This window comes from Bufo gargarizans, chromosome 3, assembly GCF_014858855.1.
Source record: "Bufo gargarizans isolate SCDJY-AF-19 chromosome 3, ASM1485885v1, whole genome shotgun sequence".
Classification (NCBI taxonomy): domain Eukaryota; kingdom Metazoa; phylum Chordata; class Amphibia; order Anura; family Bufonidae; genus Bufo; species Bufo gargarizans.
This window is the reverse complement of record NC_058082.1, coordinates 527621991-527766169: the sequence shown is the minus strand read 5'-3', so window position 1 is coordinate 527766169 and position 144179 is coordinate 527621991. Positions and strand designations below refer to the sequence as shown.

Below are 144179 nucleotides of genomic sequence, written 5' to 3'. Positions count from 1 at the left end.
GAATCTCGGAAGATGACTCCCTAGAACTGCTCGCAAGAAAAAAATAATCTAGTAGTGATGTAGATCAGAGCTGCTGCTGGCAGGATCAGCTTCCATACAGTATATATGCACATTAGTACTCCTCTTGTCATGTGTACTAGGTGTATATATCAGTATCTGCTCTCACTATATAGACTGTGCACAGTACTACTCATCTTGTCCTGTAAACTACCGTAGGTGTAATTTTCAGTATCAGCTCTTATTTTGCATATATGAACACTACACAGTAACGCTTGTCTTGTTCTGTATACTGGATGTAATCCTTAGTATCTGCTCTTATTCTGTATTATCGACACTGTACAGTACCACTTCTCTTGTTCTGTATACTGAGTGCACCGATGTAGTAGAGTTAACGCTCATACTTTCTGAGATTTCTGAGATGTGTTATCTCTAAACTAAGCAAACACCTTCAATTGCTTTTCAATGGCTCTTGCTTCAAGATAACATGATGATTTAAGAAATTTGAGTTTGAATGCTAACTCTGCTACATCTGTAATTCTCAGTAACTGCTGTTATTCTCTAGATATGGATACTGCACAGTACCACTTCTCTTCTCCTGTATGCTGGGTGTAAGGGTCCATTCACACGTCTGTAGAATAGGTCCGCATTAGTGATGAGCGAGCATGCTCGGCCGAATACTTGTTCGGCTCGAGCATCGCTATGCTCGGCACATGCTGTACTTGGCCGAGTACCACATGTGCTTGATCAGAATGCTCGAGTCTCCTCCCCGCACGTTTTGTGGTTGCTAAGCAGCCAATAAACGTGCAGGTAAGTACTGCCATCACTATAATGCCAGTACCCATGTTTGCTGCTGGCATTACAGTGATTGGCTGGCCGGAACGCTTCACCGGGTGCTATATAGCACCCAATGACGCGGGTTCGGCTCATTGCGAGTCAGGGAGAGCTGCGCTTAGGAAGGGACAGATAGTGTAGGGAGTAGAAGGTGTCTGCAGTGACTTGTGACATCTGTGCAGCAATACCTTCTGTGTGTCAGGGGCAGAGATAGGAAGAATATTAGTGAAAATAATATTTTTTTTTCCCATAATCCACATTTTTGCAGTCAATGGTGTAATCCGTGAATTGTGTGATCTGCGCTTCAATACATTGTGTGGTTGTCAGGCCTAGATATAGGGGAAAAAAAAAAATACATAAAACAATTTTTCTCACATAATCTGTCCACATTTTTGCTGTCAACGGTGTAATCCGTGAATTGTGTGATCTACGCTTCAATACATTGTGTGGTTGTCAGGCCTAGATATAGGGAAAAATATAAATATAAACAACATCAGAAAACAGTGTCCGTACCGCAGATTCCAATAATCTGGGCCTAAAATAGTGTCCATATTCTGTGGTGTTCTGTGACATATACAGTACGCCATCCGAAAACTGTTTATTTAGGGCAAATTCCAAGAATCGGGGCCTAATATAGTGTCCATATTCCGTGTGTTTCTGTGACATATACTGTCCTGCATCAGAAAACTGTGTCTTTAGCGGACTGTAAAAAAATCTGTGCCACATCTAGTGACAAAACCATTAATATGGAGAAGGTGAGCACTAAGGGACGGGGAAGTGGGCATGATGCTGATGGTGCACGCAGAGGATGTGGCCCTGGGCGCTGTGCCTGCTGCCAGTACACCAGAAAAAAAATTGAAATCCACCGTGCCCAGCTTCATGTCCAACTTAGCTGGGCGGCGCAGGACAACACTGTCCAAGTTGGACCAGTGCAAACAGTTGGTCGGTTGGATTGCTGAAGATAATGCTTCCAGTCAGTTAAGCACCACCCTCTCTTCCACCAAGTCCAGTCTCTGTAGCCAAGAGTCTGGGCAACCGAATCCTCTCTCTGATCATCCTTCCTCCCAACATGGAGAGGCTTGCCAAACGAGTGATCTCACACTCGGATATACCGAGGAGCTCTATCGAGCGCTACTATTACATTTGGCCCTCGCGCCCAGCACGCTTGAAGAGGGACCTGAGACATTGTGCCCTGATTCCCAACCACTTGAGCCTTCACAGTATCAAGATGATGACGGTGGTGAACGGCAATCATTCGTTCACGACGTGGATGATGAAGAGACACAGTTACCTATCAGTGAGGTTGTGGTTAGGTCAAGTCAGGAGGATGAGCAGAGTCAGGAAGTGGAAGAGGAGGTGGTTGACGATGAGGTCACTGACCCAACATGGGAAGGTGAAAAGCCGAGCGAGGACAGCAGTACAGAGGGGGAGGGATCCGCAGCATCGCAACAGGCTGGAAGAGGCAGTGGGGTTGCAAAAGGGAGAAGTCGGCCCACACCAAACAGGCTCGCAACCGTTACACCGAGCAACCCCATGCATAAATTTACCTTGCCAAGGGGTAGGTGTTCCGCAGTATGGCGCTTTTTTGAGGAAAGTGCAACTGACAAAAGAGTGGTAGTTTGCAACCTGTGCCGTACCTAAATGAGCTGGGGCGTGAACACTAGCAACATCACGACCACCAGAATGATCTGCCACATGGCATCCAAGCACCCTAACAAGTGGGCCAAATGCCTGGGTCCACAATCTGGGTCTGCGGGTCACACCGCTGCCTCCTGTTCCCCTGTGTTACGCACTGCTGGCCAATCCCCTGTCGAAGGCGCAGGCCCAGATGCCCCTAGACCTGCACCTGGACCTTCGCATGAACCATCGGCAACAACATCCACTTCCCTGTCCCAGCGCAGCGTCCAAATGTCCATAACACAGTCATTTGAATGCAAGCACAAATAACCACCCACCCACGCACAGGCCATAGCACTAAATGCGCAACTTTCCAAATTACTGGCCCTGGAAATGTTGCAATTTAGGTTTGTGGACACTGAGGCCTTCCGCAGCCTGATGTCGGTGGCCGTCCCTCGGTATGCAGTCCCCAGCCGCCACTATTTTTCACGGTGTGCCGTGCTCGCCTTACACTAGCATATGTCTCAGAACATCACCCATGCCCTGACTAACGCTGTTACTGGGAAGGTTCACTTAACCACGGACACATGGACAAGTGCTGGTGGCCAGGGCCGCTATATTTACCTGACCGCACACTGGGTGAATGTTGTGGAGGCTGGGAGTGAGTCGTACCCTGGGATGGCACAGGTGCTACCCACGCCCAGGATTGCGGGCCCTACGTCCATCAGGGTCTACGCCAGCAGCTATGTTACTGGCTCCAACCCACATTTCCCCTCCGCCGCCTCCTCCTTTACTTCCACCTCCAGCAGCAGTCAGCCATCAGTCGCTAGCTGGAAGCAATGTAGCACTGCTGTGGGTAAGCATCAACAGGCCGTGCTGAAGTTGATCTGCTTAGGGGACAAACAGCACACCTCCACAAAGCTGTGGCAGAGTATAAGGGACCAGACCGAGCTGTGGCTCACGCCCCTCAACCTACAACCAGGAATGGTTGTGTCTGACAATGGCCGTAACTTGGTGGTGGCTTTGGAGCTCGGCAACCTGACACACATCCCATGCCCAGCTTACGTCTTAAACTTAGTGGTTCAGCGGTTTATCAAAACCTACCCAAATTTGCCAGAGCTACTAGTTAAGGCGTGCTGCGTGTGTGCCTATTTCTGCAAGTCGTGCAAAGCTTCAGCCGGTCTGTCAAAGCTGCAGCAGCACTTGCGGTTTCCAGCACGCGCTGGAACTCTACGTTCCACATGTTGGCCAGGCTTTGTGAGCAGCAGAGTGCAGTTGTGGAATACCAGCTGCAACATGGTCGTCGCCTTTCAAGTCAACTGCCACTATTCACAAGCGAGGAGTGGGCCTTGATGCCAGACCTCAGTTAGGTTTTAAAAAACTTTGATGAATCTACACAGATGATTAGTGGTGATAACGCTATTATCAGCGTAACCATCCCACTGCTGTGTATACTCAAACGATTGCTGCTCACAATTAAGGACAACGATCTGAATGTGGCAGATGAGGAAATGGGGGAGGACATTACACAGGGTGATAGCCAGACCACGCACAGTTCGTCTTCTCAGCGTGAACTGGACCATGAAGAGGAGGAGGAGCTGGAGACAGTTTCCTTTGCTACAGAGGGTAGTACGCATGGAACTTTAATTCCATCTGTTCTGCATGGGTTGGCAGAAGAGGATGAGGAGATTGGGAGTGATCCTCCTGATGATGACAGCGAAGTCTCGCCTGTTGGCACACATGTCTGACTTAATGTTTAGGCTGCCTTTCCCTCGAAACGCGCGTTATACGCATTTTAAACAACACCGGATTACTGGTTGTTCACCCTTCTTGACCCCTGCTACAAAGAGAACTTCTCATCTCTTATTCCTCTGGTGGAGAGGACGAGCAAAATGGTGCAATACCAGAAGATCCTTGTTGGAAAATTGTGCCAAAACTTTCCATCTGACAACGCAGGCGGCAGAGTCCGTACCTCCTTGGCCAACCGAGGAGGGGAGACAAGGGGAACACAAGGCAGTTCCAACAGAGGCAGGGTAACACTCTCCAAAGCCTGGGACAGTTTCATGACACCCCAACAGCACCCTCACCCTGATGTGCAGCCTACTTCCACAAGGAGAGAAAAATTTTGCCTTACAACTACTGGGTGTCCAAGCTGGACACGTGGCACGAACTGGCACTCTACGCTTTGGAGGTGCTGGCCTGCCCTGCAGCCAGCGTTTTTTCTAAGCGGGTATTTAGTGCTGCTGGGGGCATTATAACAGATAAGCGTATCTGCCTGTCAACTGAAAATGCTGATAGGTTGACTCTTATCATAATGAACAAGGCCTGGATTGACCATGATGAATTCTCGACTCCACCAGAGGAAAGCAGATGAACATAAAGGCACTTTAAATGTGTTTTTTATAATGTACTGAATATTCTGTATTCTCATGCACCCCTTCCACCACAAAAAAGGGTATATGGTTGAATCTTCCTTTTCTTCTCCTCCTCTGCCATCATATTAATATGCTTATTTGTCGCATACAATGCCCTTGTATATATGACCTCTCATATAATTTTTTACAGGGTCAGCTCACCCGCAGGACCTCAGCGAAAATCTTTTAGATGGTCATCTCACCAGCATGCCCTCACCCATAATGTTTTAGATGGTCAGCTCAGCAGCAGACCCTCACCCCTAATGTTTTTGAGGGTCACCAGCAGGCCATCAATCATAATTTTTCCGTAGTTGGTGTCCGCTGCGGACAGTTAAATTATCCACGCCACATCTGTTGTGTAAAGTGTGCGAATGCGGGTTAGCTCACCAGCAGACCCTCACCTACAAGTCCAGTCTCACTATCCAAGAGTCTGGTCAACACAATCCTCACCACCGGGGGTCACGTAACTACAGTGGATATAAAAAGTCTACACACCCCTGTTAAAATGTCAGGTTTCTGTGGTAAATCATTTCAGAACATTTTCCACCTTTTAATGTGACCTAAACTGTACACCTCAATTGAAAAACAAACTGAAATCTTTTAGGTAGAGGAAAGAAAAAATATTAAAATAAAATAATATGGTTGCATAAGTGTGCACACCCTTAAACTAATACTTTGTTGAAGCACCTTTTGATTTTATTACAGCACTCAGACTTTTTGGGTATGAGCATGGCACATATTGACTTGGCAAGATCTGCCCACTCTTCTTTGCTAAAATACTCCAAATCTGTCAGATTGCGAAGGCCTCTCCTGTGCACAGCCCTCTTCAGATCACCCCACAGATTTTCTATCGGATTCAGGTCTGGGCTCTGGCTGGGCCATTCCAAAACTTTAATCTTCTTCTGGTGAAGCCATTTCTTTGTTGATTTGGATGTATGCTTTGGGTCGTTGTCATGCTGAAAGATGAAGTTCCTCTTCATGTTCAGCTTTCTAGCAGAAGCCTGAAGGTTTTGTGCCAATATTGAAACTGTTTATAATTCCCTCTAGCTCAACTAAGGGCCCAGTTCCAGCTGAAAAAAAACAGCCCCGAAGCATGATGCTGCCACCATCATGCTTCACTGTGGGTATGGTGTTCTTTTGGTGATGTGCAGTGTTTTTTTTGCACCAAACATATCTTTTGGAATTATGGCCAAAAAATTCAACCTTGGTTTCATTAGACCATAACACCTTTTCCCACATGCTTTTGGGAGACTTCAGATGTGTTTTTGAAAAATGTAGCCTGGCTTGGATGTTTTTCTTCATAAGAAAAGGCTTTCTTCTTGCCACTCTACCCCATAGCCCAGACATATGAAGAATACGGGAGATTGTTGTCACATGTGCTACACATCCATTACTTGCCAGATATTCCTGCAGCTCCTTTAATGTTGCTGTAGGACTTTTGCTAGCCTCCCAGACCAGTTTTCTTCTCGTCTTTTCATTAATTTTGGAGGGACGTCCAGTTCTTGGTTGTGCCATATTTTCTCCACCTGATGATGACTGTCTTCACTGTGTTCCATGGTATATCTAATGCCTTGAAAATTCTTTTATACCCTTCTCCTGACTGATACCTTTTAACAATGAGATCCCTCTGATGCTTTGGAAGCTCTCTGTGGACCATGGCTTTTGCTGTGGGATGCGACTAAGAAAATTTCAGGAGAGACCAACTAGAGCAGCTGAACTTTATTTGGGGTTAATAAGAGGCACTTTAAATGATGGCAGGTGTATGCTGACTCCTATTTAACATGATTTTGAATGTGATTGCTTAAAGGGGTTCTGCACTTTGTTTAAACTGATGATCTATCCTCTGGATAGATCATCAGCATCTGATTGGCAGGGGTCTGGCACCCGGGACCCCTGCTGATCAGCTGTTTGAGAAGGCAGCGGAGCTCCAGCAGCGCCGCGGCCTTCTCACTGTTTACCGCAGGCCCAGTGACATCACGATTAGTATCACTGGCCTGACCTTTCCCTTGAATGGAGCTTAGCCCCGCCCAGGCCAGTTAATACAAGTTGTGACATCACTCGGCCAGCGGTAAACAGTGAGAAGGCCGTGGAGCTGCTGGAGTGCCGCTGCTTTCTCAAACAGCTGATCGGCTAGCGGTCCCGGGTGTTGGACCCCCCCTGATCAGATGCTGATGATCTATCCAGAGGATAGATCATCAGTTTAAACAAAGTGCAGAATCCCTTTAATTCTGAACACAGCTATATCGCCAGTTATAAGAGGGTGTGCACCACATTATTTTAGTTTTTTTGTTTTCTTCTCTTCACCTAAAAGATTTCAGTTTGTTTTTCAATTGAGTTGTACAGTTTATAGGTCACATTAAAAGTGGAAAAAGTTCTGAAATGATTTATCTTTGTCTCATTTTTTTTTACATCACAGAAACCTGACATTTTAATTGGAGTGTGTAGACTTTGTATATCCACTGTACTTAGCACGGAGGAGTATCGTTGGTTATTGGAATAAACCACACAAATCGTCTCGATCCACCCGCTCACAACGGCCATGCACCACCATTCACAGAATCAAGAAAGAGCTATCAATCTGTCAATCCTTTCCATGTCCGGGCCGAGTGAGGTTTCCCGTGCGTAGCAAAATTAAGCCGCAGGCTCCACTCCTGGTGGTGCCATTCCGTCATTTAGTTTAAGTTTCAGCTTTGCAACCATACTCCCCCCGGAACCCAAAGAGTTTGTTTTCCTAGAAAATTCTCGGTGAGTAATGGGAATAACGCCGCCGGATCGCCTGTGGGATCGTCTTCGAACCTCCAACTTACATTGTTGATTAATGAAAACATTGGTGGCAACAAATGCTTTGGCTGTGGTTCGTCTTGCGCCGGTCCAAGAATTTCCCCTATAGCGGTACAATAGGGATGCCACCGGCCGTCCCTCTTAATCATGGCCCCAGTTCCGAAAATCAACAAATTTTTGGGCTGAACTTTATATACAAGTAAATATACAGGAAAGAATGTTTCCTAACAATTTTTCCTGTAAAATAGATTTTTTGGGGAAGTTTTTTGTCAGTCTGTAAAAGTGGCGTACAACTCGGACAACATGGTTCCCAGCAGCGACCTGGGAGTCCAAGATGCATCCAGACATCATCCCCATGGTGTTCCTGATCCATTTTGGTGGTGTTTCTTGTCACTTTCTGACCTTTTCCAATGGACCAGGCACGCTCCCCTCTTCAGAGCTGGGGGTGCCTGGTTGTCACCCATTGACTTCCATTATACTCGGGTGCTCGGCCGAGCACACGAATATAGCAATGGTTTCGGGCCGAACAATTGAATACTTTGGTGCTTGATCATCACTAGTCCACATCCGTTCCGCAAATTGCAGAACCAGTGCAGACCCATTCATTCTCTATGGGGCAGGAATGGATGCGGACAGCACACAGTGTGCTGTCCACATTTCCGGAGCGTGCCCCCGATCTTCTGGTCCGCGGCTCCGGAAAAAAATAGAACATGTCCTATTCTTTCTTGTCTGCATTGCGGACAAGAATAGGCAGTTCTATGAGGATGCCAGCCGGGTGTATTGCGGATCCGCAATACACTACGGACGTGTGAATGGACCCTAATCCTCAGTATCTGCTCTTATTCCATATGTATGGACACTGCACAGTACCACTTCTCTTGTCCTGTATGCTAGGTGTAATTCTTAGTATCTACTTTTATTCTGTGTTTATGGACATTGCACAGTACTGCTTCTCTTGTCCTCTTGGGTGTAATTCTCAGTATCTGTTCCTATTCTGTATATATCGACACTGCACAGTACCACATCTCTTTTTCTGTATAATGGGTGTAATCCTCAGTGTGCAGGAGCCAGTGGTTGGGTGTGGTTGTGTGTGGAGGAGCTCCTGCTAATTGCTAACAGACTTCCAGGGATTTTTCCAGCTATCCCAGCCCAGGCCCTGCCTCTCTCTCCCCAGGGAGGTGGTGGGGTCCTGGGCTATGAAGCGACTGAAGACCCAGGATTCTGCTTCCCGGGGTAGGCCGGCGGGAGGTAGGGGAGGTGAGCTACCGCCCTCAGTTCCATCTTCCGCCCCGGGGGTCAGAAGATCCAGCAGGAGTCGTGGTGCAGCGGCCCCTGCAGCCCCCGGAGGTGAAGCCGTGTCCATCGCCGGCGGTTCCAGGAGGGCGGACAGTAGCCCTCCAAGAGGTACGCGGAGTGCTCCTGGGGATGGGCCGGTTCCGGTTGAGGCTGACTGGGGCAACATGAAGCCCCGGGAACTAATCGCCGTTTACAGCTCCCGGATCGCGGCCTACCTCCGGGAGTTCGAGGAGGCGAATAGGACCCTCAAGAAGGTGAGGGAGCAACTAAGGCTTGAGAGGGGGAAGGTGGACAAAGCGGCCAGAAAAAACTGGCCGGAAATATCAAGAAAAATAAAAAGCTTAAAAGAGATTGTTAAAGAGCTGCAGGAAAGAATGGGGGCCATTCTAGAGAACAGTGGCCCCTTTAAGGAAAAGCTCATGAACGATCAAAGGTTTAATGAAATGGCTGGAAAACGTGAGCAGCAGGAAGATGACTCCTCTGGTGAGGAGGAAGAGTCGGACATGGGGGGGCAACCTGCGGAAACTGGCATCACCGCAGAGCAGGTGTGCCTGCCCCCCACTAGTTCCGATGAAGAAATAGACGCCAGTGAGAGCAGCGGAGTTGGGGGGCAGCTTATGGCCGAGATACGCCACCTGGAGTCCCCCAAAATTTGTGACGACATTTGTTTTGGAAATGAATTACCGGAAGATGAGCCGATGGGAAAGAAAAGAAAAACAAAGACATTAAAGCCAGAGGTGAGGTATGTTTATGTGACCCACCCTGCGTGCCCGGGGCCAGCTGCAAAGCCAGCTCAGGGCACGAACCCCACCATCCTCCCTGGCCCGGTCTCTGCTGTGGGACCGGTGCGTAGGAGTGGGGAGACAGACGTGGCAAAGATGGCGCAGGACGCCGTCCCTGTTTGCGGTAACAGGGGCGGTGAGGAGAAGCAGGAGGGGCCAGACAGGAAGGCTCCCGGGGCGAGTGGCGAGGGGGGCATGGTTGGTGGTCGGGTGGCTCCGCCCGCCTCTGCTGGGGCACTGGACAAGTGCCGGGTGGAGGTGCGGCGGGGCGGTGTGGCTGCCACTGCCCCACTTGCAGAGGTTGTTGCCGGGATCCCTGTCCTGGGGTCTGCGTCCTCTGCCCCGGTCTGCTTCGCCTCTCCCGTGCGCCCTGCAGTCCCCCCTGCCGGTTTTGGCATGGCGGCGGGGGACGGGGGAGCAGGGGTGGTGGGGGTGGCTGTGGGTGGGGGGGTTGCGGCCGCGGGTACAGCGGTGTCCCCATCCAGAGTTGCAGGGGGAGGGTGCGAGGTGGCTGCCTCCGCCCCTCCCAAGTTGTGTGCCCAGGTCCTTGCCGGGGTTCCAGTCTCCTCTGCCCCGGTCTGCTCCGCTTCGGTCCCTTCCGCTGGTATTGTCGTGGCGGCGGGGAGTGGAGGCGCAGTGGGAGTGGTCAGGGGTGGAGGGGGTAAGGTCCGGCTGCCCCTCCTGTGTCGGTTACTCCTGGCAGAAGTTATGCTGGTGTGGTTGCCGGCGCAGGGGGGGAGGGGCGGCCCCCATTGTCCTCCCCATTACCAATGTCTGGTGACGGTAACTTGCAGCGGCAACTTCTAGAGGCTCTTAAGAGAGGGGAGAATTCCATTACAGTAGGGGGGCAGCAGGTGGATCTATCCTTCTGGATAGACAGGCATGGCCTGCGTGCCTTCTGAGAGCAAGGCGGGGGCGAGACCACCTGGTCCTCACCCACAACCGGCCCTGGGTCAGCCAGACGGAATGTTGTCTGTCTGAAATGGAGAAGCAATGAAGCGTGCCCTACCAGGAAGAGGGTGGCGGAGCTTCTCTTTCAGATGGGCATCAGGGCATGTGACATTTTTGCCCTGATACATCCGTATGGCACCCGGGAGTTTGATGTCAGTTTTGCCCGGCCAGAGGGTCTTGAACTTTTCTGGTCTGGGTATGAACTGGCAAAAGACCAGCCGGACTGGCAGGGGTTTTTTGTGCAAGCGATAACCCGCCAGAATGAGGTCAAGAAAGTGACCGTTCTGACCCGTAATGAGTCACTTTCTTGTGTTGACATCTTGACCTGGTTGAGCAGGTACGGGGACGTCCAGGGTCTTCCTAGCAAGAACCTGGATGAGTTTGGCATCTGGTCGGGTGCCTGGACGTTTCTGATTAAGTTGAAACATTCAGGGGGGTCGGTTTCCCACATACCGTCATCTGCTTTCCTTGGTCGGGATAGGATCATGGTGTTCTACAGGGGGCAGCCTAAGCTGTGTTACAAGTGCGGCAGCCCTTCGCACTTCAGCGCCAGCTGCCGAGTGCAGAGGTGCGCGTTGTGCGGGGGTGAAGGCCATCTAGCTGCATCTTGTGGGCAGATTAGATGCAACCTGTGTGGTGAGCTAGGGCACCCGTTCAGTCGTTGCCCTCGCTCTGTCGCCAACGTGGCTCGTGCACGCGCAGAGGCGAGCCGGGAGGCCCCCACTGCCGAGGCGAGTGCTGGCGAAGGCGACAGGGCAGTGGGGTCGATGAAGAGAAAAGAAAGCCCGTCCCAGCAGAGACGGAGGGAGAGGCGTCAAATGGAGAGGGGGCAGGTGGAACCCCCTCCTGGGGTGATGCCTGTGCCCTCCCAAGAGAATGCCTCTCCTAGAGCTGAGACCCTGGGGGATATCGAGGTGAATGAGGAACTCACGAGACTAGACCGTTCCGAGGTGACTCTGTCCTCTTGCTACGAGAGTGCAACAGAGGAGAGTGAGACAGAGTCTAAAAGAACAAGAAGGAAACGTCTGACCAAAAAAAGATATATATAACCGATTGAAGGAGTAAGGTAAGTAAATATAATTTAATTTAGAAAGAATATATACTACAATAGTACAAAAATACTCAATTTTATTAAGAAAATCACAAAAGACACATGATCAGCACTGGTCACAAATAAGACAATACATACAGGTTACAATACATGTTAAAAACCAAGTGAACCGATGGTGGGCTGCCAATACATATATCTAAGGTAAAGTGCGAGTGCATAATTGTACCCAAAAGGTCATAAGTAGTGGACATGTAGTATCCAAAAGCTGTAGCTATTAGACACCACAAATATCCACATGTATATATGTGTCAAAATTTGCCACAAGCCGGTGTAAATGTATACACCAAAAGTTATCAAGATTAGGGCAATACCAAAAATCACAATTGTATTTGACACATGATGGAAACTATTGTATATACTGACCAATTGATTCAATTGTATCGTGCAGCAATACCACCGGTCCACTCCCCAACGCACGTTTCGCGTACAGCTTTTTCAAGGGGTATTGGTTGGCAAAGAGGAGGGTCATCCATAAATAGGTCAGGTGGATACATTTGATTGGTTGTTGGACTAGTGTTTAATTGCATTTGGGGCTCACCTGGGTATTATCACATGGCGGACTTTGCTGGAGCCTGGCCCCTCAGCCGCATGCCACCACATCCGGTGACGCCGCGCCGGTCCAGAGGAAGGCAGTCACACACATCCTGTGCGACACGCGTCACTCTGGAGCGGCCGGCGGCACACGAATGCGGCGCATGCGCAGATAACCAAACATCCCTATTCCGCCATATTAGATAAGGGCACATGACATACCATACAGATATATCAGAAAATCAGATTGTTTTACATGAAATAATGACATCTTATCATATATACACCATAATAGGCACAGTTGTTACTATAACAGGCACAGTTGTTATCCTGAGGCATGAACACATATATACTGACAATCCACATCCAATATTTGTCAGTCTATCAATGTGTATATACACGTGCACAGAACCTCATCTCAATTCAACTTCAATGTATATGCATATATATATATATATGTTTGTCAGGCGACAATACCCGAAGTGCACTTGCACTAAACAGATATTGTACATCTGACCACAATAGTCATACACATCGAGTAACATTTAGTTCGATATGTTATACTATGGTGGTGACGCATGCGCAGGAGAGGGCAAGGACCAGGCCTATGCCAAATGCTGTGAAAAACAAGTGATGAGAAATTATTATATATGAAGACAAAAAATTACAAGCTAATTGTCATAATAATTAGTTTTACAATATACTAAGGCCATAATTTGACCAAAACAATGTTGTCACTCGGACTGAAGTGGGGGGCCTTAAACTACAAATTAGGAGGATATTAGGCGTTATTATTCCTATCGACCTCTTTTTCTGACATACATAATTAGCCATGGTAGGAGTAAGTAGTAATAAGGTCTCCCAAATCAGAAGCCTCATAGTGCAAAGTGAAGTGCTGAAAAAGAGAATTGTTAAATGTATAAGACAAGAAACAAAATAAAGTGAATGAATACCAATATAAGTTACGTCAATTCTACATGTTAATAGTAACTAAAGTGTCACCATTACATATAATTGGCTATATGCCGTGAATCAAAATTATATATAAGTATCCCAAATTGTTCAAACATAAGGAAAGAACAAATGAGGATATGCCCTGCCAAGCCGTGAGTATTTCGCATACACCCCTATCCAAGCACCAATCACCTGTACACCGATATAGCCGATGTTCAGACTGATCACATCCCCAGTCACACTAAAGGTATCATGTGACTGGGGATGTGATCAGTCTGAACATCGGCTATATCGGTGTACAGGTGATTGGTGCTTGGATAGGGGTGTATGCGAAATACTCACTGTGCCTGTTACATAGAAACATAGAAACATAGAATGTGTCGGCAGATAAGAACCATTTGGCCCATCTAGTCTGCCCAATATATCTGAATCCTATGAATAGCCCCGGCCCTATCTTATATGAAGGATGGCCTTATGCCTATCCCATGCATGCTTAAAATCCTTCACTGTATTTGCAGCTACCACTTCTGCAGGAAGGCTATTCCATGCATCCACTACCCTCTCAGTAAAGTAACAACTGTGCCTATTATGGTGTATATATGATAAGATGTCATTATTTCATGTAAAACAATCTGATTTTCTGATATATCTGTATGGTATGTCATGTGCCCTTATCTAATATGGCGGAATAGGGATGTTTGGTTATCTGCGCATGCGCCGCATTCGTGTGCCGCCGGCCGCTCCAGAGTGACGCGTGTCGCACAGGATGTGTGTGACTGCCTTCCTCTGGACCGGCGCGGCGTCACCGGATGTGGTGGCATGCGGCTGAGGGGCCAGGCTCCAGCAAAATCCGCCATGTGATAATACCCAGGTGAGCCCCAAATGCAATTAAACACTAGTCCAACAACCAATCAAATGTATCCACCTGACCTATTTATGGATGACCCTCCTCTTTGCCAACCAATACCCCTTGAAAAAGCTGTACGCGAAACGTGCGTTGGGGAGTGGACCGGTGGTATTGCTGCACGATACAATTGAATCAATTGGTCAGTATATACAATAGTTTCCATCATGTGTCAAATACAATTGTGATTTTTGGTATTGCCCTAATCTTGATAACTTTTGGTGTATACATTTACACCGGCTTGTGGCAAATTTTGACACATATATACATGTGGATATTTGTGGTGTCTAATAGCTACAGCTTTTGGATACTACATGTCCACTACTTATGACCTTTTGGGTACAATTATGCACTCGCACTTTACCTTAGATATATGTATTGGCAGCCCACCATCGGTTCACTTGGTTTTTAACATGTATTGTAACCTGTATGTATTGTCTTATTTGTGACCAGTGCTGATCATGTGTCTTTTGTGATTTTCTTAATAAAATTGAGTATTTTTGTACTATTGTAGTATATATTCTTTCTAAATTAAATTATATTTACTTACCTTACTCCTTCAATCGGTTATATATATTCTAATTAGGGGTAAGCCCGCAATCTTGTTAGGGCTATATATAGGTTTTTCAAAAAAAGATATAGCCCGGCTAGAGTGCCTGTGGAAGGCAAAGCCAGCTCCCCCCTGGACCTCTCTAATCCTGACTCTCTTCCCCTGGATCTTTCCAACCGGTACCTCACCTTGGATGAGATCTCTTCTTCCGGGGAGGAGGTTGAAGGTGGGGAGCCGGAGGGGCAAGAGAAGGAGCCTCTGGAAGGGCCCGCGCCTCCCTCCGGTGAGGATGCAAGGTCCTCGGGAGGTGGGGCGGGTCCAGACGCTGGTAATGGGAATGACAAGGGTGGTGCGAAGGGGGAGGCGGTGGTGACTAATGAGATGGACACCACTGTCTCTCTCAAAAGAGATCGTGCCACCTTAGGGGGTAGCCCCAAGAGGGGTAAGAAAAAGAACAAGAAGGGGAAGGGAAGGAAGAAGGCCGTCTAACTTAATCACTCTGTATGGCGGCACTCACTCCGTTGACGCTGGCGACCATTAATGTCGCCAGTATTAAATCGGATGCGGCTAGGTTTGCAGCCTTTGATTTTCTCAGCCGGGTTGAAGCTGACATTTTATTTTTGCAAGAGACCAGGCTGCCAGATTTGGCGGCTGTGTATAAAGCAAAAAAGGAGTGGAGGCGTGGTCCATCATATTGGTCTCTTGCGGCTGAGCCGTATAGCGGAGTGGCGGTTCTTTTTACCGCACCAGTAGAAAGCCGACGAGTGATTGAGTTAGAAATGGGGAGGTGTTTGATTTTAGATGTCCTCATGAAGGGTCAAGCGCTTCGCCTGATAAACATCTATGGTCCCCAAACCAGGTGGGATCGGAAGCGTCTCTTTATGAGGATCAAACCTTTCCTTTTTACGAGTCGGCAGGTGGTCTTTGGCGGGGACTTTAATACAGTCACAAGGTCCCAAGACCGGGGAGGCGCCAGAAACCGGCTGGCTTATGATAGTGTATCCCTGAATAGCATAGCTAGCGAGGCTCGCCTGGTGGATGTCCACATTAGGCACACCCCAGGCCACGGTGGTTTCACTTATTATAGAGGTAGTCAGATTAGGTCTAGAATAGACAGGTTTTATGTAAAGGAGGAGACTACTTTTTCACCTTTAGAGGTGGTAGAGGTGGAATTCTCTGATCACTGTATGATTATGTTCTCTTTGAATGTTGCAGAATCCCCCCAAATGGGAAGAGGCTATTGGAAGCTAAATTCGGCCCTCCTGGAGGAAGCAGAGGTGAGACAATCCTTTAAGGACTTCCTTCAGAGTCAGGTAGAGTTGCTGGATCTTTGTGACACTAAGTCTGAGTGGTGGGAGATATTCAAAGATCGGGTGGCAAAATTCTTCCGCCAGCTCTCGAGCCTCAGGTCCCTGGACAGGTACCGCTTGTATCAGGGTCTAAGGAGGAAACTCGAACAACTGGATATCTCCAGGGTGAAATCTTTGCTTAAGAGGTGCCAGTACGATAGACACACATCTTTGGTTTTTGAGAGGGATTTCGGGAAGTACCGCTCGCCCGACCCTTACAGAAACTGTAAGATGTCAGTGAAAAGTAAGTTGGTGACGGGACTGGTCGATGGTACGGGATCTCTGGATAGGTCCAGATCAGGGATCTTGGAAATCGTCAAGTCCTTCTACTCGTGCCTCTTGAGGAAGAAGGATCTGAATCGGGACAGGATTTCGGCTTTCCTGGCTGAAACCATCCCTGAGTCAAGAGTAGACCTCTCTCTTGGCGTTTTGATAGAAGAAATCAGAGAAGAGGTCAGCCTGGCGATCGAAGGGCTTGCCCTAAAGAAGTCGCCAGGCCCGGATGGCTTAACATCCGAGTTTTATAAGACCTTTAAGGACTCCTTGGTTCCCCTCTTGACTAAGGTATTCAATGAGTGCCTTTCCTCGGGTGCTCTGCCAAAGTCAATGAGGAGGTCAGCTCTGATCCTTATATCAAAGGTTAAAGATCCGAGCCGTATTGAGAATTGGCGTCCCATAGCGCTTCTCAATACGGACAGAAAGATCCTGGTCAAGATACTGTTCAAACGGTTGGTGCAGTTTGCGCCCCGGCTCCTTTCGGAGACCCAACATTGCTCAGTTCCAGGCCGAAGCACGTTTAGTGCTGTGCTCAGTGTCCGAGAGGCAGTGGAGCAGAGTAGGGCGGGTAACTGGAAGGGGTACATGATGGCTTTAGATCAGGCAAAGGCTTTTGATTGGGTTGACCACGAGTACCTCTGGGCAGTCCTTCTGGCATGCCGGGGGGGTTTGTCGATTGGTTAAAGATCTTGTATGCAGGGGCAGAGAGTTTCCCTCTGGTGAACGGTTGGTCTGGCAGCCCTTTTGAGGTCGGGTCTGGAGTCCGCCAGGGTTGTCCATTGAGCCCGCTCTTATACGTGTTTGCGATTGATCCTTTTATTAGGAGGATTGATCGAGGACCGTTGGCGGGAGTCAGGATGAGTCTGGAGGAGCCGGAAGCCACTCTGAGGGTGGTGGCGTATGCCGATGATGTCACAGTTTTCGTGTCCTCGGGAGGGGAGGCGGAATACGTGATGTCGGAGGTAGAACGCTACTCGGAAGTTTCCGGGTCCGTGATTAACCGGGATAAGTGTGAGAGTCTCTGGCTGGGAGGGGGTGATCCATCTTTCGGTCTCCCGGACACCCTCCCAGAGCCCCAGTCGTCAGCCAAAGTCCTAGGCGTTCAATTCGGCCATGGGGATTATCCCACCCAAAATTGGGACAGCAGGCTCACGATCGCCGCTCAGAAGGTTGACCAGTGGAAGGGTTGGTCTTTGACCCTCAGGGAAAGGGTGAACCTGATCAAGACTTACCTTCTCCCTTTGCTTATCTATTTGGCCAGTGTATGTGTCTTGCCAGAACCTCTCTGGACTCGGGTTTACAGTCTGTTCTTTCAACTGTTATGGGGGAATAGGCTGAACCTAGTCAAGAGAGAGGTGACATACCGTACGAGGAGATTAGGGGGGTTGGGTATGGTCAACCCAGTGGTGTTCCTCGTGAACACCTTTGTTAAGATCAACCTGGCAAACCTCTGGAAAGAGAGGGCTCCTCCGTGGGTAGTCTCTTGCAGGGGTTGGTTTCGGCCTTTCTTCCAGGAGTGGGAGACAGGAGGGCAAGTGAAGGATTTGCGTACACCTCACGGATATCTTCCGGCTTATGTCACCCCGATTCTGAAGGTGATCCGCCGGTGGGGTTTGGGAGTGAGGGAAATCAAGACCCAGTCAAGGAGATCCCTTGACGAGAGGGTCTTGTTGACCCACTTCCGAAAGCCCCTGGCCCTTAAGGATTGCCCAAGCCGGGATCTAGACAGGGGTTTACAGTTGTTAAATTCGGCAAGGATCCCCTTGAAGTTTTGGGACTTGGCTTGGCGCTGCTTTCACGGGAAGCTGTATGTAAGGGGCAACTTGAGGTATAGGAACTCTGATGAAAGGGGTTGTCCCCGGGAGGAGTGTGGCGACATACTGGAAAGTATGGAGCACTTCCTGCTTCAGTGTCCCTTTAATACAGAGGTATACAAACGGGTGGGCGCATCCATTGGCTGGCCTAGGCTAGCCAACCTCTCCTATGCGGAATGGGCTTATGGAGCATTCAAAGGTTTGGGAAGAAGGGACCCATGCACAGCTTTTGTAGTTAGCATAGTGGTCAGGTACTTCACATGGAACGCACGGTGTTTAGTTTCAACCCAGCAGAAAGTCCTCCCTGTGGAAGAGGTGTGTAGGAACATTCTAGGTGACCTGGCGAAGGTTCGCTCTCTTGAGTGCGAGAAGGTGGGTACGGATGGGGTCTCTTACCTCTGGAGAGGCTTCACCTTTGATGTACCTTAGCCTCAGTAGCACTTTTCCTGGTGTTGGGCTGAGGCTTTCACATTAGGTTTTTGTTTTGTATTTAAGATGCGTTTTTGAAGAAAGGTTTGCAAATGACTGAACTTGGGCCTTCGGGTGGATTTTAATATTGGTTTGTATAGATAGATATGGTTGTTATAAGATGTATATATTGTATATAGGGTGTGTGGGGTGTAGTTAGGTTGGGTGGGATGGGGTGGGGGGGGGGTTCATATTTATTTATTTATTTTCGTGTGGGGAGGCCTGCATCCAGCCCTGGACTATGCGGACATAGGAGGACATGAGGCGAGGGGCTGGGTGTGGGTGGTGGAGGAAGGGCTGGCCTCATGGAGGGACAAGAGGCGGAGGTTGGCCCTGGGTGAAGGTGATGGGATAGATAGATTGGTAGGGTTAGTATAGGTTTGTTTTTGTTTTTCTCATATGTGTGTGTATACCCAAAAAATTAAAAAAATAAAAATACAAAAAATATACAAAAAATAAATAAATAAAATATACAAAAAAATCTATATATATTTAAAAAAAAAAATAATATTATAATAATTTTTGTTATTTGATAATTTTAGTATGATTATTTATTGTGACAAGTTGTCTTTTTTTCTGTTAGAAACAATTTGTATAAATTTGTATATAGTCGGGGTTCAGCCGGATCGGATGTTTACGTTAGGCTAGGTTTCATTTTCTCTTTTTAGTAGGTATGAATGAGATAGTATGCATGGAGCTGGGCCAGTAGGGTAAGTGTATATACTTGTTTTATATATTGTTTGGAAATTTTATGGCAAATTTTTTGTATTTTTGTATAAAATTAAAAAGAGTTCCTCAGTATCTGCTCTTATTCTGTATATATGAACATTGCAAAGTACAATGTCTCGTGTCCTGTACACTGGGTGTAATTCTCAGTATCTGCTCTTATTCCATATGTATGGACACTGCACAGTACCACTTCTCTTGTCCTGTTTACTGGGTGTAATTCTCAGTATCTGGTCTTATTCTGTATGTATGGACACTGTACAGTACCACTTCTCCTATACTGTAAAATGGGTGTAATCCTTAGTATCTGCTCCTATTCTGTATATATGGACACTGCACAGTACCACTTCTCCTGTCCTGTATACTGGGGTAATTCTCAGAATCTGCTCTTATTCTGTATACATGGACGTTGCACAGTAGCACTTCTCTTGACCTGTATACTGGGTGTAATCCTTAGTAAGGCTGCAGCTAACTATTATTTGAATAATCAATTAGTTGTCGATAATTTCATCAATTAATCGGTAAAAAACACCAAAATGACAAAAAAAAAAGGGGTTTATATGATTTTACTTGAAAAATGATGTTCAAAGGCCATATTAAAACAAATTTAAGTGGGAGTTACATAATTATAAAAATGTTGCATTACAATGTAAAAAATACAACATGTCCACATGGTCAGGGCTGAGGCTAGCTCTCTTCTTGCACGCTATGTTGCCTGTAGCAGAGAAGAGGCATTCCAATGGTGTGGATGTACTTGGGGTAGACAAGTATGATCTTGCAAATGTATCTTTTATGGGGGATCTGTGGATGACACACTTTTATGGGGGATCTGTGGATGGCATTGCTATGGGGAGGGAGATCTGTAGATGGCAGCGGCACTGTTATGGGAGGGGGATCTGTAGATGGCAGTGGCACTGTTATGGGGAGGGGGGATCTACTGATGGCACTGTTATGGGGAGGGGGATCTGCGGATGGCACTGTTATGGGGAGAGGGATCTGTGGATGACACTGCTATGGGGGGGGGATCTGTGGATGACACTATATAGCATCTTATGCTATATGTGTCATCCACAGATCTCCCCCATAACAGTGTCTCCCGAGTCCCAATCCACTGGCCCTGCCGCTCACAGCAATATCTAGAGTATTCCTTAACCATTACCCTGCAGTAACTTTTACTTAAACTTTAAATCAGCGCTATGAATTGATCTTTAATACCTTACAAAATCAAATACAATGAAGCTCCGGTAACAGGCAGAGTGGGCAGCGGCATAACGTCACTCACTCACGTGACGCGCCTGCTCTGCCCACTTTATGAATGACGCAGGTGGAGCAGGCGCGTCACGCGAGTAAGTGATGTTACGCCGCCACCCGTTCTGCATGTTACTGGAGCTTCATTGTAAGGTAAAATAAAGATGCGCTGATTTAAAGTAAACTGACCACCTGCATAGCAACGAATTGGCGATTATTCGATAACGGAATTCGTCGACAACGAATGCCGTTATCAAATATTATCGATAAAGTCGATTAATCATTGCAGCCCTAATCCTTAGTATCTGCTTATTCTGTATATATGGTCACTGCACAGCACCACTTCTCTTGTTCTGCATACTGGATGTAATTCTTAGTATGTGCTCTTCTTCTGTATATACGGACACTGCACAGTACCACTTCTGGTCCTGTATACTGGGTGTAATCCTCAATATCTGCTCTTATTCTGTATGTTTGGACATTGCACATTACCACTTCTCTTGTCCTCTATACTGGATGTGATTCTTAGTATCTGCTCTTATTCTGTATTTACGGACACTGCAGAGTACCACTTATCTTGTCCTGTATACTGGATGTAATCCTCAGTATCTGCTCTTATTCTGTATGTATAAACATTGCACAGTAACACTTTTCTTGTCCTGTATCGTGGGTGTAATTCTCAGCACCTGCTTATTCTGTATATATGGATAATGCATTGTTCTACTTTTCTTGTCCTGTGTAGTAGGTGTATATATCAATATCTACTCTCAGAATATATGAATAATGTACAGCACTAAGTGCTAGGACCGTGTTCTAAAGAGGATTAAACTATAGGATCGGGTCACCACAAATACAAAGCTTGTTCAGGAAAGTCAGCAGGCAGGTGTGAGTGCATCTGCATGCACATTGAGGTGAAAGCTTTTGGAGGATGGTCTGGTATCAGCAAAGAAGCCACTTCTCTGCAAAAAAAGGGCGCACTGACATTCTGTCGGAAGTACAGGGATTGTTCTGCAGAGGATGGGATAAAGTTATTTTCTCTGATGAACCCCCCTCCAGACTGTTTGGGAGATCTGAAAAAATAATTGTCTGTAGTAGGTTGCACCAGGTATCGAATTATCAGTACTTTTTCAATACTTTTTACCAGGTTTGATTCGATACCGGGATTGGCATTTCTTTTTACAACTAAGCTGCATTATTGCACAGCTTAGTATCAATCCCTATCAGAGAACAAGGTGCGCTCAAAGTGCAGATAATGCTATGTTCTCATAAGTTGTACAGTTGCAAGAAAAAGTATGTGAACCCTTTGGAATGATATGGAATTCTGCACAAATTGGTCATAAAATGTGATCTGATCTTCATCTAAGTGACAATAGACAATTACAGTCTGCTTAAACTAATAGCACACAAAGAATTAAATGTTACCATGTTTTTATTGAACACACCATGCAAATATTCACAGTGAAGGTGGAAAAAGTATGTGAACCCCTAGACTAATGACATCTCCAAGAGCTAATTGGAGTGAGGTGTCAGCCAACTGGAGTCCAATCAATGAGATGAGATTGGAGGTGTTGGTTACAACTGCCCTGCCCTATAAAAAACACACACCAGTTCTGGGTTTGCTTTTCACAAGAAGCATTGCCTGATGTGAATTATGCATCACACAAAAGAGCTCTCAGAAGACCTACGATTGAGAATTGTTGACTTGCATAAAGCTGGAAAGGGTTATAAAAGTATCTCCAAAAGCCTTGCTGTTCATCAGTCCACGGTAAGACAAATTGTCTATAAATGGAGAAAGTTGCTGCTACTCTCCCTAGGAGTGGCCGTCCTGTAAAGATGACTGCAAGAGCACAGCACAGACTGCTCAATGAGGTGAAGAAGAATCCTAGATTGTCAGCTAAAGACTTACAAAAGTCTCTGGCATATGCTAACATCCCTGTTAGCGAATCTACGATACGTAAAACACTAAACAAGAATGGATTTCATGGGAGGATACCACAGAGGAAGCCACTGCTGTCCAAAAAAAACATTGCTGCACGTTTACAGTTTGCACAAGAGCACCTGGATGTTCCACAGCAGTACTGGCAAAATATTCTGTGGACAGATGAAACCAAAGTTGAGTTGTTTGGAAGAAACACACAACACTATGTGTGGAGAAAAAGAGGCACAGCACACCAACATCAAAACCTCATCCCAACTGTGAAGTATGGTGGTGGGGGCATCATGGTTTGGGGCTGCTTTGCTGCATCAGGGCCTGGACGGATTGCTATCATCGAAGGAAAAATTAATTCCCAAGTTTATCAAGACATTTTGCAGGAGAACTTAAGGCCATCTGTCCACCAGCTGAAGCTCAACAGAAGATGGGTGTTGCAACAGGACAACGACCTAAAGCATAGAAGTAAAACAGAATGGCTTAAACAGAAGAAAATACGCCTTCTGGAGTGGCCCAGTCAGAGTCCTGACCTCAACCCGATTGAGATGCTGTGGCATGACCTCAAGAAAGCAATTCACACCAGACATCCCAAGAATATTGCTGAACTGAAACAGTTCTGTAAAGAGGAATAGTCAAGAATTACTCCTGACCGTTGTTCACCTCTGATCTGCAACTACAGGAAACGTTTGGTTGAAGTTATTGCTGCCAAAGGAGGTTCAACCAGTTATTACATCTAAGGGTTCACATACTTTTTCCACCTGCACTGTGAATGTTTACGGTGTGTTCAATAAAAACATGGTAATATTTAATTCTTTGTGTGTTATTAGTTTAAGCAGACTGTGATTGTCTATTGTTGTGATTTAGATGAAGATCAGATCACATTTTATGACCAATTTGTGCAGAAATCCATATCATTCCAAAATGTTCACATACTTTTTCTTGCAACTGTATATAGTAAACCACTGCACTCAGTTGTATTGCAAAATATTGAAGATTCTTTATTCCATTCAAATTGATAAGAAGCCATTGGCCAACGTGTTGGTCTAACCACAGCCATACTATATCTGACTTTGAATACTATTAACCACTAAGCACCACCTTCAACTAGCACTGCCAACCAACTCTTTCTCTACATGCTCTCATAAGTGGCCGCACAGTAAGGAAGGAGGGAGAACATCTTTAAAAAGAAGGGTCAACACTGGAAATATTGAGTCTTCGCATAAACTTGATGCATTTGTGAATAAACTTAAGAAAATGTATGTAATTCTTATAATTGTACTTCAGTATATCATCAAAGCATCTGACAGAAAGAAAAAAATAAACACAGAAGCGACAAACTTTGTGACACTTTGTCAGTCTCAAAACTTTTGATCACCACATTACAGACCAGAGTGTCAATGCTGACGCCTGTCTACTGCCAAAACCACCTACAATAGGTCTTAACAATGAGAATTGGACCATGGAGTAATAGAAGAAGGTGGCCCAGTCTAATGAATCTTCTTTTCTTTTACATCATGTGGATAGCATGGTGCATGTGCATCACCTACCTGGGGAAAAAGTGGAACCAGGATGCACTATAGTAAGAAGACACGATGGAGGTACTGTATACTATGGCAATGTTCTGCTGCGAAACCTAGGGTTCTGGCATTCATGTGGATATTACTTTTACACATACCTCCTACCAAAGCGTTTTTGCATACCAAGTACATGCCTTCATGGCGACCATATTCCCTAATAGACGTGGCATCTATCAGAAGATGATGCCCCCTACCATACTCTCAAAATTGTCCAGGAATGGTTTAAAGACCATGACAAAGAGTTCAAGGTGTTGGCCTCCAAATTCCTCAGATCTCAGTCCGACTAAGCTGCTGTGGAAAATGACACTGACCAAAAATATAAACGCAACACTTTCGGTTTTGCTCCCATTTTGCATGAGCTGAACTCAAAGATCTGAAACATTTTCTACATACACAAAAGACCCATTACTCTCAAATATTGTTCACAAATATGTCTAAATCTGTGTTAGTGAGCACTTCTCCTTTGCCGAGATAATCCATCCCACCTTACAGGTGTGGCATATCAAGGTGCTGATTAGACAGCATGAATATTGCACAGGTGTGCCTTAGACTGCCCACAATAAAAGAACACTCTGAAATGTGCAGTTTGATCACACATCACCTGAAGTGCTCACTAACACAGATTTAGACAGATGTGTGAACAATATTTGAGAGTAATGGGTCTTTTGTGTATGTAGAAAATGTTTCAGATCTTTGAGTTTAGCTCATGCAAAATGGGAGCAAAACCGAAAGTGTTGTGTTTATATTTTTGGTCAGCGTAGTTCGATCCACAAAGGCCCCACCTTGTAAAGAAAGCAATAAATTACAAGAATAAAGCATTTAAATCACTAAAACAGGAGGGTAGCGAGGAATCATTGGAAAACTATAAGGAAAAAAGTAGAATATGTAAAAGACAAATAAAAGCAGCCAAATTAGAGAGATTCATTACAAAGAGTGTAAAACTAACCTTAAAATGTTCTTCAATTGTATAAATCTGAAGGTGTCGACCCTTTACAGAGTGATAGGGGGGAACGGTTGTTTCAGACAACAATGAGGAGAAAGCAAAGCTATAAAATATTTTTTTTTTCACTGTATTCACTGAGGAAAATAAACTATCTGATAAAATACAGAATGTAAAAGTAAATTCACCATTTAAAGTGCCCTGTCTGACCCAGGAAGAAGTACATCGGAATCTTAAAAAGATTAAAATAGACAAATCTTCGGCAGCAGATGGCATACACGCCCGTATCCTAAGAGAATTAAGTAATGTCATAGCCAGACCCTTATTTCGTATATGTAAGGACTTTACATTAACAGGGAGTGTTCCACAGGATTGGCACATAGCAAATGTGGTGCCAATATTCAAAATAGGTCCAAAAACAGGACCTGGAAACTATAGGCCGGTAAGTTTAACATCTATCATGGGTAAACTGTTTGATGGTTTTCTAAGAGACGCTATCTTGGGAGCACCTCAATGAAAATAAGAAAATAACACCATATCATCATGGCTTCTTCAATATATTTATTAATGATCTTTTAGAAAGCTTGCACAGTAAAATAAACTTTTTTGTAGATGACACTAAACTGTGTAGAGTAATTAACACGGAAGAGGACAATATACTGCTACAGATGGATCTGGCTAGATTGGAGGCTTGGGCACAGAAGTGGCAGATGAAGTTTAACACTGACAAATGTAAGGTTATGCACATGGGAAGGAATAATGCAAGTTAATCGTTCATACTAAATGGTAAAACACTGGGTAACACTGATATGGAAAAGGACCTAGGAATTTTAGTGAACAGCAAACTAAGCTGCAGAAACCAGTGTCAGGCAGCTGCTGCCAAGGCCAATAATATAATGGATTGCATCAAAAGGGGCATAGATGCCTGTGATGAGAACATAGTCCTGCCACTTTACAAATCACTAGTCAGACCACACATGAAGTACTGTGTACAGTTCTGGGCTCCTGTGAACAAGATAGACATAGTAGAGCTGGAGAGGGTTCAGATGAGGGCAACAAAATTAATAACTGGAATTGGGGGGACTACAGTACCCTGAAAGGTTATCAACATTAGAGTTATTCACTTTAGAAAAAAAGGCAACTGGGGGGAGATCTAATAACTATGTATAACAATATCAGGGGTCAGTACAGAAATCTCTCCCATCATCTATTTATCCCCAGGACTGTGACTGTGACGAGGGGACATCCTCTGCGTCTAGAGGAAAGAAGGTTTGTACACAAACATAGAAGAGGATTCTTTACTGTAAGAGCAGTGAGACTATGGAACTCTCTGCCTGAGGAGGTGGTGATGGTGAGTACAATAAAGGATTCAAGAGGGGCCTGGATGTATTTCTGGAGTGTAATAATATTACAGGCTATAGCTACTAGCAGGGCCGGCGTTAGGTGGGGTCAAACTGGGCAATTGCCCTGGGCCCCCGTCACCAAAGGGGCCCCCTTCCAGTCAGTGGCGGATGACATTCAGGTTGGCAGCCCCGGGCCCAGCATCGCTGGGGGGCCTAACGCCGACCCGAACGCCCACATACTGCAGCGGGGCACGAAAGCGCATAGTTCCCTGCCCCGCTGCCGATCACCGCGATAGGCTTCAGGCGCGCCTGTGCCAGGACGCAGCACAGTGCCATTGCGTGCGTGGACATAGGTGAGTAGCTTTTATTTTATGTGCCAGCTTTGGGGGGGGACACAGGAGGACATGTGAAGAGACTGTACATTGGGGGGAAATTGCAGTATGGGGGAAAAATATTATGGTGGGATTACTGTGTGTGGGCAAATTATTATGGGAGGGATTACTATGTGGGGCAAATTATATGGGGCAATTTGGGGGAAACTACTGTGTAGGGGCAGTGTGGGGGAAACTACTGTGTAGGGGCAGTGTGGTGGAAATTACTTTGTGGGGGCAGTGTGGGGGAAAACTACTTTATGGGGCAGTGTGGTGATAATTACTGTGTGGGGCAAATTACTATGTGGGGGAAATTACTATGGGAGGATTACTATGGGGGGGCAGTGTGGGGGAAATTAATGTGTGGGTGGCAAATTACTATGGGGGATTACTATATGGGGGCAGCGTGGGGGGGCTTGCTATTGGGGAGACACTGTAGGGGCAATTCTATTATTTTTGGGGACACTATACAGGAATCATTACCTGGAGCATAATATAGGGTGTTATTATTATTACTGGGGCACTGCAGGGGACATTATAGCTGCTGCGGACCCTATAGGGACATTTGGGGTAATTTATCAAATTGGTGTAAAGTAGAACTGGCTTATTTGCCCATAGCAATCAATCAGATCTCATCTTTCATTTTTGTCAGCTCTTTTGGAAATCCAGTTCTACTTTACACCAGTTTGATAAATGACCCCAAGTAAGTCTATTAGGGTCAATATCTTTTTAGCAGTATAGTACCTGGGACATTGGGGAGCACAACAGGCGCAGTATTGGGAGTGGCAGCAGGATGACACTGTGGGGACACTAGGATGGGGAGGTTGGTGGAAAAATTTCGAAATCTAATGTGTCTTACAAACTCTGTAGAGATGAGATGCGGCAAAAGGAATTTGTCATGGCGATCTGGGTCAAACGGAGGAGAAGAGGAAAGAGAAGGTCTACATGACAGGAGATGTCCCTGGATGTAAGAGGTATGTGGTCACTATGACATGTAGAAAGGAGAGTTACACTTTAAAGGCTATATTTGTTTGTCTTTCCAACCTGCTTTTTGTTTTTTTCAGTTAAAAGGTTTATCTGGGAATTTGATATGGATGGTCTATCCTCAGGAAAGGTCATCAGTATCAGATCAGTGAGGATCCGACTCCTGACACCCCTGCTGATCAGCTGTTTGAAGAGGTCACAGCGCTCACCAGAGCTCAGTTGAGCACTGAGGTCTCTTTATAGTTTACCAAGCACTGCGCCGTACATTAGACAGCAGCAATGCTTGGTGTTGCAGCTAATCTCCTTTCACTTCAATGGGACTGAACTGCAACTAGGCCATGTGACAGATATACAGCGACATCACTGGCCTCCCAAAATTTGATCGGCAGGTGTCCCGGGAGAAGGATGCCAGCCGATCTGATATTGATGACCTATCCTAAAGATAATGTTATACACCTTGCTGGTACTGTATTACGCTGCAGTTTCTCTGCACGAGAATGTGCGTGGAAAAACCATGGGTAATCCGCAATCAGTGCAGGCAGGCTATGTGTGAATGTGTTGTCTGCGCAATATTTCTTTTGGGGCCCCACTTAAAATTTTGCCCAGGGCCACACTTTGCCTAAAACCATCCCTGGCTACTAGAGATGGGTCATTGATCCAGAGACTTTTTTCTGATTGATTGATTGGAGTCAAGAAGGAATCTTTTTCCCCTAAAGTGAGGCTTCTACCTCACTGTTTTTATATTTTTTTTCCCTCTGGATTAACTTGCAAGGTAACAGGATGAACTGGATGGACAGATTATTATTTTTTTATAGTATTTTTTCAGCCTTATAAACTATGTTACTGTGTTATACATTTAATTCTCTGCTTTTTCAAAACTTAAGTTCATCCCTGGTGTAGGAAGGCGCAGGGGTGGCTGTAAAGCCGATCCGGGCCGGTTCTTATTGGAAGCAGCCAAAGAGCAGGGTGGGTGGCTGTTCCCCATGTCCAGGCCAGGTTTTGGGCTGGGGTTTAAAAACCTGGCCAGCAGCTCAGCTGGGTGTGGAGTGATCCTCCAGGTGATACTGGAGCTGTGAAAGCTCTGTGTTTGGGAGCTGAGGAGACCCGCCACGCTGCCAGGCGGAGAGCCGCATGAGAGCAGCCTGCTGTGGACTGCCAGGCGATTTGTGGAATCTTGCTGCGTGAATTAACACCAAGACCCTGTAAAGTATGTTGTTTTTCCTTTTCTGCTTGTTTTTATGTGAATAAACACTGAACTTTTGTTTTTCAACCGTGGCCTTGCCTCTGTGTTGCGTCCGCTTACACTGCCCACCAGAGCAAATCCCTACACTGTGTACAGCTATCTCTATATATACAGTAACATAGTGAATGCTGTCAGTCACTGACTGTACCTCCCCTGTGTACAACTGAAGTCAGAAAAAGTAGCTATGGAAGGGTACTAGCTCTTCTTAGGCCAGCTGTGTATGGAGACTTATTGGCAATGCTCCAAGGGAAAATAATATGAAAAGAGAAATCTCCCAGGGAAGAAGAACCATCTCACTGGCGACACATTTTGGAAGTGGCTCCCTATGAGTCAAAATTCCCTTTTGAGACATGACAAGGGAAAAGATTCAAGCCAAATACTGTATCCATCTGTAGACATCTGTCTCGGGGTGCTTGCTATTTTCCCTTGTTATGTCCCAAGGCTTATTAAAAAGTCATAGGGAGGAATTTATCACGAGGGGAATATATATGAAGCCAGTTTCGCTTGAGTCTGTGTTGGAGTACTTTGTGCCACATTGATCAAATGTCACATGTTATTTGATAAATTTGGCTTGTCCTTAAACCTAACCCTTCTGTGTAGAGAAGCTACTCCAGTTTTCCTACTCCACCCTCCTCCTGGAGTGAGATTGTGACTTTTAAAAAAAGGTGCAATGAAAAATCTGGAGAAACTCATTAACATAGCGAACCACATCCACGTTTCTACCCACATTACAAAACTGGAGTGAGTGGAGTACAAATGCAAAAAGTCGCAAAGGCACAAATACGCATTTTGGACGCAATATTTACAGTCTAGAGCCCCAAGCGAGTCCTCCTTGGGCAATGTTTGGCCTTTAAGTGCCTTAGATTGAGGTCTCTTCTATCCTCACAGCTGTAACAGTGGCCCAGGGCATTACTTCTCCTGCTACACCACAGTTCTAAGGGCTGATGCACCAGGACCAGGGTGTTGATACCTCTGTGGCCCGGCAGTATGAATCCATTTCCTGCTGATTCTTATCTCAGGGCACCTTGGTAAGCTTTTGCCCTGGTCTGCAGCGCAGTCATCACATATTTGGCTGTCTCTTTTTGGTCACTGCAGCTGCTCAGAGTCCTCAGCTAGGAACTGCACTCCCATTTGCTCTCTGGAGTAGGCTCCTATCTCTAACCTGCTTCCGCCGGTACAGCAGGCCTTCCTCACACTCACTCGCAGCAGGGGCATTGAGTGCTTTACAATAGAAGTCACAATAACGCATGCACAGGTAATTTTGCACTTTACAAAAAGGTCTCATGCATATTTCTACATATGAGACTTGGGATACCCGTTTTTACTGCTCCTGTTGCCCATCACAACCAGGCATTTGTAATTACCCATTTAGAAACATAGCATATTTTCCAATTATGAAAAGGGTTTTAAGAGATTTAAATACTGATCGGTGGGGGTCAGACACCCGGGACCCCCGCCGATCAGCTGTTTGAGAAGGCACTGGTGCTTCTGTGAAGGCAACGGGCTTCTCTGTGCTCACCAACCACAGCGTTTTATCGTACATTGTATAGCGGCTGTGCTTGGTATTGCAGCTCCATTCACTTTGCCTAGGCCATGTGACCGAAGGGAAAGCTGCGAGAAGCCACTGCCTGCTCGAACAGCTGATTGGCGGGGGTCCCGGGTGTGGGACCTCCTCTGATTAGATACTAATGACCTATCCTGAGGATGGGTCATCAGTATTTAAAGGCTATGGACACCTTTGTGCACTAAAAATCAATAACCCCATATCCTGCTGTAATGCAGCACATAACAACATTGCACTTGTTAGTTTACTGGTATCAGCTTTGCTTCACATGCTCTTCCATGAGATTCACTCGCTGTTGGCATCTGCTCTGAGAATCTGTGGGCATTCCTGTTAATGAACCAGCACAAGGTCTGCTACCCACCCCCATACCCTGTTACATAGCACAGCTGGCAGCCACTTACATGCAGACTCCTTGTATTTGTTGTAATCAGATCTGCTTCTCACTTTCCATTCTGTAGAAAGTCCATTATTTGTAGGCACAATAGATATGTCTGCTGATAACGTCAGTGCAGCGATCTACAGTCAGAACCATGGTGTTATAAGTCGGATATAGATCTCATTACTGACGCTCTCACTGCAGGATGAGATGGCGGTTTGATTGGTACCATTTTGGGGCACATTTTTTTATTTATTTTTTATGGCGTTCACCAGACAGGTTAGCACAGGTTGTTACAGACGCGGCGATACCTAATATGTCTGTTTTTTTTTTTTATATATATTTGGGTTTTACACAATAAGATCATTTTTGAAACAAAAAAATCATGTTTTAGGTAGTGTCTCCATTTTCTGAAAGCCATATCTTTTTTAGACAATTTTACATTAATCCAACAACATACACTAAACATAAGACCACTGCTGCCATACACAGCGCCCACCTGACGCTGCCATAGACGGCGCCCACCTGACGCTGCCATAGACGGCGCCCACCTGACGCTGCCATAGACGGCGCCCACCTGACGCTGCCATAGACGGCGCCCACCTGACGCTGCCATAGACGGCGCCATACACGGCGCCCACCTGACGCTGCCATACACGGCGCCCACCTGACGCTGCCATACACGGCGCCCACCTGACGCTGCCATACACGGCGCCCACCTGACGCTGCCATACACGGCGCCCACCTGACGCTGCCATACACGGCGCCCACCTGACGCTGCCATACACAGCGCCCACCTGACGCTGCCATACACAGCGCCCACCTGACGCTACTATATACATATTACATACATAGCACTACCATATGCCCATTACACAGATAGTTTACTATATACATATTACACACACAGCTCTGCTACATGTCCATTGCACAGATAGAACTACTGTGTGCACATTACACACAGAAAACTGTACAATAGACTGGTTACACTGACATAGCCCTGCTTTATACACACCTTCCATACATAAAGTATCTCTTCATTCTCCACCAGCACAGTCCTACACGGAGCCTATGTTCCCCTAACTCCTCCCACATACATGGCTGATGACATGACTGTGACATCACCACAGGTCCTGTAACCACAATGTAGTCTGGAGCTGCTCCTGGTGAGAGAGATGTCCGTTAGGGGCAGTGCTTCTCGGGAGAGGGGCAGGGCTTCGTGTGTGGCGGTGTTCTACCAGATTCCTATACCTGGCAGAATGCTATACCTGGAAGTGAGGCAGTGCACCAGAATCAGGTGGGGGAGGGTGTGTGTGGATCTGTGCAAGCGCAAATCCACTGGATTTGTAATAATAATTGCACCGCCGCGGGAGAAGCACCTATTTAATTTGCATGCGTGAAGCCGTACACCGCGCGTGCGCACTCAGGGGTAGGTAGATTTTTCAGTGCAAAATGTTCCATCAGATCTCCCTACCCCTGAGTGCGCACGCGTGGTGTACGGTTTTGCGCATACAAATGAAGTAGATGCTTCTCCCGCGGCGGTGCAATTATTTTTACAAATCCAGTGGATCTGCGCTTCCACACACACCCTCCTCAAGCTGATTGCAGTGCGGCCGCGTCACTTCCGGGTATAGCATTCTGCCAAGGTATAGAAATCTGGCAGAACACCGGACCCAGCTTCTGATGCAGGGGGTGAGAGGGAGACACACAGGAGGAGTTACAGAAAATCCGGCAGAGCCGCCTGGAGCAGCATAGGAAGCACAGCAGGCTGTAGGACAAAAGCGAAAAAAAGATAGAACCACTTGGAGAGATTTTCTCCACAAAATAAATTAATTAGTGTAAAAAAAGTATATTTTTTTATTTTTACAAAGGTGTCCATATCCTATAAGTTTTGGAAAACCCCTTTAATTTTATTTAATACCAAAAAAAGGTGGGTAGGAGATCTTTTCAGGGAGTCAGTTTATTCCTATTTTCTGTTCAGGGTTCATGCACACGACAGCATGTTTGGTGCACTTATCATAACCATACTGATAATGGTTAAATAATAATTATGTTGCATGGTGACCGTTTATATTTAGTGCAAAAAACAATGGCGGGACTGCTTTTTCGCCATTATCACCCCCCCCCCAAAAAAAAAAAAAAAAAAAAGTAATAAAAGCAGAGTATTTTTACTCTTCATTAAATAATTTAGTGTGACATCTGTGGCATATGCTGCAGTAACTAACTTGAGCTCTGGAGAGCACAGCGCCGCACAGGGTATAGTGGCAGTCAGGGCCGGCCTTTGGGGTGTGCGGGCTGTGCGGCCGCACAGGGCGCCATAGCAACAGGGGCGCCGGGCGGCCGACAGCCCGCAATGTAATATGGGCAGGCGAGGCGGCACTTATGTTTTCCCACGGGGCGGGCGGGCCCCCGCCCCCTCCATCTCCCCCTCCCCTGTATTCAGCAGGGGGCGCACGTTGCGGTTTAAAAAAAAAAAACTTCGGGCGGCGGGCGGCTGGCGGCGCCCCTCATTCTGCGCCGCCTGAGTGGCTGAGCCTGCCTGCGCCTGCTGTGTGCTGTTAGTGTAGCGTGGCCGAGCTCTGTTCGATCCGCGGTACAGGAGCTTTTGTTTCCTGTACCCGGCCGGACTGACAGGAAGTGCTCACTTAGTGTGCACTTCCTGTCAGTCCGGCCGGGTACAGGAAACAAATGCTCCTGTACCGCGGATCGAACAGAGCTCGGCCACGCTACACTAGAGGTGGAAATGAGAGTGATGGGGGGGGGGGGGGAGAAATAATGAGAGTGATGGGGGGGGGGGGAGAAATAATGAGAGTGATGGGGGGGGGGAGAAATAATGAGAGTGATGGGGGGGGGAGAAATAATGAGAGTGATGGGGGGGGGGAGAAATAATGAGAGTGATGGGGGGGGAGAAATAATGAGAGTGATGGGGGGGGGAGAAATAATGAGAGTGATGGGGGGGGGAGAAATAATGAGAGTGATGGGGGGGGAGAAATAATGAGAGTGATGGGGGGGGGGAGAAATAATGAGAGTGATGGGGGGGGGAGAAATAATGAGAGTGATGGGGGGGGGAGAAATAATGAGAGTGATGGGGGGGGAGAATAATGAGAGTGATGGGGGGGAGAAATAATGAGAGTGATGGGGGGGGGAGAATAATGAGAGTGATGGGGGGGGGGGAGAATAATGAGAGTGATGGGGGGGGGGAGAATAATGAGAGTGATGGGGGGGGAGAATAATGAGAGTGATGGGGGGGGGGAGAATAATGAGAGTGATGGGGGGGGGGAAATAATGAGAGTGATGGGGGGGGGGAGAATAATGAGTGAGGGGGGTGGGGGGGGAGAATAATGAGAGTGAGGGGGGGGGAGAATAATGAGAGTGAGGGGGGGGAGAATAATGAGAGTGATGGGGGGGGGGGAGAATAATGAGAGTGATGGGGGGGGAGAATAATGAGAGTGATGGGGGGGAAAATAATGAGAGTGATGGGGGGAGAATAATGAGAGTAATGGGGGAGGGGGGGGGGAATAATGAGAGTGACAATGGAGTCCCCAGAGCCAGACTGCAGCCAGAGTCCAGATCATCTTATTGTCCTGGTGGTAAGTAGACAATGCAATATGTTTATTATTTAATTGTTTAGTTATTAATACTACATTGGAAACTAATTTTCTCAGCTGGACACCGGCCGACATGCGCTGGGAGCCTCACCAGCGGTTAGGGTAGGGAAAAAGCACTGGCCCGTACGTAAATTTTTCCCTTCCCTAACCGCTGGTGAGGCTCCCGGTGCATGCGCAGTGTCGGCCGGTGTTCAGCTGAAAACATCCATCCGATCACTGCGCATTGGCCCATAGTTTTTCCCTACCCTAACCGCCGGCGAGGCTCCTGGCGCATGCGCTGCTGTGAAATTTCCCTAACCTGTCGTTGTGCGCCTGCGCGATGCTTCACACCTCCTCACGTCATGTCCGGTGCGACCGGAAGTGACGAGGGTAGGGAAATCTCACGAACTAGGGAAGTATAACATTACACCGGCCTTTGGGGTGTGAGGGCTGGTAACTACTTGGTTGGATAGTCAGCCAGCCTATGCCATGATGCCAGCAACAAGCATTTTTTTTTTTTTTTTTGGGGGGGGGGGCGCCACAAGGTTAGCTCGCACAGGGCGCCTGAACACCTAAGGCCGGCCCTGGTGGCAGTGCATGGTATTACAGCTCAGCCCCATTCACTTCAATGGGATGAGAAGCAACTAGGCCATGTGACCGATGTACAGCGACGTTACTGGCCTAGGAAGAGGCTGAAGGCGGGGGTCCAGAATTTCTCCATATCCACTAGTGATACAGTTGTAACAGGAGAGTCGTTTTTCTCAGGGACTCTGCTTTCCCGACGTAGGATATCTAGCCCACACACTGATACGGCTGAGCCTTCTGTCACACACAGGGCCTCCGCCACACATGCAGGGCCTTCTGTCAGACACGCGGGGCCTCCTGTCACTCACAGGAATCAAAACCTTTCTTCCCTTCGTCCTCTAAAGCGGGCGCTCCACATGAACATTAGCTGCCGTGGCGGGTCACGTGGTACACGGCCAAGGCGGTCATGTGACTGTGATGTCATCAAGGTCCTTCCAGGTGCCGATGAGCAGCCACTGTTGGAGCACTAGGAGCCGGGACACCTGTAGTAAGTAATGTGCGGGTCTTACATGACGTGGTCAGTGCCTGGTGCCGGCCCGCCCCGCTCTCTGTCACCCGGACATTACACGGCGCCTGCGAGCTCACTGACCCTAATAGTCGCGGCTGGGAATATTTGTAAGTAACTGTTATTACTGGACATACACCGGCCTCATAGACAGTGAGTGGCAGCCTGGCTGTAGTAAAAGTATGTATATATATATATATATATGTTGTGTGCTCATAAGGTGTGTATATATAAGGTATGTATGTGTGTATGTGTGTATATATATATATATATATATATATATTAGTGTTTGTCTATAAGGTGTCTGCACATGTATGTGTGCGTATATAAGGTGCCTGCACGTGTGTGTGTGTATGTATGTATGTATATATAAAGGTGCCTGCAACGTGTGTGTGTGTGTGTATATAAGGTGCCTGCACGTGTGTGTGTATATAAGGTGCCTGCACGTGTGTGTGTATATAAGGTGCCTGCACGTGTGTGTGTGTGTATATAAGGTGCCTGCACGTGTGTGTGTATATAAGGTGCCTGCACGTGTGTGTGTGTGTGTATATAAGGTGCCTGCACGTGTGTGTGTGTGTATATAAGGTGCCTGCACGTGTGTGTGTGTGTGTGTATATAAGGTGCCTGAACGTGTGTGTGTGTATATAAGGTGCCTGCACGTGTGTGTGTGTGTATATAAGGTGCCTGCACGTGTGTGTGGTATATAAGGTGCCTGCACGTGTGTGTGTGTATAAGGTGCCTGCACGTGTGTGTGTATATAAGGTGCCTGCACGGTGTGTGTGTGTGTGTATATAAGGTGCCTGCACGTGGTGTGTGTGTGTGTATATAAGGTGCCTGCACGTGTGTGTGTGTGTATATAAGGTGCCTGCACGTGTGTGTGTGTGTGTGTATAAGGTGCCTGCACGTGTGTGTGTGTGTATATAAGGTGCTGCACGTGTGTGTGTGTGTGTGTGTATTAAGGTGCCTGCACGTGTGTGTGTGTGTATAAGGTGCCTGCACGTGTGTGTGTGTGTGTATATAAGGTGCCTGCACGTGTGTGTGTGTATAAGGTGCCTGCACGTGTGTGTGTGTGTGTATATAAGGTGCCTGCACGTGTGTGTGTGTGTGTATATAAGGTGCCTGCACGTGTGTGTGTGTGTTATATAAGGTGCCTGACACCGTGTGTGTGTGTGTGTATATAGGTGCCTGCACGTGTTGTGTGTTGTGTGTGTGTGTATATAAGGTGCCTGCACGTGTGTTTTTCTGTATATAAGGTGCCTGCACGTGTGTGTGTGTATATATATATTAGTGTTTGTCTGCACATGTGTGTGTGTATATATATATTAGTGTTTGTCTGCACATGTAGGTGTGCGTATATAAGGTGCCTGCACGTGGTGTGTGTGTGTATGTATGTATATATAAGGTGCCTCACGTGTGTGTGTGTGTGTGTATAAGGTGCCTGCACGCGGCGTGTGTATATAGGTGCCTGCGTGTGTGGTGTGGGTGTGTATAGATATATATATATATTATATGGTGCACGTGTGTGTGTATATAAGGTGCCTGCACGTGTGTGTTGTGTGTAATATAGGTGCCTGCACGTGTGGTGTGTGTGTGTGTGTATAAGGTGCCTGCACGTGTGTGTGTGTGTATATAAGGGCCTGCACGTGTGTGTGTGTATATAAGGTGCCTGCACGTGTGTGTGTGTGTATATAAGGTGCCTGCACGTGTGTGTGTGTGTATATAAGGTGCCTGCACGTGTGTGTGTGTGTATATAAGGTGCCTGCACGTGTGTGTGTGTGTATATAAGGTGCCTGCACGTGTGGTGTGGTGTATATAAGGTGCCTGCACGTGTGTGTGTGTGTATATAAGGTGCCTGCACGTGTGTGTGTGTGTATATAAGGTGCCTGCACGTGTGTGTGTGTGTGTATATAAGGTGCCTGCACGTGTGTGTGTGTGTGTATATAAGGTGCCTGCACGTGTGTGTGTGTGTATATAAGGTGCCTGCACGGTGTGTGTGTATAAGGTGCCTGCACGTGTGTGTGTGTGTGTATATAAGGTGCCTGCACGTGTGTGTGTGTGTGTGTGTATATAAGGTGCCTGCACGTGTGTTTTTCTGTATATAAGGTGCCTGCACGTGTGTGTGTGTATATATATATTAGTGTTTGTCTGCACATGTGTGTGTGTATATATATATTAGTGTTTGTCTGCACATGTATGTGTGCGTATATAAGGTGCCTGCACGTGTGTGTGTGTGTGTATGTATGTATATATAAAGGTGCCTGCAACGTGTGTGTGTGTGTGTGTGTATAAGGTGCCTGCACGCGCGCGTGTGTATATAAGGTGCCTGCGTGTGTGTGTGTGTGTGTGTGTTGTATATATATATATATATATATGGTGCACGTGTGTGTGTATATAAGGTGCCTGCACGTGTGTGTGTGTGTATATAAGGTGCCTGCACGTGTGTGTGTGTGTGTGTGTATATAAGGTGCCTGCACGTGTGTGTGTGTGTATATAAGGTGCCTGCACGTGTGTGTGTGTGTATATAAGGTGCCTGCACGTGTGTGTGTGTGTATATAAGGTGCCTGCACGTGTGTGTGTGTGTATATAAGGTGCCTGCACGTGTGTGTGTGTGTATATAAGGTGCCTGCACGTGTGTGTGTGTGTATATAAGGTGCCTGCACGTGTGTGTGTGTGTATATAAGGTGCCTGCACGTGTGTGTGTGTGTATATAAGGTGCCTGCACGTGTGTGTGTGTGTATATAAGGTGCCTGCACGTGGTGTGTGTGTGTATATAAGGTGCCTGCACGTTGTGTGTGTGTATATAAGGTGCCTGCACGTGTGTGTGTGTGTATATAAGGTGCCCCTGCACGGTGTGTGTGTGTGTATATAAGGTGCCTGCACGTGTGTGGTGTGTATATAAGGTGCCTGCACGTGTGTGTGGTATATAAGGTGCCTGCACGTGTGTGTGTGTATATAAGGTTGCCTGCACGTGTGTGTGTGTGTATATAAGGTGCCTGCACGTGTTGTGTGTGTGTATATAAGGTGCCTGCACGTGTGTGTGTGTGTGTATATAAGGTGCCTGCACGTGTGTGTGTGGTGTGTGTATATAAGGTGCCTGCACGTGTGTGTGTATATAAGGTGCCTGCACGTGTGTGTGTGTATATAAGGTGCCTGCACGTGTGTGTGTGTATAAGGTGCCTGCACGTGTGTGTTTCCGTATATAAGGTGCCTGCACGTGTGTGTTTCCGTATATAAGGTGCCTGCACGTGTGTGTTTCCGTATATAAGGTGCCTGCACTTGTGTGTGTGTTTGCGCATATAAGGTGCCTGCACGTGTGTGTGTGTTTGCGTATATAAGGTGCCTGCACGTGTGTGTTTCCGTATATAAGGTGCCTGCACGTGTGTGTATATAAGGTGCCTGCACGTGTGTGTATATAAGGTGCCTGCACTTGTGTGTGTGTTTGCGTATATAAGGTGCCTGCACGTGTGTGTTTCCGTATATAAGGTGCCTGCACGTGTGTGTATATAAGGTGCCTGCACGTGTGTGTTTCCGTATATAAGGTGCCTGCACGTGTGTGTATATAAGGTGCCTGCACTTGTGTGTATATAAGGTGCCTGCACTTGTGTGTGTGTTTGCGCATATAAGGTGCCTGCACATGTGTGTGTGTTTGCGTATATAAGGTGCCTGCACGTGTGTGTGTGTGTGTATATAAGGTGCCTGCATGTGTGTGTGTGTGTGTGTGCGCGCGTATATAAGGTGCCTGCACATGTGTGTGTTTGCGTATATAAGGTGCCTGCACGTGTGTGTGTGTGTGTGTGTGTATATAAGGTGCCTGCATGTGTGTGTGTGTATATAAGGTGCCTGCATGTGTGTGTGTGTGTGTGTGCGCGCGTATATAAGGTGTCTGCACATGTGTGTGTGCGTATATAAGGTGCAGGGCTCCAGACTAAAAAAAAATATCAAGGAGCCATTGGCTCCTAACCTGAAAAGTTTAGGAGCCAAATGTAAAATACATATAATTACGGTATAATAAAAAAAAACACGTCTTACCTAGGGTTGTCATGATACCAAAATTTTGACTCGATTTCGATGCCATACCACGTGAAGAAAAAAAAAAAGCCGCGTGCATTTCACATTTCATGGAACGTCTGGACCATACTAGAACAGTCCGATCCTAATTTTTGTCGGGTCAAGGTGACAAAAAAATTGCAAATTGCACGTTTTTTATATATTTTTTTCTGTTACAGCATTCACCGCATAGTAGATATTTTTAAATATTTTAATAGTTTGCACTTTTTGGGTATGGCGATATGTAATATACAGTCCTGATCAAAAGTTTAAGACCACTTGAGAAATGGCACAAAATCATATTAACATCCTGGGAGCACAGTGAAACAGCCGAGGCCAGGGAGAGAAGGAGTGGGGAGCCAGCGCTAGGAAGCAGGTAGGTATGCTTCCTTTTACCAGTCTGCCCAAGGCGCCGCCCCCCCCTAAAGTTGCACAAGAGCATTATGTAGAGGAAGTTAATTCAAAGGACTTACTAATGTATTGTGATTGTCCATATTGCCTTTCAGAGGTCGCACTAGCGCCTGTACAAGCGTCATAGATGCCTGTTTCGGCCATTTTACTCCCTGGAAAAAGTCTGTCGTACCAATACCACTTAGAATTTTCCCTGTCTTTCATTTTTCATCAGCGTAGGTTACGCAGTGAATGGCACAGGCAGAGCATGACTGCAGTAACCAATAGCAAAGCTCCAGACATGAAGGAGCTTTGCTATTGGTTAGTTTGGGTGGTCGCAGGAGCGATACAGGGCCTGCATCAAGGAGAAGCCGGCGGGAGCTGGAAGGATGCTTGAATATGGAGTGCCGGGCGCGCTGCCCAAGGACCCTGACGGCAGTGGAGCTAAAGACTGGGTCCGGACATGAAGATGGACACAGAACAAGGTAACAGCAATGTGTGTGATGTATGTAGTGCAGTGTGTGGTCATCATGTATACATCACACGCTCCACTACACACATCACACGCTCCACTACACACATCACACGCATGTATACATCACACGCTCCACTACACACATCACACGCTCCACTACACACATCACACGCTCCACTACACACATCACACACATCACACGCATGTATACATCACACGCTCCACTACACACATCACACACATCACACGCATGTATACATCACACGCTCCACTACACACATCACACGCTCCATACACACATCACACGCATGTATACATCACACGCTCCACTACACACATCACACGCTCCACTACACACATCACACGCATGTATACATCACACGCTCCACTACACACATCACACGCTCCACTACACACATCACACGCTCCACTACACACATCACACGCATGTATACATCACACGCTCCACTACACACATCACACGCATGTATACATCACACGCTCCACTACACACATCACACGCATGTATACATCACACGCTCCACTACACACATCACGCGCATGTATACATCACACGCATGTATGTGGTGCAGTACGTAATGAATGCAGACACGATATTAGATAAGTCGTAAAGTACAGTGAAGATCCGCTATATTGGACTGGACTTTATCTCTTTGCTATAATACCGTAGCTGGTCCCCTGCATAAATCCCCACCTTAGGCCCCCTTAACATCACCGCTATTTATTTCTGTTATTCTCATCTAATGGAGCAGAACAACAAAAATGATGGAAGTGCTGGATCGGGCAACTAAGGCTGGGTTTTTGTCATACGATCAACATACACAGCAGATGCCATCTGTGACATCCATCACCATGGAGTTGGCAGGATGAGAAAGTGTAGTGTACCTTGTTTTTCCATCCTGCAAAGTCCAGCAAAAAAACATGCAGGCTAACGTATCTTTTAAACAATGGAATTCTATGGTGACAGATGCCACAGTATGGCGTCTGTCTGAGGCGTCTGTTAATATATATACGTATTTTGTGTGTATATTAAATATATGGCAAAAGTGTGATGTGAACCCGGCCTGACAGGGAAGAAGCTGAACAGACCCCGCTTACTATGATGGAGTCCGTTCAGTTTCCATTCACGAGCCACGAGTCTTTTTACCAGATCAAAAAAGTGCTGCATACAAGGCTTCTTTGTCCTGTCTTTAGACAGAATCTGCAACAGAGGCTCCAAACGCAGATGTGAGCGAGTGTAGGCCGATATATCATGTATCCGAATTACTGCAAATTTCATACTCCTCCACGGGTAAAAATACTCCTCAAAAATGGTCGGAGGAGTATTTTTACTCTTCTGGAAAAAATTTGTGCAACCTCTGTTGCCTCTTTTGCTGGTTGGATTCATTTTTCCATTACATTATATACACTGTTTGTTTCCATGGTTATGACCACCGTGCCATCCATCAGCGGTGCCCAGGCTTGCACACTATAGGAAAAAGCACTAGCCTATTTGCGCTCCCAAGATCCCAGTCACCACAGAGGCCGGTGCTTTTTCCTATAGTGTACAAGCACGGCCACCTCTGATGGATTGCAGGGTGGTCAGAACCATGTAAACGAGCAGTGTGTAATGTGATGGAAATATGAATCCAGCCAGCAAAGGAGACAATATGGACAATCACAATACATTAGTAAGTGCCTTGTATTAACTTTCTCTACATAATAAATGCCTCTTGCTGAAATAAGAAACCCCTATAAGGCTAAAAAAATGCAAGTCATTAATAAATTCTCCCCATGAATGCTGCATATTTGATGGTGTTTTTATAGCGTTCACTGTGGTAAATTTTTGGTTTCATGGGCCCATCACCACAGAACTCGAAAAATGCCTGAAGAAACGCATGTTAAAAATGTCTGAATAAAAATGACACAAAAAAAATCATGGCATTTTTTGGAAGTTAAAAAAAAAAAAGAGACTATAAAAATCTGTGTATGAAGGGCTCTTTCAGGTGAGCCATGTTCAGGTCTGGGTGCTGTCCGACAATGACGCCCGGACTGAACACTGACGCATTCTACTTAATGAGCCACTTTATTCATGGGGTAGAGAAAATCACAGCATGCGCTATTTAGGTCTGGTTTTCCCGTAAGACTCTTCTGGTCTTGTCACTGGGTGCGTGAGAACAACAGATGGTCTTTTTTTTCCCACCTGGTGCATGGACAAGCTGGATTTCACTCACTTGATGTTTGGACCAGGGTCTCGAACTTAGTGGCCACTACAGATACAACAGCATCATCATCCAGTGGGGGAACAGGAGCCAATAGTTCACATCCCCAGCCTGCAATCTCAGGCCGCAGGCCGACTAGTCTTGAGGTCTATGAGGCAATAGCACTGTGCTAGTGATCATGAAAGGATGACATCATCATGATAGCCTGCCCCTTCATCGCACCAAGACAGAAGGGCAACAGTGACTTCATCACAACTGCACTGGGATGCACTGGGGTTGGCACTACAGGGGGGCATTATGAGATGAGACAGGCACTTTAAAACTATAATATAGAGGGGCACTACATTGGGAGATTATAACTACTGGGGACACCCGAGAGGGGTGAATTAGAACTACTGGGGGCACTAAAGAGGGGTGCATTATAACTACTGCTTATAAAGGGGCATTATTTATACTGGGAGCATTTTAGTAAGGCCTTGTTATAACCAAACGGACCTTATTACTACCAGGGGAAGTTAAGGGGCCTTTTTATTACTAGGGGCACTTTGGAGCATTATTACTACTGGGGGTACTGTGGGGCACATTATTATCGGGCATAATATAGAGGGCTCTGCTACTAATGGGGGCAGTCTCAGGGAACACTATCACTGTAGGGTGAACTATTAGTAATGAGGCCTTTCTGGAAGAGAATTATAATTGGTGGGACTGTTGGGAGCACTATTACTATTGTGGGGATCATCTGTATGGTACTGTTATTTCTTCAGTATAGTATTTGGGGGCATTGGGGAGGACACTGGGCACAGTATTAGGGGTAGCTGCAGGATAACTCTCTTTTTGCACCAGGAAGAGAAGAATGATAGAAAAGTGAGGAGCAATGTCTGTGTGACAAGCTCCGGAAAGACGAGATGCGGCCGAAGGAAGTTGCCATGGCAATCTGGGCCGAATGGAGAAGATGAGGAAAGAGCACTTCTGATCGTAATGTCCATCCGACTATTAGCCATTAGTGTGCGGGGGAGGGGGAATTTAGATCAGGAAAAATGGTAATTTCTTAAAAGCCTAGCAACTTCATTCCTTTAGATTTTTTTTATAATGTCTGACCAGTGACTGAATTTAGTTTTTGTGCAGTGTCTGTTAATTTCCTTTCCCTATGTATTAGTAACGTCTCATGCATGTCACTAGTGCAGCGAGGTATTTTACCTAACTGGATACTGTGTAAATTGTCACTTTTGCTTACTTGACAAGTTGTTTCCACGATGACTCCACGTGGATGTCTCCCTATTGCCGTGGTTAATATGTCAATGTTTGATTACAGTTGAATTGAACATTTTTCAGGCCGAAATCCATTCAGGTTTCTGGCCATGTGCCTACTTGTCTAAAAAGTCATGGTCAAAATCTAATGTGGTTTGCTAAAGCATGGAATGGTCATGTCATTAACCTGCATTTGTCTGCTTCAGCGTTATTAAACGAGCTTTTGGTTTTACATTTTTTTTTTGGGGTTTTAGGTTTTGTACTTCATTTTTTTTTTTTAAGAAGGAATGTATTGTGGTATTGATTCCTCTCCATTTTGTCTTTAAGGTTTTAATCTGAGATTTTAATACTGATGACCTATCATCAGGGTACGTCATCAGTATTTGATCAGTGTGATTCCGACACCCGTGACCCCCGCCGATCAGCTGCTTGAGAAGGCACCGGCGCTGCTGTTAATGCCGCGGCCCTTTTCGTGCTCACCATGCACAGTGCCGTACATTGTATAGCGGCTGTGCTTGGTTTCGTGCTCAGCCTCATTCACTTCAGTGGGGCTCAGCTGCGTCCGCCTAGGTCATGTGACCAATGGATGTGTTGTCACTGGCCTAGAAAAAGCTGAGAGCACCACTGCCTTTTTGAACAGTTGATCGGCAGGGGTTCCCGTGGTCGGAGAAGGGTTAACGGAAGGGAAAATAACAATAAATGATAAAAATAAAGCTGGATCCAAAATTACTGTTATCTTTTTCACATGTGTGGCCTCATTTGATTTCTTCTTACCCTATTTAATCCTATACCTGTTCTTTTAATTAGGAGTCTAAAGTTCTGTGGTTACAGAAATAAAATGCTGCTGAATCCGGTTATTACAAAACTGGCAGGAAAACGGGTCGTGCTGGCCAGCGCATCGCCTCGGAGACAAGATATACTTTCCAATGTGGTAAGAACTGGGCATGTAGGTGTACCTAGCACATACCCCTACTCATTTCATTCCTGTGACTAACTTTTTTCTTGGACTGAGACTGAGTTGAAATTGAATTAAAGGGGACGTTTCACTGGTCCTGACGTTACAATATTATTACCTGGCAGTGTAGGGCTTTATTAGGTGATGTCAGGGCACTTTTTCACATTGGCTGCTCCGTTCCCCCGCTGTGCCCCTGTTCTCTTTTTCTGCCGTGTATGCTTATTAGCATCGGTACAGGGAGGAGGAGATGCCCGTGTTTCTCAATGGGCGTATCCTTCTCCCTAGCTGTGAGCTGCCCATTCGCAGTGGAGAGCATCATAGCCAGAGAGAAAAAACAGCCCACCTTCTCCCTGGAGCCGCCCATTGAGAAACCTGCCCGTCTCCTCCTCCCTGTACCGATGCTACTAATTAGCATACAGAGCGGCAACAGTGGAACTGAGCAGCCAATGTGAAAAAGAACAAGCACCCTGACATCTCCTAATAAAGCCCAACACTGTCGGGTAATACTATTGTAGCGTCAGGACCAGTGAAAGTCCTCTTTAACCTCCTAACAGTCACCTTAAAAAAAAAACTCCCAAAAATGTCACTTTTTAATGTATACTACAAGAAAATTTAGACTAGAACCTTCAGAAATGACAGGTGCATATCCATGAAGCAAGCATGATTATAAAAAAAAATAAAAAATGGCTGCACACCATCACACACACAAACAACAGAGCCAAGAAATGGGGACCATTCCAATTAAAAGTGGTATCATACCTACCATAAATCAGTCAATGGAAGCTCCCAGCACACACGTGTGATGGTAGATGGGCCCGACACGCGTTTGATCGGATGTGTGCGCTGGGAGCTTCCATTGACTGATTTATGGTAGGTATGATACCACTTTTATTTGGAATGGTCCCCATTTCTTGGCTCTGTTGTTTGTGTGTGTGATGGTGTGCAGCCGTTTTCTTTTTGCTATCACTTTTTAATGTGTGTCTGCAGTAAATGTTGTTGGCGCACAACTCGGGGGGCACTATTACATTTTAACCCCTTAGTGACATAATTTTAGCCTTAAGGACCAATAATATTTCCCCCCTTTGTGTTCCAGCAGTGTTTTTTATTTTTATTTTTTTATTCAAAATTTTAATATTGCGGAATTAGTTGCAGTTTTTTTTAGGAACCATTTTTGCGGTGTGTGTATATATAGCGTATAATAACTTTTTCTTATTTTATTTTTAGGGGGAAAGAGCCAGACTGACCTGGGTGGGGGCAGCTTCTTTAGCTGCTCATATCTCTGGTTTGGTACCAGCTAGAGAAATGAAAGCTGACATTCCAAACTTTCAGGCAGTACCAGAATGACAGCAATATGTTCAGTACAGGGGAAGAGATCACTGTTAGAAATCTGGATGCTGTGAATGCAGCATCCAGATGTGAAAACCTGATTTCTAACAGTGATATTTCCTCTGTTGCTTGGACTTAAGCTGTCATTTTATCTTTTGGAATATCAGCTTCCAAACAAGACCAGTTGCATGTTTCTAGCTGCTACCATTCAGGAGATAAGCAGCATCTAAAGCAGCCCTCCGCCCTCCAGCTAGCTACTTTTCCCACTGCAGGAGCTGGACCTGGGCAAAACAGGTGGTTAAAGGGGGTTTCCAACCCTTACGAATGATGTCCTATCCTCGAGATAAGGGTACTTTCACACTTGCGGCAGAGAGATCCGGCAAGCAGTTCCGTCGCCGGAACTGCCTGCCGGATCAGGCAAAACGTATGCAAACTGATGGCATTAGTAAGACTGATCAGGCATTTTTAAGACTGATCAGGATCCTGATCAGTCGAAAAAATGCAATGAAATGCCGGATCCGTCTTTCCGGTGTCATCTGGCAAAACGGATCCGGCATTTATTTTTTTCACCTTTTTTTTTTTCAGTCTGCGCATGCGCAGACCAGAAGGACGGATCCGGTATTCTGAATGCCGGATCCGGCACTAATACGTTCCTATGGGAAAAAATGCCGGATCGCATTCAGGCAAGTCTTCAGTTTTTTTTCGCCGGAGATAAAACCTTAGCATGCTACGGTTTTATCTTTTGCCTGATCAGTTAAAACGACTGAACTGAAGACATCCTGAACTGATTACTCTCCATTCAGAATGCATGGGGATAAAACTGATCAGTTATTTTCCGGTATAGAGCCCCTGTGACGGAACTATATGCCAAAAAAGAAAAACGCTAGTGTGAAAGTACCCTAAGCCATCACTCCAGTACCGCCGTAATAGTACTTTTGCTAGTAGTTAGAATTTTTGTGTGTTTCATACACACACATATAGGTGTTTTTTTTTTTTAGGTGTTTTTTTCATAAAAAGAAAAATCATACATACGCATGGACACCTATTTTATACATATATTTGGACACATTTTTGGTCTTTTATATAAAATAAAATGGCACATGGATTTCTGCCTGCTGAAGATGCATGTCTTTCTTGGTTCCCCGAGTGAGTAAAGTTGTGTGGAAGATTCAGGTTCTGAGTATGAACCCATTGAAGGCAGCGACATATTAACTGCAAGCTCTGGTGCTTCTGATTGTGACACCCACATGCCACAAAAAATCCAGAGAAGGCGGCAGAGTTTAGTTGCCAGCAATAAAGAATGCCCAGCGAGTACCAGCAGTGATGTGCTAGTTGCAGCAGTGGCGAACAGAGCAGTGAACCTGGGCATGGAACTACCAGTACTGAAGTCCATAGTCGGGTCCCTCTCAAGTAACACGCCAAGCATTCTGCCATTTACAGCACAAGCTGGCATTCATGTACAAAATGAACATTTCTCGTGCTTTTTTCCATTGGGGGACACAGACCATGGGTATAGCTTAGAGGTATTAGTAGGAGGGACACTATGCAAATGAAAGAGCTCCTCCTCCTCGGGCTATACCCCCAGACTCCACCAGGAGGAACTCAGTCTTTGCTTAGTGTCTGGTGAAGGAGGTTGACACTCTCTGATTCTACTCCTTTTTGTTATTTTTATTCTAGATGGGGACACAGGTCGGCATGGCGCCTTCCTGGTCCCCCGTGGAGTGCCCGCCGCCGTCTTTGGGACGTTGCCTGGCTGCCTCCATTTCCCCCCAAGAAGATAAGTGGATCCGGGCTCGACCTGTTAGCTCCGGCATCCCACCAGCTGCTGGGACGCCTGCTGCCTACCCTCCTCCAGAGCACTGTTCTCCTGGATTGGAGTCAGAAGTCTGAAGAGGCGCATCCCTGCTGGTCTGGACATCGAGGGAGCATGCTGAGCAGATAAGTGTTGCCCAATCCCTCCCCCTCCCTCTGTGTCTATTTGTCTGTGGCTACCTGGGTGAACTTGAAGAAGGATCCTGATGGGGCACTTTCTTCATTTTGGCACTGGAGTACTGGCATCTCTTCCCCCTTAAACTGTGGGCTTCAGCGCTTCTCTCGTCGGGCCTTGGCTGCTGCGCTCCCTCAGCGCCCGCCGGCAGGCCGCTCCTCCACGTGGTGTTTGTTTAAATCACGCGCGCGCTTATTTTCGCGCATATTTTCGCGCGTGCGCTTATTTTTGCGCGTGCGCTTTTTTTCGCGCATATTTTCGCGCGCGCGCTTATTTTTCGCGCGCTTTTTTCGCGCCATAATGACGCGTTCGGGGAGGCGGAGCCTCGGCATGCCGCTCTGACTCTCCTTACACCGGAGACTCTGTTTGCTCATGGCCGTGCAGCTCCTCATCACTCTACTCCGTTTTGTGCCAGGCAAGCTGGTAGCTCAGTGGTACTGCTGCTGCTGCCCCATGTCCAGGCTTTCTGAGTTCAAAGCCCCTTTCAGCCTTCAAAAATTGTTTATATTATTCTAGATGGGGACACAGGTCGGCATGGCGCCTTCCTGGTCCCCCGTGGAATGCCCGCTGCCGTCCTTGGACGCTGCCTGGCTGCCTCCATTGCCCCCCAAAGAAGACAAGTGGATCCGGGCTCGACCTGCAGCTCCGGTATCCCACCAGCTACTGGGTCTCCTGCTGCCACCCTCCACCAGAACACTGCACTCCTGGACAAGGAGTCAGAAGCCTGATGAGGTGCATCCCTGCTGGTCCTGGAGTCGAGGGAGAAGTTCTGCAGGAGAAGTTCTGCAGGAGCAGATAAGTATTACCTGCATCCCTGCCTTACCCCCCTCCTCCACCCCTCCTCCACGTCCCTGGGGGCCTGCGGTCCCCGCTTGGGCATCTGCCATGTCCAGCGCGGCCGCTAAATTGGTCTTAGTCGCCAAGGCAACCATGTCCTTTAATCCTGTGGCGCTAACGACTCCATCTCTCTCAGTGGTCCCCACAGTGGGTGACTGACTACGAAGAGGCAGCGTGAGCGGCAGCATCCCACCTCGGATGTCTCCGTCTCTCCACCCCCCTCACCTCGCCGGTGGCGCTTGCGGACTGCTCTTCCCCCTCCCTAGGGAGAGTAATCCGAAGGAGAATTATCCGGCTCGGACGAGCCAGGTCCTTTTTGGACTATAGGGCATTTTCAAATCCTGTGACGCCAACCACCTCTCTAAGTGGTTTTCCACAGAAGACGCCCGACTACTAACAGGGAGCGTGAGCAGCAGCATCCCTCCTCGGATGGCTCTGGCTCTCCCCCCCCCCCCCCCCCCTCGTCTAGAGGCGCGTTCGGGCGACTCTCCCCTCCCTTAGGGAGCGCAAGTCTGAAGGAGAATTTCCGGCTCTGATTAGGTCATGGAGCGGGACCCCTCGCCTAAGCTCTCCACCAGGGTGGCTGACTTAGTGGTGACTGTCCGAGACACCTTTATTCTCCAAGGGGATTCTCCTCCTTCCACTGGTCAGGAGTTCCCCCTTTTTCCGTCCAGGCAGTCGGAGACTACCATGTTCCCGGTCCATGAGGGATTTTTCCGCGGTCATGTCCAGGGCCTGGGGTGGTCTTAATAAGGTTCTCGACCACCCAGCGCATGAATATACTTTCCTTTCCCTGCTGACGGCGAGGAGAGGTGTCTCCTCCCCCTAAGGTGGATCCTCCGGTGGCCGGATTAGCCAATTATGTGGCCCTTCCTGTCTTAGTCAGTTCCTCTTTCCAGGATGCTGTAGACAGACGCATAGACTCTCTTCCAGGTCCTTTTTTCGCTGGCAGCGCGTCCCTGTGACCTACCTTTCACTCAGCAGGGGTAGCCAGTGCTCTCTCGGTGTGGTTACAACACCACCACCAGGAACTGGCGGTACGAGATGCGGCTACTAACACACTGGAGTTGGTTCTCCAGATGTCTCAGGCTTCTAAGATTCTTTGCGAAGCTTCTAGGGACATTGTTTCCCTCTTTGCCCGCAGGTTGGCCATCTCTGTCACTCAGCGCGAAGAGATTTGATTGAAGGTGTGGGATGCTGACGCCTCCACCAAGCGTTCCCTTGCTAATCTCCCCTTTGGGGTTTCCAGACCTTATGGGGATCAGCTGGACGAGTTCATCTCTGCATGCCTTTTGCCGTTTCTCATCTGGTAGGCCGTCGCCTGCTTCCTCCGCCGGGGGTCTCAGGTCGCCCGCAAAGAGCCCTTCCTTTGCACCAGCCTTCCCGGCACTAGAGGGCCCAGTCAGCCCGCCCTGCTGCTCCTAGGCCTATCACATGTCCCGATTGCGGAATCCCACCATCGATTCCTGCGCTTCGCCATTATGGGTCGACACTGTCAGTTTGTCGCCCTTCCTTCGGGTTGGCGACCACCCCGCGGGTCCTTGCCACGGTCCTGGACCGCTCATGGCGCTTCTTCGTACCAGGGGCATTCCTTTGCTGCCCTATCGGGACGATATCCGGATAGAGGCCCCCCTCTCTACCGCAGACCACGGACAGCGTCCGGATCACTGTTCAGACCCTGGAACGGTTCGGCTGGCTGGTAACTTTCCCAAACTCCTGCCTCTTCCCGTCCCAGAGGCTCTCCTTCCGGAGGGTGATTTTGGACACCTCGGCTGCCTAAGTATTCTACCAGCCTTCAAGTCCTCCCAGGTCCAGGGGGCAGTGTCGCATCTGCTGCGCTCCCCGTGCCTCTCCATTCGGGAATACTTGCAGGTCCTGGGTCTTATGGTAGCCTCTTTCGAGGCCTTCCATATGCCCAGTTTCACACTCGCCTGGCGCAACAGGAGATCCTTTACCTTTCAGCGAGTTCGGGCAGCTCTCCCTTGGTGGCTGTTCCCAAAGAACCTGAGGTCGGGGAGTTCCTTTCTCGCATTCTCCTGGACGATCGCCGCCACCGATGCCAGCATCCTGGGTTGGGGGGGCGTTTTCCAGTCTCGCACGGTTCAAGGAATTTGGTCGGCGGCAGAGTCTCGCCTTCCAATCAACTTTCTGGAACTGAGGGCGATTTTTTCCACTCTCTCTCTCCTATTGGACCTCTCTCCTTGCGGGCCTCCCAGTGCGGGTTCAAACGGGCAATGCCGCGGCCGTGGCCTATATCGACCATCAGGGCGGGACCCGCAGCCGCATGGTGATGCAGGAGGTGAAGAGAATTCTGACGTGGGCGGAGACGCACGTTCCGGTGTTGTCAGCAGTTTGCATTCCAGGAGTGGACAACTGGACAGCGGACTTTCTAAGCCACAACACGGTGGATCCAAGCGGGTGGTCTCTGCATCCAGAAGGGTTCGAGGAAATCTGCCACAGATGGGACCGTCCGGATGTGGACTTAATGGCGTCCGGGTTCAACAACAAGATCCCAGTGGTCCTGGCTCGCGCCCGAGATCCGGAGGCGTACGGATGGATGCGCAGGTGTCTCCGTGGCAGGACTTCAGCCTCCTCTGTTTTCCTCTCCTACCAAAGGGTCTACGCCAGTTCGAGGCGGAAGGGACTCCGACCGTTCTCATCACCCCAGAGTGGCCTCGCCGCGCGTGGTTTTTTCGGACGTGGCTCGGTTGCTGGCGGACGCCCCATGGCCTCTTCCCGACGGACAGGACCTACTGTCTCAGGGCCCGTTCTTCCACCGGAATTTGCGGTCTCTTCGTTTACCGGCGTGACTGTTGAAACCGCCATCCTGATAAAGATGGGGTTCTCGGATTCAGTGGTTAGGACCATGATCAGTCCGGGGAAGTCTTCTTCCTCCCGGATTTACTATCGTACCTGGATGGCCTTCCTATCCTTTTTTGAGGGTTCGGGGTTCCCTCCCCTTCGGTTTTCCATCTTGATGGTACTGTCTTTTCTTCAGTCTGGGCTTGTGCAGGGACTGTCGCTTAGTTCCCTGTAAGGTCAGGTTTCGGCGCGGGCCGTCAGAGGTCCCTTGCTCTTAAGGGTCCGGTGGTGACCTTTCTTCGGGGGTGGCGCATTCGGTTCCCCGTATGTTCCCCCTTTGTCTCCTTGGGATCTCAATTTGGTTCTGCGCGCTCTGCAGTCGGCCCCCTTCGAGCCTTTGAGGAGGGTCTCTCTGACTGTTCTCATCTGGACTTCCTTGTGACCATAGCTTCTGATACAGCTACATAGCGTAGTGATTAAAGTTCTGGGCTATTATGCAGTGGCTGTGAGTTCACGTCCCATCACGAGCTTTTAAGTCAGACTGGTGTCGGAGCTGGCCGCTCTTTCCTGTCAGGAGCCTTTCTGGTTTTCCACCAGGATTAAGTTGTGCTCCGTCCAGTCCCCTTCTTTTTGCCCAGGGTGGTCTCTCCCTTCCGCCTTGATGAGGATCTTGTCCTGCCTTCCTTTTGTCCTTCTCCGGCTAACCCCAAGGAATGCACTCTGCATTCCCTGGATGTTGTACGGGTCCTGGAGGTGTGTCTCGCGGCTACTGCTTCAGTCCGCCGTTCTTGGCGCTCTGGATCTGCTTGGCTATTTCCGCGGCTTGTCACGCTTGTGGTGGAGTTCCCCCGGCTAGAATTGCCGTTCTCTCCATTGGGGCGGAGGGGGCTTCCTGGGCAAGACGCAGTCGTGCCTCTGCGTCTCAGCTGTGTACGGCGGCCACCTGGTCGTCCTTGCATACCTTTGCAAATTTTTGTCAGTTGCATTCACTGGCTTCGGCTGATGCGGCTTTGGCCGCAGGGTTTTGCAGGCTGTGGTTCCTGTTTGACCGTTGGGGCGTTCCTCCTGGCGGTGCTGGTATTTTTTCCCACCCCATGGACTGCTTTTGGACGTCCCATGGTCTGTGTCCCCCAATGGAAAAAAGCACGAGAAAAGGAGATTTTTGTGAAACTCACCTGTAAAATCTTTTTCTCGTCTTTTCCATTGGGGGACACAGCTCCCACCCATTATTCCTGTTGCAGGAGGGGTCTTTAGTTCAGTTTTTCTGTTTCTGGTTGGACCTTATGGCTTGGTCCGATGGTTTCCATGATTTTTTCTTGCTCCTTCTCCTACTGCTTGTGCAACGCCTGAGTTCCTCCTGGTGGAGTCTGGGGGTATAGCCCGAGGAGGAGGAGCTCTTTCATTTGCATAGTGTCCCTCCTACTAATACCTCTAAGCTATACCCATGGTCTGTGTCCCCCAATGGAAAAGACGAGAAAAAGATTTTACAGGTGAGTTTCACAAAAATCTCCTTTTTTCTCCACTTTTTTTTTTTAAAGCTTTTTATTACCGAGGAACTTTTTACAGGACCTTGTGCATCAGACAAATACATGCCCAGCAATATTTGGCAGACAATCCAAATTCATCTTGCGCAAAACCCAAGTTTTGGAAGCCAACTAATGTGCCAGAAATTAAAAAAAATCCTTGCCCTAACATTCAACATGGGAATCGCCCAAAAAGCTGAGCTGACAACCTACTGGTCCACACATCCCATACATCATATACATCATATGCCAGTTTTTACACCTGTGATGGTCACGTCTACCAAATTTTGTTGAGATTTTTACATTTCAACTCCCTTTGTCGCAGTCCAATCCAACTGGGTAAGACAAACATTATAAACTGAGGCCCCTTGTCTCATACATTAATGGAAAATGAAAATAAATTTATACCCCAAGATTAAACGTGCTAGGTACCGTGTCAAGATGTACAAGTTATGCAAAAGTGGTACTGGCTAGGGTTGGTACAGGTATCGTAATATCGATGCCCAATCGATACTTTTGTCCCGGTATCGATACGATACCGGGATTTGACATTTGTCGATACTAACATCAGTGGAAAGGAGTCACTCTCTCCCTCCCCCTGTGCCGCTGCTGCCAATAAGAAGAGAGAGGGGTGAGGGAGGGGCGGGCGCACTGCACCACCAAGGAAAGTTAACGTTTAATACAAATACAGGTGCCGGCAACAGAATATAGCCGCGATCAGCGGCAGTTAACCCCTCAGGTGCGGCACCTAAATGGTTAACTGCCGCTGATCGCAGCTCCCAGCTATGTGATTCTGCTGCCGGCACCTGCCTACTGTATTAAAGGTTAATTATCTTTGATGGCGCAGTGCGCCCACCCCCCTCCCCAGTATTAAAATCATTGGTGGCACAGTGCGCCCCCCCCCCTCTCAACTCCCCAGTATTAAAATTATTGGTGGCAGTGGCCACAGGTTCTCCTCCCCTCCTCTTCATTGGTGGGAGTGGCAACTTCTGATCGGAGCCCCAGCAGTGTAATCCTGGGGCTCTGATTGGTTACTATGGCAGCCAGGACGCTACTAAAGCCCTGGCTGCCATAGTAATCTCCCTGCTGCTGTGTGCACAAAGTACAGGGCAGCAGGGAGATGTGCGAGATCCTATTCACCCTAATAGAGCTCTATTAGGGTGAATAGGACAAATAATGAAAACATAGTTATTTAAAAAAAAAAATGTAAAAATAAACACACCAAATTATTAAGTATAAATCACCCCCTTTCCTAATTTTACATATGTTAATTTATTTATTGTGTATATATATTATATCGCCACATCTGAAAAGTCCAAACTATTAAAATATGAAAAAATCTCCTATGCGGTAAACGCCTGAACAGGAAAAAAAAATTGAAACTGCGCGATTCGCCATTTTTTAAATGTGGAGTGCACGCAGCTTTTTGGGTGTTTTATTTTTTCCGGGTGATAGCAAATGGTATCGAGTATCACAATACTTTTTTATGGTATCGAAATCGAATCAAAATTTTGGTATCGCAACAACCCTAGTACCGGCTACACGTATACATTTAGGGTGTACGAAGGATAGAAGAGCCAGTTGGACCCCCTCATTACCCATCCTATATGGGCACAAATGGAAAAATTGTCTAATGATTCGACTACTAAGACAAGGCTCCTATCTGTATGTAGAGAACTACTATACATGTGTTTCACTGTTCAGACACTTGTATGAGAGGGGTACCGTGTCCTGTTGGACACCTAGAAGGAACAAGAGGGGCTTCCCACAGTCGCTGTCTAGCTCAGAATTGCTGGATGTGAAATACAAAGATAAGATAAGGATGTTTTAATACTCTGCACAATCCATGACAATTGTGTGCGTAGTCCCAGTGCGTCTTAGTTGTAGACACGCACATGCTGAAGAGCAGCTCGGTGTCGTTAAAGGGAACCTGTCACTGGGATTTTGTGTATAGAGCTGAGGACATGGGTTGCTAGATGGCCGCTAGCACATCTGCAATATCCAGTCCCCATAGCTCTGTGTGCTTTTATTGTGTAAAAAACCCGATTTGATACATATGCAAATTAACCTGAGATGAGTCCTGTCCCTGATTCATCTGACATACAGGACTCATCTCAGGTTAATTTGCATATGTATCAAATAGTTTTTTTTACACAATAAAAGCACACAGAGCTATGGGCACTGGGTATTGCGGATGTGCTAGCGGTGATCTAGCAAACCCATGTTCTCAGCTCTATAAACAAAATTTCTAATCAATTTTTAAGAGGAAATTATAACGTCACTGCTGTACCCAACAGATAATAGCCCTGTGAGCTTTTGGGTCCAAGGCTGAGTGAAAGACATTTCCATGACATTCTTCCTCATACTGGAACCAAACTACCCTACAGAAGAGCTGCAGGGTTTGTACAAAGCATGGAACTCGAAGAGACACCAGATATTGTTGTCCCCAGTGTCCTCTGCTTCAGGGAATATTATTACATTATTAGCCTGAGCTGTGACCTGTTGCTGCTCAGCGGGGGGGGGGGGGGAGCGCTGAATTCACCACTTCCCGGTCATCCTGTTCTAATGAGCGATACCATAATGAAAGCTCTCATTAGTATTTGCCCCATAAGACCCACTTTAAGAAGAAAAAATTGGTATTTCCATTCAGTTTTCCTAAAAAAGCCAAACTGGAAAAATGTCCAAATTTCCCAATGTATTGTGATTGTCCATTTTGCCTCCTTTGCTGGCTTCATTCATTTTTTCATTACATTATACACTGCTCATATCTAGGGCTTACGACCACCATCCAGCAGCAGTGGTCGTGCTTGTACACTATAGAAAAAAGCATCGACCTATGTGTGCTCCTTTTCCTGTAGTGTGCAAGAACAGCCACCACTGATGGATTGTAGGGTGGTTTTAACTCCTGGAACAATATGGACAATCACAATACAGTAGTAAGTGCCTTGTAGTAGTTTGCTGAAGTGAAAGCTGAACCCGGACATACCCATAATTTCACCCAGGCAGCCCCCCCTAAAATGAGCATCTGAGCAGTCCATGCTCCGGTGCTCTCCCTTGCCCTGTGCAGGGCAAGGGCTCTTTTATTTACTATAACACTGCTGGGCGGAGGCTTCCGCCCAGCATTGTGTTCGGTGAAGTCACCGGCTCTGATGGGCGGGCTTTAGCCCTGCCCTAGCTGTTTTACAGGCTAGAGCAGCGCTAAATCCCGCCCATCAGTACCGGTGACGTCACTGGGCTCACTGCTGGGCGGAAGCCTCCGCTTGGCAGCCCGAAGGAGAGCCCGGTTCGTCACCGGAACTCCACAAAATGCCTTTGCCGTGCGCGATTCAGCGCAGGGCAAAGGAGAGCATTGGAGCATGAACTGTTCCGATGCTCTTGTCAGGGGGGCTGCCTGGGTAAAATTCTGGGTATGTCCGGGTTCAGGTCTGAACCCGGACAACCCCTTTAAGCTTGTCTTTAAAATGTGAGTTAACATGTTTTCATTTAAAATTGCAGGGCCTACGTTTTGAAGTGGTTCCATCTTGGTTCAAAGAGACCCTTGACAAGTCCCAGTTTTCTGCTCCATATGAATATGCTATTGAAACTGCTAAACAAAAGGCACTGGAGGTTGCGAGGAGAATGCACGTGGTCAGTTTGAATTTTTTTATTTTTATGTAGTTTTTGATTTACTGGCTTACTAGTTGTTTAGACCATCTGAAATTCAAAAGTGTACTTCCAGGTGATCTTGGCGATGATAGTGGCAACGGAAGAAATTTATTGAAACAAGTGCAGGGGAAAAGTGGAGGAGTTGCCTATTGCAACCAGTCAGGTTACTTCTTAAATCCTTAGAGGACCTGGCAGTTTTCAATTTTTGCTATTTTTTGTTTTTTATTCCCTGACTTCCCAAAGCCATAACACTTTTATTTTTTCATTCACATAGCTGTATGAGGGCTTTCTTTTTCTGGGCACAAGTCATACTTTCTAATGACACCATTTAATATTGCATATAATGTAGTGGGGAGACGGAAACTAATTCCAAATAGGGTGGAATTGGAAAGAAAATGCAGTTCCACCACAGTTTTATGGGTTTTGTTTTTATGGTGTTCCCTATGTGGTAAAACTGACCTGTTACTTTCATTTTCAGTGTCAGTACGATTACAACGATACCACATTTGGATAGTTTTTCAATACTGAAAAAAAATAGTTTGTAATTTTTTTTTCTTATTATTGCCATATTCTAAACCCTATAACTTAAAAAAATATATTTTTATCTCTATGATGCTTTGTGGGGACTCCTTTTTGGCCTTCTTTACTTTGGGATGTGTAAGACTTTTTGATCACCTTTTTTATTCAATTTTTTGTGGAGGTGAAGTCAACAAACAAATGGCCATTTGGCCATAAATATTTTATTAGTACAGACGTTTTCAGGCATGGCAATGCCTATGTTTTTAATGAAATTTATTTTTATTTTAATTTTGGTAAAAGTGAGGTGATTTGAACTTTTTATATTTTAAATTTTTATATTTTAGAAACTTTTAAACTTTTTTTTTTTTATATCACCCAGGTGACTATAACAAGCGATATTTAGTTTGCCAATTCTGTTCTGTGATGGATGATTATCCTTTGAGAACACTGCATTCAGTATATTCCAATACAATGCTGCCACCTGCAGGCCGGTATTGGAATATACTAGTGATAGGCATCAGAGCTTCAAGCAGGCTCCAGGCTATCACTGGCATTAAACAGCTTCCCTGATCTCAGCAAGGAGGCTATTATGAGCATTACACCACTTGGCTCAAAAGGTATCAAACCTGCAATACTCTTATTTTGTTTCTCTTAATGAGAGCACTAAACTATTTTTCTATTGGCTCATGCATTTTCATTGCTCAGATGCAGTGATCTCATTTGACCACAGCATCTGGGGGGGGGGGTTAAATGTCTGCGATTGGCTTTAAGGCCCTGGGCCTCTGCCATTTGAAACAGCAGAAACCCGACGGTTATGGCACGAGTGGTGGGCATCTTTATAGTGATGACTTATGTTGTACATGTATGACTGAGGTTGTCAAGGGATACATTTTTATGGAAATGCTGTGAAAAGTTTTATTGGTTGCACCCTATTACCTGGATGCTTACTTAAAGAGGTTATCTAGCCTTATAACATTGATGGGTTATCTTTAGACATTTTGGGGTCTGCCCCTTGGCACACCTGTTGATCAGCTGTTTGACGTACCAGTGGCAATCAGACCTGCAGGGCTTCAACTCTCGGCATCCCTGCTGATTAGTAGTATGAAGATGCCGCAGCGCTCTTAGACCTCTTCCTGGGCCAATTAACATCACTTTCATCGGTCAAATGGCCTAGGTGCAGCTCAGTCCCATTCAAGTGAATGGGGCTGAGCTGAAATACCAAGCACGTCGGGTAAGCTGTGAGGAGGCCACAGCCGTCTCCGGAGCTCTGGTGAACGTCATGGCTTCCTCAGACAGCTGATTGGTGGGAGTCCCCGAGGCCAGGCCACTGGTGATTTCATATTGATGACTTGAGGATAGACCATCAGTATGAAAATGCCAGAAAAGCCCTTTAAGCATAGGCCAAACATTTTAAAAAGCTGGATGACAGTTTAAATTCTCATAGACTACAATGGAGAAGATCTTCACTTCCGCCCATCCTTTCTAAAGATCTTCCAGTCTCCTTATTCAACTAAATCTAGGTTCAGACCACATTAGTTGGGACGCAATGCCGCGCGGCGGGTGTTTCAGCTGAGAGGGAGGAGGGGCTGGGGGCAGGTATCTGCTTTTATAATGACAGCGGGGCCCGTGCAGAGACTGTTTTCTACTACACTGGCCCCACATTGTAATATAGTTCAGGGTAATCAGCACCTGTATACTTACAAGCGCTCGCAGCAGAGAGGAGGGAGGAGGCAGGGCGGGAGGACAGGAGCTGGCAGCGTGAGTCACTACGTCACGCGCCTGCGCCACCCACTTTATGAATGAAGCAGGCGGCGTGGGCGCATGACGTAGTGACTCACGCTGCCAGCGCCTGTCCTCCCAGACTGCCTCCTCTCTCCTCTCTGCTACGAGCGCTTATATACTTTTATATATATTTTATATATTAACAATGCCTACAATTATAGATAAGATTATATACAGTGAGCAGGGCCCGTGTAGTAGAATACAGTCACTGCATGGGCCCCGCTGTCATTATAAAACCAGGTGCGACCCCCACCCCCTGTATTGGGAGTCATTCACACCGCAGGGACACTATTATAGGTGGGATCTGTGGATGACATGTAGCATAAGATACTATATATGTGTCATCCACAGATTCCCCCCCCCCCCCCCCCATAACAGTGTCATTCACAGATCCCCATAACAGTGCCATCCAGATCCCCACCCCATAAGTGTCACCCACAGAGCCCCCTAGAGTGTCCCCCAGATCCCCCTATAAGTGTCACCCACAGATCCCCCCTATAAGTGTCACCCACAGATCCCCCCTATAAGTGTCACCCACAGATCCCCCCTATAAGTGTCACCCACAGATCCCCCCTATAAGTGTCACCCACAGATCCCCCCTATAAGTGTCACCCACAGATCCCCCTATAAGTGTCACCCACAGATCCCCCTATAAGTGTCACCCACAGATCCCCCTATAAGTGTCACCCACAGATCCCCCCTATAAGTGTCACCCACAGATCCCCCCTATAAGTGTCACCCACAGATCCCCCCTATAAGTGTCACCCACAGATCCCCCCTATAGTGTCACCCACAGATCCCCCCTATAAGTGTCACCCACAGATCCCCCCTATAAGTGTCACCCACAGATCCCCCCTATAAGTGTCACCCACAGATCCCCCCTATAAGGTCACCCACAGATCCCCCTATAAGTGTCACCCACAGATCCCCCCTATAAGTGTCACCCACAGATCCCCCCTATAAGTGTCACCCACAGATCCCCCTATAAGTGTCACCCCACAGATCCCCCCTATAAGTGTCACCCACAGATCCCCCCTATAAGTGTCACCCACAGATCCCCCCTATAAGTGTCACCCACAGATCCCCCCTATAAGTGTCACCCACAGATCCCCCCTATAAGTGTCACCCACAGATCCCCCCTATAAGTGTCACCCACAGATCCCCCCTATAAGTGTCACCCACAGATCCCCCCTATAAGTGTCACCCACAGATCCCCCCTATAAGTGTCACCCACAGATCCCCCCTATAAGTGTCACCCACAGATCCCCCCTATAAGTGTCACCCACAGATCCCCCCTATAAGTGTCACCCACAGATCCCCCCTATAAGTGTCACCCACAGATCCCCCCTATAAGTGTCACCCACAGATCCCCCCCTATAAGTGTCACCCACAGATCCCCCCTATAAGTGTCACCCACAGATCCCCCCCTATAAGTGTCACCCACAGATCCCCCCTATAAGTGTCACCCACAGATCCCCCCTATAAGTGTCACCCACAGATCCCCCCTATAAGTGTCACCCACAGATCCCCCCTATAAGTGTCACCCACAGATCCCCCCCATAAGTGTCACCCACAGATCCCCCCTATAAGTGTCACCCACAGATCCCCCCTATAAGTGTCACCCACAGATCCCCCCTATAAGTGTCACCCACAGATCCCCCCCTATAAGTGTCACCCACAGATCCCCCCCTATAAGTGTCACCCACAGATCCCCCCTATAAGGTGTCACCCACAGATCCCCCCTATAAGTGTCACCCACAGATCCCCCCTATAAGTGTCACCCACAGATCCCCCCTATAAGTGTCACCCACAGATCCCCCCTATAAGTGTCACCCACAGATCCCCCCCTATAAGTGTCACCCACAGATCCCCCCTATAAGTGTCACCCACAGATCCCCCCCATAAGTGTCACCCACAGATCCCCCCCTATAAGTGTCACCCACAGATCCCCCCCTATAAGTGTCACCCACAGATCCCCCCTATAAGTGTCACCCACAGATCCCCCCTATAAGTGTCACCCACAGATCCCCCCTATAAGTGTCACCCACAGATCCCCCCTATAAGTGTCACCCACAGATCCCCCCTATAAGTGTCACCCACAGATCCCCCCCATAAGTGTCACCCACAGATCCCCCCTATAAGTGTCACCCACAGATCCCCCCCATAAGTGTCACCCACAGATCCCCCCCATAAGTGTCACCCACAGATCCCCCCCATAAGTGTCACCCACAGATCCCCCCCATAAGTGTCACCCCCATAAGTGTCACCCACAGATCCCCCCCATAAGTGTCACCCACAGATCCCCCCCATAAGTGTCACCCACAGATCCCCCCCCATAAGTGTCACCCACAGATCCCCCCCATAAGTGTCACCCACAGATCCCCCCCCATAAGTGTCACCCACAGATCCCCCCCCATAAGTGTCACCCACAGATCCCCCCCCATAAGTGTCACCCACAGATCCCCCCCATAAGTGTCACCCACAGATCCCCCCCCATAAGTGTCACCCCACAGATCCCCCCCCATAAGTGTCACCCACAGATCCCCCCCCATAAGTGTCACCCACAGATCCCCCCCCATAAGTGTCACCCACAGATCCCCCCCATAAGTGTCACCCACAGATCCCCCCCCATAAGTGTCACCCACAGATCCCCCCCCATAAGGTCACCCACAGATCCCCCCCCATAAGTGTCACCCACAGATCCCCCCCATAAGTGTCACCACAGATCCCCCCCCATAAGTGTCACCCACAGATCCCCCCCCATAAGTGTCACCCACAGATCCCCCCCATAAGTGTCACCCACAGATCCCCCCCCATAAGTGTCACCCACAGATCCCCCCCCATAAGTGTCACCCACAGATCCCCCCCCATAAGTGTCACCCACAGATCCCCCCCCATAAGTGTCACCCACAGATCCCCCCCCATAAGTGTCACCCACAGATCCCCCCCCATAAGTGTCACCCACAGATCCCCCCCCATAAGTGTCACCCACAGATCCCCCCCCATAAGTGTCACCCACAGATCCCCCCCATAAGTGTCACCCACAGATCCCCCCCCATAAGTGTCACCCACAGATCCCCCCCCCATAAGTGTCACCCACAGATCCCCCCCCATAAGTGTCACCCACAGATCCCCCCCCATAAGTGTCACCCACAGATCCCCCCCCATAAGTGTCACCCACAGATCCCCCCCATAAGTGTCACCCACAGATCCCCCCCCATAAGTGTCACCCACAGATCCCCCCCCATAAGTGTCACCCACAGATCCCCCCCCATAAGTGTCACCCACAGATCCCCCCCCATAAGTGTCACCCACAGATCCCCCCCATAAGTGTCACCCACAGATCCCCCCCATAAGTGTCACCCACAGATCCCCCCCCATAAGTGTCACCCACAGATCCCCCCCCATAAGTGTCACCCACAGATCCCCCCCCATAAGTGTCAACCCACAGATCCCCCCCCATAAGTGTCACCCACAGATCGCCCCCCCATAAGTGTCACCCACAGATCGCCCCCCATAAGTGTCACCCACAGATCCCCCCCCAGAAGTGTCACCCACAGATCGCCCCCCCCCCCCCATAAGTGTCACCCACAGATCCCCTGTTAGTTCAAAACCCTCCAAAAGCACACCTTTTGGTTCAAAATACTTTTTTTCTTATTTTCCTCCTCAAAAACTTAGGTGTGTCTTATGGGCCGGTGCGTCTTATAGGGCGAAAAATACGGTATATTTTCAATTTGGCGACTACATTTTTCAGTTTAGGAGCCAATGGCTCCTGTTTATTTTTTTTTTAATATGGAGTACTGGAACTTAGTATAACAAGGAGTCATCTCCTATGGATATGGCAGAAATTGCTTATTTACTGGCAGGGACTTTGCCTGTTGTAAATAACTGTGTGAATAAACTTACTCTATGAATCCTTTTAAAGAGCACGTCAGCAGGATCAACTTTATTAAACCAGGCATACTGCATGCTAGGGTTAATCCTGCTCGTGAAAATGGTACTTGTCTTGTGAAAATTGGTTGTGGCATTCATGACAAAAAAGGCTTTTTATTCTTTATGCAGATAAGGGCTTCAGTGCACCAAGTGACGTGGCCTAGCCCATGAGTACGCCTCAGGTCCTTAGCTTTCCAGTGTGGGTCACACACTTTGGTGCAGTAAACCTTAATTTGCATAAAGAATACAAGTTTTTTGTTTGTTTGTTTTTTCACTAACTGCAACCAATTTTCACAAGTCAAGGATCATTTTAATCAGCAGGATCAACCCTACTATGCAGTTTACCTAGTTTAATAGGGTTGATTCTAATGGCAGGTGCTCTTTAAATATTTAGGCCCCTTGCAGACTAGCGTGTCCGGATTAGGTCCGGCTGCGTCCCGGTGCATTGCGGCAAATTTGCGCGAGTAGGAACGCAATTGCAGTCAGTTTTGACTGCGATTGCGTTCCGATGTTCAGTTTTTATCGTGTGGGTGCAATGTGTTTTGCACGCGCGTGATAAAAAACTGACTGTGGTACCCAGACACGAACTTCTTCACAGAAGTTCAGGTTTGGGTTAGTTGTAGTGTAGATTGTATTATTTTCCCTTATGACATGGTTATAAGGGAAAATAATAGCATTCTGAATCCCGATCGTCACCTAGCAACCATGCGTGAAAATTGCACTGCATCCGCGCTTGCTTGCGGATGCTTGCGATTTTCACGCAACCCCATTCATTTCTATGGGGCCTGCGTTACGTGAAAAACGCACAAAGAGGAGCATGCTGCCATTTTCACGCAACGCACAAGTGATGCGTCAAAATCACCGCTCATGTGCACAGCCCCATAGAAATGAATGGGTCCGGATTCAGTGCGGGTGCAGTTTTCAATCAAAATTTTGTAAGACAGGAATCCAATAATTGGGGTATTTATATTCATTTGAAAGGAAGTCTGTTTTGACCATGCAACTGCTGACAACACTAGATAGTGGTTCAGAAGAGCAATACAATCTCATACCTTTTTGTGGAGCTTCTTTTATAAAATTAGTAATGAGAATACAACTTCTGCCAGATTCTGCTCCTGCAAGTGCCAAGAAAGTGGAGTTTCACTGTGAACTGCTCCCTCCTCTCTGCATTGAGCTGCTTCATAGCCCCTCTGTTCTGAGTGACAACTATAGCATCCAACCAGAAGACCCCTTCAGTTGTCATTTAGAGCAGAGGGAGGGGTTGTCAAGCAGCTCAATGTAGAGAGGAGAGAGCCGTTCACAGTGAAGGGCACTTGCAGGAGCAGAATCTGGAAGAATAAAAGTTGGTCTACTTTCACACTAGCTGTTTTTTCGGATCCGTCATGGATCTGCAAAAACGCTTCCGTTACAATAATACAACCGCATGCATCCATCATAAACTGATCCGGTTGTATTATGACTTGTATAGCCATGACGGATCCGCCTTGAACACCATTGAAAGTCAATGGGGGACGGATCCGTTTTCTATTGTGTCAGAGAAAACTGATCTGTCCCCATTGACTTGCATTGTGGCTCTGCTTCGTCAGGCGGACAGAAAAACTCTGCAAGCAGCGTTTTGGTGTCCGCCGCCAGAGCGGAATGGAGACTGATTGGAGGCAAACTGATGCATTCTGAACGGATCCTTTTTCCATTCAGAATGCATTAGGGCAAAACGGATCCGTTTTGGACTGCTTGTGAGAGCCCTGAACGGATCTCACAAACAGAAGCCAAAATGTTAGTGTGAAAGTAGCCATATATAAGTGGTGTTCAATAAGTTATCTACCCCAGCATGTTCTTTCAGTTCCATTCACACGTCCGTAGTGTATTGCGGATCCGCAATACACCCGGCCCACACCCCCCATAGAACTGCAATTGCGGACAAGAATAGGACATGTATTATTTTTTTACGGAGCTGCTATCCGGAAGTTTGGGGCCGCGCTCCGGAAATACATAGTGTGCTTTCCGCATCTCTTCCGGCCCCATAAAGAATGAATGGGTCCGCACCCGTTCCAAATATGGCGGAACGAATGCGGACCCATTTGCGGACGTGTGAATGGACCCTTAGAGAGCTGAGCTTGTCTGGACATGCAACACACACAGTAGCAGTTCGTTCTGATGAATGCACTGGAAGGGACAGGATGGTGAGTGCAGTACTTTGCGGGTCTACAAAGAAAGTGAGGCATTTGGAGCTTTGTTCCGTGATTAAATTCCTTACAAAGGAATAAAAGAAGCCTAAAAAAAATCCTTGAAAGGATGATTCCTGTATGTGGTGATGATACACCTTCCTACTACCAAGTGAAGTGCTGGGCCAAGCAGTTTAAATGGGGTAGGGAATCAATTGAAGATGACCCCTGTCGTAGCATCTTCTGGAGGGCATGATTTTAGAAGAATGTTGGGTCAAAATCCGTGTTACAGATCATGAATTAGGCATATTTTTCAGAATCATTTATGATGTTTTGATGATGTCAAAGGTCCGTTCCTGGTGGGTGCCACGAATGTTGACCCCCTGAGCTAAAAAATAGCCACCAGCAATATAGCGAAGAGAAATTGGACATGCTTGGAGAAAATCCAGGAGACTTCTATTCTCAAATTATTACAGGTTATGAAACATGAGTCCACCACCATGATCCTGAGACTAAACATGCAATGGAACCACAAGGGTTAACCAACTCCAAAGAAATGTTGTGTGCAGCAGTCAGTTGGAAAGATCGTGGCAACAGTTTTTTGGGGATACAGAAGGAGTTTTATTACTAGAATTCATGCCACACAAGACAATAATTACTGGAGACATCTATGCTTCAGCAATGAAAGCATTAAGTTAGCAAACAAGAGAGACACCTTAGGAAGTTGTCGGCAGGTGTGTTGCTGCTTTACGACAATGCTCCAGTTCCCAAGCTGCCATCAGGAATGTGGCTTCATGGAGTTTAACCATCCACATTATAGTCCAGACCTGGCAACCGGTGATTACTTTCTCTTTCGGAAACTGAAGAAATGTCTGCATTGGCAATGATTTCCTGATGGTAATGCAGTCAACTCGGTGGTAAGAGGGTTCCTGCAGCAGCAAGAAGTCTCCTTCTATTCTGAGGGCAACTGATCACTGGAGGTGAAGTGAAATAAGTGTGTTGAAGTTAAGGTGATTTAAACTGAAAAGTACCAAGTTCAATTTTCTGAGAACATTTTGTTTTCATATTCAGGTAGCTAACTTATTAAATACCCCTCATATTTAATCCTGATAATAAAAGCCCCGCAAAAGTTATGTTTGTATTGCTCACCCCAGTGCCTACCTAGTGCTGTCAGCCGTTTACTATGGTCAACACTGCTGAATTCAGTGCATACTCCAATGAAGTGGAACTTTCCATTTGAACCTTGCTGTAATCCATTGTAGTCATTAACAATACTTTAACATAAGGCCCTTTTACATGGGCCAATAATCAGCCGATTAACGATGGTTCCCAATAATTTGCTTTTGTAAACTTGTAGTGATCTGATGACAAATGCTTGTTTGTTGGCTGAACACTTTTTTTCATGTGGGTCTAAGTTATCATTTTTAAAAGCAGGTATCCACGTATTAACAGGTGATGTGCTACTGACAACATGCAAACTGTATGGGAATCCAACAATCATTTACCCCCCACCCCCCATAGAGTTTGCACCAGCCTGTGTAAAACGCCCTTTAAACAAGTGCCAATCGACTTGTTATATCATAAATCGATGCTCATTGGGAGCTGAAATTACCCTGTTTGCAAAATAATTTCTTTTCTGTGAAATATTTGCACATATTTTCTTTTGGACTATTCAATAGCTGTTTTATTAAAATCTCCCTTCATTATTGAGAACTGAGCAGAATTTACAATAATTTAAGAATTTTTTGCTTTTGTCTTTAGAAGCACCTAAAAACTCCTGATATAGTCATTGGAGCAGACACCATAGTGGTAAGTAGGACAAAAGTAAGTGTAAACGTATTAATTGCCATTTATTTATTGAAGGGGATTCCCAGTGATCTTCCAAAATATGTGCTTAGTATCATAGTCTACTATATAATTCATACTTTTGTGTTGTTAAAAATCCTGTCTCATACTTTATTGTACTTTCTACAGACTTTGCATAAATAGTACAGGTGAATATAAGAAACGTTGTAATATATCTTAGCAGAGAAAACTGACTGCCCTTTTCTCCTTCTCCTCCCTCCCGCTTTATCCCCCCTCCTCCCATCTCTATAGAAATGTATGGGCAGCAAGTAATCTGATCCTTCAGTGACCTGGCTCACCACTCAGGTTACATGTGATGGGTGGGATCTCAGCAAAGGGACATCCTCCAAACAACTCATTTTACAATTTATTGTGATGTCTTGTGAAAACAAAAAATGGGTGGGGGGATTTTGTTGTTCCGATAGTCAGTGTGCAGCTTGTATAACAGTGTAAATTTGGTGTGCCCTCAAAATAACTCTACACACAGCTATTAATGTCTACACCACTGGCAACGAGTGAGAACACCCCTAAGTGAAAATGGCCAAATTGTGCCCAATTAGCCATTTTCCAGCTTTTAGATATTTATTTTTATCCTCTGGATTGGTCATTCGTACCAAATCGATGGAGGTCTGATGCCCAGTACCCCCTTTGATCATCTGTTTGCGGCACCCGCTGGAAACATGACAGTAGCACCAGAGGTAGAAGACTCCGTCCATTCAGTTGAAGCCTTGAGCTGCCTCTCCTTTTATACGTGGACACGGGACCCCATTCTCGTCATCATTTGCTGTCTGACTGCTGTATTCCTATGGATAGGGGATATTTTTGTATTTAGGGGACAGCCTTTTTAATAAGACTGCTTTTGTAGCCTGCAGATTGTATGTAGCTCTTGCTGCTGACTGGTACTGCACATGGCTGCTGCTTTGACCACTCTGGGATAAATGACATCCATCCTAAAACCCACCCCATACACAGCTTATATCCTTATATCTCCTTTAACCTATTTAGCTGGAGGAGAGTTGGGAGATCTCCATACACATTAGATAGTAAGGTGGTCCTGCTGAAGTTGATGAATTCAGCTAGTGCCCCATGAACGCCGATATTAGTGACAAATAAGTGCTCATTGTGTCAGAAAGCTCTGAGACCTTTTATGTTCTATCTTGGTAAGGGTCCATTCACACGTCCACAAAATAGGCCCACATCCGCTCCAGAATTTTGCGGAACGGGTGCACACCCATTCCTTTTTTAATGGGGCTGCAAACGTTGCGGACAGCACACAGTGTGCTGTCCGCATCCGCACTTCTGTCCCGCGGCTGCGCCAAAAAATAGAACATGTCGGTGTCCATGTTTTGCGGATCTGCAATTTTCAGACCGTGAAACAGTTGCGGATGTGTGACTGGACCTTTAGAGAGAGGCTCCTATGCATAAAAAATGTAAGTTAAGCCACTTTGCAAATATCATGGTTCACGGATGACATTTGCATGTCTGTTTGGCTGATGCATTCATATTGCATTTGCAGGGTAAGTTTAAATTGTAACTAACTTTTTAAATGTGTAGGGTCTGTTTTTTTTTAAATGTGTTAGGGAATTATTTACATTTATTAGAAAGCAGCACTCTAACAGGAGGTTCAGCCTTCAGCGCCTACTGAACTCTACAGGTGACTAACTATAGCAGGGATGTCGAACCTGAGGCTCTCCAGCTGTTGCAAAACTACAACTCCCAGCATGCAAAGACTGCCTACAGCAGGGCATTGTGGGAATTGTAGTTTTACAACAGCTGGAGAGCCACAGGTTGGCCATCCCTGAACTATAGCATACCGAGGCAGGCCTCTAGGCTTCTGGCTTCTTACCCCAGCCCTGCCTTCCTACTTGTCTAATATATTTTAATATAAAAAAAAAAACTAAGGTTTTACAAGCTTCTTTGCATATTTTATCTGACACTAACACTGATCACTGGCTACAGCACTCTGACCAACATGTTCCTGGCTAGTGCTGAGAAGATGGAGAGGAGCATTGCTGCCAGCGATCAGCATGCATACAGGAATACAGTCTGCGGACTGTCGGCGCTGATTTCTGCAGTCCCGCCCCTCTCCTTAGCTTCCCAGCTCTATCCAGGACGTGCTGCAGGATAGAGGGGGAACTCTGCTGCCAATTAACAGCACTGGTATCATATCAAATCCACTGGGAAACATGGAAAATCTTAGTTTTTTTGTAAAAACTATTAGGGTACTTTCACACTAGTGGCAGGGGACTGCCGCTCTGTTCCCATTGATTAAAATGGGGGCGGGGCGGAGTTCCGTCGGCAGCACGGCAGTGCACGCCGAGAGGTGGCCGGACTAAAAGTACTGCATGCAGTACTTTTAGTCCTGCCTCCTCTCGGCGTGCACTGCCGTGCTGCCGCCGGAACTCCGCCCCCATTATAGTCAATGGGGACGGAGAGAACATGAGTCATTATCCACAGCAATGTCTCCTTCTGCCTTGCTTATTGCCAGTGAGAACGTGTTTATTCTTGTACAGTGTGTTACTATACCAGTGTGAGAATTGGACCGTTGTTATAGACCGGATGTGGTATCTGATAATGACCCTGTCCTCTTTTTACAGACACTGAAAGGAGCAATCCTTGAGAAGCCTTGTGACAAACAAGATGCTTACAATATGCTATCAAGGTTGGAGGCTTTTCTAGTGAACAGCTCATTTATCTTTGCTTTTTGTATTAAAATACCACACGCCATGCGGATGACAAATATGCAAATGATTTAACCTGCGTTTTGACAATCTTTTGTGCGCTCTCTGAATGATGTGGCAAAGGTAGCGCTAACAATTATTTCTCCAATACCTCATAGGTTGAGTGGTAAAGAACATAGCGTCTTTACAGGAGTTGTAATCGTGCATTGCAGAAGTAAAGAAGGTATGCTTGTCATATAAGGAGTTGTGTCTTATAGATGCAGAACGTTTAAGCATTTTGTTCCAAACCGATTCAGGATTGTGACACGACACTTACGACCTGTCTGTTCAGTACACCTTTTAGGGAAAGATGGTTAAAAAGCCTATCTAGGAAACTGGCTGACCTGTTACATGTGCGCTTGGCATCTGTGTTGGTCCCATGTTCTTATGTGCCTGCATTGCTGAGAAAAATGATGTTTTAATATATGCAAATGAGCCTCTAGGAGCAATGAGGGTGTTGCTGTTACTCCTACAGGTTCTGACAGGGCCAGGCGTTATGATGTTTTCACTGCCTGGCCTTGTCAATTAAATTTGCAGAGAAAGTGGAACCTCTGGGTGTAACGGCAACGCCCCCATTGCAACTAGAGGCTTATTTGCATATATTAAAACGCCATAATTTTTTTTCTCAGCAATGGGGGCACATATGTCCCATTAACACAGATCCCTTCAGCTGCCAAGCGCACATGGGTAACAGGTCAGCCAGTGTCATAGGTACAAACCTGCTGACTGATGCCCTTTTAAAAGGAATCAGACAGCAGGTGTTTTTGGTGCCCTAACTAAAGGTATCACAAACTAGTGCCAGATCCACTGGGTCACTTTCTTAATTTACCTGGCCCCTTTGATCTATTTATTACATAGTGCAAGCTGATAAGCTCTGATATTCATGAAAAACCAGCTCTCCCCACCTCCTGGGTGCTGATTGCTTTGGGAAAAAAATATATCTATGAGAGGCAGTGGGTGGGGAGAGCCTGGGCTCATTAGAAGATGCTGTGAGGGTCCAACATCCCGCACCCCACCGATCAGAAACATAGAATGTGTCGGCAGATAAGAACCATTTGGCCCATCTAGTCTACCCAATATACTGAATACTATGGATAGCCCCTGGCCCTATCTTATATGAAGGATGGCCTTATGCCTATCCCATGCATGCTTAAATTCCTTCACTGTATTTGCAGCTACCACTTCTGCAGGAAGGCTATTCCATGCATCCACTACTCTCTCAGTAAAGTAATACTTCCTGATATTACTTTTAAACCTTTGCCCCTCTAATTTAAAACTAGATCAGCTGTTCTCTGGTGCTGGAACTAGCACTTTCAACAGAACAGGAAGCACAGCTCCATTCAAAGTGTAGTGGCCGGTACTACTGTGGCTTAGGGTACTTTCACACTAGCGTTAAAGTTTTCCGGTATTGAGTTCTGTCCTAGGGGCTCAATACAGAGAAAAAAAATGCTTCAGTTTGGTCCCCATTCATTGTCAATGGGGACAAAACAGAACGGAATGCACCAAAATGCATTCCGTTCTGTTTAGTTTAGTTTCCAGACCGGAGAGAAAGCCGCAACATGCTGCTTTATTCTTTCCGTCCTTGGGATGCAGAGCAAAACGAATCCGTCATCACCCCCAATGCAAGTCAACGGGGACAGATCAGTTTTCTCTGACACCATAGAAAACAGATCCGTCCTCCCTTGACTTTCAATGGAGTTCAAAACGGATCCGTTTTGGCAATGTTAAAAAAAAAAAAAAGTTAAAGATAATACAACTGGATCAGTTCAAACTGATGCAGATGGTTGTATTATCAGTAATGGAAGTGTTTTTGTTGAACCCTGCCAGATCCAGCAGAAACTCTAGTGTGAAAGTAGCCTTAGGTTCCCTTCACCTCAGTGGGAGCTAAACTGCAGTAACAAAGAACGGCCACTACACTTTGAATGGAGCTGTGCTTCCCATTCTGTTCAAAGTGCTAGTTCCAGCACCAGAGGCTGCAGAGAACAGCTGCTCGGTGGGGTGTGGGGTGTTGGACATTGTCCACAAGAAACTCCCAACAAAAATCACGCTATAGGAACCACTATCCCAGGAGGGGAAAGTCGGGGAGATAAAACCTAACTTTTAATAATAATCAATAAAACTGGTACTCGTGCACTACACCAAAAAATGCCAATAATAAATAAATGAAGCAGCATACTTAGCCAACCCCGGAATTGGGACGTACCAAGTCCAATAGTACAGTAAATGATCAATCACAGGGCACAAATTGTTGAGAATAGGAAAACTCTTACCAATCATAAGGTGCCTCATGCAGTTGTCATTTAAATACATGTACTTGTGCTGCAAGTAAAATTCGGATACGTGTAGTCCAGCTTCAAATTCAGGTGGCCAAACACATCATGTATAGATAGGCAGCGGTAACATCTGACCCCAAGATGTGGGAAGGGACCATCTATACAGAGCACTCGCCCCGAAAGGGGCAAACGTGTCTGGATACTTGACCCTAGACCGGGCGATATCCCTGTTGGACCCTATAAGCACTTCCCGACATGCCACGTTTCGTCTTGATAACTCGTCAGGGGAAACTCTACTTAGGGTATCTTCAAAGTATAGTGCTCTGTATAGATAGGCAGGGTATTTCTAGTCCCTTCCCACATCTTAGGGTCTACTAGGGTCAGATGTTCCCTCTGCCTATCTATACATGATGTGTTTGGCCACTTGAATTTAAAGCTGAACTACACGTATCCGAATTTTACTTGCAGCAGAAGTACATGTATTTGAATGAGGCACCTTATGATTGGTAAGAATTTTCCATTTATCAGTATTCTCAACCATTTGTGCCCTGTGATTGATCATTTACTGCGCTATTGGATTTGGTAGGTCCCAATTCCGGGGTTGGCTAAGTATGCTGCTTAATTTATTTATTATTGGCATTTTTTGGTGTAGTGCACTAGTACCAGTTTTATTGATTATTATTAAAAGTTAAGTTTTATCTCCCTGACGTTCCCCTCCTGGGATATTGGTTCCTATAGTGTACAGGGGGATCCAATGGTGGTCACTGGGTGTACAGTACAGACCAAAAGTTTGGACACACCTTCTCATTCAAAGAGTTTTCTTTATTTTCATGACTATGAAAATTGTACATTCACACTGAAGGCATCAAAACTATGAATTAACACATGTGGAATTATAAACATAACAAAAAAGTGTGAAACAACTGAAAATATGTCATATTCTAGGTTCTTCAAAGTAGCCACCTTTTGCTTTGATTACTGCTTAGCACACTCTTGGCATTCTCTTGATGAGCTTCAAGAGGTAGTCACCTGAAATGGTCTAATGGTCTTCCTACAGTCTTGAAGGAGTTCCCAGAGATGCTTAGCACTTGTTGGCCCTTTTGCCTTCACTCTGCGGTCCAGCTCACCCCAAACCATCTCAATTGGGTTCAGGTCTGGTGACTGTGGAGGCCAGGTCATCTGACGCAGCACCCCATCACTCTCCTTCATGGTCAAATAGCCCTTACACAGCCTGGAGGTGTGGTTGGGGTCATTGTCCTGTTGAAAAATTAAATGATGGTCCAACTAAACGCAAACCGGATAGAATAGAATGCCGCTGCTAGATGCTGTGGTAGCCATGCTGGTTCAGTATGCCTTCAATTTTGAATAAATCCCCAACAGTGTCACCAGCAAAGCACCCCCACACCATCACACCTCCTCCTCCATGCTTCACGGTGGGAACCCGGCATGTAGAGTCCATCCGTTCACCTTTTGTGCGTCGCACAAAGACACTGTGGTTGGAACCAAACATCTCAAATTTGGACTCATCAGACCAAAGCACAGATTCCCACTGGTCTAATGTCCATTCCTTGTGTTCTTTAGCCCAGACAAGTTTCTTCTGCTTGTTGCCTGTCCTTAGCAGTGGTTTTCTAGCAGATATTCTACCATGAAGGCCTGATTCACACAGTCTCCTCTTAACAGTTGTTCTATAGATGTGTCTTCTGCTAGAACTCTGTGTGGCATTGACCTGGTCTCTAATCTGAGCTGCTGTTAACCTGTGATTTCTGAGGCTGGTGACTCGGATTAACTTATCCTCCGCAGCAGAGGTGACTCTTGGTCTTCCTTTCCTGGGGCGGTCCGCATGTGAGCCAGTTTCTTTGTAGCGCTTGATGGTTTTTGTGACTGCACTTGGGGGACACTTTCAAAGTTTTCCCAATTTTTCGGACTGACTGACCTTCATTTCTTAAAGTAATGATGGACACTCGTTTTTCTTTACTTGGCTGCTTTTTTCTTGCCATAATACAAATTCTAACAGTCTATTCAGTAGGACTATCAGCTGTGTATCCACCTGACTTCTCCACAACGCAACTGATGGTCCCAACCCCATTTATAAGGCAATAAATCCCACTTATTAAACCTGACAGGGCACACCTGTGAAGTGAAAACCATTTCAGGTGACTACCTCTTGAAGCTCATCAAGAGAATGCCAAGAGTGTGCAAAGCAGTAATCAAAGCAAAAGGTGGCTACTTTGAAGAACCTAGAATATGACATATTTTCAGTTGTTTCACACTTTTGTTATGTATATAATTCCGCATGTGTTAATTCATAGTTTTGATGCCTTCAGTGTGAATCTACGATTTTTTTATAGTCGTGAAAATAAAGAAAGCTCTTTGAATGAGAAGGTGTGTCCAAACTTTTGGTCTGTACTGTGTGTTTTGTTGGGGGGGGGGGGGGTGTGTGTATGTGTGTGTGTGTGTGTGTATATATCACTCAAACTTCTATGCTGCCTGGACAAGTCATCTTCTGATACTTGTTAATGTTTCAGAAAACCATTTGGAAACTGATATCATAGATTTTTATGAAGAAACAAAAGTTAAATTTGCAGATCTGTCGGAGGACCTCCTGTGGGAGTATATTGACAGTGGAGAACCAATGTAAGTCTACCTTATTGCAGCAGAGAAGAAGCAATATGTAAATGTGGAAAATAGCGCGGACAATAAAGATGTATTTGCTTATGGTAAAAATATATTGTATATTAACATTCACTTTTTATAGAGAATGTGTCAGCTCGAGAGACCCCTTTACCTTAAAGGGGTTATCCAAGACCTATAATGCCCTCCCAAAGGCCCAGGCCCCTCACGCAGATTGTACTTCTCTCTCTCTCTGCTGCTGCATCTCCCCATCGGGCAGATGGAAACATCCGGCATTGTAGGGGGTTGGGGGTATGTTTGTGGGAAGCCAGTAGCAGGCCGCAACGGGGAAGAGCCTCCTAGCATCACCTGCTATAGCTATTAAACTTATGTATGTCCAGTAGATTTCGGGCACCAATCGGACCACTATAAAGACACATAAAAAATAAATTGGCTCAAAATTGGGTGTTCAAGATTTGACATTCAGTTTAAAGGGGTTATCCAAGACCTATAATGCCCATACTATACTACAGAACTAGCCCTGTACCATGGATGCACAGATCTCCTCATTTAGCCCAGGGCTTGTGCCTTTTCTCAGGGGGAATGTCCTGTCTGCTCCAGCTCTCTCCCATTGCCCAGGGCTTGTGCCTTTTCTCGGGGGGAATGTCCTGTCTGCTCCAGCTCTCTCCCATAGCCCAGGGCTTGTCTTTTCTCAGGGGGAATGTCCTGTATGCTCCAGATCTCTCCCACAGCCCAGGGAGTGTGTCTTTTCTCAGGGGGCATGTCCTGTCTGCTCCAGCTTTCTCCCACAGGTCAGGAAGTGTGTCTTTTCTCAGGGGGCATGTCCTGTCTGCTCCAGCTTTCTCCCACAGGTCAGGGAGTGTGTCTTTTCTCAGGGGGCATATCCTGTCTGCTCTAGCTCTTTTGCACAGCCTAGGGCAGGCATGTCCAAACTGCGGCCCTCCAGCTGTTGCAAAACTACAACTCCCAGCATGCCCTAATAGCTGTAAGCTATCCAGGCATACTGGGAGTTGTAGTTTTGGAACAGCTGGAGGGCCGCAGTTTGGACATGCCTGGCCTAGGGCTTGTGTCTTTTCTCAGGGGGCATGTCCTGTCTGCTCCAGCTCTTTCCCACAGTCCACGGAGTGTGTCTTTTCTCAGGGGGGTGTCCTGTCTGCTCCAGCTCTCTGCCACAGCCTAGGGCTGGTGTCTTTTCTCAGGGGGCATGTCCTGTCTGCTCCAGCTCTTTCCCACAGTCCAGGGAGTGTGTCTTAAGAGTTGTCATTTCTGCTGCAGCTCTCTTCCTGTCACAGCAGTAGATAGGGCTGGTGACAGTTGAGAGATGTAACTGAGCATGTGTGTCCACCTCAGGTGGCCAGAGAAATAAGGAAAAGAACAGTATGTGGTTCTATACAGATACTGGGCATCATTTTGTCTAAGGCTCCATTCACACATCCGCAATTCCATTCCGCATTTTGTGGAACAGAATTGCGGCCACATTCATTCGAGCGGCCCCGATCCGGAGTTGCGGACCCACACTTCCGGGTCCGCAATTCCGATCCTAAAAAAAATAGAACATGTCCTATTCTTGTCCGCAATAGTGGACAAGAATTGGCATATTCTATTAGTGCTGGCCGCATAATGCGGAACACACATTGCCACTCTCCGTGTTTTGCGGATCCGTGAAACACACACGGATGTGTGAATGGACCCTAAGACTACTTTCACACTAGCGTTTTTTGCTGGATCCGGCAGGGTTCAGCAAAAACGCTTCCGTTACTGATAATACAACCATCTGCATCCGTTATGAACGGAACCAGTTGTGTTATCTTTAACATAGCCAAGACGGATCCGTCATGAATTCCATTAAAAGTCAATGGGGGACGGATCCATTTTCTATTATGTCAGATTGTGTCAGAGAAAACGGATTCTTCCCCATCTTGCTCCGCATTCCAGGACGGAAAGCAAACCGCAGGATTCCGTTCTGTTCAGTTACGTTTTGTCCCCATTGACAATAAATGGGTACAAAACAGTAGTATTTTTTTTTTTTTCGGTATTGAGCCCCCATGACTAATCTCAATACCGGAAAATATTAACGCTAGTGTGAAAGTACCCTAACTCAGTGGCTCTAATACATATTTAATTGCATGGAGTTACAGTTCTATTCAGATCCAGATTCTGTTTTGAAAAATGTAGAATATTTTTAATGGGACAACCCCTTTAAGCTGTGTAGGCAAGCCTGTATTCACAAGGCCCTCTGGTGCTCGTGATCTTCAATAAATCTTCCGTATAGAAGGTAATCAGTGCTAGGCTACTTTCACACTGGCGTTTCTGGGTCAGCTTGTGAGATCTGTTTCAGGGCTTTCACAAGTGGCCCAAAACGGATCAGTTTTGCCCCAATGCATTCTGAATGGATAAGGATCCGTTCAGAATGCATCAGTTTGGCTCCGTTCTGCCTCCATTCCGCTCTGTATGCGGACACCAAAACACTGCTTGCAGCGTTTTGGTGTCCGCCTAGCGAAGCAGAGCCAAACGGATCCGTCCTGACTTACATTGTAAGTCAAGGGGGACGGATCCGTTTTCACTGACACAATATGGTGCAATGGGATCCGTCCCCCATTGACTTTCAGTGCAAGTCAGGACGGATCCGTTTGACTTACACTTGGACGGATACAAGCGTTTGCATTATAGGTGCGGATCAGTTTGTGCCGATACCAGACGGATCCGCACCTAAACGCAGGTGTGAAAGTAGCCTAAGTGGGAATTTTTCATTATTATCGGTTTTAAAGTCATTATGCGTTTTGTCAGAAAAATTAATCATTTGTGAGAAATGGATATTTTCATATTGACACTGATGCAAAAAAAATAAAAAAATAATGGATATGACCGGTTTAATTAAAATTGACAAATGACCCATGGGCCGTTTTTCCACCGCCTCATTTGCTAAAAGTTGCTCCTTTTAGAGGGTAGTTTTATTCCAGCCACCTCTCGCCATGTTTGCCGTACTGCGGCCGGACCTCCGGCCCTCCTCCATTATACTGAATGGGACCGGAGCGGACTTCCGGCGGCACGCATGCACTAGCAGCAGCACGGATCCGGCAGGCTGTTCACCCGCTAATGTGAAAGTAGCCTAAAAGAGGCCTTACCGACAGAGAGACCAGAATAAAATCCCATTAAAAATAGGATCAATATAAAGGAAGGAACATGAACCAAAAATGAGGCGCGAACGGAGACATTACGTTAAATAATGTTCTCTTCCTAATGCAGGGACAAAGCTGGAGGCTATGGCATTCAGTCTCTCGGAGGGATGCTGGTAGAAAGTGTGCATGGGGATTTCCTAAATGTGGTCGGATTTCCCTTGAATCACTTTTGTAGAAAACTGACTGAAATCTACCACCCTCCACCCAAAGAAGCCATCCACAGAGTGAAGCACGATTCCATTCCTTACGTTGAGAGTTTTGAGAACCTCAGTGATGTAGAAGAAGATTGCACCTCTACCAGCAAGACCTGCGAGGCAAAGAAAGTGGTTCAAGATGGTGTTTGTACGGCCGGTAGCTCAGGATCCGCCGGGCTTCAGAATGGGATCGAAGAAACGCCCGTCCACTGTGCTCAGCAACTGTCCAAAATAACCCAACTCCTTGATGGTTTTAAGGCTTCTCAGGTAATGGGATTTTTATAATGCTGGGAGTTGTAGTTACATCAACAGTGAAGACCGCAAGAGCATAAGATTACAGCTTTGACTGCATAGTTCTTGTGCATTTAATACATTAATTACCATGAGGGCTTGTTTTTTGTGCAGGACAAGTTGATTTTAATGGCACCATTTTGGGGTACACAGAACTTACTAATTAACTGTTATTACCGGGGCTGTCTCACTTCAGCCAGAGCATTTATTATGTAGAGCAAGTTAATACAAGGCACTCTGTAATGTATTGTGATTGTCCATATTGCCTCCTTTGCTGGCTTGGTTCATTTTTCCACCATATTATACACTGCTCCTATCCAGGGGTTATGACCACCCTGTAGTCCAGCAGTGGTGGTCATGCTTGCACACTATAGAAAAAAGTTCCGGTCTCTCTTGGTCAGGACCATGGGAGAGCACACAGGCACGCATGCGCAGCAGCTCCCGCCTCTTTGTATCTATGCTGCAGCAGTGGCCTTAACCCCCAGATACGAGCAGTGTATAATGTGATGAGAAAATGAATCAAGCTGTCAAAGGAGGCAATATGGATAATCACAATACAGTAGTAAGTGCCTAATTTTGTCTACATGATGAATGCCATTTGCTGAAGTGAGAGAACCCTTTAACACTTTTTGGGGGGGAGGGGGGATGGGGATAAAAAACGCAATACTGCCACTGAGATTTAGCATTTTACATTTTGTGGCATTAATTTTTTGGGCATAAATAACATAATTTAAATCATTGGGTCAGGACAATTACTGTACATCAATACATATAGTTCTTTTACGTTTTACTACTTTTGCACAGCAAAATTGTCGCATCTCAAGACCTACAATTTATTTATTTTTTGTCTATGGTGCTGCGCTAGGGCTCTTTTTTTTTTTTTTTTTTTTTTGTAGTTTTCATTGGTTACATAATGCTATTTTTGGTGGCCAATAAGCAAAAAACGTTATTTTTTTTACAGCATTTACTGTATAGGATAAATGACATGAGAATTGTGTAGTGCTGGTCATCAGGGACGCAGAAATACCAAGTGTAGGGGAGGGTATATTATTTTTGCGGTTTAATCCATTTGAAAAGCTTTTTTATAAAACTTTAAAGGCGTTATCTGATAAATGATAATGATGACCTATTCTCATGTATTCCTCATGTATGCCCACTGTACTATAGATTAATGCAGTTTGTTAAACGTTTAGCTAAGCTTTAAGCTTTTTATCACGGCACAACTTGAATAATGTTTTTCTGCAGAACATAATTCATGAGGTGAGCTGGTGGCCTTTGACTTGTCTCAACGCGATCCGACAAGGACATCTTGTTACCAGATAAAGTTTGTGAATTCTCTGCGGTATTCCTTGTTGGAGTCGCTGAACCTGGCAGGTTTTCATCATCATCTACCTCATCTGTACTGGTTGTACCTGGATCATAGCCACAAAGCTTTTTAAAATGGGACACAATTCTTGTGACCTGATGACCATTATTTTAAGCAGTAACCATGGTACCTTTTGACTTGTGTGACTTGAAAGGGTTCAGGATGGTATTGTGATGATTTGTCACTTAGGTCACAACCTTTTAACAAGGACCAAATCTCTCACTTCCACCTGTGACTGCAATAACTGCTGGTCACTGCCTGCCCTGTGAGAGATCTGGGAAGATCGGATAGACTTGCAGCACGTGAGTCTATCTGACAGGTCTTTCTGTGTTTCCCTTCTGTTTGTTGTTGTGGGCAGGATCCCACCTCTCCACAGGTTCTGCTAGTTAGCTGTTTTAGAGGCTCTATTTAAGTCTGGTTGTTTGTGGATCCTCTACTTTCCGCTTGTCTCAAGCTAAGTCTTCCTGTTTTCTCTTTTGTGCGTGTGTTGCTGCTAGGTCTCAGGGTTTCACGGTGGAAGGTACTGGCTGTCTCATTCCCCTCTCCCTAAGTTAGGGTTTGCTACAGTGTCAGCAGGGCATAGGTTCCAGCGTATGAGTTTGTTCACCATCAGGACTTGCTCATACTGTCAGCAGTCAGGGAGAGGCTCAGGGATTGTTAGGAGGTTACCATTCCCTCCTCCCTAGCTTTGGGGCCCAGTCTGTTTTCCTGTTGCTGTTAGTTTTCTTGGTGTTCCTCTTATCCCCACTTGCTGTGACACTGCCCTTATCTGCATATCTCTTCATCTTGTCTTTTGAGATGGAATCATTGAGAACAAATGGAATCTGGATAGAAACTACCGTGACGGCTCTGTATTGTTTAAGGCAGGCATGCTCAACCTGCGGCCGTCCAGCTGTTGCAAAACTACAGCTCCCATAATTCCCGGACAGCCTACAGCTATCTCCCTACAGAAGGGTATGGTGGGAGTTGTAGTTTTACAACAGCTGGAGGGCCACAGGTTGAGCATGCCTGGTCTAAGGAATCTGTATAACTCTTGTTGTAAATCCTTGTGTTCCAGAGTTGTGTTGTTGATTGATTTTCATGAACTGTTCCACCTCACCATTGGCCTGAGACCAGTAAGGAGTTATTTTTCTGTGGGTGAGGCCAAGATAAGCTGCAAAAGACTGCAAATATTCAATGTTGTAAGGCGACCCATTATCAGTCTTTACTGTATACCATAGGCAGAGAAGATCTTGTCCAATTTTGGTCAATGGCTGGAAACCTAGAAGAATCATCCATGACAACCATTAAATAGGAATGATCTGGCAATTATAACTTTAATGATGGTGGCAGATTTTATTTTCACATTTTCTAAATACACTTCAGGGACCAACTAATGATTAAGGCAATTTTCCTCCAAAAGGGGGAAAGCCGCTACCCACATTTTCTAGCTAATCCAGTCACATCCAAGGTGCAAGCGGATGTAAAACTTGCACAAATATGCTTTGTATATAAGTATTTGTAATATATTAGATGGATATGTTTCAGGGAGGATTATAATATTATACTTGTATCCTGTAGCAAGCTATATTTTTTTCAAACCTAATCTGGCAACCTAAACCTTGTCCATGTGTACAGCGGAGATAAATGTCCAGCACTCTGATTTTCTCCACTTGTCTTCTGTTTACAGACATTGTTTGCAGCATCTAAACTGAAGGTCTTTGATAAGTTGAAAGATAAAGGTGCGCTGAAGGCCATGGAAATTGCAGATAAGATTAATGCTTCTGTACATGGAGCTGAAAGGCTTCTTGATGCTTGTGTTGCCCTTGGCCTGCTGGAGGAAACTCATCAAGGTGAATCTTAGTGGTAATTTATTTCTATGTAATGTTATAGTCTTGAAGACCTTAGAATGAGAGCGAGAAATCTATCAGTATATGGTAGCATTCCCGCGTGCAATTGATTTTCACAAGGGAAACTAATATTGCCAAACTTCAAACTAGTTTTTCTCTCTGGCTGAGCTTGCACTTTAATCTTTGATGCCTGGGTGCTGACACACAAGGGGAATTTGCTAAAGAACATCTCTCCTCACCCCTCCTTTTGATTGACAGGGCCAGGCATCAGAAATATCTTCTCTCACCTGGCCCTTCGCCATACAGCACACCCTTGGCGCATGCACAGTAGATCTAATTATCTGGCGTGCCAAGACTGTATTGTAAAGTGTGGGACTACAAGGTCAGATGAAAGATGCCTTTCATGTCACATTCTGTCAAAAGGAGGGGGGAGGACAGATGCTCTTTAACAAATTTCCCTTGTATTTCAGCCACCAGCATAAAAAATTTAAGTGTAAGCTCAGCCGGAGAGGAGAACTAGTTTGAAGTTTGGCAATATGAGTTTGGTAGCAGCAGTCGTAATTACAATTGCTCGGCCCATTCACTTGAATATTGTAATTATGACACTATCCAATCAGTGCTGCCATGGCAGTCTGTGCAGGGTCACACCTAGTTGGACCCGTATTCCAGACTGCTGGCCATTCATTCATAAATTTATAAAAATGGAGGAATGGCAAAACATAGTTATAAGAATAGATGCTCCATAATTGTTATTACATGGGGAATGGAACAGACATGTCACCAGCGTTGAGAATGCAACCCCACAATGCAGTTGTCCACATTTGGCTAAGCCACAGCCTCCTCCGGCACCCAATGGCCGCATGTTTTTGCTGTAAAATTGTGTTCCCATTGGTTGCTGCAGATGGGCGTGCTTTGGTTGCATGCAACCAGCCGTAGCGCTGTGCTGTACCCTGACAAGTCCTGCTTAAGCCACGTGTGACAAATGCATGCTCCTCCCATCCTAAACATGGATGCTGATGGAGAGACATGTTGCCCTTCCTGTCCATTTGAGCCTCCCATTGATATGCACTTTGCCTTCACCATTTTCTTGCACTTCAAGGACCTGTACAAGTGCAGATAGTACTGCGCAGCTCCTAGCACAGACCTAGTTCTTGCCTATGGAAAGCCACACATCACAAGCTCCTCCATCAGTGGTAATTATAAGGATGAGAGCAACGTGCCGAAGGCACAGAGCACTTGGCCAACAATAAGGTGTGCCTTCAAAGGGCTGACCAGGATTAGAAAAGCATGGCTGGACCACATGTTGTGTTTGGTATGTCAGTCTTAGATACGTTCACTTGAATGGAGCTGACCTACACTGCCAAACGCAACCAGTGGACAGATGTGGTGCAGTTTCTGGAAAAATGCAGCCATATTTTTCTAAACCTGGGCAATGCTTTTAAGAACCTGTCAGTGTAAATAAATATATTAATTAATATAAATTAAGTTGACCTTAACCGCTTGACTAGATTACAGTAAGTCTTAAAGAGGCTGTGTCACTTCAGCAAGTGGCATTTATCATGTATACAAAGTTAATACAAGGCACTTACTAATGTATTTTGATTGTCCATATTGTCTCCTTTGCTGGCATGATTCATTTTTCATCACATTATACACTGCTCGTATTCATGGTTACGGTGGCTGTGCTTGCACTGTAGGAAAACGCACCGGCCTCTATGGTGACCGGGACGATGGGAGAGCACACTGTCACGCATGTGCAGCAGCTTCCGTCCTGGCCACTTTGTATTTGCAATGCAGCGGTGGTCGTAACCCCCTAGATACAAGCAGTTTATAATACGATGGAAAAATTAATCCAGCCAGCAAAGGAAGCAATATGGGTAATCCCAATACATTAGTAAGTGTCTTGTATTAACTTTGTCTACATGATAAATGCCATTTGCTGAAGTGAGACAACCACTTTAAGCAAGCATTGCCAGGATGACTATCGGCACCAGAGAGGAAGCAAGACGGCCTTTGGTCTGGCCGTTAGTTGATTAATGAAATATGCAACATTGAAGGGTGTTCTATCTTGGCGCCATATAGACACCTACATATCAGAAGACTGGAGGAAGGTGGCTCTGTGTCGTATATTGGGGGATTAAGCCCTTTTAGAATTTCTTTCCCTGTGGTTGGTTCCTATGACAAGGATGAGAGGGCAGTTGGAACAGCGAGCGGCTGTGACTCTGTCTGCCTCTTTATGGCGCTGCATTGTCGCCAGTATGTTTAAATGCCTCTCAGGATATTGTAAAGAAATGCTAAGTCTAAAGGGGATCTTGATGGGAATAATGGCCATGATAACAGGATTGCTAATTTTCTTTACAATGTGCATACATTTATGTGTTCTTTCTTCAAGCCTTAATGATAGCCTTCTATAAAGTGACACCCACTGCTAGTCTGGAATGGTCCCAACTCTCTATGAACATGAAATGATCTGATTGAACAGCAGGGTCATTAGTGCAGAGGTCAGCAACGGTAGGGTCTTCTTTGGCATCATCAGCAGCGCTTTGTTTGAATATACCTTCTCGGCGTCCCTGCAGGTCACTCCATTACACAACCTGATTGCCAAGTCTGGCTTCATCACTTGATCATTACCCAACACAAATCAGTACTCCTCCTAGGAAACTGCGGGCCGCCTGATATTTCCCTTGCATCAGCCACTGCATGGTGGTCACTCAGATGACAGGCCAGGTCCCCTAGAGCAAGAGATGCCCATATGCTCTAACAGAACATGTGGAAAAGGCTTGTTTCCTAAGGGCAACAGAAGCTAGGACAGATTCCCTATGCAAAATGCTGGGTCGCTTTCTAAGATGAAAAGAGATTGAGATTTCTCAGTGGCTGATGCCTTTTAATGGCTAACTGAAAAGATGACGACAAAATTGCAAGCTTTCAAAGCTACTTGGGCCTTTTCCTCAGGTATCTCTTTTGCCAAAACCTTGTATTGAGCAGCTCCAGTGCATAATGATGAGTCTCGAATATTCATAAACTCTTCGCCCACCTGCTGCAGATTCAGTTGGAGAAAAAACTGTCAATCAGAAGCAGGTGGGCGGGGAAAGCAGTGAGCTCATGAATATGGGGACTCCTCAGCATGTGCTGGAGATGTTAGGATTTAAAAGTGAGGGCAGCAGAAAACTGGTGACAGATCCCCTTTAACCCCTTAACGTGCGATGATCTCTGGATATGACTTAAAGCCCAGAGAAGTACATGTACGTCATGGTGATCGGGCGGGTGCAGTAGCTGCACCCTCCTGATCAGCGACGGGGGTCCGGCAGTTACTGGTAGCCGGACCCCTGCTGTATGCGTCGGCATCAGTAAAATCTCCATTGCCAGCGCATTAACCCCTGCACGGCCACGGTGAGTGCTGACCGCAGCACGTTCGGGCTTTAGACATGTGCAGGGTGGTCATCGGGTCCCCGCGCTGCTGTGACGGGAACCAGATGGCAGGAAAGGCAGCTTGATGCCTTCCTTAGGCATCGTCGCTGCCTTCCGGGAGAGCCTGTGAGATCCAGCCCCCTGGATCACACAGGCAAGCAGGCTGTAAGTAAATTACATTGAGTAATACACTTACAGCCAATGCATGACAATACAGAAGTATTGTAATGCATTGTAAAGGGGATCAGACCCCCAAAAGTTGAAGTCCCAGAGTGGGACAAAAAATAAAGTGAAAAAAAAAATTAATAAAGTAACCCCCCCCCCCCAAAAAAAAAAAATAGCGGCCTTTTCCCAAAATAAAGTAAAAAAAATTGTTTAAAATAGGGAAAAAAAAGAAAGGTAGACATATTAGGTATCACCGCGTCCGTATCGATCAGCTCTGTAAAAATATCGCATGACGTAACTCCTCAGGTGAACACCGTCCAAAAATTAAAATGAAAACTGCTAATTAAACCATTTTTTTTCACTTTACATCACTAAAAGTGCAACACCAAACAATTAAAAAGGCGTATACCCCCCAAGATAGCACTTATCTAACCGTCACCTCATCCCACAAAAAAATGAGCCCCTACCTAAGACAATTGCCCAAAAAATAAAAAAAACTATGGCTCTCAGACTATGGAGACACTAAAACATGATTTTTTTTTTTTGTTTGTTTTAAAAATGCTGTTATTGTGTAAAATGTAAATAAATAAAAAAAAGTATATATATATTAGGTATCGCCAAGCGATCAAAAAGTCATATGCACCCCAAAATCTTACCAATCAAACGTCATCTCATCCCGCACAAAATGATACCCTACCTAAGACAATTGCCCAAAATGAAGGCTACTTTCACACTCGCGTTTGGTGCAGATCCCTAATGGATCTGCACAGACGGATCCTCACCGATAATACAACCACATGCATCCGTTCAGAACTGATCCGTTTGTATTATCTTTAACATTGCCAAAAAACGTTTTCTATTGTGTCAGTGAAAACAGATCCGTCCCCATTGACTTACATTGTGTGTCAGGATGGATGCGTTTGCTTCCGCATTGTCAGCGTTTTGGTGTCCGCCTCCAGAGCGGAACGGAGGCAAACTGATGCATTCTGAACGGATCCTTATCCATTCAGAATGCATTAGTGCAAAACTGATCCATTTTGGACCGCTTGTGAGAGCCCTGAAACGGATCTCACAAACTGAAACCAAAACACCAGTGTGAAAGTAGACAAAAAAAAAAAAACTATGGCTTTCAGAATATGGAGACACTGAAACAAACAACCCCAAAAATATTTGGTATTGTCGTGTACGTAACAACCTGCTCTATAAAACTACCACATGATCTAACCTGTCAGATGAACATTGTAAATAACAAAAAATAAAAATGGTGCCAAAACAGCTATTTGGTTTTTTTTTGTTACCTTGCCTCACAAAAAGTGTAATCTAGAACAACCAAAAATCATATGTACCCTAAAATAGTACCAACAAAACTGCCACCTTATCCCGTAGTTTCCAAAATGGGGTAATTTTTTGGAGTTTCTACTCTAGGGGTGCATCAGGGGGTCTTCAAATGTGACATGATAACTAAAAATTATCCCAATGAAATCTGCTTTCCAAAAACCAAATGGAAAATCTGCCAAAAAAAGTAAAATTCGGAAATTTCATCTACATTTTCCATTAATTCTTGTGGAACACGTTAAGGGTTAACACAGTTTGTAAAATTAGTTTTGAATACCTTGAGGGGCATAGTTTCTAAAACGGGGTCATTTTGGGTGGTTTCTATTTTGTAAGCCTCACAAAGTGACTTCAGACCTGATATGGTCCTTAAAAAGTGGGTTTTTGAAATTTTCTTAAAAATTTCAAGATTTTCTTCTAAGCCTTCTAACGGCCCAAATTTTTTTTATGGCATTCCCCAAATGATCCAAACATGAGAGAAGAAGACATATGGGGAATGTAAAATAATAACTATTTTTGGAGTTATTACTATTATAAAAGTAGAGAAATTGAAATTTGCTAATTTTTGGTAAATTTGGTATTTTTTTATAAATAAAAATGAAATTTTTTTTTACTCCATTTTACCACTGTCATGAAGTACAATATGTGATGAAAAAAGTGTTATATTGGAAAAGAATGTTGTGATGGCACACTCACATTTGGTTTAATGGACTATATTTATTGATTTTAATTGGATGAATCGATTTATGTAGTTGTATATAATTGATTATATATTTAAATATGCTGTATTAAAAATAGCATAAAATTGGAATTATAAAAAGGAAGTAAATAAAATGGATTGTGTTGTGTTCAAAGTGTTGAGATAGTCTATTCAGTTGATCCTGGAATTCAAGGTCGTAAGAAATCAGTCGGTTGGAACGTTTTTCGCGGAGTATTGATAGTCTTCAGTACGTATACGGTGACGTTATAAATAGAAGACAGTCCAGTATAAATTCAATCACGTGTAAGGCGTGCAAAAGTATATATATACGTGAAAAAAATTGTATTCAAGAAAAAAGGTTTAAATTGGTGCGCATACACTTATTATTGTGCACAATAAAAAGTAAAAACGGAAAATCAGTGTTGATTATAATATTGGATTTCAAATAAGGTGGGTAATAATAAAAACAATGTCAAACATTTGCTGATCTCGAAGCTGCAGCGGTTAGTCTTCTATTTGTCGGATGTCCCGGTACTAGAATGTCCGCTCCTTAATGGGAGAGCAAATGTCTTACCAATAGTATATATAGATAAAATCTATTAAATGGTTTGCCTGATATAGCTCTTTCATATAACCGTCCTGTTTGGTAAAACAATTATATTCATATGAGGAGGAATAATTAATAGTTGGGAGAGTTTACTTTACCCCTCTTCATCCGTTGCGATGTACTCCTTTGAGCAAGGACCTGCGTGGCGTCCCACGTGATCGCTCGCCTTACCATGTGATGTAGCACGTAATGATGATGCTTGTCGACGTCACACGGTGTCTGAGTTCCTGATTGGCCAATCTCTTTTGCTGCGGGATATTTGAATGATTATCGCCGGGACAGATATGTTCTTTTCCGATGATTTTTCATTCCAAATGGTGGATATCCTTTTAGTCCTCACTCGTTCCTCAGACCAGACGCGTTTCGGGACACTATTGGTCCCTTCCTCAGTGGTCAAGTTGTGGTGTGTCAGGAGCGAGTGAGGGTTTAAATGCTGGTTGCTTTAAGGGGTGTTGCCTTCAATTTGTTTGAGTTGTGTATAAATCCTGGACTGGATTCGGTTTTTGTAAATCCTGGTCTGGATCAGGTTGACAATTTGATATCAGATTGCAGAATAAGAATAAAAATAGACATAAAGATCAGAATAAAAATATATAGAAAATAAAAACAAAAATAGAAGTAAAAAAGGGACCTATTCACATTGTCTATGTGGTAATATATTACTCCTTGAGAGTTTTTTACAAATCTGGAAGTTGTGTTGTATATTTTAGGTATCATCTCTGGATTTGTATTTACTGTTCTTCCGCTATATACTGCTGACGATTATTTTATATATATGCGGTTACAGTGCGTTTTTTTCTTAAGAATCTGATTTTTTGTGTAAATGAGGTATGGGTTATCTGTGTTATCTTTTACCGGGATTATATTGTTTGGGTCTTTTTTGGGTCTTTTCTACCCAGAAAAGACCCAAACAATATAATCCCGGTAAAAGATAACACAGATAACCCATACCTCATTTACACAAAAAATCTGATTCTTAAGAAAAAAAACGCACTGTAACCGCATATATATAAAATAATCGTCAGCAGTATATAGCGGAAGAACAGTAAATACAAATCCAGAGATGATACCTAAAATATACAACACAACTTCCAGATTTGTAAAAAACTCTCAAGGAGTAATATATTACCACATAGACAATGTGAATAGGTCCCTTTTTTACTTCTATTTTTGTTTTTATTTTCTATATATTTTTATTCTGATCTTTATGTCTATTTTTATTCTTATTCTGCAATCTGATATCAAATTGTCAACCTGATCCAGACCAGGATTTACAAAAACCGAATCCAGTCCAGGATTTATACACAACTCAAACAAATTGAAGGCAACACCCCTTAAAGCAACCAGCATTTAAACCCTCACTCGCTCCTGACACACCACAACTTGACCACTGAGGAAGGGACCAATAGTGTCCCGAAACGCGTCTGGTCTGAGGAACGAGTGAGGACTAAAAGGATATCCACCATTTGGAATGAAAAATCATCGGAAAAGAACATATCTGTCCCGGCGATAATCATTCAAATATCCCGCAGCAAAAGAGATTGGCCAATCAGGAACTCAGACACCGTGTGACGTCGACAAGCATCATCATTACGTGCTACATCACATGGTAAGGCGAGCGATCACGTGGGACGCCACGCAGGTCCTTGCTCAAAGGAGTACATCGCAACGGATGAAGAGGGGTAAAGTAAACTCTCCCAACTATTAATTATTCCTCCTCATATGAATATAATTGTTTTACCAAACAGGACGGTTATATGAAAGAGCTATATCAGGCAAACCATTTAATAGATTTTATCTATATATACTATTGGTAAGACATTTGCTCTCCCATTAAGGAGCGGACATTCTAGTACCGGGACATCCGACAAATAGAAGACTAACCGCTGCAGCTTCGAGATCAGCAAATGTTTGACATTGTTTTTATTATTACCCACCTTATTTGAAATCCAATATTATAATCAACACTGATTTTCCGTTTTTACTTTTTATTGTGCACAATAATATTAAGTGTATGCGCACCAATTTAAACCTTTTTTCTTGAATACAATTTTTTTCACGTATATATATATATATATATATATATATATATATATATATATATATATATACTTTTGCACGCCTTACACGTGATTGAATTTATACTGGACTGTCTTCTATTTATAACGTCACCGTATACGTACTGAAGACTATCAATACTCCGCGAAAAACGTTCCAACCGACTGATTTCTTACGACCTTGAATTCCAGGATCAACTGAATAGACTATCTCAACACTTTGAACACAACACAATCCATTTTATTTACTTTTTTATAATTCCAATTTTATGCTATTTTTAATACAGCATATTTAAATATATAATCAATTATATACAACTACGTAAATCGATTCATCCAATTAAAATCAATAAATATAGTCCATTAAACCAAATGTGAGTGTGCCATCACAACATTCTTTTCCAATATAACACTTTCTCACGGTTTTTAGGTGTACCGGTGATAGAGCACCTCTATCCATATTGACCGACTGGTGAGCCTCAGCAACACTTCTACTTAGAATATTCATGTGATGAAAAAACATTCTCAGAATGGCCTGGATAAGTAAAAGTGTTTTAAAGTTATTACCACATAAAGTGACACATGTCCGATTTGCAAAAATGGCCTGAGCAGAAAGGTGAAAAATGGCCCGGTCCTGAAAGAGTTAAAGGGGTTATCCGGGAAATTATGATGATATCAACATCAGCTGATCGGCGGGAGTCCCGAGTGTCGGACCCCTGCAGATCTGATACTGATGACCTATCCTAAGGATGTCCTAAATATCTGTTCCTGAATTACCCCTTTAAGGTACAGTATCCATACACATTAGATGAAAATAGGTCAAACCTGACAATTTTGTCAGGACCCGTTAACCATCTAATGTTTATTATATTTTTCTGACTGACCCTCAATGGCGGATGGGGGAGAAAAAAGGGTCAGCCATTTTGGATTTCAACATGTCTGATGCTTTGTTCTCAAGGGAGATAGGGCGTCACCAGAGTAGTCTGGCAACAGCTCGCCCTCTTCTCCTTGTTGAGATCTCTACGCGTGTACGGAGAGGTTGGGAGGAATAGCTGTTGGCGAATGGTGTCTAAAGTATATAATCTACTTTTATAAAAGTAAGATAACTCCTTTAGGGTAGTTATACAGAGCACTTTTTAGAAATACGCTGCAGTTTTCTGGCAGTTGTTTTTTTATTTATTTTATTAAAGTGGATTCAAGAAGAGTAGGAAATACAAAGGAAGGACTTAGGCCCCTTTCACACGGGCGAGTATTCCGCGCGGGTGCGATGCGCGAGTTGAACACATTGCACCCGCACTGAATCCGGACCCATTCATTTCTATGGGGCTGTTCACATGAGCAGTGATTTTCACGCATCACTTATGCGTTGCGTGAAAATCGCAGCATGTTCTATAGTCTGTGTTTTTCACGTAACGCAGGCCCCATAGAAATGAATGGGGTTGCGTGAAAAATCGCAAGCAAGTGCGGATGCGGTTTTCACGCATGGTTTCTAGGTGACAGTCTATTCACTGTATTATTTTCCCTTATAACATGGTTATAAGGGAAAATAATAGCATTCTGAATACAGAATGCATAGTATAATTAACTCACCTTCTCCTCTTGATCGCGTAGTTCCCGGTCTCTTCTTTACTACTTTAATGATGAGCTGTGGGCTAAATGACCTGTGGTGACGTCAGATCACATGCTCCATCACCACGGTGATAGACCATGTGATGGAGCATGTGATCTGACGTCACCACAGGTCATTTAGCCCACAGCTCATCATTAAAGAAGTAAAGAAGAGACCGGGAACTACGTGATCAAGAGGAGAAGGTGAATAAATTTTTTTTATTTATTTTTTTAACCCCTCCAGCACTATTATACTATGCATTCTGTATTCAGAATGCTATTATTTTCCCTTATAACCATCTTCAGAACATCAATCCCAAGCCCGAACTTCTGTGAAGAAGTTCGGGTTTGGGTACCAAACATGCCCGATTTTTCTCATGCAAGTGCAAAACGCATTACAATGTTTTGCATTCACGCAGAAAAATTGCGCATGTTCCCGCAACGCACCCGCCTCTTATCCGGCCAAAAATATGACACCCGTGTGAAAGAGGCCTTATACTTCTTTTCCTTTTTGCTGGATCCACACAAAAAAAAAAAGCTATAGTGGTATATTTTCCTGAAAATCTATATGTTAAACCACCCATATTACGGGATAAGAGCAGAATGAAGACTTTTTTTTTTGTTTATCCCCATTAACTTTATAGCACAGAATATACACTGCTCAAAACATAAAGGGAACGCTAAAATAACACATCCTAGATATCAATTAATGAAATATTCCAGTTGTAAATCTTTATTCATTACATAGTGGAATGTGTTTGTGTTAAGCACAATAAAACATAAAAATGATCAATGTAAATCAAAATTAATATCCCACGGAGGTCTGGATTTGGAATGATACTCAAAATCAAAGTGGAAAAAAAAAGCTGATCCAACTTCATTGGAAATGACTTAAGACAAGGAAATGAGGCTCAGTAGTGTGTGTGGCGTCCCTACAATGCCCAGGCATGTTCCTGATGAGGTGGCGGATGTTCTCCTAAGGGATCTCCTCCCAGACCTGGATTAAAGCATCAGTCAACTATCGGACAGTCTGTGGTGCAATGTGGCGTTGGTGGATGGAACGAGACACGATGTCCCAGATCTGCTCGATTGGGTTCAGGTCTGGGGAACGGGCAGGCCAGTTGATGGCATCAATTTCTTCATCATGCAGGAACTGCTGACACACTTCAGCCACATGAGGGCTAGCATTGTCATGCATCAGAAGGAACCCGGGGCCCTCTGCACCTGCATATGGTCTCACAATGGATCTGAGGATCTCATCCTGGTACCTAATGGCAGTCAGGGTACCTCTGGCTAGCACATGGAGGGCTGTGACCCACTGCCAAACCGGTCATGCTGGAGGATGTTGCAGGCAGCAGAATGTTCTCCACGGCGTCTCCGATGTCCGTGTTTTGCGGATCCGCACACACAGACGTGTGAATGGACCCTAAGACAGGGACTGATATTGGTGACAACCTCTGAGCAGTTCTGTGGAATACGTGTGCACTATAGAAATGAATTAGAGAAGGGAGAATGGGTGACACTGATTCATACTGTGTGTCATCTAATTGCTGCTGTGGGTGGCTGAACTCATTTGTTTCAGGGACGCAGCATAAAAGCTGGGAGGGAGATGGCGTTCTCCTTCCATTCAGTAGGTGCCTTTCCATTGTTTGTGAGTTGCACAATGCTCGTGGAGCTCTTCACTTATGGACAGTGTTCAGACAATATTGTCATGAAATGTGGATATGAGCCTCTCAGTCTTTATTTGCAGCCAATGTTTTGTTTCACTCTGTAAAAAAAATCTACCAAAGCTCTAATGTTATTTCTGTATGATATCTCTCTTTCTAGTTTACAGCAACACTGAACTTGCCAATACGTACCTGGTTTCTGATGCTGCATTTTCCATCCATGATTACGTCACATACTCCAGTGAGCATTTATGGTCCCATTTCACACATCTGGACTCTGCAGTAGTAGAAGGTCGAGGCCAACATCGAACCGCTGTTAAGAAAGCATGTGACAACATAAATGTAAGAGGACCTTTTTGTGGTTGGGTCTTGAACCCATATCCAACTTTTTTTATTTGATATTTCTAGCAGCTGGAGTTCCAGCACATTTGTACTGTATATTTATGAAGCTTCAAATCCCATCTATAGACCTAATGTAAAATCAACTGGCCACTCATGGGGCCAGAAATTATTTATAAGTCAGTACATATAGGGGATGATCATCTGCTATTTATTATTTCAAAAGGAATTTATTAGTTTTAAAACTCAAGAAAAAATTGATACAAAGCCGCATCATTCCCATCGAGATGGATTATGAGAGGACAATAAAGCTGTGTGATGAAAGGTAGCAGGGAGTAGGGTAAGGAAGGAGACAAATGAAGGTAGAATAGGAAACATACGTAAACATAGACACCTGAACAAGAGCCATCATATTCAACAGGTAAGTGAATGCATGCATATTTACCGTATTAACCCGCACCTTAATACGCTCCTAGGTTTTAGAGGAGGAAAATAAATATTTTTCAACAGACCTCTTATCAGACCTACAATCTTCACCTCAGATAAGACTCTCGCTGCTCATCAGACCTCAGATCACATCCCCATCAGACCTCCGTTGAAAACCCCATTCCTCAACAGACCTCAAATCGGAGCCCCATCAGATCTCAAATCGGACCCCCACTCCTAATCAGACCCCAAAATAAGACCCTAATTCTTCATCAGACCCTTGGACCCCCACTCCTCATCAAACCCCCATTGCTCATCAGACCCCCTTCATACCTCAGATCAGATCCCCTATCAGATCAGACCCCCAAATCAGACCTCAGATCCTACCCCCATTCCTCATGAGACCTCCAATCAGACCCCCATTCCCCATGAGACCTCCGATCAGACCCCCATTCCCCATGAGACCTCCGATCAGACCCCCATTCCCCATGATACCTCATATCAGAGCCATGGTCCTGTAAGCCCTTTTGGCATAGTAAGGTGAAAATCAGGCTAATATTGTGGCCCAGTGTAGTAATACAAACTAATTCAATATTGGAAATCTGTGGAGTGGGAGGAGGAGAGTTAAGAGTTCCAGGGTTTCTTAAAAGGTTAAAAAATGTTGCTTTGGATACCCTCAAGTTCTTCATAAATAATTATTCAATTGATCCTGTCAATGGCAGCTTGGAAGCTGAGGGCACTCAAGCACTACTCAAAGGCAATATCAATTCTAGCCTCTAATAAAATAAATTGTGCAAGTTTGTATTTAGGGTAGATAAGTCCAAAAGTTTTGTCCCCTAAAAGACAAGTAGGCAGTCTCTTAGGATATGGGGTACCTAAGATATTTGAAATTTGGGAGCACACTATATCCCAGCACAAGCTTACAATAAGATGGACCCCACGTATGGTATATTGTGCCTTCAGACTTACAGCCTCTGAGGCAGAGGGGAGAAACATTGGGATATATCAGTACTTGCTGCAGAAAACAAGATTATCAGATAAGGCTGCATGTACCCTAAGGGAATGAGTCTCATTAAGGAGGAGCTGAGAGGTTCACTTTTATGAAGTGATCAAAATTTTGCTTGCAGTCACCACTAGTAGGAGCTTATGATCTTGCTGCCTGTAATCTACCCCTGGACCCCTAACAAGTTACAGTTACAGTAGTAACAGGCAAAATTGTTACCATTGTAAGCATTCTTAATCCAAACGCAGTGAAATCTGTTACACGTAAAACCAGTATAATTTCACACTGGCATTTCTGGGTCCGCTTGTGAGATCTGTTTCAGGGCTCTCACAAGAGTCCCAAAATGGATCAGTTCAGCCCCAATGCATTCAGAATGGATAAGGAGCCGTTCACAATGCATCAGTTTGGCTCCGTTGCGCCTCCATTCTGCTCTGGAGGCGGACACCAAAACGCTGCTCGCAAAGTGTCCTCCTGACGATGCGGAGCCAAACGGATCAGTCCTTACTTAAAATGGATCACTGACACAATATGGTGCAATTGAAAACGGATCCGTCCTGACTTGCATTTAAAGTCAATGGGGTACGGATCCGTTTTCAATTTTGACTTAGACTTTTTTTAAAGAATAATGAACGGATACAAGTGTTTGCATTATCGGTGCGGATCCGCCTGTGCAGATACAAGACGGATCCGCACCAAACGCAGGAGTGAAAGTAGCCTAAAATGCATGTCTTATACTGTAGTTATTGCACTACAGCTTTGTGCCACTAGAGTGTGCTGAAATATACCTTTCTCGCCCAGTTTCCTTGGGGGACACAGAAGACCTTGGGTATAGCTCATCTCCCTAGGAGGCGTGACACTAAGTAAGAACTGTTAGCCCCTCCTCCACAGCTATACCCTCAGCCTGGAGAGAGAGACTGTCAGACTGTCAGTTTTAGCTTAGTGTCCAAGGAGGCAAGACACTCCCTGCTCTGCAGGGCTGTTTTCTCCTTGTTTTAATTTTAGATTTTTACTTTTTTCTTTTCTTTTTGTTCCAGAACATCAGGGACAACAGAGACGCACTAGACCTCTCTGTTTCTCCCGGGGTCGAGCTGCGCCAGTGCCGGTCATCCGCACTGCTGCCTCCCCCACAGAAGGCAAGGTGGATCAGGGCAGCCCAGCTCCCCTACATCCCGCCAGCGCAAGGGTCGCCCGCACGCCAAGTCCCTCTTCCAGCGTCCTGCCACTACGGTGCCAGTAGCTGAAGGGGCGACCCTGCTGGAACGGACCGAGGGTGAAGACGGCTGTGGTGAGAGATTGGCTTCTCCAGCCCTACGTCCCCCCCCCCACCCCGGTCTCCTGCGTGCCTGACCCCCATACTGACAGGGCCTCTGGACCCTTTTGTCCCTGCTAGTCCTAGGCTGGCCCCTGGCTGCCACAGGGCGACATTCTGCTCCCTCTCCTCCCCTCCATAGGACATTGGCACCCTTCTCCCTGACAAGAAGAATGCCTGGGGAGCTGCAGAGGTTCGCACCTAGCTGCCCCTGACGTAGGGGTTATGCAGGCCTCCCACCCTCACAGACCCGGTCTCAGGGTCCCCCTCCCTCTTACCGGCCACTGCTTCAGGGCCAGAGGGCCCGCGCCTTGCTGCCCCTGACCCATCACGGGCACCGGTCCAAGGGCAAGGTGGTTGTGGCTGCCGGCCATATGGAGCGCTGTTCTAGACCAAGGGCCCGCTCCAGGGGTGAAATGGCTGCCGGGTCATCGCTTCCGACAGCGGGTGGGCACCGCGGCCTACAAATGAGCGCTATGCCTCAACAGCCCCCGGCCGACCGTCGGAACATTCCGGTCGGCCGGGCGCCGCAAAATGTTGTTCCCCTCCTGGGCGACACTTCGCGGCAGCGATCCCACTCTATCCGGGTCCCCAGCTCTTCCGGCCCGCGGGGTGGGCACCCGCGGCCGGTATGTGCCGCTCCGTAGGCCCGGCCGGTACTTTAAATACTGTGCGGCCCCGGTCAGCCGGGCGCCGCTAAAAATTTAGACCCCGGCTTCACGGCCTGCTAGGCCGCAAAATTCGGGCCTCTGTTGGAGGGGGCTGGAACTTCTCCGGGCGCGAATCTTCCCGCCTGGAGGTTCCCCCGCCCCCAGAGGATCGCAGTGCCGCCCCCAGGCCGGATCCCTGTTAACCCCTTGGGTACAGGCCGGCTTCCGATGGGCCTGTGTGGCTTTCTGCCTCAGTGAGGCTGGGTTATAATAAATAAATAAAAAAAAAAAAAAAATTAAAAAAAAATAAAAAAAAAAAAAAATTAAATTATTTATTAATATGACTTGTGGGCTGCGCAGGACACTGCAGCCTCATCTCAGAGTGCTGCCTGTATACATGCCCCCCTTCCATAGGTGGCATGGTGTCGCGCTCCCCGGCTGCGGCGCTACCAGGGTCATTTCCCCTTCTAGGCGGGGTTTTTTTTTTTTTATTTTTTTTTTTTTTTTGCCCTCTCCGCGCTACGGCGCTGGTCAGTGCATGCGGCCTTTTCTGTAGGGTGCCTGCCATGTGCAGGACCCCCCTCCTGGCGGGATACTGCACTCTCCTTAACTGCGGGTTGGCCTTGTGCATGATCGCCCTTTCATTGGCGGCCTACTGCAGTTTCTCCGGATACGGTGCTGGCCATGTGCACGACCACCTTCCATAGGTGGAACACGGCAATTCGTTGCCGGCCATGTGCGTGACCCCTTCCATAGGCGGAACGCTACACTCTCACTGGATTCGTTGCCGATCATGTGCATGACCCCCATCTTAGGCGGAATATTGCACTCTCATCGGATTCGGTGCTGGCCATGTGCACGACCCCCTTCCTTAGGCGGAACGCCACACTGTCTCTGGATTCGCTGCCTGCCATAGGCATGACTCCCTTCTGTGGACGGCATTCGGCACTCTCACTGGATTCACTGCCAGCCATGTGCATGACCACCTTCCATAGGCGGTATGATGCACTCTCATTGGATTCACTGCCGGCCTTGGGCATGCCTCCTTCCCTGGTGGCGGCATACATACACTCCCTCGGTCGGTGGTTGTTCTCTCGCCGGTACGTTGTTGGCCAGGTGCATGAACCCTATGCATGGCGGGGTGCTTGCACTCTCTCTGGATCCGCTGCCGGCCATATGCATGACCCCTCTTCCGTGGGCGGTGTACGCACTCTCACTGGATTCGCTGCCGGCCATGGGCATGCCTCCTTTAGGTGACATACGCACATTTTCACCGGCTGCTCGCACTCTCCCTGAATGCGATGCTGGCCATGTGCATGGCCCCCCCCCCCCCACCCTTCGTGTTCTGGGCGGCATACTACACTCTCACCGGATACATTGCTGGCCTTGAGCATGGCCTTCTAACATGGGTGGAACGCTTGTGTTCCCATTGGATGCGGTGCTGGCCTTGTGCGTGACCACCCCTCATTCCATGGGCGGAATTGTGCACGCTCACGGGATTCAAGGCTGTCCTTGTATGTGCTGTGCTGGACTTGCTCATGTTCCCCCTTCATTGGTGGAGTAGTTGCACTCTCACAAAATTTCGGTGTTGGGTGAATTGTTGCACACTCACTTGATGCTAGGATAGCCCTGTGCATGACCCCCCTTTCACTAGGTGGACCTCCTGCGTTCCTGCTGGATACTGTGTGGCCATGTGCATGGCGCCCTTCTGGGCGAAGTAGGGTATGCCCTACTTCTCTGACGTAGTTACGACCTTGGGCATCACCCCCTTTTTGGGGCGGGCCCTTGCACTCTTGCTGACTGCAGTTTGCCAGGTACATGTCCCCCCCTTTCGAGGAGGTCAGTTTGCGTTCTATCGCATACCTTACTAGTCTTGTGCATAACTCCTTTTCAGTTGCACTTCCGTAGATACTGTGGGACTCTGTGGCTGGCCTTCTTCGCTGAGTGATATTTTTGCAGTGAGCGGACGTTCTTGTGCGTTGTTTGGGCCGTGTATGCCTTCTCGTCCCGTAGGTGGGTTAGCCTTCTCACTGCTTACGGGGCTACTCGTACGTATGCCTCCTTTCCCCCTGCGACATACTTTTTCTCTTGGGAGACGGTGTTTGCAGCAAGCCTTGCACTATTCTCTAAGGAGATCATTCTGTCCACCTGTGTGAGCCTAAGGTGTTGTCCAATAAGCAACAGATGAATACCTTATATTTAAGTAGACGGGCTCTGCTGCTCGCTACTGCACCGAGCTGGGTGGTACTCACTCATTTCGTTGGCCCTTCCGCCCGGGGAGTGTTCGTGGTTCCTAGATACGTACCCATTCGTCCTTCCGCGGCATTGTTTCCCTGCGCTAGTGGTCACATGGTCGAGAGTGCTGTCTGCAGCGCCCTTCGCATTTTATGTTGGCTCTGGCAGGACTACGGTCCCCTCGCCTAGTACCTTTTCCTCCTCTTCGGGTGCAGTGTGGTATGATTCTTTCCGGTTGGCGCCCTCGGTGCTTCAGTCTGATCTGCTACCAGGTTCGGGCTGCTCTTCTTGGGAAGGTCACCCAACTTCTCTTGGGTGCTCGCCTACCCAGGTCCGGAGGACCTCCGCCTTGAGTTCTTCAGGGTATTCAAGGCGGTGGACCGGGTGTCTCAGTGTAGCGGTGTGCTGCTTTTGAGCTGTTCTATGGCTTCTCTGTTGCCCACTCCTATGCCGGCCTCTGTCTCGACCGCCTTTTCTCGCCGGTCGGTTTGGCTCCCACTCGGTACAGATCACTCCGATGTGGCTTCTGTTCCGGCCGCGCTTCAGAGGCTGTTCCTTCACTGCCCTTCCCTCGGGGGAGAGCGTGGTTGTTCATGTGGATGGTACTGGTGTTCCCTTTGAGTCCCCCTTGTCCACACTGGTTGTACTAGCTGTGTACCTAGTTACCGGGTCTACGGCGTTCTGTCCTCCCGCTGGGTGCAGATTGCGTTTTTTGTTTTTTTGTTTTCAATTCTAGGCAATGTTTCTGCTATGGACTTACCTTCTCGGTAGCTTGGGAGGACTGCCTTTTGCCAAGATTGTCTTCAGATCTCCCACACCGGGACTGTAGTCCGTCTTCCTGTGGTGACTGCATCGGCTTGGGTTTTAGCCTGTCTTGTCCTGGCATCTGGCGGTTGCTGGACGGACCCTTCGGTTCCTGTCCGTTTGTCCTTCTGCTCCCCCACTCAGGGTGGATCCGGGACAACTTGCTCGGGGGCCGGCGGGACCAGTTCTACCGACCGTTCTACCCGTGTTACTGGTCTGCGCCTGATCATTGGGTTTTCACCCTCTTGCCCAGGCGACTCTAGTGGGCTCGCTAGTGTTCGCTCCTGGCCGTGTTTCGTCCAGGATCTGTTGGAGGACTTAGGTTTTTACCTGGGGTTCTGTGGGAAGCTGGGCGTTCCCCCGCTCTTCCTTTCTCTCTCCATGGTTCTGTTTTTCTCCAGTCCGGCCTGGGACTGGGACTCTGTCGCTTGAAGTATCAGGTGTCAGCGCTGCCCTTCTTCTTTCAGCGTTCCCCGGCCCTCTGGGCCTGTCTGGACCTTCTTCCGTGGAGCGGCTCTTGGGTTCCTTTGTGCTGCCCTCCGGTACCGCCCTGGGACCTACATACTGGGCTCTTGGCGCTCCAATCTTTCGCTTGGAGCCGTTACAGTGGTTCTCTCTACTCCTTCTGTCCTGTACGGTTGTGTTTCTGTAGCCATCGTGTCTCTGGCGGGTGCCTGAGTGGCGACCCTTCTTGTTCCGAGCCTTTTGTCTTTCCCCAGGACAGGGCTGTTCTCCATTCCGTCTCTTCCTTCCTTCTGAAGGTGGTGTTTGTCTTTCATTTCGTCGAGGCAGTCGTCCTCCCCTTCCCACCCCCGGGAACGGACACTTCACCGGTTTGGACGTTGTTTGGACCTTGCAGTTTTTTACTTGGAGATCTCCGACTCTTGTCTACGTTCGGCCTCTTGGGTTCCAGGAGGTCCGCGCGAAGGGTTGACGGCATCCAGGGTGGCTTTCCTCCTCTTTCTCAGAGTGGCTATTGCTGTGGTTGCCGCACCAAGGGCAGGGTTCTGCTTTTGGTGTCACCGTTCATTTCACCAGAGCTGTCGGTTCCTCCTGGGTCAGAGGCATTAGGCTTCGGCCATGCATTTGTGCAAGGCGGTCACTTCTTCCTTGCACACCTTACCAGGTTCTACAGGGTGCGTACTCGGGCTTCAGCGTCTGCTGCCTTGGGCCGCCTGGTCTGCAGGCGGCGGTTTCTTGATGCCTTCGGGTGCTTCGCCTTGGTGCTGTGGTCCCTCCCCTCTTGGACTGCTATTGAACGTCCCAAGGTCTTCTGTGTCCCCCAAGGAAACTGGGCGAGGAAAACGAGATTTTTGTATAACTTACCAGTAAAATCTCTTTCTCGCTCTTTCCTTGGGGGACACAGCACCCACCCATTCTTTGTTCTTCTCTGCACGGTTTCCGGGTTTGTTTTACCCGTTGGGTAGTTGGCTTGTTGGTTCCACTTTTGGACTTTGCCTTGTTTTCACTACTTGGACACGCAACTGACAGTCTCTCTCTCCAGGCTGAGGGTATAGCTGTGGAGGAGGGGCTAACAGTTCTTACTTAGTGTCACGCCTCCTAGGGAGATGAGCTATACCCAAGGTCTTCTGTGTCCCCCAAGGAAAGAGCGAGAAAGAGATTTTACTGGTAAGTTATACAAAAATCTCGTTTTTTCAAATTGGCTCTTGATGCAAAGTTTAAAAATATTTAAAGTGCCACTATAATCCAAACAAAGAAAAATGAACAACCAACAAACATTTGCTCTTTTTTTTTTTTTGTTAGATATCACATTTGCAGACCAGGAAAAATAAATTAGAAAAGCAGTGCATTGTTCTCTCAGGCTGCAGCCATGTCTCTGCCCCTCTGATGCACGTGACCCAGGGTATGGAGGGTATGGTAGAATACCTAGCTGCATTTGCCAGCCAGGAGCCTGTAAAAGCCGAGTAAGAATCCCAGTGACAAATCCTCCATGCTGTATCATAGCTAGACAGATTTGTCATTCAGGGTCCCTGGGTACCTAATGATGATAATGCATGTAAAGCGCTGCAGAATATTTTGGCGCCATGTAATAGAGACTGTTAAAAAAAAAATAAGTCTACCTAAATAAATCATTCTCCTTATACCCAAATAGTGCCATGGCTAGGCATATTTGCTTTTTATTGTTTTGGGAAAGCTGGGTTAAAACCATGTGGAACTGTAATAGAGACTGCAGAATATTAAATTTACCAAGATAAAGCCTCCTCCTCACTACTAAATAGTGCATTAGCTAGTCAGATTTGCCTTTCTGGGTCCTGGAAAAGCTGAGTTAGGCCTCATGGACACGGCTGTTGCTGGGTTGTTCCGTGCATTGGGGACCAGAATTTGCAGTCCCCAATGCAATCCCCATCTTCGGCCGTAATTTTTCTTCAGTTATGCCATTCTACTCCTTTTTGGCTAAAAATCTTTTTTTTTTTGTCTTTATTAAAAATTTGCAGCAGTTTTGTGATACAGGGGTTACATTTCAGTCTGTTTCTAGACTGTCACTTTCTGTTTACTCTTATCCCAGTCAGACTGCTCACATAACAGTCTGGTAACAATTTAGCTATAATGAGTATTTAGGGGATCAGAAATACATAAAAGCTATACATGAGCAGGACCCAGAGTAAATAGAAAGTGACAGTCTGCAAACAGACTGAAATGTAACCTGTTTCACAAAAACTGCAGAAAATTTTTGATAAAGACCGATTTGCAAAAATTATTTTTAGCCCAAAATGAGTAGAGGTCAATGAAGAAAAGACTACAAATTTTCGTAAACAGGTTATGCTTCATTTTTCTTGTTTTCTCGCCCATTTTCCTTGGGGGACACAGACCTTGGGTATAGCTCAGCTCCCTAGGAGGCGTGACACTAAGTAAAACTGTTAAGCCCCTCCTCCATCAGCTATGCCCTCAGCCTGGAGATAGAGGCCACCAGTTTTAGCTTAGTGTCCAAGGAGGCAAGACACTCCCTGCTACTGCAGGGCTGTTTTCTCCTTGATATTTTATTTTTCTTTCTAATTTTGTTATTTTCCTTTTTCCTAGGGATACCAGAGACGCATGGACCTCTCTGCTCTCCCGGGGTTGAGCTGCGCCAGTGCCAACTTATCTGCACTGCTGCCTCCCCCACAGAAGCAATAGGAGGATCTGGGCAGCAATGGCTCCCCTACATCCCGCCAGCTAGGGGGTCGCCCGCACGCCAAGCCCCTCTCCCAGCTTCCTGCCACTGCGGTGCCAGTGGCTGAAGGGGCGACCCTGCTGGAAGGAACTGAGGGTGAAGACGTCGTTCGGTGAGATAGCTATTCCAGCCCATACCCCGTCCCTATTTGTCTACCCCTCTGAGTAAGGGGGGCACCCGTGGTCGCTCATTCTGAGCGCTCAAGCAGACCCTCCCCAGCTCCCCTCAGGTTATCCTCAGCAGGGGGGCCGCCTTCCTCCACGCTGCGCCCCCCGGTGCCTCTGCACCCCCTGACTGGGCTAGGTCTCTGTCTCAGACAGTGGAAAGCCTTACACACGTAGTGGGCCGTCTCGTGGATAGACCGCCTCTCCCGCAGGCTGCCACAATCCCTGTCGCACCCGCTGGGACTACCGTTTCTGCCGCCCCCAATGGTTCCCTGCCTCCCAGCGAATCTTCCAGGGCCCGGCATACTCAGAAACGTTCAAGGGTTGAGCGCACATCTTCTCCAGATGCTTCGCTCTCTCCGCCATGCGTGCGAGCTCAGTCAAGTCTATCCTCTCAAAGGTATACGCTTTCTGAGGGAGAACTGGCGGATTCGGACGTGGACATGGACTCAGAGCTTCCGTCCAAATTGGCGTCCGCGGTGGGGCATCTTATCACTAGCATCCGTGATACCTTTCAGATACACGATGACCCCCCCAGCTCCGAACAGGCCTGCGTGTCCTTTCTCCGCCCCAGACAGGCCTCCAAGGTTTTTCCCATACACGCTGATTTTTCTTCTGTGGTATCCAAGGCTTGGACCCGGCCTAACGTCCCCTTTATTACACCGAAAAAGCTGGACATTTGCTATCCCTTTCCAGCGGATTCTGTGACCACGTGGACATCCCCGCCTAAGGTTGATCCTCCCGTGGCTCGCCTGTCCAAAAGCACTACTATTCCTGTACAGGACGGATCTTCCCTCCAGTCTGTTGAGGACCGTCGTACGGAATCCCTCTCCAAGGCCATATTTGCTGCCTCTGGTTCGGCCCTTAGACCGGTCCTTGCCTCCGCCTGGGTTGGTAAAGCGGTCTCTGAATGGGGTTTGCAACTGGAATGGGAGTTAGGGTCGGACGTCCCTGTTCAGGACCTCCGTTCCTTAGCCCAACTAATTGTTCAGGCCGGGAAATTCGTCTGTGAGGCCTCCCTTGATGCGGGTGCCCTCATTGCCCGTTCCTCTGCCCTGGCAGTTTCTGTCAGGAGGGAACTCTGGCTGAAGGTTTGGGCCGGGTACTATTTACGGGTTCCCGCCTGTTCGGGACCCGTCTGGACGAACTTATATCAGAGGCCACGGGTGGGAAGAGTACTCTCCTCCCCCAGTCCAGGCCAATGGGCGCCCCCCGTGGTCGCGCTGGTTCGTCCCGTTTTCGGTCCTTTCGCAAGCCCACCGGGTCTAGACCCGCGGCCAGTTCTTCTTCCTCTGGCCCAGCCCAGGATAGACGCAAGAAGCCGTTTTTTCGGACGCAACCTACCTGGCGCAAGTCCCAGCCTGCACGGGCTCCCACAGGCCAGCAGCCCTCTGCCTGAAGGTGCGCCCCCACCCACCCGGGTGGGGGGCCGCCTTCTCCTATTCAGGAACGTATGGCGGGCCCACATCTCAGACGCATGGGCGCTCGAGATTGTATCTTGCGGATACAAGATCGAATTTGCGTCCATTCCGCCAGACCGTTTCTTCCGATCCCGTCCTCCGCGGGATCCCGTACGAGCGGCCGCCTTCTTCGCGGCCATTGGCTCTCTAATGGACAAGGGTGTCGTCGCCCCCGTGCCTCCGACGGAAAGGTTCAGGGGGTTCTACTCCAACCTCTTTGTGGTTCCCAAGAAGGAAGGCTCAGTGCGACCGATCTTGGACCTAAAACGCCTGAACCGTTTTCTCAGACTGCAGAGATTCCGGATGGAGTCTCTCAGGTCCGCAGTGGCCTCCCTGGAAAGAGGGGATTTCATGGTTTCGATCGACATTCAGGATGCATACCTCCACGTTCCGGTTGCTCCATGTCATCACCGCTTCCTGCGCTTCGCGGTGGGGGACGATCACTTCCAATTCGTCGCCCTTCCCTTTGGTCTGGCGACGGCTCCTCGGGTGTTCACCAAGGTCTTGGCCCCTGTCTTGGCCCTTCTACGTTCAAGAAGTGTTTTTCTTCTCCCATACTTGGACGACATCCTGGTCAAGGCACCCTCCTTCTCTCAGGCATCCGGCAGTGTGGAACTCACCCTGGAGACCCTGACGCGGTTCGGTTGGGTTATCAACCACCCCAAGTCTTCCCTTATCCCCTCCAGACGGCTGATCTTCCTGGGGATGCTCCTGGATACAGAGTTGGCGGAGGTCCGCCTCCCGTCAGACAAGCGTCTGGCCCTTCGCGGATCGGTTCACAGTCTCCTCCGTCATCACCGCCCTTCCCTCAGATCCAGCATGCGGTTGTTGGGAAAGATGGTTGCCTGTTTCGAAGCGGTGCCGTTCGCACAATTCCGATCCCGCACCTTTCAGAGGGCAATTCTGTCGGCCTGGGACAAATCACCGAGGAGTCTGGACAGGACCTTTCTTCTGCCTCCCCCTGCTCGGGCTTCCCTCAGCTGGTGGTTGCATATCCCTCTAAGGGGGAAGTCCTTCCTCCCACTGAACTGGCTGGTGATTACCACCGATGCCAGCTTACGGGGGTGGGGGGGGGGTTTTCCCTCCCCGGTCCGTCCAGGGCGTTTGGTCTCTATCGGAGTCCAGACTTCCAATCAATATTCTGGAACTGAGGGCGATTCTTCTGTCCCTCAGACACTGGACCCATCTACTGAGGGGCCACCCTGTTCGTGTCCAATCGGACAATGCCACGGCTGTGGCATACATAAACCATCAGGGAGGCACTCGCAGCGATGCAAGAGGTGACCATCATTCTCCTCTGGGCGGAGACGCACGTGCCGGCCTTATCCGCGATTTACATCCCGGGGGTGGACAACTGGGCGGCGGATTTCCTCAGCCGGTCCACCATCGACCCGGGAGAATGGTCCCTGCACCCAGAGGTGTTCGAAGCCCTTTGTCTTCGCTGGGGTCGCCCCGACGTGGACCTCATGGCTTCCAAATTCAACCACAAGGTCCCCCTATACCTGGCCAGGGCACGGGACCCGAAGGCATACGGCGCCGACGCGCTCGTCCTTCCGTGGCGCGAATTCTCCCTTCTGTACGTCTTTCCTCCTTTTCCCCTCCTGCCACGGGTTCTTCGGAGGATCGCGGCAGAGGGCGTTCCCGCGATTTTAATCGCCCCGGATTGGCCCCGCCGGTCTTGGTACGCCGACCTAATGTTGCTGTTGGCAGACGCACCGTGGCCACTGCCCTCCAGGGAAGACCTTCTCTCTCAGGGACCGATCTTCCACAAGCATTTAGGCTCGCTACGTTTGACGGCGTGGCTATTGAGACCGCCGTCTTAACGCAACGGGGTTTCTCCGCGGACGTAGTCCGCACCATGATCCGTGCTCGTAAGCCCGTATCCTCTAGGATCTACTATCGGGTTTGGAGGTCCTATCTGGGGTTCTGTGAGTCCCGGAGCATCCCTCCTCTCCGATTCTCTCTTCCCACACTCCTGTCCTTCCTCCAGTCGGGTCTGGACCTGGGGCTGAGCCTCAGTTCTCTGAAGGGACAGATTTCGGCGCTGTCTATTCTTCTCCAGCGTCCCCTGGCCCCTCTAGGGCCAATTAAGACCTTCTTACAAGGGGTGGCTCACTCTGTTCCGCCGTACCGCCCTCCAGTTCCTTCATGGGACCTGAATGTGGTGCTCTTGGCGCTCCAATCCGCCCCCTTCGAGCCTTTACGGGAAGTCTCCCTTCGTCTTCTGTCCTGCAAGGTCATCTTTCTTGTGGCCATCACGTCTCTCCGACGGGTGTCTGAGTTAGCGGCTCTTTCTTGCTCCGAACCTTTCCTGGTCTTCCACCAGGATAAGGTTGTGCTTCGGCCTGTCCCGACCTTCCTGCCAAAGGTGGTCTCCGCCTTTCACATCAATGAGGACATCGTCCTTCCGTCGCTCTCCCTCTCCTTCCCACCCCAGTGAACGGGTACTGCACCGTCTGGATGTGGTCAGGGCGTTGAAGATTTACTTGGAGGTCACCGGATCCTTTCGGCGCACGGACTCCCTGTTTGTGGTTCCGGAGGGTTCGCGCAAGGGTTTGGCGGTCTCCAAGGTGGCTATTGCCCGTTTCATTAAACTGGCGGTGTCTGAGGCTTATCGAGCCAAGGGCAGAGCTCCGCCTTTCGGCATCACTGCTCATTCCACCAGAGCAGTCGGAGCTTCCTGGGCACAGAGGCATCGGGCCTCGGCTGAACAGTTGTGCAAGGCAGCCACTTGGTCCTCTCTGCACACTTTCACAAAGTTCTATAGAGTGCATACGCATGCATCAGCGGATGCTGCTTTGGGCCGCCTGGTTTTGCAGGCAGCGGTTTCCTGATGCTCTGGTGGTGTTCCGCCTTGGGTTTGTGGTCCCTCCCTTCTTGGACTGCTCTTGAACGTCCCAAGGTCTGTGTCCCCCAAGGAAAATGGGCGAGAAAAGGAGATTTTTGTATAACTTACCAGTTAAATCTCTTTCTCGCTCTTCCTTGGGGGACACAGCACCCACCCTTCTGTGTTTGGTTACAGGGTTATGGTTTGGCGCCCCGTTGGGTTGCTGGCTGGTTGTTTCCGTTATTGGTTGTTTTCCTTTCACTACTTGGACACGCAACTGGTAGCCTCTATCTCCAGGCTGAGGGTATAGCTGATGGAGGAGGGGCTTAACAGTTTTACTTAGTGTCACGCCTCCTAGGGAGCTGAGCTATACCCAAGGTCTGTGTCCCCCAAGGAAGAGAGAGAAAGAGATTTAACTGGTAAGTTATACAAAAATCTCCTTTTTTCAGGGTTTAGAATCCCTAACCACCTCCGGACCGCCTAACGCAGATGTGCGGTCCGGAGGTGGCAGCCCTGCGCAGAGTCACGCATATATGCGTCATCTCGCGAGGGCCGGGATTTCCTGTGAACGCGCGCACACAGGCGCGCGCGCTCACAGGAACGGAAGGTAAGCGAGTGGATCTCCAGCCTGCCAGCGGCGATCGCTCGCTGGCAGGCTGGAGATCCGAATTTTTTAACCCCTAACAGGTATATTAGACGCTGTTTTGATAACAGCGTCTAATATACCTCCTACCTGGTCCTCTGGTGGTCCCTTTTGTTAGGATCGACCACCAGAGGACACAGGTAGGTCAGTAAAGTCGCACCAAACACTACACTACACTACACCCCCCCCGGTCACTTATTAACCCTTTATGAACCCCTGATCACCCATGATCACCCCATATAAACTCCCTGATCACCCCCCTGTCAGGCTCCGTTCAGACGTCCGTATGATTTTTACGGATCCACGGATACATGGATCGGATCCGCACAACACATGCGGACGTCTGAATGGAGCCTTACAGGGGGGTGATCAATGACAGGCGGGTGATCACCCATATACACTCCCTGATCACCCCCCTGTCATTGATCACCCCCCTGTAAGGCTCCATTCAGACGTCCGCATGTGTTTTGCGGATCCGATCCATGTATCCATGGATCCGTAAAAATCATACGGACGTCTGAATGGAGCCTTACAGGGGGGGGGTGATCAGTGACAGGGGGGTGATCACCCTGATCACCCCCTGTCATTGATAACCCCCCTGTAAGGCTCCATTCAGACGTCCGCATGTGTTTTGCGGATCCGATCCATGTATCCGTAAAAATCATACGGACGTCTGAATGGAGCCTTACCAGGGGGGTGATCAATGACAGGGGGGTGATCCGGGAGTCTATATGGGTGATCACCCCCCTGTCATTGATCACCCCCCCCCCCCCCCCCCGTAAGGCTCCATTCAGACATTTTTTTGGCACAAGTTAGCGGAAATTTTTTGTTTGTTTTGGTTTTTTTCTTACTAAGTCTCATATTCCACTAACTTGTGTCAAAAAATAAAATCTCACATGAACTCGCCATACCCCTCACGGAATCCAAATGCGTAAACATTTTTAGACATTTATATTCCAGACTTCTCACGCTTTAGGGCCCCTAAAAAGCCAGGGCAGTATAAATACCCCACATGTGACCCCATTTCGGAAAGAAGACACCCCAAGGTATTCCGTGAGGGGCATATTGAGTCCATGAAAGATTGAAATTTTTGTCCTAAGTTAGTGGAAAGTGAGACTTTGTGAGAAAAAAACAAAAAAAAATCAATATCCGCTAACTTATGCAAAAAAAAAAAAATTTCTAGGAACTCGCCAGGCCCCTCATTGAATACCTTGGGGTGTCTTCTTTCCAAAGTGGGGTCACATGTGGGGTATTTATACTGCCCTGGCTTTTTAGGGGCCCGAAAGTGTGAAAAGAAGTCTGGGATCCAAATGTCTAAAAATGCCCTCCTAAAAGGAATTTGGGCCCCTTTGCGCATCTAGGCTGCAAAAAAGTGTCACACATGTGGTATCGCCGTACTCAGGAGAAGTTGGGCAATGTGTTTTGGGGTGTCATTTTACATATACCCATGCTGGGTGAGAAAAATATCTTGGTCAAATGCCAACTTTGTATAAAAAAATGGGAAAAGTTGTCTTTTGCCAAGATATTTCTCTCACCCAGCATGGGTATATGTAAAATGACACCCCAAAACACATTCCCCAACTTCTCCTGAGTACGGCGATACCAGATGTGTGACACTTTTTTGCAGCCAAGGTGGGCAAAGGGGCACATATTCCAAAGTGCACCTTTCGGATTTCGCAGGCCATTTTTTACACATTTTGATTGCAAGGTACTTCTTACACATTTGGGCCCCTAAATTGCCAGGGCAGTATAACTACCCCACAAGTGACCCCATTTTGGAAAGAAGACACCCCAAGGTATTCCGTGAGGGGCATGGCGAGTTCCTATAATTTTTTATTTTTTGTCGCAAGTTAGTGGAATATGAGACTTTGTAAGAAAAAATAAAAATAAAAAATAATCATCATTTTCCGCTAACTTGTGACAAAAAAATTAAAAGTTCTATGAACTCACTATGCCCATCAGCGAATACCTTAGGGTGTCTACTTTCCGAAATGGGGTCATTTGTGGGGTTTTTCTACTGTTTGGGCATTGTAGAACCTCAGGAAACATGACAGGTGCTCAGAAAGTCAGAGCTGCTTCAAAAAGCGGAAATTCACATTTTTGTACCATAGTTTGTAAACGCTATAACTTTTACCCAAACCATTTTTTTTTTGCCCAAACATTTTTTTTTTTATCAAAGACATGTAGAACTATAAATTTAGCGAAAAATTTATATATGGATGTCGTTTTTTTTGCAAAATTTTACAGCTGAAAGTGAAAAATGTCATTTTTTTGCAAAAAAATCGTTACATTTCGATTAATAACAAAAAAAAGTAAAAATGTCAGCAGCAATAAAATACCACCAAATGAAAGCTCTATTAGTGAGAAGAAAAGGAGGTAAAATTCATTTGGGTGGTAAGTTGCATGACCGAGCGATAAACGGTGAAAGTAGTGTAGTGCCGAAGTGTAAAAAGTGCTCTGGTCATGAAGGGGGTTTCAGCTAGCGGGGCTGAAGTGGTTAAGTAGTAGAAAATGCTATTTTAGGGAAAATTTACTTAATACATAAGACACATTCAGATACTCTGGTATTTACTACGTCCACACTTTAATGCCCCACGTTTGTGAGCGTCAATGGGGGTAATTTATCAAACTCCCTGCGCCAGAATAGTGGTGTAAAAAATTCACACATTTTTGTGCAAGCCCTGTTGTGCGGTGCACTCGCCACTTTTGTGAAAAGTGTGTTAGGCTTAGGCCTCTTTCACACTTGCGTTGTCCGGATCCGGCGTGTACTCCACTTGCCGGAATTACACGCCGGATCCGGAAAAACGCAAGTGTACTGAAAGCATTTGAAGACGGATCCGTCTTCAAAATGCTTTCAGTGTTACTATGGCACCCAGGACGCTATTAAAGTCCTGGTTGCCATAGTAGTAGTGGGGAGCAGCATACTTACCATCCGTGCGGCTCCCAGGGCGCTCCAGAATGACGTCAGAGCGCCCCATGCGCATGGATCATGTGATCCATGCGATCACGTCATCCATGCGCCTGGGGCGCCCTGACGTCACTCTGGAGCGCCCCGGGAGCCGCACGGATGGCAAGTATGCTGCTCCCCGCTCCCCACTACAGTTTACCATGGCTGCCAGGACTTTAGCGTCCCGGCAGCCATGGTAACCATTGAGAAAAAGCTAAACGTCGCATCCGGCAATGCGCCGAAACGACGTTTAGCTTAAGGCCGGATCCGGATCAATGCCTTTCAATGGGCATTCATTCCGGATCCGGCCTTGCGGCAAGTGTTCCGGATTTTTGGCCGGAGCAAAAAGCGCAGCATGCGGCGCTATTTGCTGCGGCCAAAAAACGTTCCGTTCCGGAACGGAAGACATCCTGATGCATCCTGAAGGACGGACTGTCCATTCAGAATGCATTAGGATAATCCTGATCAGTATTCTTCCGGCATAGAGCCCCGACGACGGAACTCTATGCCGGAAGACTATAACGCAGGTGTGAAAGAGCCCTTAGTCAGGAGAAGAAGGGCCTGTGCTGGCCGGCACATTAAAGACTAACCTCCCCTATTTTACTAGTGCAAGTCACAACTAAAATGTGTGCCAGCTCCTAGCTGGCGTAGATTTCATATAGTAGTTCATGGACCTCCCAAGATGTGCCAGAATTAGACAGAAGCACGCGCCTCTCAATATTTTTGGCACCACTCTTTCCAATGTAAACTATATCAGGGCTGGCATTAGAAATGCTTTTTCAAGGGTTGCTCGGCTGTGAACATTTTACTTTTATTTTGACGCTTTGCGAGTGGTGCAGGACTCGCTGTGAAGGTTGTACATCATGTGCTGCATTCTTTATTATGGCACATTTGTGTTGAGGAATACGGTACAAGCTCCTAAACAACACAAGTAAATTCTTAGTAAAGTAGAAGTAGTTTACTCTGAATTGGGAAACCTTTATAGATCAAGTTGGTCACCAACTTAAGTAGGTTGCTCTATATTCCATTGCAAAATGTTTGCAGAAAACACATGGTCATTGATGTAGCTTTTCTTGGATGCAAGCCATACATATGAATGCAGAAGGAAACTCTTATCTCTCTACTGTGTAACAGATAGGTGATGAGTTGGTCGGCACTCCTAGTTGATTTTGATGGTGCTCAGTGGTAAAAATTTCAATGTCAAAGTAGATAAAGACCACGGCACTCCAATAGTTAGTTCATATAGATATTAGAGACTTATTGAATCCATCCAAAGTAGTAACTATACAGTGGCCAACGTTCCGGTCTAACATAGACCTTTTTCACAGCCTTTATGTCTTATTTGGCATTCCAACTCATGAACTCGTGAACAAGGTCTAGATTAGACCGAAACTTTGGCCATTCTATATTTACTACTTTGGATGAATTCAATAAGTCACTAACATCTATATGAACTAATGAACTAACTATTGGAGTGCCGTGGTCTTGATCTACTTTGTACTGTGTAGCGAACATGTGGTAACTTTCAGTACAATAGCTCTGTAGTTTTGAGGAAGTAGTGTGAAGGTATAAAAAAAAATCATTACTTGTTTCAAAGCCATACCATACGCTATCTGATTTTGCAGGTTCCACAACACAAAGTTAATTGAGGGTTGCCAAGGTACTTGGACGGTTCTAGCAATCAGGCGTCTGTGGGGGAAACTTTTGTGTTGGTTTCTTGCAGCATTGTCATGAAAGTCAATACAAAACACAGCTTAAAGCGCTGTCTAACATTATAACATTGTAATATAGTTTGTAAGGCTGAAAAAATACTTCTGTCCATCCAGTTCAGCCTGTTATCCTGCAAGTTGATCCAGAGGAAGGCAAAAAAAAAACTGAGGTAGAAGCCAATTTTCTCCACTTTAGGGGAAAAAAATTCCTTCCCGACTCCAATCAGGCACTCAGAATAACTTCCTGGATCAACGACCACTCTCTAGTAGCTATAGCCTGTAATATTATTACACTCCAGAAATACATCCAGGCCCTTCTTGAACTCTTTTAGTGAATTCACCATCACCACCTCCTCAGGCAGAGAGTTCCATAGTCTCACTGCTCTTACCGTGTAGAATCCTCTTCTATGTTTGTGTAGAAACCTTCTTTCCTCCAGACGCAGAAGATGTCCTATTGTCACAGTCATGGGCCTGGGAATCAGTAGATGATGGGAGAGATCTCTGTGCTGAACCCTGATATATTTATACATAGTTATTAGAGCTCCCCTCAGTCATCTTTTTTCTAAAGTGAATAACCCTAATTTTGATAATATTTCTGGGTACTATAGTCCACCCATTCCAGTTATTACCTTAGTTGCCCTCCTCTGAACCCTCTCCAGCTCTTCTATGTCTGCCTTGTTCACAGCAGCCCAGAACTGTACTCCATGTGTGGTCTGACTAGTGATTTGTAAAGCAGTAGGACTATGCTCTCATCACGGGCATCTATGCCCCTTTTGATGCAACCCATTATCTTATTGACCTTGGCAGCAGCTGCCTGACACTGGTTTCTACAGCTTAGTTTGCTGTTCACTAAAATTCCTAAGTCCTTTTCCATGTCCGTGTTACCCAGTGCTTTACCATTTAGTATGTACGGGTGACTTGCATTATTCCTTCCCATGTACATAACCTTACATTTGTCAGTGATGAACCTCATCTGCCACTTCTCTGACCAAGCCTCCAATCTATCCAGATCCATCTGCAGCCATATAATGCCCCCTCCTGTGTTAATTAATTTTCACAGTTTAGTGTCATCTGTAAAAACATGATATTTTACTATGCAAGCCTTCTGCAAGATCATTAATAAATATATTGAAGAGAATAGGGCCCAATACTGACTCCTGGGGTACCCCACTAGTGACAGTGACCCAATCTGAGTGTGTACTGTTAATAACCACCCTCTGTTTTCTATCACAGAGCCAGTTACTTACCCACATACAGACATTTTCCCCCAGTCCAGTTCACTTAACACAGGTAAGGGGTGTCCATGCCTTCTTGACCATGTAAATTGTGAACATGGAGGAAATAGTAGCGTTCTGAGACTTGCTGGCATTGAGATTGTACCGAACTCCCCACAAGGGGGAGACAGACACTGTGAGCTTCTTAGAAGAGAAAGCAAGTGGATTATGCGCTGATGCGCAATGAGCCCCTTGGGCTTAAATGAAAAAAAAACTATCTGGGAGTGTTTCTGTAATATTTTGTATGCCTTCAAAAATATGTGTTTTGTAACACTTTATGTAATATCGGCCCCAGTGTGACGTCACATGTAAGCGCTGTGCATCGCCGCCGATGGTGACGCCACGCACGTGATCTATGGGAGCCGGCATTCAAAAGCTGGCGCAGTGGCGCCGCTATGTTTCTGGCCTGAAGAAGCGCTGAGGCGCGAAACATACGTCGTCGTATATCCTGTCACTGCACTGTATGGTTGTCCACCCCAAGCCATTTATACATTCAGCTTTTATGTATCTAGCTTTGATGTATTCAGGTCTGGAGGAAATAAAAGAAGATTGCACCGATTGGTGAGTGCCGCCTTTATATCTTTTTGTTTGGTACGTTTTCAAGTCTATTGTGGGCTGAGCACCGCCAGGTTGCTGAAATTTGCACGCTTTGTGCATATATGACATTGCCTGTTTGGCAGAGGAAGTTAAACGCAGTGCCACTCGGACTATTTTCTAACACGTGTCGATTTGTTAGTGTTAAATCTCATCTGCCACTTCTCTGCCCAAGCCTCCAATCTATCCAGATCCCTCTGTAGTAGTATACTGTCCTCTTCAGTGTTAATTACTTTATACAGTTTAGTGTCATCTGCGAAAAATTTATATTTTACTATGCAAGCCTTCTACAAGATCATTAATAAATATATTGAAGAGAATAGGGCCCAATACTGACCCCTGAGGTACCCCACTAGTGACCCAATCTGAGTGTGTACTGTTAATAACCACCCTCTGTTTTCTATCATTGAGCCAGTTACTTACCCACATACAGACGTTTTCTCCCAGTCCGAGCATTCTCATTTTATATACTAACCTCTTATGTGGTACAGTGTCAAATGCTTTGTAGAAGTCCAGATATACGACATCCATTGATTAGTTTGGCATGACCGATCCCTTTACGAAGCTGATATGGAGTTATTTGCTTATTGTCATTGAGGTGCTCCAAGATAGCATCTCTTAGAAAACCTTCAAACAGTTTTCCCACTACAGATGTTAAACTTACCGGCCTATAGATTCCGGGCTTAGTTTTTGGACCTTTTTTTGAATATTGGCACCACATTTGCTAAATGCTAATTATAGCAGCAATCAAACGAGGCTTCCTCCGAGCATTCACAGCTGATCGCTGCGTTGACTTCCTAAAAAGAGTCTGTCTTTGAAATATGTCTATTGAAGTTATGAAGAGGCGCCGGCCTCTTCATAACTTTGGCACATCCAGCACAAGTCTAAATGTACGACAGCTTCCTTTAGACCATTTTGCGTGGAAAATGATGACTGAGACAGGCCTGCCAGAATGTCCCCATCCACACCACGGCCACTTTTTTAGACCTGGTTTGCGCGGGAAAAAGTTGCAGATTGCAGCGCAAATAACCTTTGCGTCGCAATCTGCGCCAGAAAGATGCCTAATATCAGCGTGTTTCTGGATAATAAATTCATAGTTTACATTCTAAAATGAATAGCTATTCACAGTCTTCATATTACTTCATTTAGCTGAATGCTATTTTATTGACCTGCTCTTTCTCTTGCTTATCATTAGGGATGTGAAGTCAAAGAACGCTTCATGAGGGCCATGCACTGTATGCTTAAAATCACTGCAAGAGATATAGTTACAGCATTTGACCTTTCCAAGTACAGTTCCGTCTGTGATCTAGGAGGTAAGGAATATGTTCTACGTCTCTGCTTTATATATATATATATAGCCTGGTGGCTCGCTGCCGCCATGATGTGCATTTTAAACAGTCACATAGTTATTAGGTTGATCTTTCAACCCAGGCAAACTGGAGTGTATTTGGCATGGTCCAGTTTGCTTTAGAGCACCATTGTCATGGTACAGGTCACTTATAAGATGCACAGCCACCCAACTTGATTACTCTATCATTAATGGTAATTGGAGAAGAATAAGCATTCCTCAGGATACTTCTGTGCTTTAATTCTGTTTTGTTCTTTTCTTTTATATTTTTTTAAGGTTGTACCGGTGCTCTTGCTCATGAGCTAGTCTGGACGTACCCAGAAATGAAAGTCAACGTATTTGATCTGCCTGAAGTTATTAAACATACTTCCCAATTCCAACCGGAGAGCTTTGATTCCAGTCGTGTGACATTTAGTTCAGGTACCACAGTATTACCACACCAAGTGATCTGCATTTTGGCCTACATATTGTGACAGACATAACATCCATTGTCCTATTTCTGTAGCATGCCAGCATTACCTGGCATACAGTAGAGAAGAGCTCCCTAAACTTTTGTAAATTTTGAGCCACTGTCAATTACAAGAAGTCTATATTAATGTATAACCTTGTGGTATGGCTCCTGGGGGCCCTACACCTTTAATAGCTGTCAGCTGAACACTCTTTTGGCCTGCAGCTATCTCTCTTGACTTGGTGCAACTGAGCATGCTACTAGGAAGAGAAGAGAGAGGTGCTTCCAGACACCTCTGATCGTGGCTCATCTCCCAGGAGAACAAAAGAATCAGACGTTAAAATTGATTGCTCCTGATCCTTTTCTACCCTGACATCATCTGCTGCTGGAGCGCTCCCCTTACATATTAGACTGTCGGACAGTTGAAAACAGCAGGTTCGGCCGACAATAGCCTAATGTGTATGGCAGTCCTAACCATTAGTGATAGCCACCCGTGATCTGGTTTTGATCCTAGTAGCAAGTTCTTATGGTGCATTGAGCTCTGACTAGTGTACAAAGTATATGCAGTGCCAACGAATGGGGAACCACATGCAAAGACCAGGTGTACAACCAGAGCCCTATTGGAGCTAGAGAGAGCTGCGCCACATTTCACTTGCCTCAAGTCTGATGTTGCTCGGTAGACATTAACATAAAAGTTGTCTGTTGTGCTAATATGCACCTTTTACTCAGTATGTTACACCAACTTTAGATGTACAAATGCATCTCATTAAATTAGGATATAATCGAAAAGTAAATTTATTTAAATAATTGAATTATAAAAGTAAACCTCATATAGAAGTCATTACTTTCAGAATGATCTATTTCAGTGATGGCGAACCTTTTAGCGACGAGTGCCCAAACGGCAACCCAAAACCCACTTATTTATTGCAAAGTGCCAACATAGCAATTTAACCTGAATACTACAGTCCAATACAGTATATCTTCCACGTTCTTTATCATTTAGCTATAATATCCTGCCTGCACTGTTCATAGTGCACCCTGCTCTGATGAATGGTGGGAAAAGTCTAAGGCATATTTGTACACCATAGACTTATTCCAGGGTGCAGGTGCCCGCAGAGAGGGCTCTGAGTGCCGCCTCTGGCACCCCTGCCATAGGTTTGCCACCACTGATCTATTTCAAGCATTTATTTCTTTTAATGTTGATGATTATGGCTTAATGAAAACCCAAAGTGAAAAAGTTTAATATTGTAAACTTGTGGTGTCAAACTCTAATCGGCTAATCAACATAAAACACCTGTAATGGTTTCCTAAGGCTAGTTTCACACTAGCGTTAGACATCTCTGTCAGGGAGCAGCCTGCCAGAGATGTCTGGATCCGGCACTGCTAGACACTACCTGATACCTGCCGGGCCCATTAACTATAATGTAGACCGGCATTGATCTGTCCGCAACCCGGCAAATATGCAGAGAATTGTGCAGCAGTTTTCTTGCAGACAATTCTCAGCATATTTGCTGGGTTGTGGCCGGATTGTCTTCAGTCACCTTTTAGATATAATAAAGCCGGACAAGGGAGCTTAAGATTCGAGCTATGCTGGAACAGCCTGCCAGATACTAAGCGCTAGTGGGAAACTAGCCTAAACCTTTAAATGGTCACTCAGTATGGTTCATTAGGCTACACAATAAGGCTAATAAGAGTTCACACGGGCGAATATTCAGCGCGGGTGCAATGCGGGAGGTGAACGCATTGCTCCCGCACTGAATCTGGACTCATTCATTTATACGGGGCTGTGCACATGAGCAGTGATTTTCACACATCACTTATGCATTGCGTGAAAATCGCAGCATGCTCTATATTGTGCGTTTATCACGCAACGCAGGCCCCATAGAAGTGAATGGGGCTGCGTGAAAATCGCAAGCAAGTGCGGATGCGGTGCGATTTCCACGCACGGTTGCTAGGAGACGATCGGGATGGAGACCCGATCATTATTATTTTCCCTTATTACATGGTTATAAGGGAAAATAATAGCATTCTGAATACAGAATGCATAGTACAATAGCGATGGAGAGGGTTAAAAAATAAATACAAATAATTGAACTCGCCTTAATCCACTTGCTCGCGCAGCCGGCATCTCTTTTGTCTTCTTTTTTGCTGTGTGCAGGTAAAGGACCTGTGGTGACGTCACTCCGGTCATCACATGGTCCGTCACATGATCTTTTACCATGGCGATGGATCATGTGATGACTGGAGTGACGTCACCACAGGTCCTTTTCCTGCACACAGCAAAAAAGAAGACAGAAGAGATGCTGGCTGCGCGAGCAAGTGGATTAAGGGGAGTTACATTTTTTTTAACCCCTCCAGCGCTATTGTACTATGCATTCTGTATTCAGAATGCTATTGTTTCCCCTTATAACCATGTTATAAGGGAAAATAATGCAATCTACCAAGCACCTAACCCAAACGGCTTTGGGTACCAAACATGCCGATTTTATTTTTTTCTCACGCGAGTACAAAACGCATTACAATGTTTTGCACTTGTGCAGAAAAATCGTGCATGTTCCCGCAACACACCCGCACCTTTTCCCGCAACGCTTGTGTTAACTCGGCCTAATGGGGAAGACTGCTGACTTGACAGTTGTCCAGAAGACAGTCATTAATAGCCTCCACGATGAGGGTAAGCCACAGAAAGTAATTGCTGAAGAAGCTGGCTTATCACAGAGTGCTGTATCCAAGCATATTAATAGAAAGTTGAGTAGAAGGAAAACTTGGTATAAAAAGGTGCACAAACAACAGGGATAACTGCAGTCTTGAAAGGACCATTCAAGAATTTAGGGGAGATTCACAAGGAATGGACTGCGGCTGGAGTCAGTGCTTCAAGAGCTACCACATACAGACGTGTCCAGGACATGGGCTACAACTGTCGTATTCCTTGTGCCAAGCTTCTCATGACCCAGAGAGAACATCAGAAGCATCTTACCTGGGCTGAGGAGAAAAAGGACTGGACTGTTGCTCAGTGGTCCAAAGTGATGTTTTCAAATGAAAATAAATTTGCATTTAATTTGGAAATAAAGGTCCCAGAGTCTGGAGGAAGAGTGGAGAGGCACACAATCCGAGTTGCTTGAGGTTCAGTGTGAAGTTTCCACAGTCGGTAATGGTTTGAGGAGCCATGACATCTGCTGGTGTTGGTCCAAAGGGTTATATCAAGTCCAGAGTAATTGCAGCCGCCTACCAGGAAATTTTAGAGAACTTCACTCTTCCCTCTGCTGACAAACTTTATGGAGATGCTAATTTTATTTTCCAGCCGGACTTCGCACCTGCCCACATTTCCAAAAGTAATGAATACCTGGTTTAATAACCACAGTATCAATGTGCTTGATTGGCCAGCAAACTTGCCTGACCTACACCCCATAGAGAATCTGAGGTTTTGTCAATAGGAAGATAAAACACACCAGACCCAATAATATTTCTGTTTAAAAAATAATTTTTTATTGGTCTTATACAGGTATAATATTCACATTTTCCGAGATACTGACTTTTGGGTTTTCATTAGCTGTAAGCCATATTCATCAACATTAAAATAAATGCTTGAAATAGATCACTCTGTGTGTAATGAATCTATATATGAGTTTCACTTTTTGAATTGAATTACTGAAATAAATTAACTTTTCCATTATATTTTAATTTATTGAGCTGTACCTGTAGAGGGAGATTTATTAAAACTGGTATAAAGGGAAACTGGCTTAGTTGCCCAGACCAATTTGCCATTTTCCGATACTAGGCTACGCTACTGCCCAGCCTAGTATGTGTTAGAGATCATGGCATGCGTCGCTCTCAGCACGCATCATGTTCTCCTCAGCAGCACAGTGGAGAAGGAGGCAGTCCAACCCCCAACCCCCCCCCCCTGCTGGGAGGCGGCTGCTACTGCCACCAATGACAATAGCAGTCAGGAGGAGGGGAGGGACTGTGCCCACTGCACCACCAATGAATATAATTAAACCCATAAATACAAATGTAGGTGGCAGGTGCCGGCCGCATCACATACTCTGCCTCTATGACTGGGCACAACGATCTGCCGAACCGCTTCTAATAACCCCTCATGTGCCGCACCTTAGTGGTTAATGGATAGGGATTGCAGCGCCCTGTCATAGAGGCCAGGTATGTGATATGGCTGGCACATGCCACCTACATTTGTATATAGTGATAAATTATGTTCATTGGTGGCGCAGTGCACACACCATAGTATTATAATCATTAATGGCACAGTGCGCCCACCCCACCCCAGTATTATATTCATTGTTGGCAGTGGCTACAGGCGCACCCCCTCAGTATTATTCATAGGTGGCAATGGCAGCTTCCTATCGGAGCACCAGCAGTGAAATCGCTGGGCTCCAATCAGTTACCATGGCAGCCAGGACGCTACTGAAGCCTTGGCTGCCATGGTAAGCTCCCTGCTGCTGTGTGCACAAATCCCAGGACAGCAGGGACAGTGTAAAGTTCTATTCATCCAAATGGATCTCTAAACAGAAAAAAGTTGAAGTATAACTGTCATAATTTTTTTTTTTTGGAGTATTGGCTTGTGGTGATTAACCCTCTCAGGACCAAGCCATTTTTCACCTTAAGGACCAGGCTATTTTTTGCAAATCTGACCAGTGTCAGTTTATGTGTGAATAACTTTAAAACACTTTTACTTATCCAGGCCGTTCTGAGATTGTTTTTTCGTCCCATATTGTACTTCATGACACTGGTAAAATGAAGTCAAATTTTTTATTTTTTTTTTGCACAAAAAAATACCAAATTTACCCAAAATTTTGAAAAATTAGCAAATTTCAAAGTTTCTGTTTCTCTACTCCTGTAATACATAGTAATACCCCCAAAAATTGTGATGACTTTGCATTCCCCATATGTCTACCTCATGTTTGGATCATTTTGGGAATGACATTTTTATTTTTTGGGGACGTTACAAGGCTTAGAAGTTTAGAAGCATTTTTTGGAAAATTTCCAAGACCCATTTTTTAAGGACCAGTTCAGGTCTGAAGTCACTTTGCGAGGCTTACATAATTGAAACCACCCAAAAACTACCCCATTCTATAAACTACACCCCTCAAGGTATTCAAAACTGATTTTACAAACTTTGTTAACCCTTTAGGTGTTGAATTTCATTTTTTTTGCCCAATTTTCCATTTTAACCCATTTTTTCCACTAACAAAGCAAGGGTTAACAGCCAAACAAGACTGTATCTTTATTGCCCTGACTCTGCCGTTTACAGAAACACCCCATATGTGGCCGTAAACTACTGTACGGCCACACAGCGGGGCGTAGAGTGAAAGGTGCGCCGTATGGTTTTTGGAAGCCAGATTTTGCTGGACAGTTTTTTTTTTTTACACCATGTCCCATTTGAAGCCCCCTGATGCACCCCTAGAGTAGAAACTCTATAAAAGTGACCCCATCTAAGAAACTACACCCCTCAAGGTATTCAAAACTGATTTTACAAACTTTTTTAAGCCTTTAGGTGTTGCACAAGATTTAATGGAAAATAGAGATACAATTTAAAAATTTCACTTTTTTGGCAGATTTTCCATTTTAATATTTTTTTTCAAGTAACAAACCAAGGGTTAACAGCCAAACAAAACTCATTATTTATGGCCCTGATTCTGTAGTTTACAGAAGCACCCCATATGGGGTTGTAAACTGCTGTACGAGCACACGGCAGGGCGCAGAAAGAAAAGGTGCACCGTATGGTTTCTGGAAGGCAGATTTTGCAGGACTGGTTTTGTTTATACCATGTCCCATTTGAAGCCCCCTGATGCACCCCTAGAGTAGAAACTCTATAAAAGTGACCCCATCTAAGAAACTACACCCCTCAAGGTATTCAAAACAGATTTTTACAAACGTTGTTAACCCTTTAGGTGTTCCACAAGAGTTATTGGCAAATAGAGATGAAATTTCTGAATTTTAATTTTTGGGCAAATTTTCCATTTTACTATTTTTTTTTTTCTAGTTACAAAGCAAAGTTTAACAGCCAAACAAAACTCATTATTTATGGCCCTGATTCTGTAGTTTACAGAAACACCCCATATGTGGTCGCAAACTACTGTACGGGCACACGGCAAGGCGCAGAAGGAAAAGGATGCCATACGGTTTTTGGAAGGCAGATTTTGCTAGACAGTTTTTTTGGGCACTATGCCCCATTTGAAGCCCCCCTGATGCACCCCTAGGTTAGAAACTCCAAAAGAGTGACCCCATTTTGGAAACTATGGGATAAGGTGGCAGTTTTGTTGGTACTATTTTAGGGTATATATGATTTTTGGTTGCTCTATATTACACTTTTTGTGAGGCAAAGTAAAAAAAAAATTGAAATTCTGAAATTTCATCTCCATTTGCCACTAACTCTTGTGGAACACTTAAAGGGTTAACAAAGTTTGTAAAATCAGTTTTGAATACCTTGAGGGGTGTAGTTTCCAAAATGGTCACTTTTTGGAGTTTCTACTCTAGGGGTGCATCAGGGGGGGCTTCAAATGGGACATGGTGTCAAAAATACCAGTCCAGCAAAAACTGCCTTCCAAAAACCATATGGTATTCCTTTCCTTCTGTGCCCTGCCGTGTGGCCATACAGCAGTTTACGACCAAATATGGGGCATTTATATAAACTAAAGAATCAGGCCAATAAATATTTAATTTTATTTGGCTGTTAACCCTTGCTTTGTTACGGGAAAAAATGGATTAAAATGGAAAATTTCCCCAAAAATAGCTGTTTTAGTGTCTCTATAGTCTGAGAGCCATAGTTTTTTCAGTTTTTAGGCGATTGTCTCAGGTTGGGTATCATTTTTGCGGGATGAGATGACGATTAGATTGGTACTATTTTGGGGTGCATATGACTTTTTGATCGCTTGCTATTACACTTTTTGTGATGTAAGGTAACCAAAAAATTGCTTTTTTGACACAGTTTTTATTAAATTTTTTACAGTGTTCACCTGAGGGGTTACGTCATGTGGTATTTTTATAGAGCAGGTTCTTACGGACATGGCAATACCTAATATGTCTACCTTTTTCTTATTTATCTAGGTTTTACACAATAACATCATTTTTGAAACAAAAAAAAATTATGTTTTAGTGTCTCCATAGTCTGAGAGCCATAGTTTTTTCAGTTTTTAGGCGATTGTCTCATGTAGGGGCTCATTTTTTGCGGGATGAGGTGACAGTTTGATTGGCACTATTTTGGCGTACATGCGACTTTTTTGATCACTTATTATCTTTTTTGGGAAGTAACGTGGGCAAAATTATTATTTCCTCATAGTTTTTTATTTTTTATTTTTATGGCGTTCACCGTGCAGGGAAAGTAACATGATTGTTTTATAGATCAGGTCGTTACGGACACGGCAATACCTAATATGTGTAGTGTATTTTATTTTTTTTAATTTTTATTCAGTGATAAATGTTGTTTTGTTTTTTTTATCTTTTTTACTTTTTTCACTTTTTTTTTACATTTTTTTTGACCCAGACCCACTTGGTTCTTGAAGATCCAGTGGGTCTGATGTCTGTATAATACAGTACAGTACAATATATATTGTACAGTACTGTATTTTACTTAGTTTGCCTGAACAGATCTATGCTTTAAGCATAGATCTGTTCAGCACCATGGACAGCAGGATGCCTGAGAAGGCATCCTGTTGCCATGGGAACCTTCCCAGTCTGTCACAACTGCGCAGACCGGGAAGGGTGAGGACTGGGGTGTCTGGGGGCTCCCTGCCTCTCCCATCGGGGGGCTGCAAAGGCACAGCAGCCCCCCGATCGGAGAGGGAGGGAGCTCCCTGCGCTGTTAACCTTTTCCATACAGCGGTCCGTACAGACCTCTGTATGGAAAGGGTTAAACGGCTGACATCGCATCAACTATGTCAGCCGTTTATACCAGGGTGCCAGCAATGTGCTGGCACCCTGGTATAACCCACTAGAAACCAACGATTATTGAAGGGGAGGCGGGTGGGGGATCGCGATCCCGCCTGCCGCACCGCCAGCCTCCCGCACCGCCCGCAACCCTCCCCCTGCACCACCCGCCCACATAATACCATTTAGGGGTGCAGGGGGGGGGGGGGGGGAAACATTATTTTGGGAATTTTAAAGTTTCTGATCCCCGCGGTCAGGGACCGTAGGGATCAGAAACTACATAAAGCGCTAAAAAACCGCAGGTCTGAATTGACCTGCGGTTTGAAGCGATCGCCGATACGGGGGGGGGGGGGGGGGGTCACAGGACCCCCCTCGGCATTGACCCTGGGTGCCTGGCTGTGTGTAACAGCCGGCACTCAGCGCTGTCACCATGTCTGCAGACATGGTGACAGTTTAATGCCATGACGTTTATACTCGTCATGGAGCACTAACTAGCAGTGCTCCATGACGAGTATACACGTCATAGGTCCGGAAGGGGTTAATATCTCCTTGGTGGCCCTATTTCAACTTTTCACTGTGTATTCAATTACCCCTTAATTCCACAGTTTTGTGCCCTCTACTGCCAATTTTTATCTGTGCTTAAAATCTCTGTGTTGAAGGATGGAGGAGCAGAAGCACCAGCCTGCAGGGTCACATTACTGACAGCCAGGGACTGTAAGTAAATGATTAAAGCCAGGTCCTCCCCAGCAGCTGATAACAGTGCCTGGGCTGTGTGCACTTCTCCCTGTCCCTGCGCTTGCCAGACGCTCCCTCACTCAGCAGACTTGGACAATGCAGAGCCGAAGCAGCGCAGAGCAGGGAAGGGAGATCTGCCGTCTGCTCAGTGTATAAATGAAAGCAACATGTGGAAAGAGGACCCCTTTGTGCTGCAGGCAGGGGCGTCGTAAGGTCAAAACATTCGGGGCTTGAGCCCCGGATGTTTTGACCAGTGCCCCGAATGTTATGCTGGCAGTCATTTCCACACAATCTCCTGCACAGCCTGGAGCCTGACTCCGCCCACTCATGTGACCGATCATGTGCTCCTGACATCATGAAAGGTCCTTCTGCTCACTAGTAACTATCAACTCCTGAGGTAGGACATGTGAATGGAGCATTTCTAGGTGCATGTTGTGGCTGTATTCTGCCCCCTGCCCTGTACTGTACCCCCTATGCTGCACTTTGTGTGCCTCCTGCCCTGTCCTGTACCCCCCATGCTGTACTGTGTATACCCCCTGCCCCTGTACCCCATATGCTGTATTTTGCCCCCTGCCCTGTACTGTGCACCCCATGCTGTATTCTGCCCCCGCCCTATGCTGCACTGTGTGTGCCTCCTGCCCTGTACTGTACCCCCTATAATACACTATGCCCCCTATGCTGCACTGTGTGTGCCCCCTGCCTTACACTGTACCCCCTATAATGCACTGTGCCCCCTATGCTGCACTGTGTGTGCCCCCTTCCCTGTATTGCGCCTGCTATGCTGTACTGTCCCCCCTGCCCTTTAGTGTACCCCCTATGCTGCACTTTGTGTGCCTCCTGCCCTGTACTGTACACCCCATGCTGTACTGTGTATACCCCCTGCCCTGTACTGTACCCCATATGCTGTATTTTGCCCCCACCATAAAAAAAGAGATACGTTAATGTATACGTTTTGTTTTTTTTTTAACAGACTTTGCCGGACACAAAAGCGTAGTGTGCTGCGCTTTTGTATCTCATTTTCCAACGTAAACATTAAACATAGGGCAAAAATGTGATATGAACTCTCCCTTACATATGCACATATAGGATGCCAGGATAGTCATGGAGGGGGGGCCCATACAAAATTTTGCTGTGGGGCCCAGTCAGTTCTAGCTACGCCCCTGGCTGGCAGGGCCGGCCGCTCTGACTCTCCTGTGCTGCGCAGCCCCGCCCTCCTAATCCGTATCCTGCAGTAACTGAACTTTAAAACAGCGCTTATGATTTCATTACTATCTTACACACTCAGCTCCGGAAACATGCAGTGCTGGCGGCGCTCGCTCACTGACATCACGCGCCTGCTCCTCCCACTAGGCGGCGCAGGCGCGTGACATCACTGAGTGAACGCCGCCCGCCCTGCCTGTTACTGGAGCTGAGTGTCTAAGTCAAGATAGTAATGAGATGTGCGCTGATTTAAAGGGAACCTGTCACCAGTTTCATGGTGTCCTAACTAAGGGCAACATAAATAAGTGACTGATTTGCTTAGCACAATGCTGGGTCACTTTCGTTAATTGACCCAGTCAATCTGCCAACATCTTGTATTGAAAAGCTCCAGCTGATAATGATGAGTCATGAATATTCATGAGCTCCTGACTCTCCCCGCCCACCTGCTGCTAAATGACAGTTTGTTTCCATATGAACCAGCAGCAGGTGGGCAGGGGAGTGGCTATAGCTCTGAATTAAATATACGCTGGACTCAATGACATCACGCCGGACTCAAATCAGCTCATTAGCATGCGGCATCTTTGTGTGTATATTATGAGGTAACCATCTGTCACACCGGTAAGTGAATACATCTAAGGTACTTTTTAGTAGTTAATGATTGTATATAATTAGTTAGATTATAATCAAATATCCACATGACAGGTTCCCTTTAAAGTTCAGTTACTGCAGGATACGGATTACTGAGGGGATGATCTGTTGGGTTACCCAGACGGCTAGGCCCTTCACAGTAGTTATTAACCACTTTCAGCAGTCCTCCATTCACTGAAGGGGGGACTGCTGAAAGGGCTTAATAACTACTGTAAAGGGAGCACTGCTGAAAGGGGTTAATAACTACTGTGAAGGCCCATGGGGGCGTGGCTTCATGGGGTGGGGGTGGCTTCACAGGGGCGTGATGCAATGGGCTTGTGCCCCGGATGTTTTCAGACCCTAGCAACGCCCCTGGCTGCAGGAGATTAACCCTTTAGGGGGAGGGCTCTGGTTACTGACACTTTGGGGGGCTATTGTTACTGGCTAGTGAGGGCAGGCGGGATTAGCCTCAGGGTTAGGGCAGTGGCGGCCATCTTAACTGAATAGTGAAATTGCAGTTTTATGCAGACTGGTTGCTAAGGGCTGAATCTTATTAAATATGGGGTAAGTCAGTCTAATAGTAACTGATTCTGGAATATCATGTTATTAGTAACTACATATATGAAAATTGAAATTAGGGTCTAAGTGTTATCCTTTAAAAAACACTATTTGCAATTTTTTTAGAACCTTGTCCCCCCCAAAAATATGTTCTATTATAGACCGAACCTTCCATAAAATGGAGAATGCACACAGCATTTTTGTGTTTTTATTTTTTTCTGTGTGGTATTGAATGGTATCGAGTAAATTTGGTTATTGTGACAACCCTATGTATAGTATGACCTGCGTATGGGATGCTAGGTGCAGGATCTGTACACAGAGGTTCCGTGGTTTAAAAAAAGGGAACTATCTTTTATTCAGAAAAAGGAAGTTGGAGAAATTGGCCATTCTACAATACATTCATATGTTCTCTCTTTCGAAAGAATGGGGGAGGGATATATTAGACATCTTAGGATGTGATTCATCAATACTCTATCAGTCATTATTGAAACCTTTTAGACAGTTGCACCCAATAAGCCTAGGTACACCCACGTAAACGTGAAATAATTTAGGCTACTTTCACACTGCCGTTTCAGGGTCCGCCTATGAGATCCGTTTCAAGGCTCTCACAAGTGGCCCCAAACGGATCAGTTTAGCCCCAATGCATTCTGAATGGATAATGCATCCGTTCTGCCTGGCGATGCGGAGCCAAATCCGTCCTGACTTACAATGTAAGTCAATGGGGACGGATCCGTTTACATTGACACAATATTGGTGCAATTGTAAACGGATCCGTCCCCCATTGACTTTCAATGTAAAGTCAGGACGGATCCGTTTGACTTACACTTAGGCCTCTTTCAGACGGGCGTTGCGGGAACATGCACGATTTTTCTGCGCGAGTGCAAAACATTGTAAGGCTACTTTCACACCTGCGTTTAGGTGCGGATCCGTCTGGTATAAAGATAACATGCTAGCAGTCTGCAGCCACCACTAGAGGGCGCTTCCTCTATGCTATTTATATATCAATTATATCATAGTGTATACAGGAATCTCCAGAGCTCCCTCTGGTGGTGACTCTGACTTCAGTAGTAACTCCAGTGTTTTTGATATAGTTTATAGTCTGCCTCATCCTACAATATACGGTACCTTATAAAATACTACAGAAGTTGTTCCATGAATGGTGTAGCTGTCCTATAACAATGTAGTGCTCTGTCGATGTGAGTCTGATGTTTGCAAACATTCTTAGTAAAAAGTGTGAGCTTCTGACATATGAACTATGCAGATATAAGTTGGATGTATGTGCAAACTCTTTATTTACCTCTCTTGTTTTTTGACGACTGCAATAGGTAACTTTATGGAAGACACATTACCTGAAGTGGACCTATACATTCTCTCAAGAGTATTGCATGATTTGCCTGAAGGGAAATTAAACCATCTTTTAAAGAAGGTCTCTGAAGCTTGCTGTCCAGGTAAAGGCACGCCAGCAAGCAGAGGAGGTGCAATAAAAGTATGCTGAATTATAAAGATGTTTCATGGCTTCTCTGTGGCTTTCTTTAGGGAGGAGTGCCTTACTTGTTGCAGAGATTGTCCTTGATGAAGATAAAAGGGAATTAAGAGGTCTGCTGCAGTCTCTTAGTATGAGTGAGGGCAAGCAAAGAAGTGGCACAGAATACAAGAAGCTGCTGGAAAATCATGGATTTAATAGTGTGCAGATTAAGAGCACTGGAAATTTACTAGATGCAATTTTAGCTGTAAAAAGATAATTACCTGTTGAATACATGCATTGATGAATTGTCAGCTATATGATATTTCACATAACGGGAACATTTGTGCTGGTCTGATTCATGTATTTTATTCAGTACTTGATTTTTGTAAAAGTTTTAATATTTGTATCTACATATAGAGTACATAAAAAAACTTCTGCATTAATGTCAGATAGTTTTACATGCTACGGACACCTTTGACATGGAAAAAAAAATATTGTAATTTACGTACTGTATGTTAGCCATTGCCATGAGTAAATAAAAAAAATGGGCCTATGTTTTTGACTGAAATCTTTATTTTGTTATTCATTTACCAAACTCCGATATACAGTTTAAAACCTGCTCCTGACTACAAATTTTTCTCATATGGGCTCGTCCCTCAAAGTAATACATACTGCCTTGTTTGTGTACCATGCTCATATTCAGTCTGCTGCATGAGGTGCCCTTCTTATACCCCCCCCTCCACACACACATTATAAACTTCCTGCTGGAAAATCAGGAGATGAGCTCAGGCATAATTACCGGTATGTCCAGCAGTACTACCAAACAGCTAGGTAAAGGGCTTACATACTCTGCAGAAGCAAAATGGTGCTAGGGCATTTTTAATGAGGTTTAATCAATATTGCATTTAGGAAACAAATGAACAATAAAAGAAAACTGTACAAAGATGTCCATAGCCTTAACCCCTTAAGGACCAGGCTCATTTTCACCTTAAGGACCAGGCCATTTTTTGCAAATCTGACCAGTGTCACTTTAAGTGCTCATAACTTTAAAACGCTTCGACTTACCCAGGCCGTTCTGAGATTGTTTTTTCGTCACATATTGTACTTCATGACACTGCTAAAATTGGGTCAAAAAAGTAAATTTTTTTGCATAAAAAAATACATTTTTTACCAAAAATTTTGAAAAATTAGCAAATTTCAAAGTTTCAGTTTCTCTACTTCTGTAATACATAGTAATACCCCCAAAAATTGTGATGACTTTACATTCCCCATATGTCTACTTCATGTTTGTAGCATTTTGGGAATGATATTTTATTTTTTGGGGATGTTACAAGGCTTAGAAGTTTAGAAGCAAATTTTGAAATTTTTGAGAAATCTTCAAAATCCCACTTTTTATGGACCAGTTCAGGTTTGCAGTCATATTGTGAGGCTTAGATAATAGAAACCTCCCAAAAATGACCCCATTCTAGAAACTACACCCCTCAAGGTATTCAAAACTGTTTTTTCAAACTTCATTAACCCTTTAGGTCTTCCACAAGAGTTGATGGCAGATGGAGAAACAATTTTGAAATTTCTATTTTTTGGAAAATTTTCCAATATAATCAATTTTTTTCCAGGAGTAAAACAAGGGTTAACTGCCAAACAACACTCAAAATGGGTTGCCCTGATTCTGTAGTTTGCAGAAACACCCCATATGTGGTTGTAAACTACTGTTTGGCCGAACGGTAGCACATAGAAGGAGGGGAACACCATATGGGTTTTGGAAGGCAGATTTTGCAGGACTGGTTTTGTTTATACCATGTCCCATTTGAAGCCCCCTGTTGCACCCCTAGAATAGAAATTTCAAAAAAGTGACTCCATCTAAGAAAGTACACCCCTCAAGGTATTCAAAACTGGGTTTACAAACTTTGTTAACCCTTTAGGTGTTCCACAAGAGTTAATGGCAGATGGAGAAACAATTTTGAAATTTCTATTTTTTGGAAAATTTTCCAATATAATCAATTTTTTCCAGGAGTAAAACAAGGGTTAACTGCCAAACAACACTCAAAATGGGTTGCCCTGATTCTGTAGTTTACAGAAACACCCCATATGTGGTCGTAAACTACTATTTGGCCGAACGGGAGCACATAGAAGGAGGGGAACACCATATGGGTTTTGGAAGGCAGATTTTGCTGGACTGGTTTTGTTTATACCATGTCCCATTTGAAGCCCCCTGTTGCACCCCTAGAATAGAAATTTCAAAAAAGTGACTCCATCTAAGAAAGTACACCCCTCAAGGTATTCAAAACTGGGTTTACAAACTTTGTTAACCCTTTAGGTGTTCCACAAGAGTTAATGGCAGATGGAGAAACAATTTAGAAATTTCTATTTTTTGGAAAATTTTCCAATATAATCAGTTTTTTCCAGGAGTAAAACAAGGGTTAACTGCCAAACAAAACTCAAAATGGGTTGCCCTGATTCTGTAGTTTGCAAAAACACCCCAAATGTGGTCGTAAACTACTGTTTGGCTAAACGGCAGGACATAGAAGAAGGGGAACGCCATACGGTTTTTGGAAGGCAGATTTTGCTGGACTGGTTTATTTACACCATGTACCCTTTCAAGCCCCCTGATGCACCCCTAGAGTAGAAACTCCATAAAAGTGACCCCATCTAGGAAACTACGGGATAAGGTGGTTGTTGTTTTGGGACAATTTTTGGGGTAAATTAGATTTTTGGTTGCTCTATATTACTCTTTTTTGAGGCAATGTAACAAAAAAATTTAATTCTAAAATTGTTTCTACATTCGCTATTTAGTTTTGTGGAACACCTAAAGGGTTAACATAGTTTGTAAAGTAATTTTTGAATACCTTGAGGGGTGTAGTTTCTTAGATGGGGTCACTTTTTTGGAGTTTCTAGTCTAGGCTACATCAGGGGGGGCTTCTAATGGGACATGGTGTAAAAAAAAAAAACTGTCCATCAAAATCTGCCTTCCAGAAACCGTATGGAGTTCCCTTCGTTCTATGCCCTGCCGTGCGGCTATATAGCCATTTACGACCACATATGGGGTGTTTCTGCAAACTACATAATTGGGGCAATAAATGTTTAGTTTTGTTTGGCTGTTAACCCTTGCTTTATTACCGGCAAAATGGATTTAAATTTAAATTTTGCCCAAAAATAGGTGTTTTGGCACCGTTTTTATTTTATATTTTTAACACCGTTCATCCGAGGCGTTTGGTAAAAAGTTATTTTTATAGCGACGACTTTTACGCACGCGACGATGCCCAATATGTATGGCTCTCAGACTTTGGAGACACTAAGCAGGCATCCTAAAACTGCGGCCCTCCAGATGTTGTAAAACTACAATTCCCACCATGCCCTGATGATGGCTGTAGGTTGTCTGGGCATGCTGGGAGTTATAGTTTTACAACATCTGGAGGGCCGCAGTTTGAGGATGCCTGCACTAAAACTAATATTTTTTGGGGAAAGAAAAATTGTTTTCGTGTCTCCAAAGTCTGAGAGCCATAGTGTTTTATGTTCTCTAGTGAACTGTTGGGGATTATAAAAATTTAGTACTCCATGGAAGTGTGATACTCCCTGAAGCAATCGATAATGCAGAGGCCCGGATGATCGGGGCACGTGTCACATTGAGTTGTGGTGTCCTTCCGTATCCCCCTCTTGTGACACACTCTGCACTTTTTTTGGGTTCGTCCCTTCTTTCCAGTATGGGGGACCACACCTGGAAAGTGTTGGCCAGGGACGATCCGGGCGCCTCCAGTTCCCGAGGTACTCCGGCCTGCTCTTTCCCGGTCCGAAAAGATCAGGTCTTTGAGGACTGCCTCATAGAATTGGAGGAATGTCCCTGTGCTGCCAGCGCTTCGGGATAGTACAAAAGAGTTGTACATGGCAACCTGCACCATGTAGACCGCAACTTTTTTGTACCATGCCCGGGTTTTGCGCATGGCGTTATATGGCGTGAGGACTTGATCAGAGAGATCAACTCCTCCCATATACCGATTGTAGTCGACGATACAATCGGGCTTGAGGACCGTTGCCGCGGTACCTCGCACAGGGACTGGGGTGGTGCTGTTACCGTGGATTGTGGACAGCATAAGGACATCCCTCTTGTCCTTATACCTGACCAGCAACAGGTTTCCACTGGTAAGTGCACGGGTCTCACCCCTGGGGATAGGTACCTGGAGGGGGTAGGCAGGGAGGCCGCGTTGATTTTTCCGCACGGTCCCACAAGCGAACGTGGATCTGGCGGCAAGGGACCTGAACAAGGGAATGCTGGTATAAAAGTTGTCCACGTACAAGTGGTAACCCTTATCCAGCAGTGGGTACATAAGGTCCCACACGAGTTTCCCGGTAACACCCAGAGTGGGGGGACATTCTGGTGGTTGAATCCGGGAATCTCGCCCCTCGTACACACGAAATTTGTAAGTGTACCCTGAGGTACTCTCACAAATTTTGTATAGCTTCACGCCATACCTCGCCCGCTTTGTGGGAATGTATTGGCGGAAACTGAGTCTCCCCTTGAACGCAACGAGAGACTCATCAACCGCGACCTCCCTTCCAGGTACGTAGGCCTGCTGAAATGTGGCCCCAAAGTGATCGATGACCGGCCGTATCTTGTACAGCCGGTCATAGGCAGGATCACCTCGGGGTGGACATGCTGCATTATCGGAATAATGCAGACATTTCCGGATGGCCTCAAACCGGTGACGTATCATGACCATACTGTACAGTGGGGTCTGGTACAGGACGTCCCCACTCCAGTATTGCCTGACACTGGGTTTTTGGACTAGACCCATATGCAGCACGAGGCCCCAAAATGTCCTCATTTCGGCTGCACTGACCGGCGTCCAGCCACCGGGTCTAGCCAAAACTGAGCCTGGGTTTTGAGCGACGAACTGTTGGGCGTACAGATTCGTCTGCTCCACCATCAAATTCACCAGTGGGTTACTGAAAAAAAAACTAAAAAAGTCTATTTCAGTAAACCCCACTGTGGGAATCTGGATTCCAGGATTGCCAGCGAAATCCGGAATCTCAGGCTCAAAGTCCACTGGGGGACACCAGCTAAGTTCATCGGCAGGGGGCTCCGGTGAACTTATTTGGTGGGCCGGGAAACCAGTACGAACCCCAGGGCGGCTCGTACTAGGGTGGGCCACAGGATCCCTAGCATGTGTGGCCCCTGGCTCCGCCTGGCGGCGTCTCCGCTGCCTTGGTGGCTCATCGTCATCCGATGATGATGAGGAGGATGCGGATGACAAAAGGAACGTGGGGTCATCCTCATCCTCACTGGGGCTCTCAGAGTCGGAGGCAATCTGGGCATATGCCTCCTCGGCCGAGAACACCCGGCGGGCCATGGGTGTGTGTGTGTGCGTGTGTATGTGCGTGCGTGTAAACCTTTATTCTATGTGCGTGTGTGTGGGGGCACGGGTGTTCACGTACTAAAAAGTCCAGGCAAAAAAAAGTGTTAGGAAAAAAAAAAAAAAAAAAGTTCAAACTTGCTGATCTGCGGTTCAACGCTGATCAGCGGTCGGTGGGGTGGTGGGGCGGGCGATGCGCTAACAGTGGACGGACGCTAAAAAGTGCCGGCCAGTCAGCGCACGCAGAAAAAAAAAAAAAGTGGTGGTGGGGGAAGGGTCTGGTGGTGGGGGGAGGGGGTTGGGGGGGGGGGGGCTGGTGGTGGGGGGGATGCGGGGGGGGGGCAAGTGGCAGGGGGGGTCTGGGGTCCGAAAGTTTAAAAAAAAAAGTTTGGAATAAATGTGCTTTTTTTTTTTTTTTTTTTTCTAACTTTTCCCTTCTATCCCTGCCTAAAGGTGCCTCTCCCTCACTGACCCTAACCTACCTGGGTGGCGATGGGTGCAGGAGGGTGATGGATGCCGATTTAGGGGGACACAGGAGCTGGTGCTGGACGATGCTGCACGGTCAGGGTGCTGGACAGGAAGAGGAGGGGAGAGAGGAGCGCAGGAAGTTTGAATCTCGCGCCTCTCTCCCCTGCACCAATCAGCACCCTGGACAGCGGCGTTCAGCACCAGGGCCAGCTCCGCCTCTGCAAATCCTCGGACTGCGATTGGTGGTGTAAAATTACGCCACCGATCGCAGTCTTTTTCCGGTTCATCGGGTCACAGGACACCCGAATGGACCGGAAACGCAGAAAACCGCAGGTCTGAATTGACCTGCGGTTTTCTGCGATCGCCGATACGGGGGGGTCCAATGACCCCCCCCTGCGTTGTTACGGGATGCCGGCTGAATGATTTCAGCCGAAATCCCGTTTCGATTAACCCCCGCGGCGCCGGAATTCAGATTTTAAGTCAGGACGTACCGGTACGTCCTCGGTCCTTAAGGACTCGGGAAATAGGGCGTACCGGTACGTCCTCGGTCCTTAAGGGGTTAAAGGAGTTGTCCAAGTTATTTTTTTGTTCCTGGTATATTTCTAACTAAGCAAATGTAAGGGGTTTTAAAGAGTAACTAAACTTTTGTATACATTTTTGTTAACGTGGGCCTAATGACCCCTTTTTTGTAATATACTTTATTAATGGTTTTTGTATTCTTAATACACTTTTCCCTCCCTAAAGCGCATGTTTCGCTGTGCGATTAAAATATACTTTTCAGTGCACCGCTGACTTGTTAGCGGTGTACTGCGAACACATTTTATGAATGGGGCTGCAGCGCAGGGAGTATGGGCAGGAGCACACATTGCTACTCCTACCAGTGTACCCCGGAGGTTTACTAAATCCTGGCATAGCACATGGGTACTCTGTAACCATGTGCTATGCCAGGATTAGCTGAGCGGAAGGGGTTCCTGCTTTGCTAAGCTAAGAGCTTACATGAAGTACATTACAAAAAGTGTTATTAGGGCATTAGGGACATTTTAACAAAAATGTATACAAAATTTTAGTTACTCTTTTTAAGTTCACTTCCTTCATCTACTGTGGCCCTGTTCTCCTAGTTAGCTGAGTGTCACATGACCAGTGATGTCAGCTTCTTTCCCTGCTCTGATGACATTCGGTGCACAAGCCTGAGGGAGCAGTTCTGCCTATGTGCACAGAACATCAATGTGAAGGCTGTGCTGGTTGGAGTAACAAGCCACACCCCCTGCACTGTCAATCTACTGGTTGAGCTGTCTGTCCTGTGTCTCTCCTCCCACTGGATTCTTCAGCAGAGTTTAATCCCTTCTACTATAAGCTGCACAGACTCAGGGCTGGAGGCTCTGCCTCAGGTACGGAGCAGCTGCAGTTTCCTCTTCTCCAGGAACTGAAGAGATGATTGCTGTGCCCAGGACTGGAGGAGTTTTCTCCTCTGTACTCATGCTGGCTTTGAAGAAGTGTCTGCAGAGCATTGCACTAGAACAGGTAGGGGGAAGATCTTGTGTTTGTCAGCAATGTCATTGTGCTGTACAGCTCAGACTTGTAGACCCACATATACAACAGGAGTATGCCAGCATTCAGACTGCAGACAAGGCAACAATTTTATTCACTCTCTTTGCAGAGCTGGAAGAAGGGAAAGGCAGTCTTTGTTGACTGCCTTCCCCACAAATATTCATGAGGAAAACCTCGGAGATTGTTGTTACAAACCCTCACATCTCTGCAACTGCCAGAACAATGGGCCAGAACAGAACTGCTTATTTTATGTGTATTTTGCTGACCATCAGATTTACAGTGCATTACTTTTTTTTATTTATATATACTTTATTTTCAATTTTTATATCCATGACAATGTCAATTTCAGAGACATTTTAAGCCATAGTATACAAACGACAGTACAAATAACAGTCAGAAATAACAGTTGTTATAGGAAAGAGTTGCTGTATCAACATGCATGAGTGAAAATCTGCTATGCACATTTTTAATATGGCCTCTTAATGCCAATCTCCTATACATAACATTCTGGACCAATCAAGCGACTTGTCCAGTGGTAGTTGTAGTAGTCAGAACCCAGAGATTAACGGGGGGGCGGGGGAAGTGAAGGGGGGGGTATATGGAGGGGTAGGGATAGAGGATATGGGGGGGGGGTATATTCGAAACCTCTTTGCATCTCCAGAAAGCTAGTGTCTGGTCTTCAATGAGCTTTAGATTGATTTGACAATCTTGATTACTGATTATTACCAAAGTATCCCTGTTGTCCTACTATTTATCAACGCCCTATCCATCGGCTTTCACCAGTTCCCATAATTTCCATATCTTAAGGAACCTATCATGACTCCTGTTTATCCAGCTAGTCATTTCTTCAAAATTGTAGATTTGATCTACCTTGGCTTTCCATTCTTGAATTGTGGGAGGTTTTGTGTCCAGCCAGTGTAGTGGTATGAGCGCTTTAGCTATTGCTAATAAATGTGTTAAGTTTTTCTTTGAAGGAGTATATAAGGAGGAAGGTTTTGACAAGACTATCATCTCAGCAGTGATTTCAAAGTCAGGTAGTGCTATTTTTTTTAACCGCTTTATTTACCTCTTCCCAGTACTTTCTAATCTGGGGACAGGACCACCAGATATGTGATAAAGAGCCCTCCCCTCCCTCGCATCTCAAGCACCGCCGGGAATCAGAAAGACCTCTCCTGAGCAAGAACTCAGGCGTTCTTTACCACCTGGTGAGCAGTTTAAAATGGTTCTCTTGCATACGCACACATTGTGTGAATCCATGTGATGTTGCTAGTATTTGTTTAGTCTCCTGTTCTGAGAGTACAATATCTAGTTCTTTTCCCCATGTCAATAAGTATGGCGGTTTTATGATCTCACCCTGACCTCTCAACATCAAAGAGACCTCAGATACTCTAAGTCAGTAAGGGGCCTCAGAAACCGGTATTTTCCCGCCGCTCTCCTGCACACAGCTTTTATATGTGAGTTTGCAAGAAAAAAGATTGGAGACCTTCTAGTTGATTCTGTGATAATTTATTTTAAATAATGTTCTGTGTCTCTCATAAAGTCACCTACTTTAATCTGTGCAAAGGAAGACCACAATTCTGGGATTTTTTTTTATTGGTATTTCCATGAGATCTGGAAGGAGATTCGTTGGCATCAGTGGAGATGGGGTAGGGGCTAAGGAACTCATTTCTGAGCACCACATCTCATACACCCCTTTAAATAAAGGGTCCATGTTGTCTGTATTATGAGTTTTTATTCGGAAGTCAGAGTTATTTTTGAAAGAGATCCCCCACACTGTATGCACACAGCTCTCCAACATCTTTCTGTCTTTTTGGGTCTGCAAGTTCTAACCATCTATTAAGCTGTATCGATTTATAGTATGTACCTACATCTGGTAATCCGAGTCCTCCCCTCTCTCTGCTTTTTACTAGGACTTTGTATGATATGCGAGACCTCTTCTCTGACCATAAGAAGTTGAAGAACAAATGTTTCAAGTCTAAGATAAATCGCCGAGAGATGTGAATGGGGACCATCTGCATAGTGTAGAGGATCTTGGGCATTACATAGGCCTTTAAAACATTTTTCCTCCCCCTCCATGTCAGAAAGGGTATATTGTATTTTGGGAGCTTGGTGTCCTCTTTTAGTGGCAGAAAGTTATATTTAAACAAATCATCTAAATTCTGCTGTATTTTAATTTCTAGGTATTTTATAGGTCCTTTTGACCAGCAGAAGGGGGATGTTTTTTAAGTTGTAGTGCTGTGTCCTATTGAGAATCTCTGACTTTGTAGTATTCACCTTGAAGTCTGAGAGTTTGCTATATTCCTCTAGTTTTCTTTCCAAGTTGTTTAATCCTACTGTTGGATTTGTTATAAGGAACAAGAGATCATCAGAAAATGCTGTGCATTTAAGCTCCTTCTCTCCAAACTTGATCCCTGTGATATTTGGGTCCTGTCTAATCGCTTGTAGAAACGTTTCGGCCACTAGAATAAATAATGAGGGGGAGAGAGAGGACAGCCCTGCCTGGTGCCATTTGTGATGTCGAATGTCGGTGAGAGTGTGCCATTAACTCTCAACCTAGCATTTGGTTGTTCGTACAAAGTGAAGATAGCATCAATAAAAGCCTCAGGCAGGGCAAATTTACTGAGGGTTGCTCTCATGTACTTCCAGTTTACTCTGTCAAATGCCTTTTCGGCTTCTATTCCTAGTAGTACTAGTGGCTGCTTTCTTGTACGTGCTACATGTATGGCATAGAATACTCAATGAGAGTTGTCTCTCCCCCTCACAAACCCCGCCTGTTCAGATCCTATCAAGTCTGGGAGGAAACCGCTTAGACGAGTGGCCAGTATTTTTGCCCATATTTTAAGATCAAGGTTTAGTAGAGAAATGGGCCTATAGCTGCCACACTGTTCCGGATCTTTACCCTCTTTGTGTATCAAAGTGACCAAGGATTCCTGTGTTTGTCGCGTCAACGATTCTCCCTGTAGAAGTGAATTGCAAACCTCTGTGAACCTGGGAATAAGAATGTCTTCAAACTTTTTATAATAGTCTAGGGGAAGTCCATCCGGACCTGGGCTTTTTCCCGGGGGGAAGCTGTTTATTATTTGTTTAATCTCATCAGGTGAGATTGGGCTTGTTAGGTAGGAGGCTCCTTCAGGTGAGAGGGAAGGGAGATTTAGAGAACTCAGGAATTTGGTAATGTTTTCTTGTCTCAATTTTGAGCTATCCTTGCTTTCATTTTTGTTGAGGTTATAGAACGCTGCATAAAACTCTTGGAAAGCTTTTGCTGAGGCCGGGGTATCCGCAAGGGTGTTTCCCTCTGCATTCTTTATTTTGGTTTGGCTAAAGAGTGGCAAAAGAGAAGCAGAGGTTAGTAAGTAGTCAAGTCTCTGATAGGACTTATGTGGGTTGGAGTAGAATGAGAAGTCTTTGACTGTGGGTTAAGACATCTCCATACGTCTACTAATTGTAGCTCCTGTAATTTTTTATGTAGCTTACCTATGTGTTTTTGCGAGATGTGTGTTTTCGCTGTGGACGAGTCTATCAGGGGGTTAAGAGTCAAATTAAGGTCAGCTCCCAGGATTATGTGGCCTTCTGCAAATATTTTAATTGTGTCAAGGCTTTTTATTAGCCAAGGGACTGTGGCTGTATTGGGAGCATATAAATTTGCAAAAGTGAATCTGCGACTTCCTAAGTCCCCCTTTAGTAGGAGCATTCTGCCTTCTGCGTCCGTAAGCTGCTGCTTGATGGTGAACGGAATGGTGTGATGAATGGCAAACTTCTTTTGGAAGCAGAGGCAGGATGCGTGCTGTGAAACCATTGCTTCTATGGGTGAGTCTGTAGTTTTGGTATTTTACCTAGACAAAAGTGCGTCTCTTGGAGAAATATAATATGGGAATGGAATTTTCTAAGTGTAAGCATTAATTGGCTGCGTTTGGCATGTGAATTTAACTTTTAACATTAAACGTTGTGATTTTCAGGTCACTCATAATTGACTTCTTCAGATAAGTTGTCTATATAAATCGTGATAATCTACTGAGAGGTTCTCCTCTGGTATTTCTGGAGCGTCAGGTGCTAAGAGGAATCGGACTGGGTGTGAAGGGTTAGGGATTGGGGAAAGTTAACAAATACAACACGGAAACCTGTGTAAATTGCAAGAGTAATGGCAATAGAACTTTAACAGTAGATCAACTGAATGTTATTTTTACTAGGCTCTAATTAGAGATTCTATGTCATCAACCTCTATAGACACAGCCGTGTCTATCTTAATAAAGAAAAAGGACCCCTATAGGTACTAGGTGTTGGGGGAAGAGCTCGCCAGTAGACAACTATTTCCCCAGTCTGTCTGTGGCTCAGACAAGGGCTTAATCCCATGTGTAAGCCCCAGACTCACCAGTACTAATAATAATAATTATTATTATTGGGGGGGATAGATAGGGGGTTTTGTACTTTCCTTAAGCCTTTCAGCCAACCTCAGGCTGAAAGCCAGAACTATGATCAAGCAGTTTATATTCACCCGAATCATTCAAGAACATTTTGAGAGAAAAACACCAGAAAGGTCACCATAACATTACATCCGTATCTTCTTAGCTTTGTGGGGGCCTACTAGGCCAGACCAGAAGATCATTCTGAAAAGGACTAGCTAGCCAGCATGTGGCCAAAAGCCGTGACTCCAGCAGAGACATGGGAAAACTATTTTTAGTCACCATACAAAGTATAATATCTTGCGAGGATGAAAAAATTACTCCATTTTTTTTTTTTTTTTTTTTTTTTTTTTTTTAACCTCTGCAAATTGGTGGCTCACCCTAGAAAAGAAAAACTGGGTTAAAGCATTATAATGTAGCAGTAGATCTCAGGCCCATAACACTATCCCCTATCCTGTTCAGGACAGGGGGAATAGGCCTATCTAGAACGGTCACACTTAAGTGAAAAACTAAGGGTTGTCCGTTTCTTCAGGCAATCACGGTGGAGGAGTAGATGATCTGCTGACGCTTCTCATTGCTTTGCCCACCTTGCTTATGGATACCTTCTTCCAGGGTGCAATTGCTGGTGAGCGTGGTAATGATGATGGATGGACTAAAGGCATCCATGTAGGTATTTCCTCAGGTTGAAGTCCCAGAACTGACCACACTTTATTTAAGTCCTCTGGTCCGAAGGGGTACATCCAGGTGTACGGTATCTTTTGGTTCCGCAGCTTATCTAGCAAGGGCTTCAAGATACGTCTTTTTGCTAGTGTGGACGGCGCTATATCCTGGAAGAAGGTTATTTCTGCTCCTTCGTATGTGATGCGATCACTTTCTCTCGTTGCGGTTAGTATACGGGCTATGTCGACATATGATAAGATGCCACAGATAACGTCTCTAGGCCTCTCTGAGGGCTTTGGAGCCGGCTTCAGGGCCCTATGAATACGTTCTATTGTAATGGATGAGGCTCCCTCCTGGCCAACTAGATTTGCAAATATCTCCATTGCCACCTTGTGCAGCGATTCATGCGCCCAGGATTCTGGTAAACCCTTTATGCGCACATTTCTTCTCCTACTACAATTTTCTTGATCTTTGATTAAGACCATGACCCTGTTTAACTCTGCTGTGTGAAGCTCTACATGCTCCGCCATCTCCGCTACTACTTCTTGGGCCATTGATTCAAGGGCCTCTACTCTGTGGCCTATTTGTTTGAGCTCCGTTTTTATATCAGACAGCTCGGTGAGAGCGGGCTTAATAGCTCTTTCTAGGGCTTGGCTTAGTACCTTAGTAAGGAATGCTTTAGAGACAGGAGATCCGTCTTGGGTCTCTGTGTCCTCATCTCTTGCGCTTTCTGCCTCTGATTCCTCTTCAGCCCGCGCTGCAGCCGCCGCCATCTTGGCGCTTAAGCCTGGTGAGTGAGCTGCTTTCGTTTTAAAGAATCTCTGTATTTCTTGCTGCCCTTTGTGTGATCTTGGGGTGTCCGAGAGGTCTGTGCCCCTATCTCTGCCGTATTTAACCATTTTTAGCCGGGTGCTTCTTTTCTGGCGTTCAATTGCCTAAGTGTGGAGGAGCTGAAGCTTCACGCTGCCATCCACTTCGGCGTCCAGGCTCCGCCCCAATCACAGTGCATAATTAATTTTTATTTTTTTACATACCTCGGACAACCCCTTTAATCCGCTTAACTAATTGCTTATCTACTATACATTAAACAACTGGGAAACTTTTGTTTAAAGGAGTTGTCCTGTAAAAATTTTTTTAAAAAATTGAACTTTTTAAACCAGCACCTGGATCTGAATACTTCTGTAATTGTAAGTAATAAAAAAATGTATTATTCACTTAAATATAACTATATAACACCCCCTGCTGTTTGTTCTATTTCTTATTTCTTTGTCCACCTCGCTGAGGTGGACACATGTTCTGTTCTGTCATTAAACTGCCTCCTGAGCTGTGATAGGGAGACAGCTTCAGCAGAAAGGACACACCCCTTGAGTTGCCACTTTTATATAAATCTAACAAATCAACTGGAGCAATGAATGGGGTGATCTCTGGATCTATGTGAGGTACAGGGTCTAGCTTTGTTAAAAAGAGATTATCATGTACTATATGATGTCTAATTTTAATTTTTTACATTAATCATGGGGTAACACCTTTAAGTCATAAGGTTTGTTCTCAATGTAGTTGTCCCATGAAAAAAATTCCGAACTTTTCAAACCAGCACCTGGATCTAAATACTTTTGTAATTGCATGTAATTAAAATTTACTATAGTCCCTCAGTTATTCACCAAAATATATCTGTATAGAGCCACCTGTTTGTTCTATATTTTTCTGTCCACGTTGCTGAGGAGGATGCAAATGCTCCATTTTATCATTAAACTGCCTCCTGAGCTGTGATAGGGAGGCAGCAGAAAGGGCACACCCCCTCAACTGCCACTTCGGTATAAATCTAGCAGATCAACTGGAGCAATGAATGGGGACATCTCTGGATCCATGTGAGGTACAGGGCTGGATCTAGCTTTGTTAGAAAGAGATTAACTATATGTCTAATTTACAATAATCATGTGATAACTTTAAGTCATATAAGATTTGCTGATATTCTACATTGTCTATGTACAAATCCGCTCTAAATGCACAAACATTTAGTTTTAGCCAAATAATAAGAATGTAAATGAGTCTCGTTCATTAAAGGCGTATTCCAGCAGAATTAAAAAAAATCTTTCTCATGGGCTGCCAAAGCTTTAAAAAAATAACCAAGTTATATTCGCCGTCCTGAAACCCCGCTGCTGCGCTGTTCCGGTGGTGTTCACACTCCACTTCCTGCTTTAGTCCCAACTCGACAGGAAGTGGCTCTAAATGCTGCTCAGCCAATCAGTGACTGAAGCGGGTCATTACGGCAGCCAGTGATTGGCTGAATGGCGTTCACAGACATTTCCAATAGCCATAGAGAAAGGAGCAGCAAGTGGAGGGAACACATTTTATTATGCTAGAATACGCCTTTACCACCTCCCGACCGCTGTACGCGTATATGCGTCCGGGAGGTGGTTGCTTTACTCCTCCTGGACGCATATACGCGTCTTCTCGCGAGACGCGAGATTTCCTGTGAACGCGCACAGGCGCGCGCGCTCACAGGAACGGAAGGTAAGCGAGTGGATCTCCAGCCTGCCAGCGGCGATCGCTCGCTGGCAGGCTGGAGATCCGAATTTTTTAACCCCTAACAGGTATATTAGACGC

General features: G+C 46.0%; 1 protein-coding gene across 2 annotated transcripts; it reads left to right on the top strand.

Moving 5' to 3' along the window:
• Positions 1-35334: 35334 nt before the first annotated feature.
• On the top strand, positions 35335-129703 carry ASMTL (acetylserotonin O-methyltransferase like). Of its 2 annotated transcripts, none has more exons than XM_044284021.1 (14): positions 35335-35590; positions 44798-44921; positions 56916-57047; positions 67223-67270; positions 69904-69968; positions 70146-70210; positions 74825-74933; positions 78177-78570; positions 81630-81792; positions 93494-93675; positions 116085-116202; positions 116514-116657; positions 129009-129131; positions 129220-129703. In XM_044284021.1, the coding sequence occupies exons 2-14, from the start codon at positions 44829-44831 to the stop codon at positions 129423-129425; spliced, it is 1842 nt and encodes a 613-aa protein (XP_044139956.1). In that variant the 5' UTR covers positions 35335-35590; positions 44798-44828; the 3' UTR covers positions 129426-129703. The 2 variants fall into 2 exon arrangements, with proteins under 2 accessions (XP_044139956.1, XP_044139955.1); XM_044284020.1 differs by having other exon boundaries at positions 35335-35718.
• Positions 129704-144179: the final 14476 nt, after the last annotated feature.

Excerpts from the sequence above, each read along its gene's own strand:
- ASMTL (XM_044284021.1), top strand. The coding sequence starts at position 44,829 with ATGCTGCTGAATCCGGTTATTACAAAACTGGCAGGAAAACGGGTCGTG. Across the intron at positions 74,934-78,176 it reads ATTGACAGTGGAGAACCAAT|GGACAAAGCTGGAGGCTATG; the intron begins GTAAGTCTACCT and ends TTCCTAATGCAG. Across the intron at positions 116,203-116,513 it reads TTCCGTCTGTGATCTAGGAG|GTTGTACCGGTGCTCTTGCT; the intron begins GTAAGGAATATG and ends TATTTTTTTAAG.